General features: G+C 42.0%; 2 protein-coding genes and 2 long non-coding RNA genes across 11 annotated transcripts; 1 reads left to right on the plus strand and 3 right to left on the minus strand.

Moving 5' to 3' along the window:
* Window positions 1-15,272: 15,272 nt before the first annotated feature.
* Window positions 15,273-22,874, minus strand: LOC143514866 (uncharacterized). Of its 2 annotated transcripts, XR_013130975.1 has the most exons (4): window positions 22,552-22,874; window positions 19,828-19,997; window positions 15,646-16,127; window positions 15,273-15,541 (listed from the first exon to the last, which is right to left on the minus strand). It is a non-coding gene; the product is annotated as an uncharacterized LOC143514866 (long non-coding RNA). The 2 variants fall into 2 exon arrangements; XR_013130974.1 differs by having other exon boundaries at window positions 15,273-16,127.
* On the plus strand, window positions 15,411-19,817 carry LOC143514865 (uncharacterized). 2 transcript variants are annotated; one of them, XR_013130973.1, is made up of 4 exons: window positions 15,411-16,743; window positions 17,054-17,626; window positions 19,131-19,249; window positions 19,464-19,817. It is a non-coding gene; the product is annotated as an uncharacterized LOC143514865 (long non-coding RNA). The 2 variants fall into 2 exon arrangements; XR_013130972.1 differs by having other exon boundaries at window positions 19,131-19,817.
* Window positions 22,875-47,965: 25,091 nt separating the features above from the next.
* Window positions 47,966-50,745, minus strand: phlda1 (pleckstrin homology-like domain, family A, member 1). Of its 2 annotated transcripts, none has more exons than XM_077006575.1 (2): window positions 49,839-50,745; window positions 47,966-49,116 (listed from the first exon to the last, which is right to left on the minus strand). In XM_077006575.1, the coding sequence occupies exon 1, from the start codon at window positions 50,309-50,311 to the stop codon at window positions 49,859-49,861; it is 453 nt and encodes a 150-aa protein (XP_076862690.1). In that variant the 5' UTR covers window positions 50,312-50,745; the 3' UTR covers window positions 47,966-49,116; window positions 49,839-49,858. The 2 variants fall into 2 exon arrangements, with proteins under 2 accessions (XP_076862690.1, XP_076862689.1); XM_077006574.1 differs by having other exon boundaries at window positions 47,966-49,142.
* Window positions 50,746-52,569: 1,824 nt separating this feature from the next.
* nap1l1 (nucleosome assembly protein 1-like 1) lies at window positions 52,570-116,372 on the minus strand. Of its 5 annotated transcripts, none has more exons than XM_077006572.1 (15): window positions 116,252-116,372; window positions 113,383-113,418; window positions 103,229-103,311; window positions 89,441-89,543; window positions 73,622-73,763; window positions 73,137-73,217; window positions 67,241-67,369; window positions 67,003-67,074; window positions 66,782-66,921; window positions 66,521-66,666; window positions 65,045-65,064; window positions 64,663-64,785; window positions 62,318-62,350; window positions 61,387-61,437; window positions 52,570-53,691 (listed from the first exon to the last, which is right to left on the minus strand). In XM_077006572.1, the coding sequence occupies exons 2-15, from the start codon at window positions 113,397-113,399 to the stop codon at window positions 53,653-53,655; spliced, it is 1,179 nt and encodes a 392-aa protein (XP_076862687.1). In that variant the 5' UTR covers window positions 113,400-113,418; window positions 116,252-116,372; the 3' UTR covers window positions 52,570-53,652. The 5 variants fall into 5 exon arrangements, with proteins under 5 accessions (XP_076862687.1, XP_076862686.1, XP_076862685.1 ...); XM_077006571.1 differs by having other exon boundaries at window positions 61,387-61,440; XM_077006570.1 differs by having other exon boundaries at window positions 73,125-73,217.
* Between the last annotated feature and the right edge of the window lie 27,807 nt (window positions 116,373-144,179).

Raw genomic sequence — 144,179 nt, forward strand, 5'->3', positions numbered from 1 at the left:
TGTGTTTAAAGTTGTATATAAGCAGGGGGAGCGCCCCCCTGCCTTCAGAGTTGTCATGCTTGAATGAGACTCTCATGTCTGTGTCTGTCTTGTATCTGTCTTTGTCCTATTTATATATATTTATATTTTTGTAACAAATTAATCATTTAACCACGTCTGAGTCCTCATCCATTTATTAGGAAATTTCCACGACAATTTGGCGTCACGAACAGGATCGGCGAGAGGCACCCCGGAAAGGCGGTGACTGATCTTCGAGGACGCTCCCCGGGGGATGAGATCCCTGGCTGGGCTGGGCAAAGTGGGAACCCCACGAGCAAAGGGAAAGTACCTATCCAGGGAGTGATGTCACCGCCAGTCTCCGGTGGTGTTCTCCGCCCGATCAAACAAACTGCAGTGAGTGGGAATTTTCAGTTTATAAAATTCTAGGAATTTTTTTGTTTTTAAGTGTTAAATATCCGCCAGTGTCTGCCCGCCGGATGATCTCTGTTATACGATAGGGATATAGTGAGATATCGCCTACAGGGATACAGAGAGGTATCGCCTACAGGGATAAAGAGAGGTATCGCCTGAGAATATAAAGTCTATAAGGTGGGGATACTGCGATATCGACCACGCGAGATAGGACTTAGCCTAGCGCCCGTCAGTCTGGCCAGAGATCCAGCTGGGCAGAAGCGCACTGATTAGACGTAATACGGTGTTGGCTAGCTCCGGAGCGGCAGAGATATCCGATAGGGGCGGGTGGAACTGTTTGTTACGTTGGTATGCAGTAGCGGATCTAAATTTGAGGACTTTTTCTGACGTGTTTAATTGATTTGGGTTTTTTTTTTTGGACCCCTCACAAAAAAAAAAAAAAAAAGTGTGAACTATCTGCGCCGACTAGTTGAGAGAATAAAAACAGAGCCCAAGGTCGCAGATAGAGAAAAACTCGCAAGTATTTTGTTAAACATAAAGCAGATATGGAAGAAAAAGCTAAATGTTGGCTTGAAGAAGCCGAGAAAAGGCAAGCACGACAGGTAGGGATTAAAAAGTTTACTAACAAAGTCTCTCAGTATGTTGTTGTAGCCGACCAGACCTCGATGCTGCCCCACCGAGATCTGCGCCAGCCAACCCGGCTCAGCAATTGCGCCACGCTCAGGTGCACCCACAGCTGCTACCCCTGCCTCCCGCACCTCCACCGCCAGTTCCAGCGCCACCAGCTCTGGCGCCACCACAACAGCAAACTCTGTCTGCCACACCTGCACTGCGAGCTCCAGTGCCATCAGTTCCGGTATCACAACCTCTGCCTCCTTCACTCCCACCAGCCCAACAGCTGCCGCTGCACCCAGGGCCACTAGTCCCGTATGATGACGTCCGCCAGGCGATGGAGTGTGCCCGCCAGGTGATGGAGTGTGCCCGCCAGGCGATGGAATGCGCCAGCCGGACGATGAGAAGCGCCACCTCCCCAACGCCACCACCGCCGCGTGCGCAGCCACCACCACCCCCGCCGCCAGCTTCACCCGTGGCAGCACACACAAGAAGCAGTGCCACAGAAAGAAAGGGTCAGGTGATGCTTGAACTGACCACCCCAGGGTGCGCAACAACCTTCCCAATGGTCGAGGTCACAGGCCCTGAAGGAGACATCATGGTCCACCGTCACTGGACAGGAGATGACATCATGAAGGCGGCGGTGGGCCTGGGTAAACCGACAGAGATGGGAGGTAAGCGCTTCGGCGAAGAACTAACAGATTTTGTTCAGTCTTGTCATCCAGTCAAACAAGATAGACCGAGACCGGACACCGGGAGACGTCCGACTCCACAACACTGAGTGGGAACAGCAGCTGGACAGGAGGATCCAAACAGGCCCTACAGAGAGATTGTAGGACACCTGGTCACAAGGCTGGAGGCTGCACACCCAGCCACTATCAACACGTCCAAAATAGCTGCATGTAAACAAGAAGACGGAGAACCTGTCAGCGACTTCCTCATGAGACTGACCAGAGTTCACACCGACCACAGCGGTCTTGTAGCACCAGCACAACGAGCGGAGGCCGGCGGAGGCCAGCCCATGGGAAGCCCACCTGAGAAACAGCTTCCTGGTAAGCATGAGAAAAGACATCAGTGACCTCATCAGAGCCCAATGCATCGGGTACAACAACGCCACCCTGAAAACCATAGAAGATCATGCCAAGCATCACGAGGCACAGCTGGCATGGAGAGTGAACAAGAAAATCCAGAAGCAAGCTGAGACCATGGTGCAGAGAACTCCCAGAGAACGCGGGAGGGGCCACGTCAGAGGCAGAGGAAGAAGACGAGGTGGATGGGGACGAGAGAGTTACCCCAAAGGAGAGGTGGTGAATATTACAACTGTGGAAAACTAGGACACTTTGCAAGAGATTGTCCTGAAAATGAAGAAAATGCTGAGCAGAGAAACAGAACTTTCAGAGATTGACGGGCAGCGGAGAGGCTGGACGGTACAGGACCACTGGAAGACAACAAAAGGAAAGTAACTGGTTTAAATTATCATTTAATTTATCAATGCTTGCAGAAGATTAGTGTAGGGCCGGAGGGCCTGCCTAAAATAACACTGTCTGTAAACTGCACTAAAATAAAAGTTTTTGGTTTATAGTGGTGCCACCCATTCGAAAAAAAAAAAAAAAAAAAGCCTCTCCGATGTAAATGAAATAATACATTTGAACATGAATTTTTAATTTAATTTAATTTAACTGCTATGGGTTGTGACTTAATGTGTAAATTGGGCCTGAGTAGCAGGCCTGAGGGGTTGTTTGTGCAGTGGGAGTTAGCTGTGTTGGGGTTCAGTTATCAGCAGGAGTTCCACTGTATGCTTATGAGCTGCAGAGTGCAGGAGGAGAGTGTTGGGAACACTTCATGTTTGAAGTGTGTAGTTTGTTGCCAGGTGATTTGATGTTGAGACCGTAGGGGTCACTGCACTGCACGCTGCATGTGAGTGAGGGCCCCGATAGAGGTTTTGAGGATAAATTTAAGGTTGGAAAACATGATTGTTTGGTTGTCACTGCTATTGTGTGGGATTGCGTGTGGGCTGCGGCAATGGTGCAAACCACATTAGAACAGGAAGACCTGTTCTCATTTCCTCGATCTAAACCACACGTGTCACTAGCAAACGTGTGCGAGGAGCCTCAATGGCAGGACATCGGTGAATGGATGACAGAGATGTCTGACATTACCGATTGGGAGAGAGTTCCTGGCAGGAACACCATGTTTAGCTCTAGCAGGAGGGCGTGGATGCAGCCGGCGCCGTGCTGGCTCCCCTGCAGGCAGGGAGTGGAACTGAATAACCCCCTTGGTATTTTTTTAGCCGCCTCCCTTACCCTCTCAGGAAAGAAAAAAAAAAAATGAGAGGAAGAGGAACTCAGAACTGTTCCTGCAGCATTATGGGCACAAGGTAAGAGCGATGTTGGGGCTCATGCAGGGGGTGTGAGCCCATACACATCACCCCAAAATCTGACTATAGGCCAAGACAACATCAATACCCTTTGAAGCCTGAGGCGCTCAAAGGAAATTAGGCCAGTTTTTCCAATCACTTAGGCAAGCTGGAGTGATCGTACTGTGCCCTAACTCACCCGTGCGCACTCCAATTTTTCCAGTTAAGAAACCAGGGCGGGAAGAATGGCGATTTGTGCAGGATTTGCTGGCTGTCAATGCAGCAGTACACGTTAGAGCCCCAAAAGTGCCAAATCCTCACAATATTCTTTCCCAGATTCCCCCAGATAGCCAGTGGTTCAGTGTAGTGGTCCTAGCAAATGCATTTTCAGTGCATCCAGATAGCCAGTACTGGTTGGCATTTTCCTTTGAAGTAAAAAAACATACACATCACTCACCATTTACAATGCAGCGCTGCGAGACAGTCTGGCCTCTCTGAAACTTCCAGAGGGCATTGCACTGTTGCACTACGTAGATGTTCTGATACTCTGTGTAAACACATGAAAAGTATGCAAAGAGGGCCATAGTGGCATTGCTACATCACCTAGCAAGGGAAGGCCACAAGGTTCCTAAGCAAAATTGCAATATTGCTGAAAAAAGTGCACTTCCTGGGTCATGACGTAGTATGTATTGAAATTCTGACACAACAAACAGAGATAAAAATAACATTTGTTAAAGAGAATAAGCCCGTTTGAACAAATGAGTCTTAAGAACAGTTTTGAATTCTGAAATAAAAGTTCAGAATTGATGTGTGTGTTCAGTGTTCGTATGTGTGTGGGGAGTGTTGACGTTAAAGGACCAGTGTTTTGACTCAAGCCCACAGTGACAGACAGAGGCCAGTAGCCTACTTTTCAGGAAAACTAGACCCCGGGGCAGCCGGGGTGCGGGCACTGGTAGCATTCAGAGATATAGTGGGGTACGCTCAACTCGCCCTTTGGGTCAAACATGCTGTTTTTCGAATTTTAAAGGAAAAAAAAAAGGTTTTGTAAACAATAACACCCCTGCCACATTATTCTGCCCAAGCAGCTGAGCTCACCATTCCTTACCAGCTCAAGGTCAAAGATAAAGCACCAACTAATCTCACAACTGCAATCATCAAATGTGCCGCACACACCAGAACAGGCGACACAGTAGCAAAAGGCAATGCCTTCACAGACTCCACAGCCCAACACAGTTTTGCAGGCTCCAAACACACAAATGATGCTAACAGATCACAGTAACAGAGAAGACACACCCTTAATCAGATCTCTGCTGATCAGAGATCCACGTGCTGCTAACAACCAACACAGCTGTGAAGACCAGCGGCCGAGCCACGTGGACACACCACACCCACTGCAAAAGAGCTCCAGAGCAGCCGCCAGAATGAATGTTATGCTGTTGTTTTTTACATGATGCTTTTCTCAACAGGAGGGGCAACTGTCATCTCCCCCACACCGGAGGAGAGGTGTGAGGGAAAGAAAGCATGTGTAATGTCCAATGTCACTGCTACTGCAGTGAAACCAAACCAGCCCTGTCTGGTTTGCCATCCTTTCCACATGGCGTGAACACCAACACCAATCACTTATGAAATGGCTACAATGTTAATTAACAGACCCATATGCCAGATTGATAGGTTAACAGGTCAATTCTACAACATGTCTCACACCATCATTCACAGTGGTAAGGCTCCTGATTGGGTAGGTGATGATGTTGCAAGTATGGATCATAGGAAGTAAACGACTGCGACTCAAATGACGAGGTGTCACGAGCCGGCATTCGCAACATGACATTTGACACCACCCCTGTTGAGGGAGAGTGGTGTCTATGCTCAGAGGGGGCCTTGGAGGCCATCTTTGGATAGAGCACACCAAGTGCCAGGTTGATCTGGTAGCAACAGCCAGAGACGGATCAACATGCACCATTAAACTAAATAACTCCTCTGCAAAATGGAGTTTCACCTCCTGTCATGGCATCGTGAACCCAGTAACAGATTGGGCGACGATGTGGGCATGCAGAGAGAAAACCTACTCTGCTCTACCTGAGAGATCATACAACGGGGGTCAGTGTTCCTCAGAGGAGGAACTGCAGTAACAATGAATAAGATCAATGGACTTGTATGGCAAGTTCTGACTTTGGCTTCTCGTACTGAGATTGCCCTGGACCTATTAAACAAAGAAGTGAAAGAAATTAGACAAGTATAGGTTCAGAATAGATTAGCTTTAGATCTCCTCCTTGCAAAGGAAGGAGGTGTGTGTAAGAAAATTAATGTTTCATGTTGTTTCAGCAATCCAGATTACTATGATAATATTACTGATTTAATTGATCACATGAAGGCCGAGGTTCAAGAACCTGGTTTGGGTGGATCACTTCATGTCTAGGCCCATGGGGACATTGGATGCTGACTATGATTTTACCAATTGTAATAATCATTTAGCTGTTGTTGTGTTTAGTGCCTTGTATTATGTCTTGCTGTTTGTCGTGGCTTACTGGCCTTATGCGTCAGCATTTTCAGATGGCCTTGCACGACGACTTAAAGGAGCCTGAGATAGCAGACTCCTTGGGACGTCTGTTTAAAGGAGACGTCTGAGACGACCTGGCGACTGGCTGGGTTGTGCCCGATGGCCCTGAGCAGCTTAACTGACTCCAGGGCCTGTTTTAAGTTGATATTCTATGATGAAATTAATGATTTATTCTCTCCTTTTTAATGATTACACAGAATCAAAGGGGGGAAGTGTGAGAGAAATTATTGATTATTGACTAATTATCATTGATTAGATCATGTTTAGTTATTATAAGAGATCATTATGAACTTTATGATTTTGGACATGTCCATTCTGACTAAGCAGAAGGACTACAATAATGAAGTAGTGTGATTCAGTGTAACCATGTTTCGTTCATATTATGCATGTGTGCTATACGTGACCCAGGTCAGGGAGAGTGCTGAGGGTAAGAACACTCTGTTAACTGGTAGTCACTAGGCTACTAGTCTTAGGTCATTTAGCATTCTCTGTGTTCAACTGATACATCAGTTGCTTCCGCTAACTCTATGGAAGTCCATATTAGGAGATACACACATGTGAGACAAAGTAGCCTGCTGGACGCTTATGTTTTGGAACATGCTGTGCTAAAGATAACCTGCTGTTAGAACTGCTGAATTGTGTTTAAAGTTGTATATAAGCAGGGGGAGCGCCCCCCTGCCTTCAGAGTTGTCATGCTTGAATGAGACTCTCATGTCTGTGTCTGTCTTGTATCTGTCTTTGTCCTATTTATATATATTTATATTTTTGTAACAAATTAATCATTTAACCACGTCTGAGTCCTCATCCATTTATTAGGAAATTTCCACGACACTAAACATGCGTTTTCCCTCTATTTGAAATAGACTACGACATACTGGATACTGCATACTGGACTCAGTATATACTGGATACTGCATACTGGTCCTCGTAGTAGTATGCAGTACAGTTTGCAGTATGCGACAAAAGCAAAGCATACTAAGGGGTCACGTGAACGTAGCGTTGCATGATGGGATGCAGTACACCACGAAGACAGCTCTGTTCGCGTACTGGAATATTTTGCGGAAGTAGTAAGTCATCCGGGTATGTTTCGCGTACTGGAAAATTTCATTTTGGTCACATACTGCATACGGAATACTGATTTGGTGCTCGATCAGTACGCCAGTAGTATGTAGTAGGCTATTTCGAACACAGCCAACGGTGATACCGTCCATTATATATATGGTCTCTGGTCCCACAAATGAGCGTCAGAGGTGAGATATACGGCCAGACCTTACTCGGGGAAGTAGCTGGCTCTCAAACCACTGGTTGGCTCGTCTTCCCTCTGCATGTGCCTCCAGATGAACCTCAGCACTGGTGTGTCAATGGGCTGCAAACGGATCTCATGGAACATCGCCTTTATGTCTCTGCTCACAGCGACCGAGTACCAGTGGTGGACGAGGTACAGCAATTATGTACTTGAGTAAAAGTACAGTTACCTTGCATTGAATATTACTTAAGTAAAAGTAAAAGTATTCACCTCAATTTTTTACTTGAGTAAAAGTACAAAAGTATCTGCCTTCAAAAATACTTAAGTATTAAAAGTAAAAGTAAAAACTTTTTTTTTCTTAGCGTCATATCAAAACCCCTAGGCCTACTCGATCAACAAGTGAACAACGAAACAGTGCCTTACATTTGCCTAGCAAACACAAAATACTCAAAACTATATTATATTTAAGACCAAGTGCTTTTGAAGCAACAACAAAAAAAGCATTCATTCAAGTTTCATTATTTTATTTTTCATTCATTTCGGTTGTCAAAAAATTAATAACAAATAACAAACACCATCACAACTGATGAAAAACAACAAAAACACAACTGATAAATCATTCACTATAAACATTACATTTGATGAAGCATTACCTAAGTTTTGAAGAGGCGATACAGTATATGAAGAGGTTATACGTTGTCCACCACATGGCGGGACAGGGAAGCTTAGCACCTAGAACTAGAACTGTGTGCAGCCCAACCAACTGAACTCATAATATTAAACTTGGCCAAATAATTAATAATAATTATTAGTTCCGACCCTACAATGTGATTGGCTGAGAGGCGATCTAGGAGTGCCAATATTACACGTTATAGCACTGTAACTATAAGCTCTCCATGTATTACTCCGCCACATACAGGTAACCTAGCAACGAAGCAGCGTTTACAAGCCAAACAGCGCAACTACAAACAAGCAGCAACATTATCAAAATGAATTACAGGGAGTTCGTTAAATCTATTGGCTTCGAAAGCATTTGTTTCGATCTGAAACTGGAGGATGAAGCTATAAATGACCAGCCTGATTCCTCCAATGAGCCAAGGTGTGTCACGCTTACAAACAATGATTTGGATGAGCTGGAAATGCAGAGAAACGAAGTTAATACCGTAAAACAAACGTCCTGGGATATTAATGTATTTACATCCTGGTTAAAGAGCAACGACATTGCAGTCGATTTTAGTATTATCAACAAAAATGAAATGAATCAGCTTTTACGACGTTTTTGGATCCGTCAGACACGTGAAGGGAGAGTTATATGGCATCAGCAGCTTCGTTGGTTTAAGAGCTGGACTGAACAGATACCTGAACGAACCTCCAATCAGCCGTGGATGGTCAATAATTGTTGTACTTTATTTTTAATAAATACAACTTCATCAACAGTTGTTTTTGTGTATATTTACCTCTATAATATTTATTGGGTAAGGCTGTTCCAGTGTTGTGCAAGTTTAGCAGTGAGCCATTGAATGGAACTATTTTAACTGGCGGAGTGTTTTTAACCGAACAGGTCGTATTTTCTCGTCCTCTTTAACTCAAAATCTTTCAATAAACAGCGATAATGGAACTGTGGTATAATCGCAATAATACACTCGAGGTTCGTGCTATAACGTGTAATATTGGCACTGTGCTGATCTACGGCACTCAGCCTACGACCGCAGCACTGCAGTGCCAATATTACACGTTATAGCACGAACCTCGAGTGTATTATTGCGTAAATAATTAATATAATAATAATAATTTAAATAATTTTGCTTCGCTTCGCTCATATTTGCGTGCCTTCGCCTCCCTCATAGGAATGAATTGCGAAGTTCGCTTCGCTTGGCCAAAGTCGCGTGTATGTGTCCCTGGCTTTAACGTTTGATGTGGGAGTCTCCTGTGTTAAACTGGCGCTTAGCATCTCCACAGATTGCAATTTGGGTACTAGCCAATGGTACTAGCACATTGCCTTGAATAAAAGCACGTGTTAAATGTAGTGTATTTCGATGTGATATATTTAACAGGGGTATATAAACCACCCTGTTGGTAGTACTCATCTAATGGCGAACTTACCTCGATGTGTTTTTTCAAGTTTGACGGCGAGTTAATAAATGATGACAGCGATGTGTTGTTCGGAATGCAGAGGAGACACTTGAAGGAATACGAATCATTTTTCTTTTCGAGGAATTAAAACAATTGGGCTAAATAAAAAGCCAGGGGTGTTGGGGAAAGCCATCTGTTGCAGCCACGTCAGATCCTCAGCCAATTAGCGTACAAATCTTAATCTCTTACTGAGCGCTGATTGGTTATACTCTTTTATTAAGCGTTGATTTAAAAATAGAAAAGGAACGAGATGTTTCTGTAAATGTAACGAAGTGAAAAGTAAAAAGTTTCGCTTTGAAATGTAGTGAAGTAAAAGTATAAAGTCTTACCAAATAAAAGTACTTGAGTAAAGTACAGATACATGGAAATGTTACTTAAGTACAGTAACGAATTACATTTACTTCGTTACTGTCCACCACTGCCGAGTACTGACGGAATCTCAGGAGGACACCTAGTAGTGAAGGCCCTAGGGTTGGTCCAGGCAACAGGAGCTCATTCAGCGACTGCCCCCGGTATTGGAAGGAGCAGTCGAAAACGACCCTGTCCTTTCTATTGTGATGGACCATGTGGTGTGGTATAAACCACGACTCTGGTGACTGACTGGCTTCTTCTGGTGAGACCTTTGCCACATAGCCTGATGCCTCCAGTTTCTGGATCTCAGCACAGTGTGACTTAGCTTGTGTAGGGTTCTTAGCCAGCTTCCGCTCTATGCTGCGAAGCCTGGGAAGTACTGCTTCGGCAGGAGCCCAGAGAACCATGTCTGTCGTACGGCGAAGAAGGGGAGCGGCGTAGCGCAGAACATCAGCTACTATCACTCTAGTGGTGGCTGTCTGGAGCATAGTAAGAGCGTGTTGGTCTTCCTTTGAACGAGTGACAACCTTTTTCACTGTAGGGCAAGGTGTCCATTTGCCAAAGGCGTTCCACATTCCTGAGAAGCTCGCTGGAAGCTGAGGCTGTGGTGATGTGCAGGCATTGTTAGACCCCAGGTGAGAGATAAACAGTATCGACTGGCCCTTGAAGAGACCAATCCAGCCTAGTGCAAATAGCGACAGGTCCGCCTGCATGTACTGATTGGACCGGAGTGATCAGGTGGGGCATATCAGACCCAATTAGGAGCCGTGGTTGTACGTGGTTCACCGGGCATAAGGGAAGGTCCCTGAGATGTTTGTATTTCTGCTGCAGCACACCGACTGGATAAGTGTGTTCAGCAAGAGCCAACCCTTCAGCAGTGAAGGCGTGGGATATCAGGTGCTTCTTGTATGGTCGCAGTGGTGATGACACTTCCAAGGAGACTGATGCGCCATTAAGTTGCTTAACGCTCTGGTGCACAGTCTGCAAAGGTAGAGTCTCTGGATGGCTGACGAGGTTGAGCTGTTGCACCACCTGAGGAAGGACGATATTCCTTTCGGACCAGTCATCGAGTACTGCGTAAGTCTCCATCTTTTGGTCACCGTTATGAAGGAGGACCTTGACCACCTTCAGCATTACTCTTTGAAACCTGTTGGGCCGATCAAGGTACACCTTTGTGGGAAGTAGACTGTGTACACCTTCCATTTAGTTTCCTGGACTGACTCATGCAAGATAGTGAGGTGCGTCTCCTTGCAGGTTTTACAGGGGCGCTTGAGTGTGCACCGGTCCTCTGGGTGATTGCGTCCACATTTTCGACACCATTTACCATCCAGGAGCCACTTTAAGATTTGATCAGTGGTCAACTTCTTGAATTCTTTACAGGAATTAAGGTAGTGGTCCTGACTGTCACAGTATGGACAGAAAGGTTTCAGCTTGGGTTTGGCCTTCATCCGCGTAAGCTCTGCCGAAGATGTCTCCCCCCTTGGTGCCCTGTCAGTTACATTGAAGCATGCAGTTCCTGGCTTCTCTTTAGGTTGAGCAATTCGCTGATCCTTCCTAGCTGGTCGGGGGGTATTTGTCTGATACAGTGCTGCCGCTCTACTGGATATACGCTTTGCTTGTGACTTTGTCTGGAGCCAGGTAGCTAAGTCCAGAAGGGTGTAGGTGCTGTTGGTACCAGTCTGCAGAACACCATATCGCAGGCAATGCTCAACAAAGCCATCACGGTAAGTAGGAGGCATCTTACTGAGCAGACGATCAACGTGGGAACCACAGTGGAGTTCGTATCCATTCTGTCCTTTAAGTGTCTTTAACATGCCTACCAAGGACTGGACTGATAAGGCGAATGAGTTAAAGGCCTCAGCGTCACCAATCTTTAGAGCAGGCACATTGAGGATGGCACCTAGCTCACTTTGGATCAACTGTCGTGGTTGCCCGTATTTATCTTATAGAGCCTGTAGCGCACTAGTGTACGGTGCCGGGTCATACATATAAGCCTTAGCCAGCTGCAGCGCGGTTGGTAGTTTGATGTGTCCTATCAACACTTGATATTTATATTGCTCACTGAGGTGAAGGCTGCCTCCCAGTACATTGTCTAGTGCAAGCTTAAGCAATGCAAAATCACTCTCCCGACCACTCTCGAACACTGGAAGGGAAGGCCGAGGGATTCCAAGAGCTGAGGCTATGAGTAACTCTACTCCGGGTAGTGGCGTGTAGCCAGGGTAGGGAGCGGAGAGAACTGGCACAGGCTGGTTCCCATGGTGAGTCGGGAAAGGCAGTGGAGCTCCATGGTTGGTATGTTGAGCAGCGTTAAGTGGTGCCATGGCTGGTTGGTACACTGCTGAAAACTGATGCTCTACTTGGTTAGTGAGAAATTGTAGGTTGGAGTGCAAACTTGTTGCCGGCGCTAGATCACTAGGACGTTTTGACTCAAAGGATGATACCTCTTGAGGTGCAGGATGGGTCACAGGTGCTGAAGTGATGACATGCACTGAGGGGTGTAGCACAGGTTCTGCCGTAGAAGCTGATGTTACCACTGGACCAGACTGTAATCCCACTGACATAGCTGCCATGGATACTGGACCCTGGGGCTGCGCTGTTAAATTTGTCAGAGTAGTTGGTCTCGTTATGGTGGCCGCAGGTTGTGGCTGCGGTGGTCCAGCAGGACGTGCCATGGAGATTGGAGTGACTTGTGGCATCACTTGTGGGGAAGGAGTGGTTGGACACACAACAGGAGCAGGTGGTGGAAGTAACTGGGTTGACCGCAGCGGAGAGGTGGTTGGACGTTCGTCGACCTGTCTTACCGACACTGACGTTGGTAAGCCCAGGAAAGGGTCTGACACATCAGAGTGGGCAGATGATGAATGTGTAGGTGCCCAGTTACTGGAAAGCATAGAAGAACGAAGCTTAGCCATCTCAAGGTCCTGTTCAGCTCTTTTCAGGCGTCGCTCTCTCTAGTCGCTTGGTGAGTGCTTCTCTGGCTTTGATAGCTTCATCTTGGAGTCGCTGTACTTCCTTGGCTTGGTCATCCAGCATTTCACACTCTGTCGGCTTGAGTTTCATACTCGATCATACGATGTATATCTTCTAGCTCCAACTGCTTTATTTTCTCTTCCAGGATTGCAGCTTGGGCAGTAGAGAGACCCTGAGTGGGATACGTACCAACTGAGTAACATGTATGCCTACTAGGTCTGCTATGAGTGAATGAACTTCTGTTGGATGACCTGCTGTGGTGACTGCTGTGGTGGCTGCTAGAGCGGGAAACAGCAGTCGGTAGGTTCATGTGCACAGGGGGTTGGAATCCAACTTGGTAGTCATCCAGGTAAGCAGGTAGGTGATGTTCTCTCTGTGGACGTCTTCGGGGCTCTGCGTTGCCTAATGCTGCGTCGTCCATGAACCTCCTCTTAGGTTGCACTCAATCCGGCTCGAAGGACCAATGTATGAGATACGGGGCAAAAACTCAAAGGGAAGGATTGCTGGCTGAGGCGGTGAATCAAGGACTCTGATTCCAGTTAAAGAATCAACACACTGAGACAGAGAGATCTCCCTTTTTTCCTTTAATAGATATTGTTCTTGACATCAATTGTAACGTGTGTGGAAGTGCGTGGGTGTGTGTGTGTGTGTGTATGTGTTGTAACGTGTGTGATGTGTGGTCTGAAAATATACAGAAACAGTGCAATGTATTAGAAGTTATAATCAGAATCTTATCCAGCAATTACGTTTAAACATTAGTAAATAACTGCCATACGGGCCGCTTATTCAGCAATTACGTTTAAACATTAGTAAATAACTGCCATACAGGCCACTTATCCAGCAATTACGTTTAAACATTAAACGTGGCGAATATAAGTAAGTTGTTGAGTGGAGAACAGGCCAATCAGAACCCCCTCTCTCTCCTTCCCACTCGCGATTAGAGAAAAATAAGTCTGTCGCCTGTGTGCCCGTTTGTGTGGGTCACTCGTTCTGAATTCCGGGAGATTATATGTGACTCGCGGGTATCAGGGAGACACTACCGAAATGCGGGAGACTCCCGCAGCTTCCGGGAGACTTGGGATGTCTGTATACACAACAATGGTTCGCTGTTTCAGGCTAGCTGCAATGCAACGCGAGTCAACTCGACCTGCGAATATAATTCAGTTCAACACAAACCGCAACTTAGTTGTCCATCACTAAGAAGGTAGAAATCACTCACATTCCCTCAAGAACGCACACAGGAAATATGGAAAAAAAACCCACGGAAAGTCCAGGCAGCTTCGGTTCACTCACTAGTTGATCTGCCGCTTGTCAGTGTGTGACAGCAATTTTCCTGACCCGTTCGGACTGCATTACCACCATTGCCTAGGAGATGGTTTTACTCGTTGCGCTTTCTAACAAATAGGGCTGTAAAACTTGAGAATGGCCAGAGCGGCGAAGGAGTAGTGATGTCAAATTCGAAACGCGGAAACTAACTGAATCGATTCATTTGAATCACGGTGTTCTGAAACACTGTTTCGAAGTCCGTATCAAAAGCAAGAGTACCTGGCTGCAGAAGCGGCAGGTAGGGCAAGCTCCAGCTGGAGGTGGCTCCACGTTGGGGCAGGAAGTGACGTAACTCCAACGTGAGACCGGAAACGGGTGTCCTTGTATGGAATTACGATTCAGATTTCCATAAAGAATATTATGCTTCACGCTTATGTTTATCTATTTATCTTGTATAGATTCATTTTTTTATTTATATATTTTTTAAATAACTATGATATTAACAGAGCCTAGATGAAAGGAAGCCAAGGCTAAAAATACATATTAAAAACAGCTAGCTAACTATCCACTGGGCCAGGACATTAATTTAATTTTGGAAAGCAGATGGACGTATTGCAAAAAAAACAACTTTCCTCTATATTTCAATTTTTCGACAGTAAACGGGTTTAGGCAGTAAAGACACTAGTGTATTAGTGCTACTGTGAGCTCACTGGTTGGTGAGCTGGTGCTGGAGATGCACCCAGATCATGTTAAGGTTTAAAATGATTAAAAACTTTAATATTTGTTACTGAAACACTTGATATTATTCTGTGTTGAGAAAATTGCTCAAACTAACCCATATGATTTTAAAAAGTGGGTATTCTATTCTCTATTAGAGATTCTCTGATATTATTTTGTATACTATCTGTAATGTTGATCGGTTGTTCAATAAAACAGTTTAATAAAAAGTTGTAGTTTTCGTATATATACACCCTTGTTACCATTGCCAATTTATGAATTTTGTTTTTCAGGAAATCTGCATATCTTGAGCAGCTATTTGTTAATGGAAAAGCCCGTTGTATGACACTCTTACACTACCTAATACTAAATAAAACGAAAGCCAAAGTCGGACTCAGAAATGCAATATGCTGTTCTTCCTTTAGACTTACATTTGCACATTAGCAGGAAAACTGCAAGTGCATCTTTACAGTTTTTTTCTCACCCATCTTTATAACCTCAAGTATTTTTGCAGTATATTTCATTAAACAGGCCATTAAATTTACAAAACGACAAGCAACCCCCTCACCACCCAACAGGCACACCATCAATAATATCAAGGTTCTTTTTTTTTACTTTTTAAATAAATGACAAAATACAATGTGTATCAAACATTTAATAAAACCATGGCATTGACACAGAGACCCTGTTTGTCAACACATGCTTGCAAAAACAATTCCATGTCATCTTGATATTCAAATTGGAACATGAATGGTTCCTTGGTCTCTGGGCCATCTCCCTTCAGAAGCTCAATGAGGGAATCTTTGCGGTCTTCCTCAGTCTGTCTCAAATATCTTGGCATTGTCACATTCCCTCGTAACTGTGTCCGATTCTGCTTGATCCATTTCAGAGCTGTGGAAAGGTCCCTTACAACTGCTGGCTCCTTCAACAGGAAAATAATCAGTACAGTCTTAGTGAAAATCAGTGTTGCCATTGTTACATTATGTGGAATTGCAATTCAGTTTAGAAATTCTGTAGTGCACTGACCTGATCAACTTCTGCAAGCTTGCGTAGACACAGACAGACGTAGACAGATATGACGCACTGACTAACAGGCACAGGATTAACTGCGGTCAATGGTGGCGAAGACGTAGGTACAGACTGAAGTGGAGATGCAAATGAAGGATGCACTAGAGTAGGTGCAGAAGGAAGAGTTGGCAAGGGCAGAAGGTCAGACAGAGAAGAGATCCTTGCTGGAGAAGATAAAGGTGGAAACTGGTCCCTCTGGAGGAGATGCAGGCATGGGTAGAAGTGTGAGCATGCATGGAGAGAAATGAGGTACCTGCTGGTTGCTTCGCTAGAAGAGGTGTTTGCATACATGAAACTGAGGTCACTGAAGGTAGTGTGTTCAAAGACACCTGACACAAACACAAGTGTTTTTCCATATCAATCCGGCGTATTACTGTCTTCTGGCAGAAAGGACAGTGAAAATGACCCTCTGTCCGGCATGACAATCTGCAGATTTTTGTCTGTAAGATAAAAAAAGAAACATTTAAAAGCATGATGGGAATAAAATTAAACATCTTTGAAAACCAGAAATAATTACAGTAAATGTGTTTTGTGAAATGTAATTCAGACAATGGCTATGGAAATAGGTCAGAGATTTTAGGGTTGTGATACATGAACATAAAATTATTTATCAAATTATTTATGAAATCTTGATCTTGAATAGTGTACATAAGCTAAGAGGCAGAAAGTGCTTTCAAATAGTATACAATCCCCTCCACCCCCCACAGTAGATTATCCAGTACACATTCCATTCAGTTATGGCATAATCTAGTGTCTATAGAAAGTATTCACACCATATAGGTATTTAGACACACTATACCCTGAAAATAAAAAATAAATGATGTCTTACTTTTCCAGCTGTATTTGCATATTATAACCGTATTCAATATTTTTGTATTGTGATTCCACGGGGAATATATTTTGGGAAAGGGGCTTTTATTTTGACATAGCAATGAAGGTATGATGTCACTGCTGTTCAGGGGAATAGCCATTTTCTTTTAGTTGTTTAAAGGGAAGGACATACATCAGCTCAGTTCCTCTGAAAAATTATCTTGCTCTTTTGGTGTGGCATTGCCAGTATGTATATTTATGTTGATTTACATGTAAAAGGGAGGAATTAATGAGTAAATAAATGGTTTATTTATTTTGTGAGGAAATAAGTTAATTAATGTGGAAACTGTAAAGCAGCTATTAAGTGCTAGTAATGCATGACTCTGCTAATGTTAGCAATTCCTTGTGCAAAGTACTTTAGCTAAGCTAAATGTAGCATTTAGTTACCTACCTGGCCTATCTATCTGTGTAGATATTTGTAATACCTTATTATTTAATACATACCTGATGTTTAGACATTATTTATACTTACCTGATGTATTTGTATTTATTTCAGTTTTACCTTCTTTTCAATAAATCTCGCTTATTACGAGACCTGCCTCTTCCTTGGGGGATTCATTGAAGAGATGAGTTTAGCTGGCTGTTGGCTTTAAGAACAGTACATGTATCCTTCATCTAACTTTCCACAACTCTATCAGAGAACTCTTGAAAGCAACTTTCCAACCATGGTGCTCAGGGCCGGCCCTTCCATTAGGCGATATAGGCAAATGCTAGGGGCGCCGGCTGTCCAGGGGGGCGCTCGCGTGCATGCGTTTTTTTTTATTTTTTTTTAACAAATGAACAATTAATAAATGTGAAAACAAGCAAAGTCCACATAATCATAATTTCATTGTTTAATAATATTAGTCAAATTAATAATTCTTATAATAACAACACACGACACCTATCACCCACGCGCCAACCTGGCCAACCCGCCCTCCCCCGCGCGCTCTGCGCACCTCGTTACTGTTTCTCTGTACACCACAGAGTGAGTGACATCTCCCTGTAAAGACGTCAAAAAGGCAGAAGTCCTCTGGTGCCCAGGGTAGAAAAGTGAGAAACGTGGAGGAGGAAAGGCGGCAAAAAACAGGTAATATAATACGGTATAAACACTGAACCATTGGCGAAGCGTCAGGGACTTCAACGCCTTCTCTGAAGGTTAATTGATCTTAAAAAGGATGCTTTATCTATTATATGTAATATATGTTGTTGTGATTTGGGGTTTTTTGCTTAGCAATTAACACATGCTTTGTTTATTCTTTTAACATTATTCTTTTAACATAATACAGTATTCTTTTAACATTATTCTTTTAACATAATGCAGTATTCTTTTAACATCATACAGAAATAAAATGTAACCACTGTTTAATGTAGAAGTAAAATGTGACCATTGTCTAAGATGTGTCCGAGCGGTGAACCCTGGGGGGAGGATGTTGAGCAAACCACTGTAGAGTGAGATCTAAAAAGCAGAAGGCGTAGGCCTGATTGTGCCGACGTTGGGGAAATATGAATTTACAGCATCTTCATGAATGTTGGCCTCTTGCCGGCCTATCAGTCCATACACAGGAATCATATGTCCATGTTGGGATTGCAGAGAAGAAAGAGAAGTATTGTATGCTTGAAGAACAACACCATGTAAGGTATAGAAGAAGATCTAAGCGTTTGGGGGCGGAGAAATCATATATAAAGACGGCATGCTCAAACACTTGTTGGGTCTCTCTGATGTAAAATGTTAGAATGTGAGATCCCCAGAGATATCTCTGTTTTAATAAAGGCCTTTTTGTTATTGCTATAATTTTGGTATGGTGGTTCCTGCTATCTCCTTCCCATCAAACGAACACGCTGGGCTAAGGTGGTAGGTAGAAGTTTAAAGCCCCCAACAATGTTAATAACGCTTCACCAATAATTTGTATTTTTCCTATAAATCGGCTTTCAAATCCACTTTTCGTACTTGTGCTTGAAAAAAACCTCAGCGGTGAAATAAAAAATCAACCAATCAGAATATTTCACACCGTTGTTTCTAGGTAAAAGAGAGAAAGGCCCTTTTACTTGGAGAGCTTTTATTATAGATTGGCAGTTTTATCAACCAATCATATTATCGAATTAGAATCGTGTGGGCGTGCTCCAATGGTCTCTCATTTTTATTTGAAACAAATCCAAAATGTTGCCAATCTGTAGCTGTTGTGTTTTTCTTTGAAACCAGCTCGCTTGACTCACAACTAACACTCAATCGTCATTGTGGCTTTTTCCCCTCTGTATGATCTTAGTGAAAAGCGCCACTGTCATCATACTGCCCAATCCTAGAAGGTGTTATGATTAGCTTAGCTTAAAATAAATATATACTACTCCTCTGTTCATTGCGGATGCACTTTTGAAATAATAATGTTGCAGTAGGCAAATTGCCCTGATTTGCACTGGTGGTAGTTGTTGTTTTTAATTTATTTATTTTTATTTATTATTAATATTTAAAAGTTGTTCTCTGCACTACGTTATGTAAAATAGTTTAAAAATATTTTTTGTGCAACACCTTTATATTTATTGCTTGTTATATGGTAATATTTAAGTCATTTGCTTTTTATTTGTTTCTTTAATAGTGACACAATCAACCCGATGATTGATGATACAGGGGGCACCAACCAAAATCTCGCCTAGGGCACCACATTGGTCAGGGCCGGCTCTGATGGTGCTACTAGTAGTGGAGTCAATTAGCCTGGTGTGTGATTTGGAAGGTGATTGGTTGAACCTGAGAAAGTTTATAATGTTTACTCTAAGGGGCTGATTATTTATCTAAAAGATGTGTTTTACGAATGTAAAAAATTTTCAGATTATAATGTGTAAAACCATCTGGGAAGTTAGACATTTATGTACATTTTGGTATAATGTGGCAAAAGGCAAGGATTTCAGTAGGATATGAATTCTTTCTATAGGCTCTGTATGCACATTTAACAGAACATGGATGTGTCACGGTACGGCGGCCCCCTACTGGTCGCCCCCGTCTACAGCAGCAGCTTGTCCTGTGGGTGTGGTGTTGTGTTCGTCCCTCAGGTGGGCGGAGCCCGCGATCCGTCTCACCTGAGGGTCATTTGTTTGTCTATATATGTCTTGTCTTTGTACCAGTTGACCGCTGGTTATTATATCCTTAATTCGGATCAGTTCACGGGTTTTGATTTGCGCACTTTACATATTAAACCATCCTTTTTCCCTGAGACTTGGCGTGATCGCTTCCATTTATTTTCGCTCACCCTACCCGTCACAGGATGATGATTGAAAATAAAGATAAGCTTTGCGTACCTTTTGTATTTTATCCCATTCTTCATATGGGCATCCACATGTCTGTTGATCTTCCCCTTTGTTGTTGGTTTGAAGGTTGGGCAAAGAGGACAGTAAAACAGTTTTCTGCAACAAGTGTTGCATTCTTCGAGGTTCGGCTGTACACCAGCATCACAGATAGAAGGGTGCATCTAAAACAGAGTGATTTAATAAGATTAATTGGACATTTATTTTATTGAAATGTTATTACATTATCATTCTAATGTCAGCAATATATACAATACAATATATGAAACATTTTATATTTACACCTAACAAAAAAATGAGGTGTCATGCAACTGTGTCCATCAAAATCCCAAATGGATATGCATTCCCATAAATATCAAATTCACTGACTTAATATAATCTGAAGATCCTTAAACATTTCCATTTGTAATGCAAGATTAAATTACCTGGAAATATTTATATTGTTTTAAAGCATGGGATAACTAGGGTGATGTTTATGGTTCAGCTTATGACACTAAAGTAACATGACGTAGAATAATTTATGCACACAAATAAACCTATTACAATACACATATGTTGTGCCAATATGTTAAAATGAATATACTGACATGATTCTCCATCTAAATATTAATTACAGCAACTTTTGGTTTGACCAAGTCAGGTGATTCTGTGTGAGATTGACAATGTAATTATAGCTGACTGATAGAACGTGTTGAAATGAGCGCAAAATCTCTATTACAATATACTTCTTAACAGTATAAGGCAACAACCTGTGGTGCATGTGTAATGATGTAAGCATTTACAGGCTTCAGAAACCTACAATGGTCTGTCATTTGTGCTCAGCTTGAAGTAATGAACTGATGGCAGTGTCCTGTAACGTACATCAGTCAGTAACAGATGTTGTAAATACTGTCCCTCTCTTACAATGCTGGGACAGTTTTTATAGTTTAATGTATCTTTATTCACCTACAAAATGACAAGTTGTATGTCTTAAACTTCACTATGACTTTTTAAAATTATTAGTTGAAATATGTTGCTCCGTAATAATATAATATAGTAGCCCAGCTTAAAATTATTAAGATTAAATAGGCCTGTGTTGAAAAAACTGATTTTCCGATTCAGAATCGATTCGCATATGATGATCTGATTATCGATTCGTACGTCCAAAGATCGATTTTTTTGTGAACTTTTACCCCCGCCTCGTCACTGAATTCACGCAGGCGTGCTCGGTCTAACTAACTGTAAAACGACTTGGCGTCGGACAGTGCCGGTAACGACGATAGTCAAATCGGAAATCTAAAAACAGAAGGACAGTTTATCCAGTGTCGGTGACTTATTTACAGTTAGTCCGTGTCACTGAGCGTTTACCCAGTGTTTTTACAGTTTCAAAAAAGTTTAAAATGTTCTTGTAATGTTGGGCGCAAGGCGATGGACGAGACAGAATCCTTTGCACTTTCCAAATCATTACGTTTATTACATTTACCAAAGCGCAGACAGCGCACATAAAACACTTTACATAGAACATGTGTGACTCAAACAACGACGAGCACAGGACGCTGCGCGCGCGCAAATTAAATAGACAAACCACATCAACCCCACGTGATTACGAGACGTACCACAGGTGAGGATTATCACAAGACGCACCCACACCCACGGAGATACACCGACGTAGACGATTAGACGCAGACGACGTTAACACGCCCAAAACGGAGGGGTCGGGGACCGTAACGTGAGAGTTCTGTTCTTAAAGAAAAATACACGTTTACATTTTATACTTTCAGTTTAGTGTGAGCACTTTTAAAATAAAAATGCATTTGGTAGCAACAGCTTTTAGGTGAATTCTTAATTATTTCAATCATAATAATAATGCACTGGTTAGTGTCCCAGTAGGAGTCCACTGTTGCAGATATAGACACCTCAAAGATGTCCTCTGTTTATTGTCCTGGATTACCTTTCTTGAAGGTAGATTTATGATTACCCTTTTCACCAGTCTTCCTGCCATCAGTAACTACCAACTACCAGTAACTATTTGCTGATTAATATCGATATAATACTAGTTTTAACATGTTGCTTCTGTACACAGTTAGGAAACAGCTCAAATACATTTTTAATAACACTAAACCCCGAATTGGATTGAATCGAATCGAATCGATTAAATCGGATTAAATAGAAAAAAATCGATTCTTAATCTTCAGAATCGGAATCGGATCGATTCTTGGAATTTGAATCAATACCCAGCCCTAAGATTAAATCTTAAAATGATTATTTTAAGATAAAAATATTAACAAAAGTTGGATAACTGAAGATATTTTGATCAAAAGTTTATTCTGTAAAATGTAAATACAATAAAAGACCAAATACAAAAAAAAAATGAAAGTTATATGAAATTTTTTTTTTCATTTATAAGAATTTACTTACTGAATGATAAGTGACAATGCTAGCTAAAGTGGCGACACTAACTACATTATTAAGCTAGACTAAATTTTACTGGTCAGATATATTTACAGGTCCAATATTTCATATTATAGTAATCTAGCTAAATGGAATATGACTATAGAGCACTCAAACAGTCCAGAACACTGGAATGCAGCTATTAACTAAACATTAGCTAGCCTATCTAGCTAACAAACAGGTCTCAATAGGCTTTATTTTTTATTTAGCTTTTATTCACTCAAGCTGTAGAGTTCAATAAAATATATCATATTTAAATAAACTAAATTTTAACCTTAAGATACTCACCTTCTGTCACGTATGGCTACGCCCCCTCTCCTAGCTGTCACTCTGGGTTCCATCGTGTCTGTGTTCCTTGCCTGTTTATCCCGCCCTGCTCGTTTGTCTCCGTGATTCCTCATTTGTTACCACGCCCCTGTGTTATTGTTATCACCTGTCCCTTGTTTCAGTTCAGTGTTATAAGTCCCGGTCATTCCCCAGTCTGGTTATCTGTGGTTTTGTGCTTTGTTCATGCTGTTGGTTTGTGCTTTGCTGTTCGCTGTTTAGTCTTGCTCATAAGTTTGCTCTGTGTTTCCCCCGTTGTGTTTAATATGCCCGTGTACCTGTGTTATTCTGACTGCCCTCCCGTTATGGACCCGGACTGGTTATCCGACGACGATTATTGTATTCCCTTGAATAAATCTCGCTCTCCTCAGCGTTTGTGTCCGCCTCCTCGCTCCGTAGCGCGAGCTACGTTACACCTTCATTCAAAATGCGTCTCACAAGACAAGTAAGGAAAACCTGAGTATTGTAATTTCCGGCCCCACGCTGGAGTTACATCACTTCCTGCCCCAACGTGGAGCTGCCTCCAGCTGGAGCTCGCCCAGCCTTCTGCAGCCAGACCCGTCTCATCAAAAGGGGAAAGTCACGTGACTGTTCCAAAAATGGGGTTCGTTATGTCACGCAGTTTCGATACGTTTTGAATCTTTTTGCGCGTTTTAGTCCGCACTTAAGTTCAAGCAGCAGGGGCTATTCCACGAAGCAAGCTTCTGTATGAAAGTGGCGCTTATTAGAGTGAGCCTCGCTTGAGTTAGCCAAACATTTAACTTCCGTCTAGTTCCGTTCCACTAACGAAATCCAGACGCAACCTGTTCCTGCTAAGTCAAGCCAGGCTTTTGTAATCGGCGATCATGCGCGTGCATACAGTATTTACACAGCCTCACTAATCGATATTCGAAAAGGCAAGAAAATGTCGAAAGAGTTGAAGGAACGAGCAGCTTTTTTTTTCTTCTGCTGAACAGGTGCTACTTTTACGTCTGTATGAGGAATATAAATATATTAATATGAAGAAAGGCAACACGTCCTGTATTTATAAAGCCAGAGAAGCAGTCACAGAACTGTGGCAGACCTTCCTGCTTCCTGCCGACGCTGCTTCCTGCCGACCAACGCTGTTGCGGAGCGAATTTTGAAATTGTTTTCTAAAGTATAATAATCTATTTACGTGCTAATCTTTACCTTTTGCATTCCTAGATAAATTTTACAGGTTTTATTCCGGCCGCTGACCAACTTTCTGCCTTCACAAATCAGCTAGCGTAAGTTTATATATCGGCTAGACACGGTAAGTGTTTTGATTTATTAATGGCTGGTGTTGGTTTGTTCCCGTGTTCGGAGTGTGGCATGTTTAGTCTAGACCCTTTCGCCACTGATAGTAATAGTGATAGTATTTGTGAGAGGTGCCAGTTAGTTACTTCTCTTGTGGCGAAAGTGGAAAGCTTAGAGCGACGCGTCCACTCATTATTGAGGGATAGAGAGACAGGGACAGGGTCTGTAGTAGGTGTGGACGCGCCAGGGAGAACTAGTCCCTCCGCGACTCCGGCGATAGAGCCCTCACAGCGGGGTGAATGGGTGACGTCTTGGCGGCGTAGTCGGAGAGCGAGGGCTGCAGCTACCGCTAACGCCAGCGCTAGCCCACCAGAGCACCACTCCCCGGTTCACGTGTCCAACAGGTTTGCCCCGCTCAGTGTTACACCCGCTGAGGAGACTCTGGTCATAGGAGACTCTATAGTCCGACACGTGAAAGTAGCTGTAGCTGTAGGGGCACCAGCGGTTACAGTCAGCTGTTTACCGGGAGCCAGAGCGCCGGACATTAGTGGCAACCTTAGATTGTTAGCTCATAGGAGGTTTTCTAGGATAGTGATTCATGTAGGGGCCAACGATATACGTCTGCGGCAGTCAGAGGTGACTAAGGCTAATGTTAAAGAGGTGGTTAAATTAGCCCAGACGATGTCCGATGCCGTAATCTGCTCTGGCCCCATACCAATGCGGCGCGGTGATGAGCAGTACAGCAGGCTCACGTCGCTAAATCGCTGGATGTCCAAGTAGTGTTCAGAAAATCAAGTGGGCTTTATTAATAATTGGGAAGAGTTCGAGGGCAAGCCTGGTCTTTTAGGCAGGGATGGTGTCCACCCCACCCGGGATGGCGCTGCCCTGTTATCTTGCAGCATAGCCCATAGCCTGTTAGCTAGTTGGCAGAGTAGCACTAGGAGCTGCTGTCCAGGGTCGCGACCAGGCCGCAGACTAACGGGTTAAACCTGTCTGCGAGCTGCTTAGAGGCGTCACCAAGTTCCCTTAGGATTGAGACTGTGTCTGTGCCCCGGGTTAAACTAAATCATAAGAAAATAGTCCGCCCGAAGTTTTTAACTAATATTCAGACTTCACATCAAATTATTACAACCTATATGACCGATCTGAAAATTGGATTAATCAATATTCGATCGCTCAACTCAAAAGCAGTTTTTGTAAATGAACTTATAACAGACCAGAAAATTGATATTCTTTGTCTAACTGAAACGTGGGTTCAATCTGGTGATTATTTAACTCTAAACGAAGCCACTCCTGTGGGATATAGTTATATACATAGACCTAGACTGTCAGGCAGAGGAGGTGGAATATGTATAATCTATCGTGATTGTTTAGAAATTCATCAGAAATACTTAGATATCTCAAACTCATTTGAGATGCAGTCTATTAATGTAATTAGTCCATCTGAAAATAAAAGTACATTCTCCCTAACTAATGTATACAGACCACCAGGGCCTTACTCAGATTTCTTAAACGATTTCACCGATTTTGCAGCAAATTTAGCAGTATGTAGTGACAAAATAATAATGGTAGGAGACTTTAACATACACTTTGATAATGCGGAGGATCCACTGACAAGGGCTTTTACTTCTATATTGAACTTTGTCGGCATTAAACAAAACGTAGTAGGACCTACACATTATCGAAATCATACCCTAGATCTAATATTAACGCTGGGTATCGACGTAGATAATATAAACATACTCCCGCAAACCGTAGCAATCTCCGATCATTATTTAGTAAAATTCGATTTTCACCTTAACATAAATACCCGCCCGTCTCCTCGGCAGTGTATAAAGCGCTCAATAAATTCATCAACAGCAACACAGTTTATTGAAACCCTCCCTGACTTAACTGCTTTAGCCCACTCGCCATCCGATCCAGGAGAGTTAGATAGTCTAACCGACTACTTAGAGAATACCTGCAGATCAGCTCTAGATATAGTAGCTCCACTAAAATATAAAAAAGCTAGATCCAAAAAGCTCGCCCCATGGTACACCGACCAAACTAGAAACTTAAAACAAATAGCACGTAAATTAGAGCGGAAATGGCGATCTACTAAATTGGAAGTATTCCACTGTGCCTGGAAGGATAGCATTATTGACTACAAACGGGCACTCACTAAAGCACGCTCAGCATACTTAGCCTCACTGATAGAGAAAAATAAAAACAATCCTAGATTTCTTTTTAATACTATTTCTAAACTTACAAAAAATCAAGCAGGCACAGAACCTCAGATTCCAGTAAACCTCACTAGTAATGTATTTATAGATTTCTTTGATAATAAAATAGAGAATATTAGACAAAATATAAAACCCTTTATTAGCAATACAACTGGTATGTCATCTGGTTTGGTTGATATTGATTTAAATTACATACCGGGAGAAAAACTTGATGCTTTTCATCCACTCCCAAAATCAGAATTAGAGAAAATAATTTCTTCCTTAAATTGTACTACCTGCACATTAGACTCAGTTCCCTCAAAGTTATTAAAAGAGGTATTACCAGCTGTAACTGAACCTCTTCTAACTATAGTTAACTCATCCATTACAATAGGTCACATGCCCAAATCATGTAAATTAGCAATTATCAAACCTCTGATCAAGAAACCAAATCAATCAATCAATCAATCAAAGTTTATTTGTATAGCGCTTTTCACAACACATGTTGTCACAAAGCGCCTTACAGGATTTAAAAGGTTAACAATACTACGGGTCCAGAACCCTAATGAGCAAGCCAAGGGCGACAGTGGCGAGGAAAAACTCCCTAAGATAGTGGGGAATAGGAAGAAACCTCGGGAGAACCAAGACTCAAAAGGGAACCCATCCTCCATTGGGCGGCCCGTTAACACACAGATTACACAAAATACAGACAAATACACAAGTCACACACAAATTACACAATCAGACTAAGTAAAGGTAAAAATGAAAGTTCTGGGTTATGATATTGTCACTGTAAATGTCTGTTGATGAACGCCAGGCTTTCATTCCGTGTCGGAGCAGCGATGCTGGTATTGTAGGCTCCGACTGCAATGTTACTCTCCAGGTGAACCTCGGAGAAAAGATACGAGATGTAGTAAATATGTAACAGATTAATCAAAGGCCAAACTAAACAGATGAGTCTTTAATCGAGTTTTAAACATTGAGACTGTGTCTGAGTCCCGAATAGAGGCAGGAAGATTATTCCACAATTGTGGAGCTTTAAAAGAAAAGGCTCTTCCACCTGCTGTGATCTTTTTGATCCTAGGAACAGTTAATAACCCTGCGTCCTGCAAGCGAAGTGAACGCGCTGGGTTATATTGTTCAATAAGTTCACTAAGATAGTCTGGAGCTAAGCCATGCAGCGTTTTATATGTTAATAAAAGTATTTTATAGTCAATACGGAATCTAATTGGCAGCCAGTGTAATGACGATAGTACGGGACTAATGTGATCAAACTTTTTAGTTTTTGTTAAAACTCGTGCTGCTGCGTTCTGAACCAGCTGGAGTTTGTTTATCGATTTACCAGAACATCCAGCTAGGAGACTGTTGCAATAATCTAAACGAGAGGATATGAATGCATGGATTAGTTTTTCTGCATCACTAATATTTAATATGTTTCTAATTTTGGCAATGTTGCGCAAGTGAAAGAACGCTACCCTAGTTATTGTGACGGGCAGGGTGTGCGAACCAAAAGGAAGCGATCACGCCAAGTCTCAGGGAAAAAGGATGGTTTAATAGAAAGTGTGCAAACCTAAAACCCGTGCAATAGATCCAAATTAAGGATATAATGACCAGCGGTCAACTGGTACAAAGACAAAACATATATAGGCAAACAAACGACCCTCAGGTGAGACGGATCACGGGCTCCGCCCACCTGAGGGACGCACATGACGTCACCAAACAACGACAACAACAGCCGCTGTGGACAGAGGCGGCCAGTAGGGGGCCGCCTCACCGTGACAGACCCCCCCACCAAGCCGCACTCCCCTCCACTGGGTGTGTGGCACACAGCGGCTGCACACAAAACACGAAGGGGCAGGAAGGCAGAGACAGGCAGGAACACACCTCCTGCCGTCCGGGAGCTGGAACATAAAACACACAACATTAAACAGCTCACCTCCCCGGGCGGGACCCTGGACCGACCGGGCCGTTAACAACACAAAACCACGCCCCAGTCGGTCACAGGGCCCTCACGCCCTAACCGGCATTCAGCCGGTAAGCCCCACGGGTGTGAGGACGAGGGGCTACGGCTCCTCTCTCGTCCCTCGTGTGTGTGTGTGGGTGTGCAGGCTACCTCTCCAAGGCGTAGCTACTTCACCTCCTGGACCTACCTCCTCCCAGAGCTGACCCCTGCCTTCTGCTAGGGGTCACCCCAGCCTCCTGGGGAGCCAACCCCTCCCGGGGCCTCTCATCTCAAGGTGGACTCCTCCACCCAACCCAGGAGCGCCAGAGACCGAGGCCCAGAGCACCCCCGACGCGGGCTAGGGAGCAGCCCCAAGGGCCTCCTGGTCACCCCGGGCAGGAGGGAGGATCTCCATCCCCAGCAGGAGCCTTTCAGACCGGAGCCCCATGGTCCCCAAACATCCGGGGGCCCCAGCCCTCTAGGGAGGGGCTCTTCACGACCGGGCTCCGGTCACCCCACAACACAAGGGGGCTCCTGCCAGGTGGAGACCCCCACAAGGTCCAGGAACACTGCCAAGGAGAAGCACCTGCACAAAGAACACAACCTCACACACACACACACACACATATATATACAAACACGAAACACAAACGCGCCCTACCCTATTCAGGGCCTCCCCGGGAGAGACGCCCTCTGTGCCACACCCCATGGCACGGGACCACAGCCGGTCCCCCCCCCAAACACACATTCAGGGGGAGGAGCATGCGTGGAATTACACGCAAACAGTTGACAACACGCTGGGACACAACACACACGCAAAGACTAGACAAGCAAACAAAAACGGTGCACAGACAGACAGACGGGACCTACACATGCGCGCTCGACATAAACACACAGTGACGCGCGCCGCTCAGAGTCGCAGTCGCTCCCCACATTTAACACAAGACACACGGGGAGCGAGGCGACGGTGACGAGCGGTCACACACAAAACACGCAACATTAAACATAACGAGCACGCACACTGGTCCACACGTCCGTCGACACGTACACACATTCAAAACACACACGAGAGTCTACCAGGCAGACACCCTGGTCATCGCCGTGCCACATATACACAAGCGCACGGCGGAACTCCCGCAACATACAACGGACACGAAGAGCTGTCTCAGGGCAGACTGCCCTGGTCCTCACCGTGCTACACACACACACACACACACACACAAAACACCAAAGCACGGCGGAGCTCTTCAAACAAAACACCACGCAGACAAACACTTACCACGAGACATGACCACGAACGAAGGAGAAAGTAAAAGAGACTCGGCGGCTTCCGAAGGGTGGCTGGTCATTCTGTGACGGGCAGGGTGTGCGAACCAAAAGGAAGCGATCACGCCAAGTCTCAGGGAAAAAGGATGGTTTAATAGAAAGTGTGCAAACCTAAAACCCGTGCAATAGATCCAAATTAAGGATATAATGACCAGCGGTCAACTGGTACAAAGACAAAACATATATAGGCAAACAAACGACCCTCAGGTGAGACGGATCACGGGCTCCGCCCACCTGAGGGACGCACATGACGTCACCAAACAACGACAACAACAGCCGCTGTGGACAGAGGCGGCCGGTAGGGGGCCGCCTCACCGTGACAGTTATATTATTAATATGTGTATCGAACGAGAGATCTGGGTCTATTGTGACGCCCAAGTTCTTTACCTCTGCGCTGGGGGTTATAGTAAAAGAATGTAGATTCAATGCTGCATTATGTATCTTGTCTCTCGCAGCCCTAGACCCAACTATTATCAATTCTGTTTTATCGGCATTTAGTGCTAGAAAGTTACACGCCATCCAATGTTTTATCTCTTCTACACATTTCTCAATCTTACTGTTTGCGCCTAAATCATCGGGTTTTGCCGATAAATATAGCTGAGTGTCGTCTGCGTAGGAATGGAAACTGATGTCATGCTTATGCATAATTTCGCCTAAGGGTAACATGTACAGTGTGAATAGAAGTGGTCCTAGGACTGTCCCTTGTGGGACACCATATTTAACCTGCACAGATTTAGAGGTTTTATTATTAACACTTACACATTGGAAGCGGTCAGTTAAATATGATCTAAACCAGGAGAGTGCGACTCCTTTAATACCTACTGTGTTTTCTAGTCTATCCAGCAAAATGTTGTGGTCTACAGTATCAAAAGCTGCACTAAGATCCAACAGTATAAGGAACGAGACGAGCCCATTATCGGCCGATATTAGTAGATCATTCACTACCCTGAGTAAAGCTGTTTCAGTTTTTGATCCGACTGTGCTATCTAATTATAGACCCATTTCAAACACATCATTTATATCTAAGATCATAGAAAAAGCTGTTGCCCAGCAATTATGCCTATATCTGCATAGGAATAACACATTTGAAAAGTTCCAATCTGGTTTTAGGCCCCATCACAGTACTGAAACAGCATTAGTTAAAGTAACAAATGATCTCCTCCTTGCATCAGATCAAGGCTATGTATCACTGTTAGTGCTTCTTGATCTTAGTGCAGCTTTCGACACAATTGATCATAGGATCTTGCTAGAAAGGTTAGAACGCTGGGTTGGAGTCTCAGGCACAGCCCTTTCATGGTTTCAGTCTTACTTAACAAATCGCTATCAGTTTGTAGAGCTCAATAATATTTCATCCAAACGTACAATGGTTAAATATGGGGTCCCGCAAGGCTCCATCTTAGGACCACTATTATTTACATTATATATGCTACCATTGGGCACAGTTATAAACAAACATGGTGTCAATTTTCACTGCTAGGGTTCTGACCCGCAGGAAAAAGAGAGATCATATTATGAATGAATGAATGAATGAATGAATGAATGAATTGTTCAACTTGTATAGCGCCTTTCTAGAACCCAAGGTCGCTTTACAATTTTTATACAGATACAACTCTTACACACCCAATCACACACCGGCGAGAAGCGGCAGCCAATTGCGCACAGCGTACTCTCAACCGGGATCCACAGCCCCCTGGGGGACTGAATGGGGTGCAGGGAGGGGGGAGAGGACAGACCCTAGTGGCAGAGCACCATCCACCACTGGGCATACAAGCACACACACATTCATGCGCACACACTCAGACAACTGCTTTTTTTTAATGGACATGAAGGGACAGACACACAGTCAGGGAGAATTTGTCAGGGAATCAGGGAATGCCAATTTACCTAATCTCCATGTTTTTGGACTGTGGGAGGAAACCGGAGACCCCGGAGGAAACCCACGCAGACACGGGGAGAACGTGGAAACTCCACTCAGATAGGGACTTGAACCCAAGACCCCAGTGCTGAGAGGCAAACGTGCTAACCACCAAGCCACCGTGTTGCCATATTACACCTGCACTCCACTCACTGCACTAGTTACCTGTCAGCTTTAGGATAGATTTTAAGGTTCTAGTCATGGTTTTTAAATGTCTTCGTGGTCTTGCCCCTCTTTACCTCAGTGAAATGATGGTTAGATATGTTCCAGTCAGGTCTCTGAGGTCTTCAAACAGTAATCTACTGGTGATTCCTAGATGCCGATTAAAGATTGGCGAGGGTGCATTTAGCCACTATGGCCCAAAGCTCTGGAATTCTCTTCCTGAAGAGCTCAGAGGCATTTCATCCCTGAATAGTTTCAAGAACAGTCTCAAAACATTCCTGTTTAGATCTGCTTAGTTAAGAAACTCTAGTCTATTATTTTATAATTTGTCACTTTATTTAATTATTTCTTTTTATCTTTAATTTTAATATTTTATTGTTATTTTCTTATATTTACTTCCTCTTTAGATCTGCTTTTAGTTAAACTTTGTCTCTCTCCTCAGCAGAAACTTATTGCAAAGGTTGTGACTTCTCTCCTGGTACGTGTATACACAGGCGACGCCAGACGCAGTTCATAGGGAACTGTCAGCATCAGGGGATCTAACTCGACAAAAGTCGAGAGGTTTGGCGGTCGAACTCCATTGGGGGGGGGGGGGGGGGGGGTGGGTATACAGGTGGCACCATTGGTGGTTACCAGGCAGGGTAATTGAGTGATTGGGAATTTCACCCTCGGCTGGGAGTCGAGCACCAGGTGGCCGTGCATAACTGTGGGCCGTCGAGCACACAGTTCGCATAAAACCAGTGAGAGTGAAGGTCGCACTCTGTGTGAGTGTTTGTTGTTCTAGAGAGCGTGGGTGAGCTAAATCTGTTGTAATTATCTTAATAGTTTTATTTACTTTACTTTTTTATTATATTGTTTACTTTACTTTTTTACATTTTATGTTATTTTACTTTAATTTCTTCTAACATTTCCTTTTTGTCTTCTCCTTTTTATGTTTCTTTTATTTATACTGTAAAGCACTTTGAGTTGCATGTATGTATGAAAGGTGCTATACAAATAAACATTATTATTATTATATTATATAATAGATATATAATTACCCCGCACCCTAAAGATGGCTATGGATCCAGAGGGGGGATCCGTGGAGTAGGGGGCCACTTGGACACAAGTTGGGGGCTGATCACCCCCGACGGGGTCGCCCGAGCGAGGGTGTTTGATGATCAAAGACCCGAAACACCCCATGACCTCGGGTTCATCACTGATGATGTGTCCAAGTAGCACCTAAAAGTGTATGTAAGAACTGTCATGTCTGGCTTTGCCAGTGGCCACCGGGAAAGGCCGGTTGACAACCACAAACAGGGTGGTGACGACTGGAGAGACAGCTGACAGCATGGAAAGACGGCATCCGGGGCAGCAAGGGCTAGCACCCCGAGCTGCACTTCCTGTGAAGGAACACCCAAAGCAAGCTACAAAGAACCCTTCCGAACCATACCCCCAGGGATTCCCGAGAGGGGGGGAGAATGAGAGTCCCAAGCGGACGGACTTATCGGCAACAAACTTCGCTAACGGACAATCGACAATGAGCACAGTCTGCATCTGCGGCAAGGTGTGCAAAAACCCGACAGGTCTTAAAATCCATCAGACCAAGATGGCCTGCCTGAAGGGAGGTCAGGTGAAGCAACGCGTGACCGGCACTTTAGATAAGGTGTTTGTCACAGTCCCTGGTCAGACGGAGGAGGAGCCAGGCCCGGAGCATCCCCACAGTGCCCAGAACGTCCGAGCTGCACCAGTCCCCCTTCAGAATGGAAATCCAGATGTACGTCGGGTCAAGTGGCCTGCCACCAACAACAAAGAATGGCTTCAGCTGGACACAGACATAGACAAGATCTTGGAAACAACAGCAAAGGGCAACGTTGACCACAAACTCCAGGCTATGTGCACCCTCATAATAACCATTGGAACCGAACGTTTCGGGGTGTCAGAGAGGCCCGGAAATAGACAGCCAGCAAAACTCAACCGGCGAGAGCTCCAGATCTGTCAGCTGAGGCAGGAACTAAAGACACTAAAACGCCAGTACACAACAGCAAAGGAGGAGGAGAGAGATGCCTTGTCTGAGCTTAGACAGATTCTGAGAAGAAAGCTTGTCACACTCAGGAGAGCTGAATGGCACAGAAAGAAGGGAAAGGAGAGGGCCAAAAAGCGCAAGGCATTTATAACCAATCCGTTCACCTTCACCAAGCAACTTCTGGGGCAAAAGAAAAGCGGCAACCTGACTTGTCCTGTGGAGGAGATCAACCAGCACCTCAACATTACGTTCGGCGATCCCTTAAGAGAACAAGATCTTGGCCCATGCAGGGCTCTGGTAGAGCCGCCAGAGCCCACGGTACAGTTTAACATCACAGAGCCCACCCTGAAAGAGGTCAAAGAAGCAGTGATGGCCGCAAGATCAAGCTCCACCCCAGGCCCCAGTGGAGTCCCATACAGAGTCTACAAGCAGTGTCCCAAACTCCTTGTTCGACTCTGGAAAATCATGAAGGTTATCTGGCGGAGGGGAAAGGTAGCCACCCAATGGAGGTCTCAGGCCTGATAGTTTTCAGGCGCCACGCCGGAATTCCGGCGTACCGACATGTCCGCAAGAAAAAAAAAATTGAGGGGGGGAAAAATCCGTCAAATCATAATGATAAACCACACGCGTGCGCATGCTATCTGTTTTGAGGCCGAAATATGATCCTTACGAGGTTCCCAAGTTACGATTTTTCGTGGTTACTACACATCTCCCATTTACTGTATAAAGCCTTGTTTGGACCTAAATGGTTCTGTGTTGTAAACGGAACTTGGTCTTTGGTGTGCGTGGTGTCAGGATTAGTTAAACGCAGCTATGGATAAAGGTATTTGCCAAAAGGCTAGCTTTAGAATAGGATAACTGCGTATAGTACTTTACGTACATACATGTACGTATGTTCCGATTTACACCGAAAATCGATTTACGACGGATCAACGTCGTAACCCGGGGACCGCCTGTATTTCAGACATCGGAAGAGCTTCAAAGGTAGATGCAAGATAACTTCAGTATTTTATCTTTATTCTGATTAAGTTAAATTTTTATCAGAAATATAAGAGTGTTTTTTTTGAGCCGGTACAGGTGGTCAGACGATCTGGTTCATCCTGGCCGCCTTACGGCGTAAGGTGTAATACATGAACAAAAGCACAAAATGTATGTCCTAATAAACCAACACAAAATATTTATTAAATTTTATATATAAAAACTAACTATAATCATAATACTTGTAATTCTTTTAAACTTTACTTGCATAATTTCTTTGAGTTGTCTGGTATCCTATAATTTACTAACAGTAATGAATAAATAATTATGCCTGTTTTTAACATATTGTGTCTAATCTAAAACTTTAGGTTACAGCATTTTCTCAGAATATTAATAGAAATTAGTTTTTTATTTCACTATAATGATTACCTGACTTATTTATTATTAATTAATTTAAAGATTAATTTAAATTAATTAATAATAACACTGCGGCATGTCAGCTGTGCCAGAAAAGAGCCACCCTCGAGCACATCCTCAGTTGCTGCCTGAAGGCCTTGGGGGAGGGGCGGTACCGCTGGCGTCATGACCAGGTCCTCAGGGCCCTGGATGATATGCTCAGCTTAGCAATCTCTAACTGCAGGTATCAGCACACTCTCAAGCACACCACCACCTTTGTCAGAGCTGGGGAGAAGGCTCAACATCAGACAGGTTCCTCTGGAGGGCTTCTCACCACAGCACGGGATTGGAAGATCAAAGTTGACCTGGGAAGACAGCTTAAGTTCCCAGAATACATCACAGCCACTGCTCTTCGACCAGACATGGTATTAATATCAGAGTCTACAAAGCAAGTGGTGCTGGTCTAACTCATTGTTCCCTGGGAAGACCGAATGGAGGAGGCAAACAAACGTAAGAGGGCCAAGTATGCTGAGCTAGTGTCTGAGTGCCGGAGTAAAGGATGGAAAGCCCGATGTGAACCAGTAGAGGTGGGGTGCCGGGGCTTTGCTGGCCAGTCATTACCCCGCACCCTAAAAGTCCTTGGAATAAAAGGTCAGCTGTGCAGGCGAGCCATCAGGAACAGCATTGAGGCTGCGGAGAAAGCCTCAAGATGGCTATGGATCCGGAGGGGGGATCCGTGGAGTAGCGGGCCACTTGGACACAAGTTGGAGGCTGATCACCCCCGACGGGGTCGCCCGAGCGAGAGTATTTGATGATCAAAGACCCGAAACACCCCATGACCTCGGGTTCATCACTGATGATGTGTCCAAGTAGCACTTAAAAGTGTATGTATGTCTTCTGAACCTGCAGCACTCAAATAAGTAGTCACCTGGAAATCCCAGTGGATCTGTCCTGTCCTGGAATGACCTTGGACCTGATAGCATGAATGCTCTGCGCACTACACACGCTCCCTCATCTACTGGATTTTCTACAAATGGGCATGCCATGGTCAATCAGCCTTCACTGTTAGCTGCTCTTTTTATAGCCTACATTTCGGATTAGTTGTATCATCTGTATGAAAATCTTGGTAAGATAGTTGTCTGTATCCATTTCCTTTTTGCACTATTAAGTTAACCACACATTTACACTATTTATACTGAACATATGTGAATTGCAGAGTGATATAATTTGCTTGTAATTTGAACACAAAAGAGGAAGTATGAGGATAAATATATACCTAAAAGTATCTTCACCTAAATTACTGTTATTATTAATACTCAGATACAAATAATTGTATTTTTTGTGATATAGAGTTTATGCTAATGTATGTTTGTGCACCATAACTGCGATTAGACACTATTCCATTTTACACTGACCTGAATTTAAGATTAAACCAATACATTGACGTGCAGAAACCTCACTGATTAACAATGAATATGTACTCTGAAGATCAAAATATAAATTGCATTTGGAAATACAATTATTAAATTTGAACAATAACCTGCCATCATTACAAACTAATGACAGTACTTAAATATGATTACATGTATAAAGATATGATATGCTACATCATGGGTTAAAGCAAGAAATTTTCATTTGACTGAAAATTTTTTCTTGGCAAAAGACAATGCCAGCAATTACTGAAAATGTGGTGTAGTTGGGACACGGCCTCTTTTGCCTAATTCTACACAATAAACACATTTATAAAGTATATTTATCTAAACAGCCTGTGTAAGGAGAGAAGAGAGAATGAACACCTGAGCAATAAATGTACATAAATGTGTATTTAATGGGAGTTATCTGGGGGTCCTCTTCCAGAAAATTATTTAAAGATCAAGTCAAATTTAGTGAATCCTGGTGAGAGGTATGAAGCTCTCTTGTTTTTATCAGATTCACCATCGCAAAAACATAAGCCGTAAGATTACCTGCTTTAAGTAGGTATGTTACAAAAAAATTAACACCACTGGATAGAGCTTTTAAATACAAACAGAACAACACCATCCATGTTAAGCCTGGTTTAAGCCTTTATACTTGACGCAGCACGAGTGGCGTGAGCAGCGCGAGGGTCCGCACGCCGAAAATGACGTAATCGCGGTGGCTCCACCCGTGCGCGAGAGCCTCGCAGTCGTGCACCTCTCGAATTTTGTAACTTCGCGCGCACAGCGCTTCAGCGCAGTGAACCAAGTCATGTTTGCCGGGTTCATACACCTTTATAAGGTGGAATTAAAGCACTTGTACGTCACTTTCAAGGTCCATTTCAACGCGTTCTCAACATTAAATTTAATTAAGTTAAATATTTATACATATACTCGAAATGATTCGAAATAATTCTCTTTTTATCACATTATTTAATTGTGGTTTATTTTCAAAACGCCCAATCTTAACGACTTCACGTTCTCTCATGTTTCATCCTGGAATTACAATAACTGTTCAGTCAGACAGATATTTGTTGTGAAACGAAGTAGTTACATTTTCAAGCATTTTAAAGTACTTTAGCCTAAATTCCAGCACTAATGCAACATTACAATTGGTCAGGTAAATGTTCATTCCCCTGTTTTTGAGGGGACTACACTGCAAAAAGAATGTGACGCAGCAAGTAGCCTCCGCCGTTCGCGCAGGTGTACAGAGTCACGCGCTACGGTCATGCCAGGCAGGAGGGGGGTAAAAACTTTTCTACGTAACATCCGCAAATCTGAAGGCGGAATGAACCGCAAGTCTATCAAATGACACCGCCGTCATCTATCCAGCGCTGATGAGCGCCAGTGAGAATCATATTTCGGCCACAAAACAGATAGCACGTGCGTGTGTTGTTTATTATGATTTGACGGATTTTTTCCCCAAAAAAATCAAATGATGGAAATCCGTCGTAGTGACGGAGAACTTTAACCCATGTGCTACATCCACAGCAATTTAATGGATAGAACTGCAGCAGAACCTTGTTCCTCAGTTTTCTTTCCTGGATGACAAGACTGACATCACACTGCTCAGCCAATAGAAGAGGTCCAGCTAAGCTAAGCTAAGCCTCAACTCTAGCCTGGTACAGAGCAGGTTTTTACAAACATATATGTTGCAGTAGTAACTGTGCGAGGTTTAAGTCTAGCCTCTTTCGTGGAATCGAATTTGAGCAAAATGAGCCAGGCTTGTCTTAAAAAGCCTGATATCATTAAAACAACCTTGTTCTCTGCAAAATGATGTTTTCATGACAAAAAATTTTTTTCATGAAAAAGTACATCTGTTTCTGTTAAGAAAACGTGGATTTAAGCCCTGGTTGCCCACCAGATGTCACTGTGGCGTGTGATGATTCAAGATCAAATCATTTTCTGAATCAATTGGTTCATTTGATTCGATCTCCCAAAAGCCCCACTTTTGCCATCACAGCATACTCTGAAACGGCAGTTACCAAACAGTATAACTATAACAAGGAAGCGACAAGAGGCTGACTGAATGCGCGTAGAGATGGCAACAAACAACTCAGCAACGAGACTCTGCAGCCGTCCTCCTAAAATAGGGAGGAGAACAGCTGTAGGTTATCGTCGCTGATTACACAGATATATAACACTGTGTCTTCTGAACCTGCAGCGCTCAAATAAGTAGTCATCCGGAAAGCTCAGTGGATCTGTCCTGTACTGGAATGACCTCCCAGCCAGCATGTTCAAGTGGGCCCCACATGGGATTTACCTGGGTTTATCTGGCTTAAGATGGGCTTGGGCTCAAAGTAGGTAAATATGTGGGCTGTGACTGGGTACCACTTGGGCTTCCCATTCAAAGTGTGTAGTTTTATGTGGGACAGCCCACTTTTATCTCCAGTGGGCAATTGCATGGGCTATGTTTGGGCACTGCTTGGGCAACCCAAGAAACTAGCTTTTAACTAACTGGGTTTCACAGGGGATTTCCCAGGTAGGTTTATTTTGGGCCATCTGATGGGTTTTGGCTGGGTCCCACATGGGAAAACATTAAGTGTGGTTGGGCTAACCATTGGCATAGCTGGATTTTAGACAGCCTAAAATGTTTTTTATACTTTGTAAAAACCAACATTAAATCAATGAGAAGAACTTTTTAGCATTTTTACACGACTGTGAAGTTTTAATTAACTTGGAGAGAGAGATAGAGAGAGCAGGGCTCTCAAGTTTTGGATTCATGTCAGAGTGTGAGAGTTGTTGAGCTGGGGGGGGGGTTGGGGTTGTGGCGAACGTGTATTTCGCGATCGATCGCCAGTGGAGGGCGACATAGATATGCATCAGAGGTAAATAAACTAGATTTTTTTTCTCGCCGTGTGAAATCGGAAGTGTGGCGTGTGAGTGTGTGAAGACGGTCAAATGCGTGTGTCACACGCTCAATGCGTGAGACTTGAGAGCCCTGGAGAGAGTGTGAGTGAGGGAGATTACTGCGCTTTTTTCTGTCAGGTGGTGTTGACAGACCATCTCCCTCAGAGCGAACATTTTACAGGTAAATGTTTTCTGTGTTATTATTTCCAAAAAGAAAGTAATATTATTTGGTATACTACATAGAACTTAACGGTAAGATTCTTCCGTGGACAGGAGTTACTTAATGGGTTTACTAAGTATTAGCTGACAGTCCCAGCTAGCGTTTATTAAACGTTCCTAGCTAGCTAGCGTGGTAGTTTTTGCTTTAGCTCTGCAAGCAAGTTCGCTTTGAAATAATGTTATCTACATTCGGAATTTCGGATATAGTAGCCTTCGTGAGTTAATTTTGACAGTTTCTAAATGTAGGTTAAAGATAGTTAGCTACCTAGCCTGCTAGTTTATGAGCATGTTTGCTTGGTATCTTTGGCATTAGCTGAAAATCCAGCTAGCTGGTTACCCTTTCTGACTGTTGATGCTGACTTTGGCCAACATGCACAAACTAAAATGTCTGGTAAACTGCAAGTTATGTTTGAAAAAAGTATCCTTTCAAACAATGTTATTAAAAAAATTAGTTAGTAGGGCCACATGCATCATGGCTTGCCCTTAGAAAATTGCGAAAATTTTCAGACAAAAAATGGCGAGAAAAAACGCGTTTTACACCTGTTATCAAACGTTCCACCATTCATTTTAATAGGGAGGGCTAACATTTTAAATCTCAATTCTATACCTCAGATCGACTCCAAAAATACATAGCACAGGTCTCAAAGCCAAGACCCACAAAACGCAGTTTGACTGGAGTCAGTCTGCACGTTAAGTGGTTCGGGCTGTATTAATTGCAGAAAAGTGTGGAAGAAGAATAATAAACAATATTGGGCATAACAATATAGTGCTTTTCAAGCACTATAATTAGGTGTACCCTTGGGGGTACCATCTCAGTGACAATTTTGTACCTTTTTTTCCGAGTGTAGCGACTCATAATTCTCATTACTTTGAACACAGTTCATGAGCAGAGTGTTATATTTTACATAACTTCTAAATAATTTGTAAATCAAGCTATATTTTTGCTTCTGAATTGATCCATCATGAACTTCACAAACTGCCCGATTCATTATCGTTTCACAGAAATATTGACGAACTACCATTATTTAAAAGCTCCAATGTGCAGCTGTGGCCCATATTTGGAAAGTGCAGTAGTGTGCCAAAAAGCCATGCTTTTTTGATTGGCTTATATTCAGGAGTCTCCTAGCCATCTTCTGTTCAGGAATATTTGCAAGCATTTATAGATTATGTAAAATCTGCCTGTCTTACTGGCTTGGATTTTAATGGGAAGCATTTCTCAATTGCTGTACGCACTGCTTTTGTTTGCGATGCACCTGCTAGCCCATATATTAAATGTATCAAGGGACATGCAGGGTACTACTCATGTGAACGTTGTACTCAGAAAGGACATTAATGGTAGAATGAGCTATCCTGAAATTTCTGCACCACTAAGATCAGATAGGCAGTTTGCTGAAATGGAAGACCAATAGCACCATACAGGTGTGTCTCCACTGATTGATCTTGGGATAGGTTTAGTAACTACATTTGTGCTTGATTATGTGCATTTGATCTGTTTAGGAGTTGTTAGAAAACTAATATATTTGTGGCTGAAAGGTCCGTTGAGATGCAGAGTGTCTGTTGGTCTTAACGTTATTTCAGAACAAATGAAATTTGCACGACAGCACTTCCCAAGGACATTTTGCAGAAGACCCAGATCTTAATTAGAAGTTGCACAATGGTAAGCCACTGAATTTAGGCAGTTTTTGCTTTATACTGGCCCTGTTGTATTATGTAATAACTTACCAAAAGATAAGTATCTGAACTTCTTAGCCCCACACTTTGTGTACAGTATTGTGACTATTCGGAAAACCTTCTGAAATACTTTTGTGACCGGGTAGAGGTTCCCACACCACAGATACCCAAATAAATGAGTTAGGCAAGCTGTTCCACACGGTACTAAATAAAATTATTGACAAGTATTAAAATACTATGATAAGACAAAGCATAAAACTAAAAATGTACATAAAACCAGTATTTATACACCGGTGCGTAGGCAATTAAATAAATCCACCGATTTCTAGTCAGTAATGTCGACAGAATTGCTTTGCCTATGATGTAGCTATATGAGCTTACTGCACTAGCTGTGCACACACAAAAATATCACGACACCAAAGCTTAAAGCCAAAATAAACATAAAACGGTAAAACCAATGTGAAACACTCAAACCAAAGAAAAACCAAAGCTAGCATAAGTTGCAGGCTTCATATAACACGCACAGCTGGGCAATAAAAACAAGAAAAGAAAATAGCATTATTTTTTCTGGAAACAAACACTACTAGAGAGTGCGGCTTTGTTACATGAACAATAAAATTATCCCATTTAAGAAAACACAAAACAGAAAACCTACCAATTAAAACACCTGTGAAAGGTGCGCACTTGGCCTGTTGAGGTGGTCCAGGTATGATGACGGGCCACATTTTATTTTTTCAATCACTGAAGGGGCCGGTTGTGGGGGGATGGGGGGGTGGAGAACGTAAACTCTCGACAGGGGGGGAGAGTGGAGAACGTAAACTGTCGACGGGGGGGGGGGGGGGGGGGGGAGATGGCGAACGCATTTGGGCATCTGCTACCTGTTTGTTGTTGCCATAAAGGCAATCCCCGTCATCGTCTTGAGATCGCGGTGCGCTATTTCAAAATAAGTGCGGATAGCGCGATTGAAAAAAAAGATTCCTAAAAAAAAAAAAACACTTTTCAAAACAGCTCGCGGGCCGGAAATAGATAGCGGGCCGCTATTTGAATATGGGCGCTCTAGACCGTGAGGTCAACTGGTCCCCGAAACTCCCGAATAGTGAAACAAATCTGCATATTAGCATCGGGATGCTACGCTCAATGCATATAAACCAGTCACAATGGTTAGAGAGCTACCTACCGATCGTCCGGACAGAAGCGTACTTCTATTCGACAGGACTAATGCTCACGGTGTCTACCGCAACCACTCACGAGTAATCCGGCTGGAGACCGGTTTCCATTTGTATAGATAACTTGGACAGATTTACCACGTCCGCGCACCTTGATCTTTCAGCTGTGATACACTGTATTTAAACACGACACTCCTGGAGACCAGAATCAGACGTCACACACGCGGGCACCTGGGCCATTTAACCTCGCCACCTGATCACGTGATAGCTATAATTAAAATTGTGGGATACATTAAATAGAATTAAATTACCGTCGGACAACTTCATTAGCAGATTAAAAGCTCACAAACAGTCCAGCCCTACCACATTTTGTTGAGAATTTGTGGTGTACACTTGGCTCAGGATGCCAGAAGATTTGGCTCTCCAGATAATGTGTCATGTTTTCCTTTTGAGAACTTATTGGGTAAACTAAAAAAGAAATGGTGAAGCGGCCTCAAAATCCTGTTCAACAGATTGTCCGGTGCGTAAATGAGACACAAAGTCCGCAGAAGGTCATGCACAGATGCAAACGAAAAACATTACAGATGTCATCTCACTGGACCTGTACCATCAGGTTATGAGAACTGCTTGCAGTACAAGGATTATAGAGACAAATCTCTTGTTCAGCAGGAAACAACTCTTTTGAGCACAGTGGAAGAGTTGCACTTGTTAAAAACATTCTACAGTCTCCATCTGGAACATGGAGCATAGAACATATGTTGTATGTCAATATTTTGACAAATACAAACCATTTTTTGATCACCCTTTGGATTCCATCAAAATGGTATCGGGACTCACTGATCAGCTGCAAGTTCTTTGTGTAACTGACGTTAATTCTTTTACCATTTCGAGATTGTTTTGTTGTCTTGCCTTTACTTCATGACTGTTAATTGTTCTATCTATCTGATCTATCTGAGTTATATCTGGTTTCCAATGAGAGAATGGAGGGATGAAGGGATGAAAAAATAATGAATAGAAGAAAATAAGCTGTTTTAGACCATATAACATCATGTTTATCATATATACAACTGAATTGATTATATATATATATATATATATATATATATATATATGGAGGGATGAATGAAACGATAGACGAGTGGATAGACAAGTGACATCAGTATGAAGAGCACTATGATGACTATGATACAGCATGTTTACTTGTAATATCTTTACAGTGGATTCCTATGGGAAGATGGAGGGATGTAAGGATGAAGGGATGAGAAAAGATTGAATAGAAAAAAATAAAAGGCTGTTTTGACAATATAAGACCTTATACCACCACGTTTAGCATATACAGTTGAATCAGTACAGCAGATTTAGTTGTACTATCTATAGAGCTGCTGATGTTATAAAATCAATGTATTCCTATGGGAGGATAGAGGGATGAAAAAAGGATGAATACAAAATGTGTGGTGAAAAATAATTGTATCTTTATTGATATCAGACCAGATGTACTATATCTAGTGATTTTGGTGGTAAAATCATATAAAACGTGAGCTAGAAGGCAGTGAAAAATGAATGGAAGTGGTTGAATAATTTCTATCTATCAATGGATCATGCTTATCGAGTTTGGTGGCTTTATCTTGAGATCTGATAAAATGAGCGCAGTTTGAAAATTGGCTCAGTGAAAGTCTATGGCAGGGGTGTCAAACTCATTTTCACCGCGGGCCATATGTAACTTATAAACAGTGTTGCGTTAAAAATAACGGCATTAGGTAACGGCGTCATTTTGTCAGTAACGGGATAATATAATAGTTACTTTTCCTGTCGTTACAACGCCGTTTACGTTACTGGTCATTAAAAGCAGTGCGTTACTATATATTGATATATATATATAGATTGATACTAATGTGAGCGGACCGCTGCCCAGGCTAGTGAGGAGTAACAGATCTCAATAGGTCACAGTTCTCTGTGTAACACCTGTTTAACTTAACAAGTCAGTAAGCGATTAGCTAAGGCAGCGTTATGATAGCCAATCAGAGCCAGTGTTTTTACACGCGCCCCGAAGCACGCGAGTGACACGACACAAACGGAGAAGAGGCCGAAATGGCTTCAGAAGCAAGCCGAAGAAAATTAGCATTTTCAAGACGATACAAACATTATTTAAGAAAATACTTGAAGTTCCTGAATGTCTACCAGACTGGGTATTTGATTTATTTAATTAAGAATAAAGGTTTTATTGTTAAGTTTACTTCTGTTGTGAACAAACCAGTTGTCTCAGGTTGAGAGAATTTAATTTAATTTCATAGATGTAAATGCACTTTATATAGTGTAACTGTTTACTTTTTTTTTCAAAGATTTGGGATTTTAAAGGATTTTATCCTGCACTGGTCTGTGGATGTGCAATAAATATCACAAGTTAAACAATTTTCTGATCTGCTCATTTCAACTGACTGAAAACTGCTTTAAAAAAAAACTTAATTAATTGGCATATAACCTTTTTTTAACTGTAACGCAAATAGTTACTTTCCCTGGTAATGAGTTACTTTTATTATAGAGTAATTCAGTTACTAACTCAGTTACTTTTTTGAACAAGTAGTGAGTAACTATAACTAATTACTTTTTTAAAGTAACGTTCCCAACACTGCTTATAAATGTACCTACTCCTTAATGTTAAATACCTCTGAATTTATTACTTATTCAAGTTACAAATATTACAGATATTTTTGCGTAAATGTAAAAAAATGTTTGCTTGTTGCTGTTATTATAACATAAATCCTTTAACTTTGTTAGGTTATGAAACTCACATTACTCCATCAATCAACGATCAAACTATCCAAGTGAATAAAGAAAAATTGATCAAATATATCACATTTACTTTGTTCAAAACTTGAAATATCAAATTACTGTGAAAATAGCGATTCTTTGACAATTCCTCGTTTTTCTTGATGGCTAATTTTGACATACTTAGCTCCGTGTTTGGTCGCAAAATGCCGACGTATTGTACTCTTTTGACAACCGCCACTGCTTCATTCCCATTTTTCAGTGAGGGAAATAAGTATTTAGTCAGTCACCAATTGTGCAAGTTCTCCCACTTAAAAAGATGAGAGAGGCCTGTAATTAACATCATAGGTAGACCTCAACTATGAGAGACAAAATGTGAAAAAAAATTGAGAAAATCATTTTGTCTGACTTTTAAAGAATTTATTTGCAAATAATGGTGGAAATTAAGTATTTGGTCACCTACAAACAAGCAAGATTTCTGGCTGTCACAGACCTGTAACTTCTTTTTTAAGAGGCTCCTCTTTCCCCCACTCATTACCTTTATTAATGGCACCTGTTTGAAGTCGTTAACAGTATAAAAGACACCTGCCCACAACCTCAAACAGTCACACTCCAAACTCCACTATGGTGAAGACGAAAGAGATGTCGGAGGACACCAGAAACCGAATTGTAAACCTGCACCAGGCTGGGAAGACTGAATCTGCAATAGGCAAGCAGCTTGGTGTGAAGAAATCTACTGTGGGAGCAATAATCAGAAAATGGAAAACCTACAAGACCACTACTAATCTCCCTCGATCTGGGGCTCCACGCAAGATCTCAGCCCGTGGGGTCAAAATGATCACAAGAACGGTGAGGAAAAATCCCAGAACCACAAGGGGGGATCTAGTGAATGACCTACAGAAAGCTGGGACCAACGTTACAAAGGCTACCATCAGCAACACACTACGACGCCAGGGACTCAGATCTTGCAGTGCCAGACGTGTCCCCCTGCTTAAGCCAGTCCATATCCAGGCACGTCTGAAGTTTGCTAGAGAGCATTTGGATGTTCCAGAAGAGTATTGGGAGAATGTCATATGGTCAGATGAAACCAAAATAGAACTATTTGGTAAAAACACAACTCGTCATGTTTGGAGGACAGTGAATGCTGAGTTGCATCCAAAGAACACCATACCAACTATGAAGTATGGGGGTGCCAACATCATGCTTTGGGGCTGTTTCTCTGCAAAGGGACCAGGACAACTGGTCCGTGTACATGAAAGAATGAATGGGGCCATGTATTGTGAGATTTTGGGTGCAAACCTCCTTCCATCAGCAAGGGCAATGAAGATGAAACGTGGCTGGGTCTTTCAGCACAACAATGATCCCAAGCACACTGCCAGGGCAACAAAGGAATGGCTTCGTAAGAAACATTTCAAAGTCCTGGAGTGGCCTAGCCAGTCTCCCGATCTCAACCCCATCGAAAACCTTTGGAGGGAGTTAAAAGTCCGTGTTGCCCGCCGACAGCCCCAAAACATCACTGCTCTAGAGGAGATCTGCATGGAGGAATGGGCCAACATACCAGCAACAGTGTGTGCCAACCTTGTGAAGACTTACAGAAAACATTTGACCTCTGTCATTGCCAACAGAGGATATACAACAAAGTTTTGAGATTAACTTTTGTTATTGACCAAATACTTATTTTCCACCATTATTTGAACGTAAATTCTTTAAAAGTCAGACAAAATGATTTTCTCAATTTTTTTTCACATTTTGTCTCTCATAGTTGAGGTCTACCTATGATGTCAATTACCGGCCTCTAATCTTTTTAAGTGGGAGAACTTGCACAATTGGTGACTGACTAAATGCTTATTTTCCCCACTGTATCTGCATCAATGTTTCTCTTCCTGGACATTTTGGGATCATTATTTGTTATTGGGAAAATCGCATCGATATGGAAACACTGCAGTGTCGAGATGCCGTCAATTTGCGGGTAACATAATTGTGGGAAATGTAGATTTTGCTCACTTTTACTTTTTTTTTTGGACAATTTGGCTTTTTAAGCTCTCGCGGGCCACATTTGGTTGGAGACACAAAAAGGGTGGATGCAGGTGGTGTATCTTTCTAAAAAGCACAAGCAACTCATTCGGGTATGGGGCAGAGGTTACTACAAAGTTTGCTGGTTCTATCTTAAAAAGCTGTGGACGAAATAGCGTTTCAAAAATTTTGGGGGAGGAATAATATTAAGAAGAATAAGAAGACCAGCAAGTTGGCTTTGTCAAGTCAACTTAATAATAATAAGAAGAAGAAAAAGAACAGCAAGTTGCACTAACTTAATAATAATAAGAAGAAGAATAAGAAGAACTAAGTTGGCTTTGTCAAGCCAACTTAATAACTGTGTATTTCATATATTTTATATGAGCTCTGTTTTGTACCAAAATGGATAAGGGCAGCTGGTACAAAAAAATTATTTCTTCCTGTTGATGACACTGTTTAAGCATTCACTATATATCATTACATGATGATTGCATATGGTGAGTTTGTAATAAGGTAATGTGATTCCATTCATATATTTTTGTGTTCTTATCAAAACAACACCCTCATAGGTGAGCAGAAAATCATGAAAGGAAACGCGAGTTTGTGGATGATGCATATGGAAGTGTTTTGCTATCCAATATTCAGTCAATTTACCAGTTTACCCTCCCCCCATGCTCTGAGGGTCTGCTGGAATTCCAACAGGCTTTGTATCATGTCAAATGCATTCACACACACATACTCATAAACATGACTTCATCAGCACTGCACCCCTGTTGCTCGGCCACACATACTGATGACATCATCTGACTCTCTGTGTCTCAGTCCAGCACATGGAAAGCAGCTATGCACTAAGACATGATGAAACTGTAATAGTGACCAAGGGTCACATATATTCATCCACACCCCAGCACAACATTTAAATGGACATCACCCTGATATAGTGCATTGGAGTTAATAAAGTTAAGCAGCCATTGCAGCATGCAACCAGCACTTCATCTTGGTGGTTTCATTCTGTTCTGTTTTATCCAACTATACGGAATGGACAGTTAAGGCAGTATTATTGCTTACTATCAAGTTTATTAAACCTTAGTACATAGCAGACTCACTAGTACATAACCTCTCAGCTCGTGGTGTGTGTCACACTCAAATCCGTCCCTCTAGGAACATAACATTTAACTAACAAATCCACTTGTTACAGGTGATTGTGCTGACAGGGAAATATCCTTCTAGTAAGTAGCTTCTTCTTTTAGTATAGGGGAAAGACTGAGGAGATCATAAGCTAAATGCCAAGAGATACAAGAGACTCAATGCTAAAACGGCAATACAGTGTACACACACATCCACACTTTCTTACTCAAGAAAGTGTATTTCTTACTCAAAAACAATGACTCAAAGACTCAAGGAAGTGTCTGAAATGGAATGTATATTTAAAAGATCACCACATCTGCACAGTTTCATGGGCATCCATTAAAAAAGAAACAATTTCATAATTTCAAATTAAGTAAAAGACGACTCATGTAGCAGGAGCAATAACCGCAATCTTATGTGTTCCACACAGATTAACCTTCAAACAGATTCCAACATCTTACCATCTAAATAATTAATTACTCAAGAGATTCTCCCATGAACATCAGGCTTTACAATGGTACTTCAAACAAATGCAATTGTAACATTTAGCAATTTAACAATGACCAAATTTCAAAATATATTACTTTCTAAGACTACTCTTCAGCAGTTGATCGATTCAATTTTGTACCATTTCTGTGAGCTGCAGCACAGCTTCTTTGGTTTGATAAAAGAGGAAGCAGTCATTGATGGTTGTTGCTGTGTTCCTGCATATATACATGCACTTACAAATCTAATGTAAGCAGTCTATCAGTGTAGGTCATAATGATGACAAAATTATGAAAACTGCTTATATTCTTCCATACAGTACAAATAATCTAATGTAGAATATCACAGTACAGTATGCAAGCCTTAATAGTCTGATTTAACTCAACATTCATACACTTGTCTGACAAAATTTACATAGACATAAATAAATAAATAACCAAAGATGGAAGCAGGACATTGTGGAACTCATTCTCCTATTGAGAACATCTCCATATGTTGTTGGTGATCTCGATTAGATCTCTCTGGTCCAGGGAAATACGTAGATGCAGAGATGTCTGAAGAAATAATGAGTGGAACTCAGGAGCTTGGGAGAGTCTGCAACGAGTGAGTGTCCATTTAACCTGCAGACACAATACATTACAGGCAACAGAGTTCACTGGTATTGGAACTATAGATAGAGGCTGCCCTTTTACATTGGTGAAGACCAGCTCTCAGATCCTGGCTGTCTGAATGTGAACTAGGTAAACCAACAGAACTAGGATATTTACAGATGGATTAGCACCATTAGAGTGATATCCTATTCACACACACTCACAATGCTGTGAGCAATCTGCATGGTGTCATTTCACTATAATTCTTTAAAGCTTTGAATATCACGATGGATACAGGGCACTTAATAGTTAACATAGTCATAGATATACAGCACACAGTAATTGGGTGAAAATATGCACCCTAAAATGAAAAGATAAAGGCAAGAAAGCAATGTCATTTTCACATTGGGGACCGATAAATGCTATATTATATATATATATATATATTACAAATATTCCTTGCTTGAGTGACAGTAAATTCTGTTTAGGGGTTAAGGATTTTAAAATTGAAAAGCATGCGACAGTACACTGAAATTGCCGAACAGTTGTGAAGCGCATAAAAGCGCTCCATCCGACATATGTACGCGCTAAACCATTGTAATTACGATAATTGAGACTGAACCTTAATGGATATCAGATTGTCCTGGAAATATCTGTTACACCTTTTTAGGCAAGGGATATTCCCTTTCAATAGACGCAAAATCCCTACCCTATATGCATGCTTACCGCTATGTGCAATCAGTCGCTTACGCAGCATTATGCGAGTTTCTGAGCATTTTTTGTCCCGGGAGCTGAACCACAAGCAGCTGTTGTTTCTGTCTCGTGGATTTCACAGCGAGGATAGCTTGCCGATTTTTGTATTGTACCATCTGCAAAGTTATCTCGGCATTCCAGCCTTCGTCTTGCGGACACCTAAAATCTATCTCCTTGCCTTCCGACATAACGACTGTAAAGTAGATGTACTTTCCCTTTCTCTCGACACAGTCGACGGTCTTCATGTTGGCAAAATGCAGTTCCTTCACTTTACCCATGTCGTGATTGTGGTGGTGATGATGCGGGTGATCGTGCTGTTTCGGTGGATTAAGCAGCAGTCCATCTTCCGTCAGCACGCAGTGTTTCTTCTTCCACAGCTGGAGCAGCCCGTCGCTACGCTTCTCCATTAGACCTTCTTTCAACACCTTTCTGCCGTTCTCCAGCATATTGTTCCACAGTAACACACAGCAACAAAGATCAATATATTTAAACTAGTGTTAAGTGAAACAACATTGAATGCGAGTACTAGCTTCTTGTGTAAAAGCGGACAACAGTGGAAGTGTAGAAGGCGCTCTAACGACAGTGATGTGTAGCTTGATTGTACTGGGATTTTCTTCTGGGCTAGGTCCGCCCTTTAGTATGGCATACGGAGAAAGGCGTGGAATTGGTGCAGGCTATCATTTAAGACTGGACAGGAACCGGTGCATATAACAAGACCGAATCAGCTTGCGGAGAGCTTTAGGCAGACGAAGGCGCAAAGGACAAAGTCGTATCGCATAGCTATAGAAGAAACATTCGTACCATCTGACCACAAAGGAAGGTGACCGAAAGCGTTTAATAAACGGCTTACAAATAGGATGTTTCGGGCTGAGGTCCTTGTGCACACACACACACACACACACACACACACACACACACACACACACACACACACACACACACACACACATATATATATATATATATATATATATATATGTGCATACACAGGAGGAGTGGTCGGATGTGTTCCTGTGGGGATGCAGGATCTGTTGTTTCTCCGAAAAAACCATGGGGGACAACAAATGGTGATTTACCTCAAGAGGTTCCCATGTTTAGTGTGGTATGTTTAGTCTTGTTTTGCAGCTGTGTACTGGAAAAGGTTATGTTAACAGTGTAAGATAAGGGGGGGGGGGGGGGGGTTATAAAAGGGAGAGGTTTGTGGGTGCGGGGGGTTATAAAAGGGAGGTTTGAGATGCTGGGGGGGTTACAGAAGGGAGATTTTTGTGGGTGCAGGAGGCTTCTTCTGCTCTTTTCTTCTCCTGCTTCTTGCTCCTCAGCTTATTCCTTGCACCGTGAGGCAGCCTGCACCGGTCGGTATTTTACTAGTGGTTTTGGCACTGTGAGCAGGTGCCAGGTCATGCTGAAAAATAAAATTTTCATCTCCATAAAGCTTTTCAGCAGATGGAAGCATGAAGCAGCTGGCATGGCACCCCAGACCATCACTGACTGTGGGTACTTGACACTAGACTTCAGGCATTTTGGCATTTCCTTCTCCCCAGTCTTCCTCCAGACTCTGGCACCTTGATTTCCAAATGACATGCAAAATTTGCTTTCATCCGAAAAAAGTACTTTGGAACATTGAGCAACAGTCCAGTGCTGCTTCTCTGTAGCCCAAGTCACCTCTTCTCATTGTGCAGCGTTTTCTGCCAGTTTCTCCTTCCCACAAACTTCCCACTGAGGTGCCTTGACACAGCACTCTGGGAACAGCCTATTAGTTCAGAAATTTCTTTGTGTCTTACCCTCTTGCTTGAGGGTGTCAATGATGGCCTTCTGGACAGCAGTCAGGTCGGCAGCCTTACCCATGATTGCGGTTTTGAGTAATGAACCAGGCTTGGAGTTTTTAAAAGCCTCAGGAATATTTTGCAATTGTTAATTTGTTGAATCAGATGACTAGGTTAATAGCTTGAACCTTTTCATGATATGCTAATTTTGTGAGATTTTGGGTTTTCATGAGCTGTATGCCAAAATCATCAGTATTAAAACAATAAAAGACCTGAAATATTTCAGTTGGTGTGCAATGAATCTAAAATATATGAAGGTTTAATCTAGTATGGTTACGTTATTGTTTTATATTTTGTTGGATATTGAATAAATCTGGTTAATTGTGTAGCTCCAATCTTCCTTGGTTACAGCTATACTGGGCCAAATGAGCGCATTATTAGTATCAGTTAAAAGGTAAATTAATGCCGACACCAATTTCCTTTAAAGTATCCCATCTGCTGCGCATGTTTATGATAAACCTCTGACAAAGCAGGCTATTGTTTATAGCAAAGTACTTTATAAAGTTGGTTAAGTATATTCTATAACCTGCACTGATCCATTTGAGAAGTGAAGTAGTAAGAGATTCTTACCAACTATAATTTGGAGTCAGATATTTTATCAAGTTTTATGCACGTCAATCCTCCTTCTGCACTTATTTCTGTCCTTGGTTGTAGGCAAGCAGGTAGGTTAGTTAAATCTCCTAAGTAAAACCCCTACACACCCATAGCAAAGGTAGAGACATCACTTCAGTGATGTGTAATTGGTTTACACCAATTACAGGGGGACCTCAAAATGGAGTGGACTGCACCAAGTCTGGACTGGGACAAAAAAAATCGGCCCTGGCATTTTTGGTCCCACACTATGTGTGTGAACCCTAATAAATAAAATCAGCATGACAGTACACATTTAACCCATTTATTTAATGAATACACATCCACGGACAATTATTGAGTACATTAGTATTCTGTAGCATGGCATTTCACTTTGACAACAGCTGCAGTGGGTGGCAGATAGACCCATGCCTGCTTTATACAGCCAGCGACCCTCCCAGCCTGTGTGCACTCACTGTTCAGAGGCTACAAGCAAAAGGAACACAGGAGTTGGCATGGTAGAGGGCAGCATTTCTCTTTCTGCTTTAAAACTACTGAGTTGAGCTAGGAAAAAAGACAAGCTACAAAACCTTCAAGACTTCACATGCACATCCCTTTAGAGTGATGGACATGCGATGCAGAGGCTGGAACATTACCCTCAGAACAGGGGCTAAAACAGCCTTTCAGTCTTAAGCTAAATAGACTCCTCTAGCCAGTCTTTTCTTGATTTGTTGCATCCACGTGCCAGGATGAAAAGGCTGGGACCCTGCCTAACAATCTGTGTCAAAAGGCCCTTTGTTTTTTCCTCAACACTGGAAGGCAAGCAAGTTGGACCCATTTAGGGTCATTCAGTTGTGAAAGGGCTGCCAATAGAACAGGGTGCCCAAGATAACAAACCATAAAATGAAACCAATTAAACCACCAGGTTGAAACATCAAGTCTGGCGTCAGCCAATCACTGCACAAATTTAAGTTAAAGATGAAAATCTGGGTCAGGTTTCTATAACTTTGTTCACCTCCAATGCTTCACCACAGCTGTTGTCTAAGTAATACAAGAAAAGACTTCGCGAGAACCCAACTAGATTAGCAGTGAAGAAAACTTGTCATGCTTGAATTTTGTGCATTCTAACTTTTACAGAGAGGAGGGTGAAGGTGAAAAATGAACCAAAAGAAGAAAATGAACGGTGGTGGAGTCAAGGTAACAGGTCTAGTAAAATGCTAGTGAATGAGCCAGAGCTCCCAATATATTGAGTTTGGGTTTTTTTTTTTGTAACAAAAATTGCATTTTTTCCTTAATTATTTCTACCAAGAAAAATACAAAACATTATAAGGCGGTAAAGAACTATGTTTGAGAAGCAGTTACAGTGCACGGGATCCTGACTGAGATGGACACCATCACTGCTGCTTACACTCTGCTGGGGGATTGGCATCCTTCTGCAAAACAAACACACACACACACACACACACACACACACACACACACACACACACACACATGCATCAAATGCCCTTTGCTTCACTGAGTTCAAAACAGAACACTTCAATAATTATGTAAATGGTTCAAATGTGAAGTGTTTCCGAACAGAACTGGAACTGTTTGGAGGTCGGGATTTACAATAAAAATACCAAATACCATTATAATTTTAACACAATGCAAATGTCTGCTTTATTCAGGTATATGTAGGTTTGCAAGGTTACAAGGTACACACTCTAAAAAACAGCAGTAGAATCTCAGAAGTAGTGTTGCAACCATAGGAGATTTTCACGGTTACATATATTATTGACCCTTAAATAAATTACAACAAAATTTTTTTTTATTGTTCAATGAACCATTTATTGTAGAAACCTGGAACTATTGTATACAAAATGTCTCCTTAAAAAAAAAAAGAAGCTGTACAACCTGGAGATGATCTCAAAAGTTGATACTCATCTTATTACATCATTGATTAGGGCATGCTCAGGTAGTTCCAGATCTGCCTGTTATTTCTTGAAATCTCTTCTTCCAACTCTGAGAAAAACCTTGAATCAAGTGTCTGCATGCTCTGACAGCAGATTCCACCCTTTGGATCTTCAAAACTTTGTTAACAGCCAAATTTAAATTGTGGCCGAAACAAGTGAGCCAAACACAAGGGAACTCTGAAAAGGCTTTCTTCATGTTTGTTGCATTATCTGTGATAATTCCACAGATGACACAATTGCGGTGGCTCTGCCCATGCGCGAGGGCCCCGCCCGCTGTCACGTCGCGAGGTCGTGCGCTTCTCGATTTTTGTAACATCACGCGAGCCGCGCATCAGCAGAATGAAAGAAGTCATATTTGCAGGGTTCATACACCATAATTCAAGCACTTGTACGGCAATTTCAAGGTTCATGTTCAATATTTTACAGCACCTTCAGCTTAATTAAATTACATATTTATTAGGGGTGGGACGGGATAAAATTAATCGAATTATTAGAAGCTTTGTAATTAATTAATCGCATTTTAATCGCATTTGAGTATTTAACATGAGAAATATTAATTTAAGTTTTAATGATGAATTAATGAACATAATCATAAACTTCAACATCTTGTTTATTTTTCCACCAGTCTACTACACAGACCAATAGATGAGTGCAGAACACAGAGCAAACAGTTTTCAGAACACTGGAAATTCTGACCAAAAATGTTGTTTAATTTTGGGAGTTTTGCTCAGGATATTGGAAGAATAAGAAGAACTGAAGTAAATCAGATGATGTTTAACTTTTGACTTTCTTTAATTTCCCAGGCCTCTGCCACAGGCATCTCCATAGTGCCTAGAATTGGTCTTCTGCAAGCTCAAAGCAAATGACTGGATCTTCCATTCATCATCTATAATATGAGCTGTCACACCAAGATAATTCTTGTTACTAACAGAGGCTCAGTGATCCCCAGTCAGAGCCACATTTGTGGCGCTCTTCACAATAACCTGTTTTAGTTCCCTTTCCTCATCATACAGCTGCTGGATTTTCTTCCACATTGTCTTTCTGGACGGCAGTTCGTAACTTGCATCAGCTGACGCAATTTGCAGCACTTCTTGTAAAGCCTGGATTATACTTTCGCGAGTGAACGTAGCGCGTGACTCCGCACACCTCGCGCGAACGGCGGAGACGTTTAAACTTGCCACGTCTTACTTAAGCCTGACCACATAGAGCGTCTACAGTCCACAACAATCCATCTCGCCACTGAATTGGTCAATTTGTCTAGGACTTTGACATGTGGTCGAGTGTTGACTGGCGACACCGCTCATACTAGGAATACATTTAGCAGCTAAGTTATCATTACTGACCTGCGCGTTAGCCCCAACATGTTTTGCGTTGAGGTGGTAACGAAGGGTGCAAGTGCTCTTGTGATAAGCGAACTCCTTCCTCCATAAAATGCAAATAACACTATTTGTGTTGGTACTTCCATCTGGACGTTTCTTGTATTTAAATTTCCCATCCACCAGCGTAGCCTCTTTAGTCATCTCCATCATGATCTTATTGTGCGTCCATATAATCTGTATGTCTGGAACTCGTGCACCGATAATCATTCCACAGTGCAGAAGTGTCTCATGCGTTAAAATGCGTTAATTTGTTTAGTTCGTCAATTTCTCTGTAATTAATTAATCGAAATTAACGTGTTAAAGTCCCACCACTAATATTTATACAAATACACATATGGCCAAAATGACTCGAAATAATTCGCTTTTATCACATTAAAAGAGATGGTACCATGTTTGGTAATAGTAGAAGAATATGTGTATACTTGTATTTATAAACGTAGTATACAAGCAAACTATTCAGTCAGATAGCTATTTGTTGTGAAACGAAATAGTTACTACTTTTCACAACAGGAACCCAATGCAACATAAGAATTCGTAAGGTAAATGTTTCTTTGCCTGTTTTACAAGGGGTTTTCTTTTCCACTGCCACTTATCGTTTCGGAGAACAGCACAGTAAAGGACGCAAGTATAAACACTTCCGCCATTCACACAGGTTCGCGCGCAGTGTGCGGAGTCTCGCGATACGGCCAGACGCGAAAGTATAAACCAGGCTTAACACGGACATGTGAATCCATCGTAGCATGCACTTCACGGCTACAGGCCAGCACCTGTGTACCCAAAGTTCAGATGACTCAGTACTTTTGCGGGCGCTTACCGCATGGGTTGTGCACAACTACAAAGAGGTTTTATTTAGGTTCGGATTACAATTATAAACGAGACACCTAATTTGAGCCGCACAGCGGGGTGGTGTTCTTGGAAATGGGAGAACAGGTTTGACGTATTCCCCACTTAAGCTGCACCTTTATGGCCACATTGATTACAAATCGGATAACCATCCTCGGGTGCGTTCGGCGGGTATCCGAAATAGTCCCACACTGCTGATTTTAGTTTAGCCTTTGTTTTAGGTGGACGGAGATTTGTTAAGTCTGATGCACTTTCTGCCATTCTCACCGTTGTGTGCTGAGTAGCTGAACCGGAGCAGTTATTTTTAGACGACTAATCACAGATTAATTTTTATTAGTCAACTAATCAGATCACATGTTAATTGACTTTAAAACATACAGCTTATCGTACCAGGATGCAGCTGCTATTATACAAATTATCATTAGATTTCAGCTATATGCTAACTAAAAATTAGGGGTGTATTCAACTAAGGATTTTCATAGTCGAATCTGATTTGTCAGCTTTTCCCTTTAGTCGACTAATAGTCGAATTGGGTTTATTTTATTTTTTTATTTAGAGCAATTTACACGGGATCCCATTCTCATTCAGGACTTTTTTCCTCTTCAAAGTAAAAACCTAAAACACTCATATAAATGAATAAACACGGTAGGTTGGCTTTATTCAGCTTTTATTTATTTACTTATTTATTTTTAATGAAACGTTAGAGGACATTAACCGTCAGTGCGCATTGAGCATATCGAACTGTCAGACAGGCACTGTGCAAAATGTCAAAAATATTTTAAATAAAATATGCCTGCCTGAAAATATTTAAAAATTGCCACACAACAGCAAAAAAATATGAGGAAAGGTTCAAGTAACGGGGTTTAAAAGCAAACAACAAAAAATGTTTATAGGCCTACTTGTCGAGACATGACGAGAGGACACGACCGAAACAACAAACGGCTGAACTGTTTTTTTTTTTCGCCTTACGCATTTTAAATGGTTATGCCATGTTGGTGGTTGTCGTGCAAAATGAAAGACGTTGATGACATAACTTTACATTGTTTGATTCATCTTTATCTTTTTCAAAAATACTTTTGAAGTTTTTTAGTAGCCATTATAATCTCGGCAGATGCTGCGTATTCTGTAGTGTGTTCAGCTTCGCTCGTTTGGATTGTGCAACAGCAGGGTGTGATTTATTAATGTGTAGTAAGGAAGATGCCTATTGTTAATGCGCAAACATCATTTTTAAATATTTATTAACAGAAATTAGGATGATTTTATTTAACAAAAGGCTATAAATAGACATTTCAGGTGACAACTACTGCTTAGCTGCATCCTTGGGCACCCCCATGTAGTTAGAATGGTACATTCGACTGACGTTCATAGTCGACTAGGGGGTATAGTCGACTATAGTCGAATCAGTGACTATTGCAGGACACCTCTACTAAAAATAAAAACAATTTATATCATAGTTCATTAAACCTTTAATGAAATATGCAGCTTGTTGCAAGAAACAATTATTAAAATAAGGATAAGGCACTGGCTTAAGCACAAAAATAAATACACACACACACACACACACACACACATCAAATTAGGTAGGTACCTGAAACTAAAGCAGGGGTCACCAACCTTTTTGAAACTGGGAGCTACTTCTTGGATACTAATTATTGCGGAGGGCTACCAGATCGATACACATCAATCGAACGAAAGTTATTGAGCGGGGGGTGGGGTGGCGATTGCTAAACGGGAAGACCGCTAGCAACAGCGGACAATCTCTAATAGTAGCCAAAAATAAATAAAAATGCAGCTCACTGGTGCGTGGCACTATAGTGAGCTATTTTTTAGAACAGGCCCTCGGGCGACTCATGACCAGGGGTGGAAAGTAACTAATTACATTTACTCACATTACTGTAATTGAGTACTTTTTAATGAGTAATTTGTAATTTCCTGAGTAGTTTTTGAAATATGTAATTTTTACTTTTACTTGAGTTCATTTTGGCCCAAGTAGTTTTACTTCACTACATTTGAACGCCCTCACATTACTGAGTAAAAAATATTGATGGTGAAAAATTAAATGCAGGCAGAAATTTAAACTTCTGAGTCCCAGAACTGAAGGCCAATTACGTTGCCTTGCCTTGCGCGCGCCCTTTCCATTGCCTCATAATCAGGTCATAATCTGGTGCACTTTTTTTTCCAAAAGGATGAGATTGTTCTACCTTTAAATCTTCTATCTATCAGGTTCTGTTGGATCCTGTGGACATTTTATTGTGAAAAGTGGAATCCTGTCGGCACTGTATTTTGAATAGTTGGATCCTGTGAGCGTTTTAAATAGTGTAATCCTGTGCGCATTTTGTTTTATTTTGAGATGTTGGATCCTGTGGTCATTTTATATTTTATTTTGAGTTGTGGCAACCTGTGGGCATTTTATTGTGAATAGTGGGATCCGGTGGGCACTGTATTTTGAATAGTTGGGTCCTGTGAGCACTTGCTTTTAAATTGTGGGATCCTATGAGCATTTTTTAATTTTTGATGTAGGATCCTGTGGGCATTTTATTGTGAGTAGTGGAATCCTGTTGCATTTTAGTTTGATTTGTGGCATCTTGTGGGCATTTATTTTGTGTGCATTTTGTTTTTTGAATAATTTGTAATTTAAATTTCTTTATTCTTATCATAGTGTTATCCGTTGGACAATTGGACTGAAAATTGTTTGCACTTTATGGTACAGGTTGTGACTGTCCTTGTGCTGTGAGGAAGTATGTTCCTGAGCCCAGCTGATCTTTTTGCAAGTGTGGATGTGCACTTAAATACGCTTTGAAATCGATTAAAACATCTTGTGCTGAATTTGGTTCATGATTGATCCATGCATTAAATAACTGAAAGTAACTAAGTAACTTTTACTCAAATTACATTTTAAATGAAGTAATTTTGTACTTTTACTCGAGTAAATTTTGAGATGAGTAATTTTACTTTTACTCTGAGTAGATTTTAGGCAAAGTAATGATACTTTTACTCAATTACAATTTTTCAGTACTCTTTCCACCTCTGCTCATGACGTTCTTGCAGGCGACCTGTTGGTGACCCCTCAACTAAGAAATTATTCACAAAAATAAAGTTTTGGTCTCACTGACATTACAGAAAACACACAAATGCGTGCTAAGGCTAATGAAACAAATCGCCATCACTAATGTTAACTTTTACAGCTACCACAATAAGTAAGTACTAAGTTAACGCTCCGTTTACACTAACTTTAGCAGCTAACTAGCAATTTTGATTAGAGATGACGGTCCCTCTTAATCATGGTCACAATCAGCCACAACCTGCTTCCATTTCAGGTGCTCGTGCATCGTGATTGTGCTGCCGTGGAAGGCAAGTTCTGTCTTACAGATATTGCATTGCACGCGTTTCTTTCATTTTCTTAGTGATCCCACACTTTTGAGTTCCGTAGCCGGGTAGCCATGATACCACAGCCTGTCTGTATAACGTTCTGGGATGTCATCCACTACCGCGCATGTGTGTCAAGGACAGAAAGGGAGATGCAGCAGTGGAAACTGCCGCAGCAGTTTAGAGAGAAAAAAGTAAATAATAATAATAAAAAAACAAACCAAAACCCCAAAAAACGACGCATCGACTATTAAATTAGTCGTCAACTATTTTAATAGTCGACATAATCGTGACTAGTCAACTAATCATGGCAGCCCTATGTCTGTCTCTCTCTCACACACAGTCAATAGTTGGTGCCTAGCACAGTATAAAATACTAATATTGCTTTATGGCAATATTTGTGTCACTGATATGATGGGCAGTTTGAGGATAAACATTATGTCAAATAGATCATTTGGTTCAAACTGAGCATCAGAATGGAGAAGAAAGGTGATGTAAGTGACTTTGAACGTGGCATGGTTGTTAGTGCCAGGTGTGATGAACGTTCAACATGTCGAACCTTCAGGCAAGTGGGCTACAGCAGCAGCAGACCACATTGGGTGCCACTCCTGTCAGCTAAGAACACGAAACCGAGGCAAGAATTTGCACAGGCTCACCAAAATTGGACAATAGAAGATTGGAAAAACATTGCCTGGTCTGATCAGTCTTGATTTTTGCCGCGACCAGGGCCAGAATTTGGCATCAACAACATAAAAGCACGGATCCAGTCTGCCTTGTATCAATGGTTCAGGCTGGTGGTGGTGGTGGAATGGTGTGGGGGATATTTTCCTGGCACACTTTGGGCCCATTAGTACCAATTAAGCATTGTGTCAACGCCACAGCCTACCCAAGTACTGTTGCTGACAATGTCCATCCCTTTATGACAGTGTACCCATCTTCTGATGGCTACTTCCAGCAGGATAACGTGCCATGTCATAAAGCGCAAATCATCCAAGACTGGTTTCTTGAACACTATGCGTTCTATGCATTATGCGTTCACTGTACTTGAATGGCCTCCAGCCACCAGATCTCAATCCAATAGAGCACCTTTGAGATGTAGTGCAACAGGAGATTTGCATCATGGATGTGCAGCCGACAAATCTGCAGCAACCGCGATCATGTCAATATGGACCAGACTCTAAGGAATTTTTCCAGTACCTTGTTGAATCTATGCCACAAAGGATGAAGGCAGTTCTGATGGCAAAAGGGGGTCCAACCGGTACTAGCAAGGTGTACATAATCAAGTGGCCAGTGAATATAAAATCAAATGATGTGATCACTCCAAATACGTGCAAAAGGGAAAGCATAAAGAAAAAATGCAGGATGTATTCCAAGAAAATCTAATTAGAGTTTAACAAGTATGATTGTGGTCAGTAGGAAAAGAGCAGTCCCTGAATCACTCATCCCCACAAAAAATCTATATGGAGTAATTTGTGTAGCAGAATGATAAGAGAAAGGTGTTTGAGAATGCTTGAGATGCACTGCTCAGTATAGATTTTATATGTTGAAATATTCAACGTGGGCATAAAGGGAGAGGCCATACCTTTGGGTCGTAGTCTGGATCATTCTCTTCATCAGCCTCCTCCTCACCCTCCTGCTTGCAGATGTATGCACATGCACGGACACACACACACACACACACACACACACACACACACACACACACACACACACACACACACACATTAGGACAAATGACAGAAGACTAGAACCGGACAATGGACATGTATAAGGCCTGGTTTATACTTTCACGAGCGACCGTAGCGCGCGACTCCGCCCACCTCGCACAACCCTGCGCGAGCGGTGTAAGCGTTTATACTTTCGCAAGCTTCGTGAGCGTCACTGCAGTGTTCTCCGAAACGATAGGTGGCAGTGGAGAATAAAAAACCCCTACAAAACCGGTGAAAGAACATTTTTACCTGACCAGAGACCGTGTATGTATGTATTATATATATATATATATATATATATATATATATATACACACACACACACCCCAGGCATCAAACGTAAATATGGCTTTGCAGTGTTGTCCGAAACGATACGTTAACAAATACGAGCCTCTTGTAATTCCAGGACGAAACAATGGGCGTTTTGAAAATAAACAACCATTAAATAATGTGATAAAAAAGCGAATTATTTCGATTCATTTCGAGTATATGTATAAATATTTAACTTAATTAAGTTTAACGTGCTGGGAAATAAGTGACGTACAAGTGCTTTAATTCCACCTTGTAAAGGTGTATGAACCCTGAAAACACGACTTTGTCCATCGCGCTGAAGCGCAGCGCGTGGCGCGCGCGAAGTTACAAAATTCGAGAGGTGCACGACCTTGCGAACGGACAGCGCGCGAGACCCTCGCGCACGGGCAGAGACACGGCGATTACATCATTTTCGCCGCGCGGACCCTCACGCTGCGTCAAGTATAAACCAGGCTTTATGGTCATGCCTATACACATGCATGCCAAACTCACCTCGTCATCAGCCTCTTCTCCTTCTTCATCATACTAATAAAAAAAATAAAAAAAACACGATGATCAATAAAACAATCCCCAATCCATAAAGAGAAACTCATGATTGAGAGAACACAGGCATTTGTTCTGGAATGGAATGGATGAATCAAAGTACAAGGCCATACCACACCCTATTCTTGTGCTCTTATAAAAACAAGAAACAGAATAAACTACCCAAGTCTTTTATGCCAACTGCAGAGCAAGAAAGCAAATCTAAGACAGAAATACTGTTCGGTGCCCACAGAACCAAAACACCCATTGGCTGTTGTAGCCAAGATCCTGAGTAGTGCTGGGCGGTATACCGGTTTGCACCGAAAACCGGTGTTTATTTTTGTTATCATAAGAATTTTTCATAAACCGGCCAAACCGGTTTAAATAGCCTTCACGTGTCCGGAATGCAGCACGGTCGTTAATTGTTTCTCACGGGACACTTCTTATTGCTGCGCCGCTAAGCAAACATTCAACAGAGCGCAAATCTAGCTTGCTGAAAACGAGGGACGTTCTGAACCACAAATTCTACCAAACATTGAAGTAAAAGCTGATGCCCCAAAGGAACTTTTGCCAAAGAAGGGAGCAGTGTGTTGTCAGGAAGTACCGTATTTTCTCGACTATACAGTGCACCTCAATACAAGTTGCACCTACAATGTTTTAAAACATTGGAAAATGTTTTATAAGCCACACCGAGCTAAAAGTCGTGTATATCTACTGAACTGAATACATTTAATTGAACTGATCAGTTTCTGAACGGTGCCTGTAGATTTTAATGTGCAACAGTTTTGGCGTTCAGCCGGTGTTGAGGCGAATTCCGACTCCCCTCGTTTATCCGCATAAAGACGCTACAGATTATATTGTCTATTTACGTTTCTATGCATAAATAAGAGCTAGTTAATGATCCATCACAGCAAACGGCATTATCTATGTCCAAAGCCACACTGGCTCAAGGGTGTTAATTATTTTAAATAAAATACACACTGGCTACACCGAAGTTCACCTCTGACCACATGACTTCGCAGTATTACAGCAGTATTATGTCTAAATATTTAGTTAGGACAAAACTAGAGTTATAATCACTGTTACTCCCTAATATCATCTGTAGCGTCTTTATGCGTGTGCAAACAAGGGGATTCGGAATTTGGCACAACACGTTCATTTGAAAACATTTCTCTGTCGTGCCTGCTGCTTGCATGTGCTAAATGAAAATGAGCACTTTCTTCTTTGATTTACAACTTTCTCCTACCACCTGATTCACTTTCTGCTCTGTCCTCTGACGGGTGAAGAAAAACCTACAGAAACGTCGCATCTCATTATAAGTCGCATGGTTAAAACCGTGAGGGAAAATACGGGTAGCAATCGCTGGATCTCCGCTGTGGCGTGTCGAGGGTGTTCCTGCAAACATAACAGCGCTGAAGAGCGGGTCATCCACCTTTACAAGGTTGAATTCAAGCACATGTACGGCACTTTCAAGACCCATTGTCAATATTTTCCAGCACCTTTAGCTTAATTAATTTACATATTTATACAAAAAATGAATGAAGCGAAATGATTCACTTTTTATCACATTAAAAGAGATTAAAAAATAAATAAAAAGGTTTTGTATTTTTACTGCAACTGTCATGCTATATGATTCATTCATTACTTTAGTGCTACCATTTGAAAACTGATCATGCGAGGCCATGCAAATCTGTATTACATGTAATACTGTAGCATCGGTCCAAAGGGGGACAGCGCTACTTCCCATGAGCCCATACGGCTCCGGTATTGGTTCCTTTTATGTGTAATGTTGGTGCATGTATTTATTAGTTATGTATTTGGTTATGTGTGTTATGTAGCTTGAGTCCTTTTATGTAGTTTTACTGTACGAGTTGTTCCCTGCCGTGTGTGTGTTGTCCTGTTGTTAATGCCATTCTCTCATGCGCTCTGAGTTTGAGTCTGTTCTGCGTGATCATGGCTTCATGCGTGATTACGTCGCTAAGGCAATTTAAATAAGAGCCCCGTTGTGTTAAAATTGATCGGCTTCCTGCTTCTTCCTACACCACGCCACAATACTTGGGTGGAGACATTTTTCTAACAGTGGAATAGGGTACTATTAACCACTCTACTGCAGTAATTCTTTTTGTAATCAATGCAGTTAACACATCACGCATTGGGGGAAAAACCATCAAAGACCATGAAACCGGTATAATTTTGAAAAATACTGTGATATAGAATTTGTCATACCGCCCAGCACTAATCCTGAGAAAAGGATACTGACCATATAATTTCAAGGGATATGTATAAAGGCAATTGCCTTAAATGCTTATACTCACATCATCATCATCATCCTCAATGGCCTCCCCAGTGAAGTACAAAACTGCTCTGGGCACTATGCGCTCACGAATGAAATGTCCAATCTCAAAGTCTGCTGCCAAGACAGCCTCAGAGTCCTCATCCTAAGTACAGAGTGAGTGTAACAGGAAAAGATCAGGTTGCGTACAATCACTTTAACAACTGTAAACTATAGTTGCTAGAATGCTGACAGAGCCCTTATCTATTATCATAAGTCACAGAACCTTCAAAATCATTCTTATGAATTATTTTAAGATTAAAGATGGCAGGAATAAGTCGACTTGTAAAGTGCTTTTTTTTTCTTACAACAGCTGCTGTCACAAAGCAGCTTTACTGGTCAATATGTCAAAAGAATTTACTTACAAGTTCTCCGTTTTCTGGTACTGAAAGAAAAAAGTACACATATTAATCTCAGTTGCTTAATATGCACATGCATCACAGAGGTAAGGACCTCAAACTAGCTCGTCATGGCCATTAAAGTATTGCTTTCAAAAGTGACACTCGGTAGTTTAGTTAACAGTTAATTATATACAAACTAGCAACATATATTACTTATCAAGTCTTACAATTAGACCAACTTTGACTCCAGAGCAAACAAAAAATTGTTCTGTGTACACAAAGACAACACACCCCTGGCTCTGGCAGTCAAGATCCTGAGGAAAAAAGGTTGCAGACTGCTTCACTCCAAGGGGTAAAAGCATTTGTAAAATCACCTTACCAAAAATGTTTTGACACATTTATTTTTACTGTAAAGAAATATCTTGGGATACATTCACTTTTCCAGCCTAAAGTGACACCAAATTTTAGGGCCTGTGTGGTACACAAATCCAATGAGTAACTTTCAAATGTAAAAGATCAGATTCTTATTAGATTTCTCTCAATGTCTTCATGTTTTGTGCTGGAATTACAAGAGGTGGTATTTGACGGAGTGAGTAGCATCACCAGCAGACGTAATGAATCTGTCGTGGATAACGTAATGTTGGCCCCCCTTGTCTGTACAGAATGGACCAGCCCATGTGATTGGGGGGAGGACTTGGATGAGTTAAAACGCAGGAGAGATCTACAGTGAGGGCATGAAGAACGTGATGCCTGAAGAGTATGGAAGAGTCTTAAACACGGGAACCTTAACAAGTGGACTGTTTTAATCTGATGTGCACGTTGGTATGCTGCAGATACTACAGATAAAATATAAAACACTAGCTGGAATCTTTGTCCCGTGTCTGTTTGGCGAGGCCTCTGCACTCGACAAGACCAAGACATTTCCTGCTTGTATTTGTAATGTAATACAACGAAACTATTCAAATCGTTATTTATGAAATAGTAAGAATTTCAAGCATTTTCAAGTACTGTAGCCAAAAGACCATGGAAAATGAAACATTGAAATTCATGAATTTTCAAGGATTTTAATCAACCGTACAAACCATGCGTTTCAGAGGACGGATCCATTCACAATCCAGACAAGTACATTTGCAATTATGAATGTGAAATGAAAGATAAACAGATGCATTGTGGATTGAAATGTGAACAATCCCTTGATTTTGTAATCAATTGATTTTGTGATCTGTAATATTTAGTTTACTAATGCATTCATTAGTGCCCATTTGAGTCACCTGGTCTAAACCATAGTTAATGATAATACATGGGTATCATACCATTTGCTTGCATTACAGCAAACAAGAAAAACTGGTCATTGGCGGAGGAGAAAATAAGCCCACTTCATTCTGTTCACATGCTATCGACTGTGGTGTTTGATTTGAATTATCAATGTAAAGATATAAAACTGAAGCAACAGCAGTTTCAAAAATGGCACATGCACACTAAGGCACAGCCAGTCTGTACCTTCAGGGGGAGAGAAGAAGTTGAAGAAGGAGTCATTGGGAACCGTTTTGGTGACAGTTCGCACCGTGCCTCGACCCTTGTGCTTTTGTTTCTTCTTGATGGTTTTCAGTGTGACATTTTTGCCCTTGGTCCAGTCAATTGTGCATCTGGTCACAAGAAAATAGCAGCAGTCAGCATCAATATTGGGTGGCCTAAACCCCCCCCCCCCAAGAGGTGTACTCAGTGAGGAGGGTACACAGCAAAGAGCACAGAATGTCCTACCCTGTGCAACCCATGATCTCAGGTCCATCAAAAGAGAAAGGGTCCGACTCATCTGGCTCTGACCTCATCTTGTAGGTTTTGGTCAAAAGTGTATTTGTGAAAAAGTCATTGGGCTCAAAGTGGAATTCTAATATGAAACTCTGAAGGAACAGAAACAATTCAGAGTGAACACAAGGAATCAGTTTATTCAATCTCAGTAGAACACACCTACTTTTACATACCATTGGCTGGCCTGCATCAGAGAATTTGACTTTGATATCTTGCAAGTGCTTGAGAATTGGTTCATCATGTTCCTGAGGGCAACAGTAACATACATGTTGTGGCAGTGTATGCAAAGGAAATGCTTGCATTTTAGCCCACTAGGTGGAAGCAAATTATATATGCATTATTGCTGATTGACCTAGTTCCATTGTACACATGGCTACATCCCCATCATGCCCGGAGAATTCCCCTGCTTACCTGCAGCATTTCGCTGAGAAGGTCCACATTCTTAAAAACAGTGAGCCAGAATTCAGGGATTCCTTTGGGGTCTTCCTTCTCCTCATCTTTCTTTTCATCCTCTAGTTTAGCCTTCTCCTTCATCTCATCCTGGGACAGTGAGTGAGAGTGTAAGAAACGGAGTATGTTATGGGATTTTTAAGAAAATGTTATGGAGTCTGTGAACAACTTAAACATCATGAGTGCCAAGTGTCTCCTACAACAAGACATTTCTTGGCAATTCTCAGCTGTACGAACAACAGAGCTGCTTGTAAAAAGCACAGGCGCAAGAAATATATATTAATGACAATTTAGTACAACATACCTTTTGGTACAAATGGTAAATGGCTAAAAAACATCTATTTAATCCAGACTAGTCAGAATAAGTATTATAGTAATATAGCATGTATTACTATACAAAAAACAGAAATCCACACCACACCTAAACCTAGATCACATTCTAGTTCACTTAAATGTGTTCTAATAACAGGCTATAAATGTTAACAGAACACAATAAAATGTACATGATTGTTTTAAAATTCTTTGAGGATGCAGTGCCAGTTAAAAGATACACTATATTGCCAAAAGTATTCGCTCACCTTCCTTGATTCACATATAGCTAGAACAGCTTCAACTCGGTCCACAAGGTTTAGGAGTGTGTTTATGGGGATTTTTGACTATTATTCCAGAAGCGCATTTTTGAAGTCACATACTGATGTTGTACGAGAAGGCCTGGCTCTCAGTCTCCACTCTAACTCATCCCAAAGGTGGTCTGTGGGGTTGAGGTCAGGACTCTGTGCAGGCCAGTCAAGTTCATCCACACCAGACTGGAATTGTCCAGAATGTCTTGGTATGCTGAAGAATTCAGAGTTCCGTTCACTGGAACTAAGCCCAGCTCCTGAAAAACAACCCACACCATCATCCCCCTCCGCCAAACTTTATACAATGCTGTCAGCCGTTATACTGGCAACCGCCAAACTCGTCCATCAGATTGCCAGATGGAGAAGTGCCATCTCCAGAGATCTTCTCTCGTCACTCCAGAGAATGCGCTTCCACTGCTCTAGAGTCCAGTGGCGGCATGCTTAACACCATTGCATCTGACAATTTGCATTGCATTTGGTGATGTATGGCTTGGATGCAGCTGTTCGACCATGGAAACCCATTCCATAAGCTCTCTGCGCACTGTTCTCGATGTAATCTGAAGGTCACAGGAAGTCTCGATGACTGTAGTGATTGACTGCAGAAAGTTGGCAACCTCTTCGCACTATGCGCTTCAGCATTCACTGACCCCGCTGCATCAGTTACGTGGCCTACTACTTCCTGGTTGAATTTCTGGCATTCTATTTTCTTATAATACAGCTGACAGTTGATTTTGGAATATTTAGGAGCGAGGAAATTTCACAACTGGATTAGTTGCATAGCTGGGATCCTATCACAGTTCCATGCTGGAATTCACTGAGCTCCTGAGAGCGACCCATTCTTTCGCAAATGTTTGTAAAGACTCTGCATGCTTAGGTGCTTAATTTTATACACCTGTGGCCATGGAAGTGAATACTTTTGGCAATATAGTGTATTGTAACAAGTCCTATCTTGGTAAGTTGTACAGATTCACCATCAAAAGCAACTTAACTTCATACATAACTGCTAGAGCTGCATGAGATGAAGGTGAGCTAAGAAAAAAAAAATCCATCATGACCTAGCACAAACCCTATGTAGTTAAATTACACCATTAATGACAGGGCCACAAGGAATCTGAAGATTCACAGATACAGTGGGGGAAAATGTATTTAGTCAGTCACCAATTGTGCAAGTTGGGGCGCGCTAGTGTACGGGAGTATAACAACAGGTAATGCCACGGGGATATGGCGACAGGTAATGCCAAATACACTAAAATCCATAATAGTAAAAACACCAAAATTAAAGTTGAAATTAAAGTTGAATTAAATACTGAAAAGTTGGAATGCAGAGTGCGAGCGGATTAGTTTACTTCTCACTTTAGACCCGCGGGGACGGTAGCGAACGTTCCAGGAGGAGCGAGTAGCTAGTAGCTACTATGTTTGTGAATGTAGCAAAAACGGTGACAGAAGCTACAGCAGCAACTAAAAATAATAGCAACATAATAGCAACAGCTTAGTAGCTTTCACACGGCAAGCCTTTCGTGACATGCTCTTCCCTGTCGTCTTCTCTCACGATAATGTCGCGCTGAAAATATTTACCTGTCTTGTCAATGGATGGAGGCCGATCCGTAAATGCGAGAAGCCGCTTTCGCCATTCCAGATGGCTCAGTCAAAACCATTATGTCTTAATGAACCAATAAACAACATCAGCTGCGAAAATGAGTGTAACAATACCAAGGTTCACGTATAGACTCAAATGTAAGTCGCTCTGGATAAGAGCGTCTGCTAAATGCCGTAAATGTAAATGAGTGTAAAAAATACCAGGGTTCATGTGTTTATATTTTGTCACAAAAGGCTTCTAACATAGGCTAAAGCACAGGGTAGACTCAAATGACAAGAGCTTACAACTTCAACCTTTTCAGCCCTGGCGCGAATGTTATCCTCACACATCCCTGGATTCAACAGAGACACTAGAAAAAACAGTAGCTTAGACACACTTATAGCCATGTCACTGTCAACTACAGAGTAGTGTTGTCAAAAAATAAATAAATAAAAATCGATATATCGATATGTATCGATACTGAACATTCTGAAACAATACTCGTTTCTCTTAAGTATCGATTCTTTTTACATAAAATGCGCTTTCGTTTGAGCCACCCAAGCTGCCGTAATGCACAGGACAGTTTGTAATGCTAAAATGGCAGCTAAAGCAATCGCAGTGCTGTTGGATTCGTAGCAGATACAGATGGAAAACCAAAGGACACAAACAAGCCAGTTTGCAAGCGGTGCTTTTGGAACATTTCAACGAAGGGCGCTAAAGCCTGGTTGAGTGACCATAGCGCTCGACTCTGGCCACCTCGCGTGAACCTCTGCGAGCGGTGGAGGCGTTTATACTTTCCGCTTTGCAGTGTTGTCCAAAACTATTTGTGGTAGTATAAAAAAGACACCCCTCAACAAAAGGGGAATGAACACTTACCTGACGAATTTTAATGCTGCTTTGTGTTTCAGGTTTGAAGGTGCTGGAATGTAGGCTAGAGTACTTGAAATTATAACTACTTCGTTTCACAACAAATATCTGTCTGACTGAACAGTTCACTTGCATTACGTTAACAAATACGAGCCTCTTGTAATTCCAGGACGAAACATGAGAGAACATGAAGACGTTAAGATTGGGCGTTTTGAAAATAAACAACCATTAAATAATGTAGTAAAAAGCGCAATATTTCGAATCATTTCGAGTATATGTATAAATATTTAACTTAATTAAGTTTAACGTGCTCGGAAATATTGGTACAAGCGCTTGAATTCCACTGTAAGGTCTACTCCGCCCCAACCTATGTAAGATCTTCGTGTTTCCCTTAGTTTTGTTTTTTAGTTGAATCTCCGTAGCGTTCTCCTGTCACGCCCCCGCCCATTGTTAGTCTTGATCAGCTGTTTATGTTTAACTCCTTGATGTGTTTGGTTTATATTCCCGTGTGCCCAGTCTTTCCTTGTAAGTCCATTTCTGGTATTCATTGTTGCGAGAGTTGTATGTTCTGTTCCCCGTGTTTGTTATCGGATCTGCCCTTGGTGTTTAACTTTGATCATTGTATGTTCAGCGTTTGGACCTTTCAATTAGATTTGTTTCGAGTTGTTTCGCAGATCATCCTATGTTTGGTTTTGTACTCTTTATTGAGTCAACGCGTTATTGTTTCCTGATGGTTCGTTAGTAAAGTTAGTTGATTTCGCCAGGTCTGTTTTGCATTAGTCCGGTTTATTGTATTGTCCTTTTTGAATGAGTTTGTTTGTTTACTGTTTGTGTAATAACTCGTTCATATTTTTGTATTCCTTGTCGTGTCTGAGAGGTGTTGGGTAACTAGTCTGTGTACTATTGTTCACTCAAGGAGTTTTACCATTGCATTCGCAGTATTTCGTTGTCTGAATCTCCGAGTGTTAATGTAAATGAAATGCCTCGCCATTCAAGAGCGATTCGAGCCGATCAGGTTAGGAGACGGGAGGAAACTCCTACTCCTACCAATAAATCTGACTCTCAGCAGCATCTGTGTCCTTCTCCTAGTTCTTGCATGTTACATCCACCTTATAAAGGTGTATGAACCCTGCAAACATGACTTTGTTCATTGCGCCGAGGGGCAGCACGCGCAAAGTTACAAAATTCGAGAGGTGCACGACCTCGCATGCGCCGCGCTTCAGCGCGATGAACAAAGTCATGTTTGCAGGGTTCATACACCTTGTGGAATTCAAACACTTGTATGTCACTTTCAAGGTCCATTTCAATATTTCCCAGCACGAGCAAAGACACTTTGTCAGACGTTCAAAAGACGTCCACTGAAAAGCCAGAATGAAAGTTTTTGCGACGTCTTTTTTAAACGTCTTTTGAACGTCTATTGCTGCCGTTCAGTTGCAGTTTTTGCACGTCCACTGACATCCAATAAAGGTCCTAGTCAGACGTTCAGATAGAAAACTCGTCATAGACGTCCATGTTAAGTTAAGGTTAAGGTCCTAGTCACACTGTCAGATTTTGAACCAGTTTTGAACGTCCACCAGACCTGCAAAATGGGTCTGGACTGACCGACGTGATAGACATGATTTTAACGTCTTTCTGATATCGCATGTTTGTTGGGATAAGTTAAATATTTATACATATACTCGAAATTATTCACTTTATATTATTATTTAATGGTTGTTTATTTTCAAAACGCCCAATCTTAACGTCTTCACGTTCTCTCATGTTTCCTGGAATTACAAGAGGTTCGTATTTGTTAACGTCATATAAGTGAACTGATCGGTCAGACAGTTATTTGTTGTGAAATGAAGTTACACTTTCAAGCATTTTTAAACACAAAGCAACATTCATTTGTTTATAAAAAAAATAAAAAGGCTTTAAAACGGAAATTAGCACAGTATCTGACTTTGGTATCGAAAATGGTATCGTATCGAAGTTGTAATTCTTAGTATCGTGACAAGCCTACTACAGAGACACTAGAAAAAAATCTTGTTTCTTATTTTATGTCACCGTTAACTACACGGGGTTGACGCGAACTTAATAAGCCTATCTATCTACCTATTTATCACAAGAGCTTGTGGCTAGCTGACAGTGTTCAACGCTGTAGCGAACGGCAGTAACTTTGTTTTACCGCAAAATATGAAAACGATTGAAACCATTAATCACCCAATTAAATCCACTGGTAAATGTATGATGTGGTAAATGTAGTGTTAATGTACGATCTGGTAAATGTACGCTCTTCTGCCTTGTCCCTTGTGTAGATAGCACTAGGTCCTGCGCCACAAAATGAATGAAGAACGTTCGTATGATTGAACGTAATTTGGTGTCTATGATGGTTCTGAACGGAAATTGCTGGCGACTGTGTCACTGAAATTGCCGATTTCAGAAGTGCTCTGTTTGCTTATTAAGTCAATATGATAATAAAAAAAATATATATATAAAATATCTCCCGAACCAAAAAAAAAAAAAAAAAAAAAAACTCCTCGGATCTACGCGATTCACGTAGGTCACACTTTACAACTTCAAAACGGCGAATTTCGCTGAAAGGTGAGATTTTCATGCCAGTAATTATCTAAAAAACATTAAATGCAGGTTCCAACAAGCCATAAATAGAACTCTCGGTATTCCAATTCTACTTACAAAAAAAATAATTATTTTTACTAGTAAAATCTCCCTCAGTTAATTATGAAGACCCAGTAATGATTAAACACCCAAATAAAGCATGCAGGTATAGGCTCACCTGTACCTGCTTACTTACTGTCAGTTCTTCCTCCTCTTCCTGTTTCCATTCACAGTCCTCATCCGTAGGTTCATACACTGCTTTTATGATGTCGCTTCGCTACAAAGACACAGGATCACTTTAGATTTACAGCTACAAACAGTGTTCAAACAACTAAACTCAGGCAGGTTAAATTAGAAGTGGCACTAGACCATAAGAACTGAGGGTTGTGGTGTGTAATTTTGACCAATTACATGAAATGTGTACAACAAATAAACCTTTTACAGAACAACTACTGCTAAAAGTTATTGAGACAGAATGCTTACTTTCTGTTTAGGAAACCGACCAATAGTAATTCAGAAGTAAATATCTTTACACCAAGAAATTTAAGTATATAAAGTTAATTTATCACATTTTACTGTGGTTTCTACATAGATCAAGTGTGAAACACGTAGAAAGCAAACTATAAAGAAACCACAGACAGCAGCAACAAAACTGCGTCTACATATTGGCATTATTCTCACCTTATCAAACAGTGGCTGATATAGAGCTGCGTACTTCCGCTCCAGTTCATGAACCTCTTCATAGAACTTTGCTTCGATGTGGGCACATTTCACCTGCAGGTTTTTAAGTGCGTTGACACGTCTCTTCACTACCTTTGGTAAGCTAGATAAGAAATAATAAAACATCTTGAACCATAGCCATAGTACCTCATTTACACAAAAGCTCAAGTTCAACCATGTGCTTATTTGTGACAAGAGCCACAATATCAGATTTTCTCTTGCTACGGATACCGAAATATGAGGACAGCAAAACTTATTTTAAGATCATGAATTTCCACAAATTTCCTAAAAAGAGTAAACACTCAAATGGCTACAAAAGCTACAAAAAAAATAAAACCTCCAGTACTGTCTTTAAACTGTAATGTTTTATGCATCAATAGCAAGTATTTATGATTACTCCATTTCATGGACTACACAGGAGATTGAACCAATCACACACACACACACACACACACACATATATATATATATACACATACATACACATATATATATACACACACACACACACACACACACACACACACACACACACACACACACATACATATATATATATATATATATATATATATATATATATATATATATATATATATATATATCTATTAGGGATGCACCGATATGGTAAGTATGGGCCGATGCCGATATCAGATATTGTACATGCAAATATCTGCAGATGCCGATATACATGGACATTTTAAAAATTAAGTACGATATTCCACATTGTTGTGCAAATAAATGTCACATTTATTAACATTTTAGATTTCAACCATTAATTATACACTATTCATAGTTTAAACTATTACAATATTAGCGTTATACTAAAATTATAAATTAAATAAAATAAATAAATGAAAATTAACTTAAAGCAAATGCTTAAACGTAAACACATGTTTCATAGTACGGAAATTATCCTTTAGAACTGCCTTTGTGCTTCTTCACAAAATCAAAAACAAAATCTGAGCTAAACATTTTTTCTTGAAGTACTCAGTCTGTTTTTTTCAGGAGAGGAAGGTTTTTCTTTACGAACAGAAGCATCTCTGCTTTATCACATGCAATTCTGTTCCTCTTTTCATTGATCACATTGCTAGTTGCACTAAATAACCGCTCGCTGTCAACACTAGTCGATGGAGCGGACAGGAACTTCCGTGCTACTTTGGCAATAGTAGGGAACCGACTTTTGTTGTTATTCCAGTACTGGAGTCGGCTTTCTGTCCTTGGTATTAGAGCTTCTGACAGGAATCCCTGCACCTGATCAATAAACATACATACAAGATATACAGGTATAAATGAAAGTACTGCATTTCAGTTGGGTTTTTGGAAATACCTACTTCACAAATATCTAAATAATGTACACATTTGAAGCATCAGATCAAAGCCTGGCCCAAGCTTTTCAAGCACTATAATGACTTTCCTCTACTTGAATATAATTAACAATGTTTAAGAATATAAAATACTTATTATACAAACAAATTTTTTTTGTTTTGTCTCTGATTTTGAGCTCACCTCCGATGCTGTCTGGGTGTTTTCCTCAGGGGCCTTCGTTTCTTCCAGAATTTCGTCATACATATCAAAGAGGGAGCACGTCGCTTCGTCATCCTTCCTAGCTCTTTTTTCTCGTGGACAGTCTTGTAGCTCACTTGTTTGCCCTGAGCGCTCACTCGATGCTTTCTCTATCTCGGTTTGGAACATTTTGTGTGTCTGTAGTTTCACTTCTCCTGCAAAAAATCGATCTTTGTATCTTGGATCGACAATTGTAGCAACGCAGTACAGAGGCTCTGTGTAAATATCACTGAAGCGTGTGTTTACAGCTTCCAACAGAGCGCTTTTGCTGGTTTTAACTCCAAAGTCAGAGTGAGCACTCTTAATCAACAGCCGTTTTAAAGCTTTGACTGAAGGACTCACGTTTGACGCCAAGGCATCAAACTGGCAAATCTCTCTGGTTAACTGTTCGAAAGGAGCAAGGAGTGTGACTATGTTTTCGATTAAACTTCATTGAGAAGCCGTGAGAGTAGCTGGTAACTCGAAATCCGCGGCATAAGCACCGATTGCTCTCTTCTGCTCCAGCAAGGTTTGCAACATATAGAACGTACTGTTCCATCGTGTAGAAACGTCTTGTTGAAGCACTTTCGGCTGCATACCTACCTCCGCTTGAATAGATCCGAGACGAAAGTTGGCTAAATGCGAATGTTTGAAATGGCCAACTATCCGCCTGCTAACTGCAATTACATCCGAGATACTGCGCTGAGAAAACACACCGTCGTGCACAGCGAGCTGTAGCGTGTGGGCCATACAAGGTATGCTCGGAACCCCGCATTCCACCATAGCCTTTGCAATGTTACGTGCATTGTCACGCAATACAACATGTATGTTTTCCTTAGAAATCTTTCAAACATATTCTCAAACGCCATAGAGAGTGCCGAGCTTGTGTGCGATCCCGAGCATTCTTTTGCATGCAAAACAGCCTTCTGCAATTCAAAGTTGTTGTCTATCCACTGCGCGGTTAAACCGAGAATGCTCACAGGACTCCAGATGTCCAGATGTCGGTGGTCAGACTAATGGCGGTCACATCATTAATTAGCTTGTGAACGCGAGTCGCTACCAAGCTGTGTAGCTCTGGCAGGGCTGTGTCTGAAAAGTAACGACGGCTAGGTATAGCATAACGAGGCTCAAGATGCTCGACCAGCCCTCGAAACCCAACGTCCTCCACGACCGAGAACGGTTGGTCATCTAGAGCGATGAATTCCATCACCTTTGCTGTGATAGCTGTAGCTTTGGGACAATTTTTGTCGAACTTCTTAGATTTTTGTAGGAGCTCATCAATAGGCTGTGTAGTGGCGGGTTTCGCAGGTGTGCGTGGTGCTGTTCGAGTCTCCTCTTTAACCGCCATGTAGTCCGTATATTTGTCAGGGTGGTGCACCTTCAAATGTGAAATTAAATTGGTAGTGTTGAAATTTCTTACTTTGCTCCCTCCACGCAAGACATTAGCTGAGCAAGTGTTGCAAACAGCATGCTTTATATCCTCCTCACTCACTCGGAAAAACTTCCACACCGCCGACATTTCAGCTGCACTGGTCCAGCTCAGCCCAACTAGCGTCAGCCGGTGTCCTTCCGTCATATGTTAAATGAGTCAGCATCATCAGTTTGAAATATCGGCTAAATTTAAGCATCGGCCCGATGCCGATGATAAAAAAAAAAAAAAAGCATTTATCGGCAGATATCGATATAAAAGCGATATAATCGACTATACCCCCTAGTCGTTGTTACATGTCTTTGTTTTCGTTATATATTTCGTTAAATTATCCTATTTCTGTTAATAAATATTTAAAAATGATGTGTGCGCATTAACAATAGGCATCTTCCTTACTACACATTAAATCACACCCTGCAGTTGCCCAATTCAAATGAGCAGAGCTGAACACGCTACAGGATAGTCAGCATCTGCCAAGATTATAATGGCTACTAAAAACACTTCAAAAGTGTGGGAGTATTTTGAAAAAGATAAAGATGAATCAAACAAAGTAAAGTGCAAGTCATCAACGTCCTTCATTTCGCACGACAACAAGCAACATGGCATACTATTTACAACACGTCAGGCCAAAAAAAAAAAAAAAACTAGTTCAGCTGTTTCGGTCGAACATTTTTTGTTGTTTGCTTTTTAATTCCCATTACTTGAACCTTTACTTATAATTGTTTTACTGTTGTGTGGCAATTTAAAATATTTTCAGGCAGGCATATTTTATTTAAAATATTTTTGACATTTTGCACAGTGCCTGTCTGAGACTTCGATATGCGCACTGACTGAATTTTTTTGTTAATGTTCTCTAACATTTCATTAAAAAATAAATAAGTAAATAAATAAAAGCTGAATAAATGTTTATTCATCTGAGTGTTTTAGGTTTTTACTTAGAAGTGGAAAAAAGTCCTGAATGAGAACGGGATATATAATATATTATATATAAGGGGTGGGATGCGACTAAAAAAATCAATCAAATTAATTACAAGCTTTGTAATTAATTCATTGAAATTAATCGCATTTCAATATTTAACATGAGAAATATTAAATGAAGTTTGAATGAATCAATGAACATAAGCATAAACTTCAACAGCTTGTTTATTTTTCCACCAGTCTACTACACAGACCAATAGATAATTTGAACGTTACGGACAACTCTGCAAATAATCTGATGCGTAAAGTATAAACGCCTCCGCCGCTCGCGCGAGATGTGCGGAGTCACACGCTACGGTCACTCGCGAAAGTTTAATCTAGTCTTGATTAAGTTTAATCAGTCTTAATGGTCCAATGAAGGTAATTTTAAAAACCAGGACATTTCCTCACATAAAAAAAAAAAAAAAAAACCCCGGGACAGGATGTGAAATGCGGACGTTTGGTCACCCTATCATACTAGGAATACATTTAGCAGCTAAGTTATCATTACTGATCTGCACGTTAGCCCCAACATGTTTTATGTTGAGGTGGTAACGAAGGGTGGAAGTGCTTCTGTGATAAGCGAACTCCTTCCTGCATAAAGTGAAAATAACACTATTTGTGTACTTCCATTTGGAAGTTTCTTATATTTAAATTTCCCATCCACCAGCGTAGCCTCGTCAGTAATCTCCATCATGCTCATCTTATTGTGTGTCCATATAATCTGTACGCCTGGAACTCGTGCACGGTGCAAAAGTGTCTCATGCGTTAATTGTTTGTTCGAAATTAAGGCGTTAAAGTCCCACCACTTACATACACATACATTTTATATATATATATATATATATATATATATATATATATATATATATATATATATATATATATATACATACACACACACACACACACACACACACACACACACACACACACACACACACACACACACACGGGGTGGGCATAGATTAATCTTGAAATCTTGAGATTAATCTAGATTAATCTATATTAAAATGGCTCATATGCGTGCTACCCAAGTAATGACTAAAAGTCAGTTTTTGAGATAGGGTTTCTTAATACAGAGGGTGCATTAGACCAGGGGCTCATCTCCTGTTTCCAAAATGCATCAATGACTGCTTGAGAAAGCTGTTCTACTTTGATACTTGAAGAAAAAAAAAACATGCTCAATAAAATGTAGGCTACTCGTGTTCAACAGTTTATTTAGTTAAACATGAATTTGTAAGCCTACATACTGTACATTAAATAACATGTTTATTCAGCTAAATGCTGAAAAGCCGATGCTCGGTTACTGTCTATACCCCCCTCTAGGCTTCGCACATATGGTGGAAGAGCGTTCAGTGTTGTTGGCCCCAAGTCATGGAATTCACTTCCCATCCATCTTCGCACATGCCCTTCATTATCTACTTTTAAGAGACATCTAAAAACTTTTCTTTTTAAGATTGCTTTTCTAAATGCTTAGTTCTTTTATACTCTGTTATCTCATTGTAATGTTTTTTAGCTGCTTTTATGATCATGATTATTATTAATTTTCTTCTTAGTACTGTTATTAACATTTTTTCCTTTGCTGTTATGGAAAGTGTCCTTGTGTTATTTGAAAGGCGCTTATAAATAAAATTCTATTATTATTATTATTATTTAGTACATTTAACCTCACGGACGTAATTTTCAAAAGTCAGTTTTGGTCCTCTGCAGTTTTAACGGTTAAAAAGAAATATTTAAATTGCGACGAATCTAGCGCTAGGACCATGCAGAAAACGACCGCTCCGAGCTCCGCTCCGGTAACACTTTACATTCCTAAAAATGACTTTTCCATGAAGCAAACCTGGCTACTTCGTGGCTCCATCCATGTAAACACACGTCCGATTTGTAATTCACAGGTTTAAAAACTCGTTCTCGCCCCTGCTGTGCAATTTGGTTAGGAATACAGCCGAGCTAAACTATCAAAGTGAAAGTCATCATAGTTTGCTTACCCATTTTGACCCAGTTCCCAACCCAACTTTAAGAATAGATTAACGGCAATAATTTATATCGCCCGATAAGAGTATCAAATTAACGACCCACCACTAACACATACATACACACACACTATATATGTGTATATATATATATATATGTGTGTGTGTGTGTGTGTGTGTGTGTGTGATGTATATATATATTACATGTGTATATATTAGTGATGGGCAGTTATCGGTGTTTGAAAATGCGATACTCTTATCGGGCGATATAAAAAATATCGCCACTGATCTATTCTTAAAGTTGGGTTGGGAGCTGGGTCAAAATAGGTAAGCAAACTATGATGACTTTCACCTTGATAGTTTAGCTCGGGTGTATTCCTAAGCAAATTGCACAGTAGGGGGCGAGAATGAGTTTTTAAACCTGTGAATTACAAAGAAATTACTACCACAAGAAATCGCACATGTGCTTGCATGGATGCAGCCACGAAGCCACCAGGTTTGCTTCATGGAAAATTCATTTTTAAGAAGCTTCCTAATGGAGACATTGACAAGACTAAAGTTGTTTGCACCTTATGCAACGCGGAATTAGTTTATTGTCTTAGTAGTGTGGCATGTTTTGGGAGAGGAGTGCTAGAACTGCCACTAACAAGCTTAGTTGAAGAGTTTAAATGTGCCAAGGTAGGCAGAGAATTGTTGTTAATAGGGTCGAAAGATGCACTGATCGAAGCAGCGGCACCAGCAACACATACAGGAAGAAAGTGGAATTCCCAAGAGGCAACTCGGGCAGCAAAGAGGGCATTGGAGCATAGAGATGTTGTAGGGCAGGTGCAAAATGGGAAGGCAGGACTAGGGTCAGGTGATACATGGAGGGCATTCAGCAGGGCCGCATCACCTGAGAGAAGGCGAATGGTGACTGGTTTTAATCGAGAGCAGGAGGAGGAAGTAAAATGGGCAAAAGCTGCAGGACAGAGTAAGCAGGGACAGTGGATGAAATGGGAAAGTGTGGAGAAGAGAATCACCTGGCGAGAGTTATGGGCATTGGATGCAAGCCGTATAAAATTTCTTGTGAGAGCTATGTATGATGTGCTTCCAATTCCTCAAAACCTTGGGCAGTGGTTTGGTGAGGATCCAACTTGTAAGTTATGTGCAGGAAGTGGTACATTGAAGCACATCCTGTCGGCATGTAAGGTGAGTTTGTCACAGGAATGTTACACATGGAAGCATATACAGGTACTTCGACTCATTGGCAGGTGCACTGGATAAGAAGCGGTTGGAAGTTAATGGCATGCCAATTGCTAGTTCCAATAGAGTAATTAGGTTTGTGTGTGAGGGGCAGCATAGCAAGGAGCTAGCACAGTCTTCAAAAGTTGGCGGTAAGTGGGCTGAGGCAAGCTGTTGGTTGATGTAGGCTATAAATTACAGGTCCCAGAGTGTATTGTAGTCACAACCTTGAGGCCAGATAGCGGATAGTGTATTTGAGAGTTAACTGTTCCATTTGAAGATGAAGTTGATGCAGCATATGAAAGGAAAGTATGGTTGAAGTATGCAGATTTGGTGGCTGAGGTAAGAGAGCGGGGCTGTCAAGCATATATTAGACTTGTAGAGTTAGGGTCTAGGGGTGTTGTGGTGAAGTCTGCAACAAGACTGCTGGCTGAGTTTGGATTTAGAGGCTGTGTGATGAGAGCAGTGGTAAAGGAGTCGTCAGCGGTAGCTGAGAGATCTAGTCAGTGGGTGTGGCTAAGAAGGGCTGAGGTTAGGTGGGGTAAGGATAGTATTTGAAGAGATAAATTGTTTGGTGTGTGTGATGTTGGGATATGGAATATAGGTAGCAAGGTTGTTAGCAGATGCCTTCCACAACGGTGCATGCGGTGGCAAAATCTTGTGATGGACTACTTTGTGAGCTTGGAGGGGGTGGGTCTGGGACGCCAGACTCCACTGATGAGCCTTCTGGAGGTGTTGGGGGCTCAATTCATCGAAACACCAACGAAGGGAGGTGCCTTCCTGATGACCCCAATGAAAAGCCTGCAAGGTATTGTGTGTCCTTGTCACTTTGTTTTGAAGGTCAGTCCAGGTTTGTGTGGTGGTCTGAGTACTTGGCAGTTGAGGCAATGGGCCATGAACATAGTGCGCTTTGCTTCTGGATCCTTGTCGAACCAGTATCAGATTGTAGATGCTGCTGTGTTCTGTTCAAGCAACTAGTGTGTGCATAAGGTGTGTGAAGTCCATCTTGTCATCGCAGTAGTTTCTTAGTAGTACTGGGTAGTTGAGACGATAGGTCATGAGCATAGTAGTAAGGTATTATTGGATCATAGTGGTTGGTTGGTTAATACATCCTAGCCAAGCCTTTTGCATGACTCCAGATGTTAGGTGTAGGATTTTATAATCTTCCTGTATTATGTTACTATCAGTCTGAAATACCATTTAAACGCAAAGCACCCGTTTGCTAATGCTGCTGACGCTGGGTCAAGCATCGATGCAGCCCAGGGGAAGAGTCGCCGCAGCCGGAAACAGGTTAAATGTACCAACATGTTTATTCTCATGTTTAGCTGAACAAACATGTTATCAAACCCCTTTAATGTACAGTATGTAGGCTTACAAATTCATGTTTAACTGAATAATAAACCGTTGAACACGAGTTGTCTACATTTTATTGAGCATGTTTTTTTTTTCTTCAAGTATCAAAGTAGAACAGCTTTCTCAAGCAGTCATTGATGCATTTTGGAAACAGGAGATGAGCCCCTAGTCTAATGCACCCTCTGTATTAAGAAACCCTATCTCAAAGACTGACTTTTAGTCATATAATTTCGATTAATTAATTACAGGAAAAATAACGAACTAAAAAAAAATTACGCATTTTAATGCATTTAACGCATGAGACACTTTTGCACCATGGAATGTTTCTCAGTGCACGAGTTCCAGGCATACAGATTATATGGACGCCATAAATGTAATGACTGAAGAGGCTACGCTGGTGTATGGCAAAGTATAAGAAACTTCCAGATGGAAGTACAAACAAAAAAAGTGTTTGCACTTTACATAGGAATGAGTTCGTTCATCACAGGAGCACTTCCACCCTTCGTTACAACCTCAACGCAAAACATGTTGGGGGCGCAGGTCAGTAATGATGACTGTTTGCTCTTACTAGGAATACATTTAGCAGCTGTGTCGCCAGTCAACACTCGACCACATGTCGGGGTTCAAATTAAGAAACAATGTCAAGTCCACATCAGACAAATTGACCAATTCACTGGCAAGATGGATTGCTGTGGACTGTAGACCGCTCTCTGTGGTCGAAGGCTTAAGAAAGACACGGCAAGTATGAACGCCTCCGCCGTTCGCGGAGGTTCGCGCAAGGTGGGGGGAGTCGCGCTACGGTCACTTGCAAAAGTATAATCCAGGCTTTACAAGAAGTGCTGCAAATTGCGTCAGCTGACGCACGTTACGAACCGCCGTCCAGAAAGACAATGTCGAAGAAAATCCAGCAGCTGTATGATGAGGAAAGTGAAGTAAAACAGGTGAAGAACGCCACAAATGTGGCCCTGACTGGGGCTCTGACCTCTGTTAGCAACAAGAATTATCTTGGTGTGACAGCTCATATTATAGATGATGAATGGAAGATCCAGTCATTTGCTTTGAGCATGCAGAAGACCACTTCTAGGCACTATGGAGATGCCTGTGGCAGAGGCCTGGGAAATTAAAGAAAGTCTACCATTTAAAATGGTATTTAAAAACATCAATCAATTTACTTCAGTTCTTCTTATTGAGAAGTTTTCTGCACTCATCTATTGGTCTGTGTAGTAGACTGGTGGAAAAATAAACAAGATGTTGAAGTTTATGATTATGTTCATTGATTCATTCATCATTCAAACTTAAATTAATATTTCTCATGTTAAATACTCAAATGCGATTAAAATGCGATTAATTAATTACAATGCATCGATTTTTTTTCACGTCCCACCCCTAATATATACATCACACACACACACACACTTCTTTGAATATAGATTCACTTAGTGTTCTGTTGACCAGCTTCATGAAGCTACCACCTGTGATGCTTTTCCATCAATCCTGAAGACATTCTCTCGTATGCAGAGCACTTGTAGAGTGAGGAACTAAAGTTCTGAAATAAAACTTTGCTGAGGTAACATTTCAAATTGTGTGTGTGTGGAGAATGTATTCATTTATACACATTTCGCAAATTATATTGGTCTTAAATTTAAGCTCAATAATTTTTTTCTATTAAGAACATACTTTGAGTCAGGTGTAAAATTGGGGTTGGTGGTTCTTATATAGTAGTATAGAAATGTGTAGTATAAATGCTAAATTGTTATTGCTTAAATGTGTGATTAGTAGGCCTGTGACTGTATGGATTTTTTCTTACCGCGGTGAGAGAGCAACGTATCACTGCGGTGAAGCGGTTAACACCCCCCAAAAATTTTTATAATTTATGAATAAAAAGTACTTTTAAATTAACAAAAAATTTCATTCGTCGTAAAGGAAATACTTTACGCAAAATTATGGCCATAATATTGTTAATTATGACGTGAATACCGTGAATTTAAAATCTTATTTTTCTGTCTTCATGTTCCTTGCAAGACAAACCAATATGTTCACTTTGTCCCGTTTAGAGGATGATCTAAACGAGGTGGCAATGTTACCTGCCATGCTGAATATCTAATATACATTAGACGTTCTAATTTAAGAACTGTTTGGACTGCCTGAAAAAACCGAGGGCTCCGATTTGTGTATGTGTCTGGAGAAATGGCTGAAACCGACATTTCGTGAAAGCTTCACCTCACCCCCCCATTATAGAGCAAGCACACAGGATCGGGCCAGGTAACCCAAAATACGCAACGCCATAGGTGGTGGTAATGAAGTTTGTGAACAGCCCAACTGATCACACACAATGACAAACGCAGGTTCTTCAAATCAGTCATAGAGGCCAAAAAATACATCCAACAGGCATGAAAATGGGTCAGGGGTTAAAAAGGTGAGAAGACCGGGGGGCGGGGCATGTGACGTCATGGGGATACAGCGACGGGGCGTTGACATGTGTGTGTGTGTGTGTGTGTGTGGGGGGGGGGGGGGGGGGTGGCTGCTGGTGTACGGGGATACAGCGACAGATGCCAAATATTACGGAGCCCGTAAGGTGACATCATGTAAAAAATATAACGCGTGGCCACGACTTACTAACGCATGCGAACGACTTACTAACGTGTGCGAACGAGATAATTAACGCGTGCGAACAAATTTTTTTTTTGACTGTCATGTCAATGGATTCAATGTATGGAGCCAGATCCTTAAACGCGAGAAGCCGCTTTCGCCATTCCAGATGGCTCAGTCAAAACCATTACGTCTTAATGAACCAATACATCAGCAGCGAAAATGAGTGTAAATACCAGGTTCACGTGTTTTTATTTTCTAACATGGGCTAAAGCACAGGGTAGACTCAAACGACAAGCGTTTACAACTTCATCTTCAACCTTTTCAGCCCTGGCGCGAATGTCCTCACCCGTCCCTGGATTCACCAGTTACAACTAGACACACTAGAAAAAAAATATCTTGATTCTTATTTTATGTCACCGTTAACTACACGGGGTTGACACGAACTTAATAGGCCTATCTATCTACCTATTTATCACAAGAGCTTGTGGTTAGATCTGACAGTGTTCAACGCTGTAGCGAACGGCAGTAACTTTGTTTTACCGCAAAATATGAAAACGATTGAAACCATTAACCCAATTAAATCCACTGGGAAATGTACGATCTGGTAAATGTAGTGGTAAATGTACGATCTGATAAATGTAGTGGTTAATGTACGATCTGGTAAATGTAGTGGTTAATGTACGATCTGGTAAATGTAGTGGTTAATGTACGATCTGGTAAATGTACGATCTGGTAAATGTAGAGGTAAATGTACGATCTGGTAAATATAGTGGTAAATGTACGCTCTTCTGCCTTGTCCCCGGTGTAGCACTAGGTCCTAGGTCCTGCTTCTCGTCCCGCTTAGCAGTAAATGAATAACATGAATGAAGAACGTTCGTAAGATTGAAACGCTATTTGGCCTCTATGAAGGTTCTGGGCGGAAACTGTAATCTCCCAACCCCCCCCCCCCCAAAACAAAAAACTCATAGGATCTACACGATTCACGTAGGTCACCCTTTTCAACTTCAAAACGCGAATTTCGCCGAAAGGTGACAGATTTTCATGCCTGATCCAAGAGATAAGCCGAGCTCGCATGCTGATGGCTGCACCGGCAACAAACTATTCACATTCACTGACGCAATGTCTCTTTTCAACTGAGCCAATATGGCGCAATCAGGGGAAAAAAGACTGAATTCAACAGTTTAGTAAGTTACATATGCACAGGCAGAATATCTACTGATGCATATATTCTAAACATAGCTGAGTAATTAAAAATAATATAACACTCTTAGCATTTTAAGGTTTATTCAGCTTGTACTTGTATCAATGGTATGTTTGGTCAATGTTTTTTACAAGCTAGCCCACAGCTTATCGTTATGAGTGAAGTATTACACGTTACCCACTTTGTGGACGGAACGTTTCATATAACCAAAGATCATCTTTTAGAAGGATTTACCATCACATTTCGTTTGGGGAAATGTGAAGGGGTTTATATTAAGAGTCTCACTCTAATAATCTTGATATGGGAATTGTTTACATTGTTTGAACCTGAGAATAAGAAGTGGTTAACCTTACAGTCCCTGACATAAGTTCTGTCGCTTATCCATGTTGTGAAAACAAAAGCTTATAACCTTACTAAATTCATCAATTGGTTTTAGAAATGACACAAATGAAAGCTGAAACCCTCCCAAATGAGATTTAATTTATTTATTATTGATCATTTAATGAACACAGAAAGGTCAGATTTTGGCAAGACAAAAGTTGTCGCCTTGTCATATAATGCACCCAATCCTAGTTTATAGCCTCACCTGTGCTCACTAATTGATTGGTTAATTAGCGGGTGTGTATAAAAGGAACTCCAGCACCCCAGACCTTCACTTGCACTGTATCTTGACCTCTTACAACATGCCAAAAATCCATCTTGCGACCAAAGCCTTGATTATCAAGATGCTGAAGACCAAATCCACTGCAGAGGTGGCTGGCACCTTTAATGTGTCTCAGCGTCATGGTACAAAGAATTTAAAAAAGATTTGAAGAGCCTGGGGATGTTTTTGACAAGCGATCCATCCAGTGCCAGCCACCTACTACTGCCTGACCGGATAGCCTACACCATGATGGACATTATTACATTTTTCTTTATTTATTTGTCTAAATTGTTGTTGTTGTCATGGTGACCGGAGTAGGCCAGAGGAGGATGGGTTCCCCCCTTGAGTCTTGGTTCCTCTCAAGGTTTCTTCCTAATGCAAAAAAACTAGGGAGTTTTTCCTTGCCACTGTCGCCCTTGGCTTGCTCACTGGGGGCTAGGACTCGGCCCTTGTAAGGCTTGCTCACTGGGGGCTAGGACTCAGCACTTGTAAAGCTGCTTTGTGACAACAACTGTTGTAAAAATCGCTATATAAATAAAATTTGATTGATTGATACTCTTGTTCTGAGAAATGAAGGCTATTCCATGAGACAAGAAACTGAAGATTTCCTACAATGATGTGTACTACTCCCTTCAGCGGAGAGCACAACTGGCTTTAACTAGAGTAAAAAGAGTAGTGGAAGGCCCCGCTGCACAAATGAGCAATGAGACTACATTAAGAGTCAAGTTTGAGAAATCGATGCCTCTCAGATCCTCAACTGGCAGTTCCATTAAATAGTACCTGCAAAACACCAGTGTCAATGTCTACAATGAAGAGGAGACTCCAGGATGCTGGCCTTCAGGGCAGAGTGGCAAAGAAAAAGCCATATCAGGCTGACTAATAAAAGAAAAAGATTAATATGGGCAAAAGAACACAGACATTGGACAGAGGAAGACTGGAAAAAAGTGATATGGACCGACGAATCAAAGTTTGAGGTGTTTGGATCACACAGACGAACATTTGTGAGACGCAGAACAACTGAAAAGATGCTGGATGAGTGCCTGACACCATCTGTCAAACATGTTGGAGGTAATGTGATGGTCTGGGGTTGCTTTGGTGCTGGTAAAGTGGGAGATTTGTACAAGGTAAAAGGGATTTTGAATAAGGAAGGCAATCACTCCATTTTGCAACACCATGCCATACTCTGGACAGCGCTTGATTGGAGCCAATTTCATCCTGCAACAGGACAAATGACCCAAAGCACACCTCCAAATTATGTACAAACTATTTAGAGAAGCAGGCAGCCGGTATTTTATCGGTAATTGAGCGTCCAGCGCAGTCACCAGATCTCAACGCCAACGCTAGGTAGCTAGTACCACACAACAGGCCTAACTGTGAGCCTAGCTGTGCAAGTACACCATTATTGAGAGCAATATTGTAAAATAATATTTATTTAGCCTTCAATCTTTTATTTTTGTATTCATCTTCAAAGGAATCAAAACCCTCAGGGTTTTAAGCTCACTCACCATCACCATTATCTACATGACTACTAGTGGTGGCTAGCTAGCCTGCAACAGATGTTGTGCCTTAAGAAATATCCAGGGCATATTTACCACACCAGGCTCTACCAAAATGCTATTGCAGGGCTTGACTTAACTGTATCGGGTATGTCTGGGTTGGAACTAAACTCAGCAGTGTGGTACACTGAATTTCACTGGAATTGGGAAACCCACTCTAGAAATTCCCAGATTAGTAATTTCTGAAATATCCACACCACCCCACATGGCATCAAAAGGTTTGCAAGTTTGTCTATCATTATGCTCAGTGTTGCGAATAACGACGTTAAAAATAACGGCGTCATTTTGTCAGTAACGGAATAATATAATTACTTTTCCTGTCGTTACAACGCCGTTGACGTTACTGGTCATTAAAAGCGGTGCGTTACTATATATCGATATACTAATGCGAGCGGACCGCTGCCCAGGCTAGTGAGGAGTAACAGATCCCGATAGGTCAGTTCTCGGTGTAACACGTGTTTAACTTAACAAGTCAGTAAGCGATTGGCTAAGGCAGCGTTATGATAGCCAATCAGAGCCAGTGTTTTTACACGCGCGCCGAAGCACGCGAGTGACCACGACACAAACGAAGAAGAGGCCGGAAGGGCGTCAGGTGCAAGCCAAAGAAAATTTAGCATTTTCAAGGAGATATAAACACTATTTTAGAAAATACTTGAAGTTCCTGAATGTCTACCAGACTGGGTATTTGATTTATTTAATTAAGAATATAGGTTTAATTGTTAGGTTTACTTCTGTTGTGAACAAACCAGTTGTCTCAGGTTGAGAGAATTTAATTTAATTTCATAGATGTAAATGCACTTTATATAGTGTAACTGTTTACTTTTGCTTTTTTTTTTAACTAAGATTTGGGATTTTAAAGGATTTTATCCTGCACTGGTCTGTGGATGTGCAATAAATATCAAAAGTTAAACAACTTTCTGATCTACTCAATTCAACTGCCTGTGAAAACTGCTTAAAAAACTTAATTAATTGGCATATAACCTTTTTTTTTTTAACTGTAACGCAAACAGTTACTTTCCCTGGTAACAAGTTACTTTTATTATAGAGTAATTCAGTTACTAACTCAGTTACTTTTTTGAATAAGTAGTGAGCAACTATAACTAATTACTTTTTTAAAGTAACGTTCCCAACACCAATTATGCTTCATGTTTGACCAAACCCTATTACACAAATGAGGTGTAAAGCGTGCATGGTTAAGTTTTAGCTGTATATCCTTAGATTCTGAAAGGATGGCATTTCTAGCCTAAATTTTTTTTTTAAAGATACGGTCTCAGCATGTAATGGGGTAGCTGTGTGGGTGGCCTTACCTCTCCATGTACCCTGAGGGGGAGCCCACAAGGCCGTCCAACCGCTCCTGCAGTGCTGCCAGTATCTGAGGGTTCTGCATCATTTGCACAGTCAGCTGCCGTGCTGAAACAAGAGCAAATCACACTTTAAATACTACACAAAATTCGGCTAGTTCTCACTGCCTCACCCAACAAGGAGATTTCCCAATCAAATCACAAGTGCTCAACACAGTAAATCTTAGAACAAAAGGAACCCATAGGGCAAATTCATTAAAGCGTATTGGTACAAATTGTTTAAAAATCGGCTCAAAATGGCCACTACGCTAAGGGGTCAATACATTTACACATCCCAATTAGGGCTGCCATGATTAGTCGACTAGTCACGATTATGTCGACCAGAGCCGGCCCTGACCAATGTGGTGCCCTAGGCGAGATTTTGGTTGGTGCCCCCTGTATCATCAATCATCGGGTTGATTGTGTCACTATTAAAGAAACAAATAAAAAGCAAATTACTTCAATATTACCATATAACAAGCAATAAATATAAAGGTGTTGCACAAAAAAATATTTTTAAACTATTTTACATAACGTAGTGCAGAGAACAACTTTTAAATATTAATAATACATTTAAAAAATAAATTTAAAACAACTACCACCACCAGTGCAAATCAGGGCAATTTGCCTACTGCAACATTATTATTTCAAAAGTGCATCCGCAATGAACAGAGGAGTAGTATATATTTATTTTAAGCTAAGCTAATCATAGCACCTACTAGGATTGGGCAGTATGATGACAGTGGCGCTTTTCACTAAGATCATACAGAGGGGAAAAAGCCACAATGACGATTGAGTGTTAGTTGTGAGTCAAGCGAGCTGGTTTCAAAGAAAAACACAACAGCTACAGATTGGCAACTTTTTGGATTTGTTTCAAATAAAAATGAGAGACCATTGGAGAATGCCCCCATGATTTTAATTCGATAATATGATTGGTTGATACAACTGCCAATCTATAATAAAATCTCTCCAAGTAAAAGGGCCTTTCTCTCTTTTACCTAGAAACAACGGTGTGAAATATTCTGATTGTTGGATTTTTTATTGCACCGCTGAGGTTTTTTTCAAGCACAAGTACGAAAAGTGGATTTGAAAGCAGATTTATAAGAAAAATACAAATTATTGGTGAAGCGTTATTAACATATATTACATATAATAGATAAAGCATCCTTTTAAAGATCAATTAACCTTCAGAGAAGGCGTTGAAGTCCCTGACGCTTCGCCAATGGTATAGTGTTAATTCACCACATATTACCATTATATTACCTGTTTTTTGCCACCTTTCTTCCTCCACTTTTCTCCTTTTACTACCCTGGGCACCAGAGGACTTCTGCCTTGTTGACGTCTTTTCGAGAAGATGTCACTCGCTCTGTGGTGTCTTTTTTCCCCACAGAGTAACAGTAACGAGGTGCGCAAAGCGCGCGGGGGAGGGCGGGTTAGCGCGCGGGTGAGAGGTGTCGTGTGTTATTATAAGAATTATTAATTTGACTAATATTAAACAATGAAATTATGATTATGTGGGCTTTGCTTGTTTTCACATTTATTAATTGTTCATTTGTTAAAAAAAAAAAAACCCATGCATGCGAGCGCCCCCCTGGACAGACGGCGCCCCTAGCATTTGCCTATATCGCCTAATGGAAGGGCCGGCCCTGATGTCGACTTAAAATAGTCGACGACTAATTTATTAGTCGAAGACAGTTGACGACATACCAGGACGTTATACAGACTGGTATCATGGCTACCCGACTACGGAACTCAAGTGTGGGATCTTAATTGTCTTGTTTTTATTTTTAGTTATAGCTGAAATCTAATGATGGTTATATAATAGCAGTTGCATTCTAGTATGATTATATAATAGCAGTTGCATTCTAGTATGATAAGCTGTATGTTTTATATTAAATTAACATACAGTCCGATTAGTCGACTAATCATAAAAATGAATCTATGATTAGTCGACTACAAAAATAATAGCTTGTGCCAGCCCTAATCCCAATCAGCATCCCTTCCACCTGCTCTATATGTCAGGTCACCTATTACAGGTCCACCACACAGCAAAGAAACTACAACTGGGACACATCCAGCAAGAGCGACATACATACATAACCCCTATAACACACAGGAAGCCAGTACAAATGGAAGCCTAATAACTTGGCATAACATGCATGGAGATGAGTAAATGTTTGTGCCCCCACACCTTGGATTTTCTGCCTCACAAGAAGGCATCACTATTTACTTGCCAAGTAAATCAGCAAGGGGCTAGCAACTTCTACAGATTAAAACTGAGATTACATAGTGTACATAGTTCAACAAATATAATGGGAGTACCAAATTCAACTTGACCAGTATTTAGCAGAAACACTCTATATTCCAGTAAATGCATAACACTGGCACTTTGAAAATGTCTTCAGAGATCACCAAATATTCTTCTAGAAAGCACCCAATCCCTGCAAATCATCAGATCCTTCAGCTTCAGGGACTGGACTTGCACAAAAGAATATTCTATAATAAGTTTACAAAATTTAATCTTAAAAAACAAAACACACATGTTAAGGCACTAATTATGCCTGAATTACCCACAACTGCAAGTAGCAACAAAAAAAATTTATTTGTAAAAAATATTTTGAATGTATAATTTTCTTTCACAACTGTATATCACCATTGGTCTTTCACATTAAATTCCAATGAAATATATTTATGTTAGTGGTTGTAATGTGACAATATGGAAAAAGTTTAAGGGCTATGAATACTTTTGCAAGCCATTGTATCGCATTAACACCGACTCAGCCAATTACTCAGGCATACACAGCACATTTTCCTTTTCTGGAGCCCTGTCCAAGTGCAGGCCTAGATGAAATAATGACCAAAAATATTAATTTGCGAATTATTTCACTACAACAGCATTATTTATTTTTAATTGGTGAGGATTTTTTGTAATTGGAAAAAAAAAATAGCCACTATTTTCTTTCGAGTTTGTATTTTAAAAGTTAAATGACAGGCTACTTTAGCTCCCACTCATATTAACTACTCTGCCTATCAAAAATGCATGCATGCTCGTGGGAATCAACAACAGCGTGACTCGCAAAGCAGTGTAGCAGAGCTGAAACTTTAGCACCAAGTGTTAGCTTGTTGAAAATGGCGAATCAACGCATGATATGAGGAGAGTGTTGCAATGCTTATTAGTTTGCATATTATGGCGTCTAGAAAAAGTTATTGGTAGTTCTCCTGTAGTTCGTGTTGGTAGTGGTTTACAGCACAAAAAGTCTTCGTGCGACATGCCCTCATACTCATATCGCACGTAAACGAGCAAGTTGGCTAAATCTGCGTCATCTATGGATTCATCTAACTGCAGTGAGAAGCATTTACTCATTTTAATTCTCTCGGTCAATGTTTGTCTGACGTTGTCCGCCTTTTCATCAATTCTGCAAGTGACTGTCGTTTGAAAGATTAGCGACATTTTCTCCGCACATAATACGAGTCACCCCTTTTAGTTTCTGAATTTCAGGACTTGTCATAATTCTGTTTTAATAAAAAAAAATGTGGTGTATATAAAAAAAAAAAAACCTCAAAGCATCTTTTATTTTCAGAGCTCATCTGGCGTAGCACCGCGGGGTGCTCCGCGTACCACAGTTTGAGAACCACTGCTCTGGGTTATTTTTAGATCCATATTCTAAGGAAGCATTCCAGATTGTTCCAATAGCTATATTTAAAACAAACTTCAATGTCCCATCCAACTCCAGAATAACCATGTATATTGAGCATGTACCCTGGAATCACTGACCTACACTTGTAGATGGAGGTTGGGATTCATCACTACCTGGTGTCCTGTTCAGATCCCCCCCCACCCCCCCCAAACGTCCCATGGCTGTTCAAAATGTCAAGTATTTCGTTCCTAGTCCCGTCTACTTCCCTCCGTTATTCTCGGGTTGCGTGTTGGCCAGATTTGCTTTTTTTTGGTTTTCCCGTATTAGTCTAGATTTTTTCTGTCCCGTTAATTCTTCCTAGTTCATGTTTGCTTGTTCATGAACTTTCCCGTGAATGCACTCTACTTTCACATGGTTTGTTGTACAGTGGTACCTCGAGATACAAGCTGCTCTATATACGAGCGATCCAAGATACGAGCACAGAGACAAGCAAAATTTCTGTTCGACACCCGAGTGCACGCTCGAGATACGAGCATGAACCACTAGGTGGCAGTACAGTACTATATGGGAAAAAAAAATCATTAATCAGCTCAGACACACTCAAACGCTTTTCTTTCTCTCCGTCCCCCACAACCTTAGGTTCAAAAACACAAACATACCTGTATGTGCGGAGATGACGTCATTTAGCGCGTTCTAGCAGCCAATAGCGTTTTTTTAATTCTTGAGGTGTTGGTAAGGTCGACTCCTGTACCTGGTCATCACAGCCATTCGCACGTGTGCTTTGCAACGAGTAACAGTACGTACGGTGTATACAGTACAGTATTTCAATACTACAAAAGTTTGATACTACTGTACTGTAATAACTATTTCTCCACATTTATTTTATTGTTTAATTATACATGTTGCGTGTGCCTTTATTAATAAAGAACATGTCTTTTTCCACATTTACGCTAGTTTTGTGACTTTTTTTAAGGACCGGAACCAATTACAATACTTTACATTGTTAAATTGCTTCCAGAACCGAGCAGTTCGAGATACGAGCACGGGTCTGGAACGGATTAAACTCGTATCTCGAGGTACCACTGTATTAGGTTTCCCCTGCTTCCATTACTGTGTCTTTCAGTTTTCTTTAACGGAGTTGTCTCAATTTAATTATTCTAGTTCTAAAATATAATTTCATGTTGTACTCATTTGATCATTTTATGTTGTGTAATTGCCATAAATCCAATCCTCATTTGTATGTGGGAAATTTTAGCCTAGCCTGTCTGTTAAATTAATTTCTTAAAGCCCATACTAAACTTTCCCTCTCTACGTACCCGTGTCCACCTCTTTTACACCCCAAATCCCCAGCACTACACAGACCAACTTGACTTTTTTGAGCATTTATCCCTCAAAAGGTCAGATAACGCAGCAACACGTTTGAATTTCTATTTTTATTAATATCACTCAAAGACATCATAGCTACATGGTTCAGAACGTTTCGTGAAACTGAAGTCTGGCCCTTTAAATTTTGGCCATAGTAGGAGTTATGAACCAATGAATAGTCAAATTTAGTGAATCCTGGTGAGTTTTAAAAAGGTATGAAGCTCTCTTGTTTTTATCAGATTCACTATCGCAAAAACATAAGCCGTAAGTTTACCTGCTTTAAGTAGGTATGTTACAAAAAAATTAAATGCCCAAAAATGGCTAATAAAATCACACCACTGGATAGAGCTTTTAAATACAAACAGAACACCACCATTCATGTTAAATTAGTTTTGAAATAAAAAGTTGACATTTTAAATGGAAGAAATTTGCCTTTTTTCTCCGACTGTATTAAAGCTAATTGAAGAAAATCTGTGATTGGTGGAGAGATTCTTCAGTATTAATAACCATAACTTCTAAATTTCACTACAAATCCAGGCTTGAGTCGTAACAGGTACATACTGTGTGCGAATAACGTACTGTACGCAGTTATACGAGGGTTCGCGCGCCGAAAATGACGTAATCGCGGTGGCTCCACCCGTGCGCGAGAGCCTCGCGCGCTGGCGATTCGCGAGGTCTTGCATCTCGCGCAAAAAACTAAGTCATTCTTGCGGAGTTCATACACCTTTACAAGGTGGTATTAAAGCACTTGTACGTCACTTTAATAAGTTTAACGTGCTGGGAAATATTGAAATAGACCTTTAAAGTTAAATATTTATAGATATACTCTAAATTATTTGAAATAATTCGCTTTTTTATCACATTATTTAATGGTGGTTTATTTTCAAAATGACCAATCTTAACGTCTTCACGTTCTCTCATGTTCCGTCCTAGAATTACAAGAGGCTCGTATTTGTTAACGTAATACAAGAGAACTGTTCAGTCGGACAGCTGTGAAACGAAGTGGTTACAATTTCAAGCATTTTCAAGTACTTTAGCCTAAATTCCAGCACTTTTCAAACCTGGAACACAATGGAACATTAAAATTCATCAGGTAAATGTTCCCCTGTTTTTGAGGGGTGTTTCTTTATACTACCACATATTGTTTCGGAGAAAGAATGTGACGCGCCAAGTAGCCTCTGCCGTTCGTGCAGGTTTGCGCGAGGTGTGCGCGCTACGGTCACTCGCGAAAGTATAATCCAGCCAGGCAAGAGGGAGGTAACTTTTCTACGTAATGTCAGAAAATCTGAAGACAGGATGACCCGCAAGTCAATCAAATTACACCGCCGTCATCCATCTAGCACTGATGAGCGCCAGTGAGAGAATCTTATTTCGGCCACAAAACAGATAGCATTTATGATGATTTATTATGATTTGACGGATTTTTTCCCCAAAAAAATCAAATGACGGAAATCCATCGTAGTGACGGAGAACTTAAACCCATGCGCTAAGCACAGACGCAATAGAGCACAAATCTAGCTTGCTGAAAATGAGGGATGTTCTGAACCACAAATTCAACTTGGCAGTAAAACGGACGTTTACAACAGTTGTTGATCAGACACTGACCCAGGTTCAGTTTATCAGATTATTTAAACGTAATTAATTGTACTGAAATCCATGATTTAGGTTTCTCTAATTTTGTAATATTTATATAAACACGTGTACAGGAGACATTTTGTATACAATAGTTCCAGGTTTCTACAATAAATAGTTCATTAAACAAAAAAAACGTAATTTCTTTAAGGGTCAGTGTATCTTTTAATAATATATGTAATGTGATACCGTGATAACCGTCTCAGAAAATACCGCGGTATCACGGTTATCATACCGTGAAAATCTTATATCGTTGCAACCCTATATTGTCGATTTATATTTCTATGCAAAAATAAGAGGTAGACTTTAATTATCCATCACAGCAAATGGCATTATCTATGTCCAAAGACACTGGCTCAAGGGTATTAATTATTTTAAATAAAATACACACTGCCTACACCGAAGTTCACCTCTGACCACATGACTTCGCAGTATTATAGCAGTATTATGTTTAAATATCTAGTTAGGACAAAACTAGAGTGCTTAATGAACTAAGTTATAATCTCTGTAACTCCCGAATATCATCTATAGCGTCTTTATGCATGTGCAAACGAGGGGACTCAGAATTTGGCACAAATTATTAGCACGTTCATTTAGAAAAATTCTCCGTAGTGCCTGCTGCTTACATGTTCTAAATGCAATTGAGCACTTTCTTCTTTGATTTACAACTTGGTCCTACCACCTGATTCACTTTCTGCTCCACCCCTGACGGGTGAAGAAAAATCTACAGAAAAACTGCAGCCCATTATAAACCACATGGCTCAAATCGTGGGGTGAAAAAGTAGTGGTTTATACTCTGGAAAATACGGTAATCGCGCACAAAAATCCAGCACACCCTAAAAGTACAGAAGATGACAACCTGTTGGTCTAATGTCCAGGGCCTTAATATTCTTCAATCCTCTCAATAAAACTACCCTTTTAAGAAACCTACATCTCTGATTTTACTTTCTCATGAAACACTAGCATGTGTATGTGAGGGTGTATGCAGTGCATCTTTGCCTTCTTTTAACTGGGTAATTTGCCCTTGCAGCAGGATCCACATTAACACGCACTCTGTGGCGAGCCACTTTCTTTACTTGTAAGGAGCATCCATTAGAAGAGGAGAGAGTTTGCTGTTTGCATACACAGGTTTCCACCTACATACGCCTTGTTTATGTGCACTGTCCTATAGAAACGTGAAATAAAAACTTGTGATGGATCGTCTGATCTATCGGCCGGCCGATTAATCGAGCAGATTTTTGTTTGCCGATATGAGCCCAAGAGGCAGAAATTTACACAACGCACCCAGGCAATGCTGTGGGCAGCTCCGTCATTCTGGCTGGTAGAGCGCCCCTTGCGTCCATCTTGCCACTTACATGTAGACATCAGTGAAAACACAGGGACAGGAGTACAAGCCTTCAAACTGCATCTGCATGCCATCTTATCAGAGAAAATGGTAAGAATTTTCTCTCCTTCAGCTCTCACTATTGTTAATGGGTGCTCTTGGTAACATACACTCAGTAATCTGCTATCATAAATGACTGAGCTGATAGTTGTAGCCCAGATAGCGAGAGTTATTTAGTATTTTCAGTCGAATGTGCTTGCTAAGGCTAACTCGTTAGCATAGCTTACATTGCAGGGAGTCCAAAAGTTAGCATAAAATGATTAACTTGCCAACATGTTAGGAAACAAACTACTTTTTTTTGTAGATGTAAATGCCTGATCTTTACAGAGAGACACAAACTAAAGGTTTGGGAAACCGCGGCCAAAAATGCCACCAGAGTAGCGCTTACGTGTGATCACTGGACCTCTAGGGCAACAAAATCATACACTACATCACAGAGTAATGGCAGCTCCAGTCTCAAGTCCTGCAAACTAGGGTGATGCATGAAAGCCACACTGCTTAAAACATTCATGCGACTTTTCACTACATTGCAAAGGAATGGAAGCTAACGCTCGAGACTTGGTGCTTGTTACAGACAACGCATCTAACATGCTTGCTGCTATGCATCTTGCTTTGCACACAAACCTCAACCTCGAAGCTCAGCAAGCTCTGAAGCTCAATACTGTGCCATGGGTGCTAGGGAGGATAAGGCAAACCATTGGTTATTTCCATTGGAGCACCACCAACACCTCTTTTGTAGATTTTACACAAAGAGGGGTAATTTCATCTGTGAAGTGGAAGTTCTGGGACATTTTATTAATGTAATAGCACTTATTTTTAGAAGCATTTTCTTACATTTGTAATTTTTGTGGTTTGTTAAGGGAAAAAGTGTCATTTTATTTCTGAAAGGGGCATGTTCTCAGAATTAGACAGCAATTTGTTGTTTTTACAGAAAGATCAGTATTTTTAAGTTTTGAGTAGTGGCAAGTTCTGGCAGGTAGCCCAAGCCTAACAATTTGATTATTTTACTAGTTTTATTACTTTAATGTAGTGTTCTGATAACTGAACAGTTCAAGTAGCTAGAGTGTCAGCCTCAAATATATTGTGTTTGTACAACTTTAAAAAATGCATGCAAGCATAAATAAATCAGACATGTCTTGGATTTACCTTTGTGCGTTTACATTATTGCAATTAGTGATGGGCTGATCCAGTGTTTTTCAGTTTCAATCCGATACAGATATAAACCGGCCAATACCGATATAAGGGTTCTTTAGCTCTGGGGTTCTCAAATGGTCTCAGCCCGGGACCCACATTTTCTCACTAAGTTATTAAGTTGCGACCCAGTTTTATACAGTACAAATATTTTAAATTAAAAGGGCAAACAATTAGTGTTTACCATGGCAACAATATTGGTTCACATGCTGGGCTCCAAACAAAAAATTACTCAAGGAGCCAGTAGGAGAAGAAGAAAAAAAAAAAAAAAAGGCACCAATAACTTTCTAGGCACCATAATAATATACAAACTAATGACGCAATAATACACGAGAGGGAGTGCTATAACGGGTAATATCGGCACTGCTGTGCTGCGGTCGTAGGCACGAGGCCGCAGGCCGAGTGCCGTAGATCAGCACAGCAGTGCCGATATTACCCGTTATAGCACGAACCTCGAGTGTATTATTGCGATTATACCACAGTTCCATTATCGCTGTTTATTGAAAGATTTTGAGTAAAAGAGGATGAGAAAATACGACCTGTTTGGTAAAATACTCCGCCAGTTAAAATAGTTCCATTCAATGGCTCGCTGCTAAACTTACACAACACTGGAATAGCCTTACCCAATAAATATTATAGAGGTAAATATACACAAAAACAACTATTGATAAAGTTGAATTTATTAAAAATAAAGTACAACAATTATTGTCCATCCACGGCTGATCGGATGTTCGTTCAGGTATCTGTTCAGTCCAGCTCTTAAACCAACGAAGCTGCTGATGCTATATAACTCTCCCTTCACGTTTCTGACGGATCCATAAAAACGGCGTAAAAGCTGATTCATTTCATTTTTGTTGATAATACTAAAATCGACTGCAATGTCATTGCTTTTTAACCAGGATGTAAATATATTAAGAGCCCAGGACGTTTGTTTTACGGTATTAACTTCGTTTCTCTGAATTTCCAGCTCATCCAAATCATTGTTTGTAAGCGTGACAAACCTTGGCTCATTGGAGGAATCAGGCTGGTCATTTATAGCTTCATCCTCCAGTTTCAGATCGAAACAAATGCTTTCGAAGCCAATAGATTTAACGAACTCCCTGTAATTCATTTTGATAATGTTGCTGCTTGTTTATAGTTGCGCTGTTTGGCTTGTAAACGCTGCTTCGTTGCTAGGTTACCTGTTTGTGGCGGAGTAATACATGGAGAGCTTCGGTTACAGTGCTATAACATGTAATATCGGCACTCCTAGATCGCCTCTCAGCCAATCACATTGTAGGGTCGGAACTAACTGTGGTATAATAAGCATTGCAGCACACATCAGATCAGCTGTTATTTAGGATCTCTGCCGTCCAACATGACTGATGTCTTTCTCTTCCTTGTAATTGTGGTTAAGTTGGTTTCATGTTCGCATATTCGGAATTCAACATGTTATTTTAAATGTACTACTGTCACCATCTACAAATGACCAATATTACATTTAAAGGCCCCAGAGCACTGCGCACTCTGTTTTTCTGCAACAATTTCAATAATTTTAAAATTATCCTTCATAAGATAAAAACAAGTTGTTTACATATTAAGTGCTTTAAAATGTTAAGAGCTTTTAAAATGTCCATCATAAGAGCACAAAACAAGTTATAGTACATTAAGTGCATTCTAATCAACAACCTTGCTTTGTGGACTTGTGATGGACTGTTTAAAAGTTATTGAAGATTTTTACAAAAACTGACCACAAATTGGTGCAAGGTATAAAAACCCTTTTAGTTGTAGGTTGTTATTTAGGATGCACTTAATGTAATACAACTTCTTTGGTGGTCTTAGATGGACCTTTTAGAAGCTATTGAAATTATTGCGCAGTGCTCTGGGGTCTTTACTTGCGTCCATGTTAAGGCAACGTCTACAAATGACCTTAGACGTTGCAGTGGTGACAGGAGTCACCATTAAAATACTTCTATTCCTGACGTAAACAAAGTTGTAGATGTTTGTCTTGGTTGCCAAAAATAAGAATTTGCATATTTTGGCACTTTTAACAAAGGTATTGAAGAAAGAATTCTGAATATGCGAACGTGAAAAACTTTACTAAGTTTCCTAGTATGCATATGAGCAAGTTTTGATCCTATTAAAATAAACTTAAAACTATATACAGTCATGGCCAAGTTTTCAGAATGATACAAATATTAATTTTTACAAAGTCCACTGCTTCAGTTTTCATAATGTCAATTTGCATATACTCCAGAATGTTGTAAAGAGTGATCAGCTTAACAGCAATTAATTGCAAAGTCAATATTTGCCTAGAAAATGAACTTTATCCCCCAAAACACATTTCAACTTCATTGCAGCCCTGCCTTAAAAGAACCAGCTAACATCGTTTCAGTTGATAAGGAGAGGGCTGGAGTTCAATCTGTCATGATTAAGTAAAAATGACACCACTGGACACTCTAAAAGGAGTCTGGTGCTTGGCATCATTGTTTCTCTTCTGTTAACCATGGTTATCTCTAAAGAAACACATGCAGTCATCATTGCACAAAATGGCCTAACAGGGAAAAATATCACAGCTAGAAAGATTGCACCTCAGTCAACGATCTATCGCATCATCAATAACTTCAAGGAGAGAGGTTTCATTGTTGCCAAAAAAAGCTCCAGGGTGCCCAAGAAAGACCAGCAAGCGCCAGGACCGTCTCTTAAAAGTATTTCAGCTGCAGGATCGAGCTATCAGCAGTGCAGAGCTTGCTCAGGTATGGCAGCAGGCAGGTGTGAGTGCATCTGCATGCACTGTGAGACGGAGACTCTTGGAGCAAGGCCTGGTCTCAAGGAGGGCAGCAAAGAAGCCACTTCTCTCCAGAAAAAACATCAGGGACAGACTGATATTCTGTAAAAGGTACAGAGAGTGGACTGCTGAGGACTGGGGTGAAGTCATTTTCTCTGATGAATCCCCTTTCCGGACATCTGGAAAACAGCTTGTTTGGAGAAGACGAGGTGAGCGCTACCACCAGTCTTGTCTCATGCCAACTGCAAAGCATCCTGAAACCATTTATGTGTGGGGTTGCTTCTCAGCCAAGGGAATCTGGTCTCACAGTCTTGCCTAAAAACACAGCCATGAATAAAGAATGGTACCAGAATGTTCTCTGAGAGCAACTTCTCCCAACCATCCAAGAGCAGTTTGGTGATCAACAATGCCTTTTCCAGCATGATGGAGCACCTTGCCATAAAGCAAAGGTGATAACTAAACTAAAAACATCTGACAAACATACATAAAAACCAGAGGACTGCAGATCATGTGAAAATATAATATTTGTGTCATTCTCAAAACTTTTGGCCATGACTGTACAGTTACAAAGGAGTGTCCCCTCTTATGGTCAGACAGATGTAGACTGTGTGAAAAAATCATATTGTTCCATTCGCTATTTTCAACAAGCTAACACTTAGCGCTAAAGGTTCAGTCCGCCTCCGCTGCTTCGCAAGTCACGTGATCGGATTCCCGCATTTGTTGATGGGCAGAGACGAACATGTGAGTGGGAGCTACAGACCATGCTTATATCTTTTAAAATACAAACTCAAAAGAACATGATGGATATTTTTCCAATGACAAAAAATCCTCACCCATAAAAAAAATAATGCTGTTGTATCACCTGTCGCCACTGGCAAGTGAAATAATTATATTACTCACAAATTAATATTTATGGTCGCGATTGCAACCATTTTAGTCGCAGTCTGGAGCCTTGGCATGTGCCTTTGTCTTTTTTCAAGATAAAAAACAAGTACAAAATTAGAAGAGTAGCCTATTAATTATTTTTACAAGCTGTCCGCGACCCACCCAGAACGTGTCCGCGAGCCACCAGTTGAGAATGATGTTTTGAGTTGAGTGTTTTAGTTAATCATCACGGACATTTTTCAGCCAGCTACAGACGGAAGCTGCTGGGAGTTCAAGGTAATCTGTGGGATCCGGATCACTTGTGCGTTTCGTGTTAACCCTATGGCACGTTTATTGTCCAGCTCAAGTTGCGGACTGGAAAATGGATCGGAAAGTGGATCGGCAGCATTCGCCCAATATCAGGCCTGAGAACTCTTACAAACTCTGAAAACTGATTGATGAATTACACAAACATTGCTCATGTACTGCATATAGTACATAAGCAATATGTATTATCAACTCCTGCCCTGTCCTTCCCGAAGCGGTGCGCACGCACAGTTACTTCCTGTATCAATTGTGCAACAGTAATACTAGACAATTTCTTTGTCGCTCAGCATTAACACATTACAAACTTTAACCGCAGTACTCTTTTTGCTACACTGAACCACCAATCACTCATTGTTATTGGTAGATATGGGGCCATCTTTTATTTAGCACCTTCTTTTCAGACACTTTATAAATACCCAGGGCAGGGAAGTGCTCAGACTACAAACACCCAAAGCCTCCGAGTTAGGCAAGCATATGCAGCTCAGACCACAATGAGTGTTTAATGGAGACTCGAAGGAGCAGCCACATGCAGTGGGGCCTGCAGGGGTCAAGTGTCTATAAGCAATGGTCTGGGGAACAGCATGTACCTTTGCTGTCTTCACCGGCCTCCTCCTCCTCCACATCTTCAACATCTTCCATATCAGCTGGATCAACCTCAGTCTGTTCTTTACTAAAGACAAACACACAGACACGCATGCACAAATGCACACACATGCACTCTCATCACTGCTTTCCCTCAGAATAAACCACAAATAAACTTTGTGCTCAATGGTGGTGCAAAGTTTAGATGAGCATTATAGGCACAGAGAATCTTTAGTAGTATCTTGGCCTAGCAGAAAGGAAGGGGGTAGGTAAAACCTGACTGCTGAATGCAGCCCCAGCACATATTCATATGATAGATCCATCTGAAAAACTCACTTCCTGAACATAGAAGATAGTTAATGCTAGCTAAACAATGTTTGTATTCATATTTCGTACTACATGCACAAGTTTCACGAAAAAAGACAAATATTTAGCAATCATGGTAAACCCTACATTGACCACAGTAATGCAGTCATCACAGCCCTATCATCACTATATACAAAAACATTAAATAGATTAGAGGTAGTGAAGATGCAGTGATGGTTGCCGCGCTGAGTGAGTGCAACGGGAGGTGTTTTGCCTGCTCTTCCCTCCAGATAACTAAGTCCTTTGTATTTTTCTATTTGTTCATCTGTCTAAATGAAAGCAGGTAGAATTGTTCATGTAGGATGTAATTTTCCATGTAGAAAATTGTTAATTTAAGGAGCTGATGCAGAGATACATTTTGAATAAAAATTGGATTGTGTACATAGTTAGACAGCTCCACATGGGTCATTGTTTTTAGACCTTTGTCTGCAGGGGTCCTCTGGCCCACCCTGGCATCTCAAACAAATGCACTAAGCAAGAATTGGCCTATAGGGGCAGCAAGACAACATGCAGTAAAGACAGACAAGACGAAGAGCAACGAGGGTCCTGAATTAATATTTTGTCTTGCATCCTTCTTAACTGATACATCTCAAGATAGTCAAGAATGTTAACGGTGCCTTAATGGATGCGCTTATCTTCTATTGGTTCCACCTCAGGGTGTTTGTCCTGTCACCACTTTCATTTGTCCTATACATTAAACAGTGTCAGTAAGAGAGCAGACATATCATTACATTTACAGATGATAGACTCATCCTGTCTGTGCTCAGCAATGATGAAACTGACCATGGTGACTTGTATGGCGTCAAATCCAAGTCAATAATCGCGAGCGCGGAAAATCATTTCGCGCGAGGAAAAGTGCTTATTTGCGCGAGCAAAAATGCTCGCGCGTGCGGAGAGAGTTGCTTGCGCGAGGAAAATTTGTCACACCCTTTCTGCTTGCGATTAAGCTCCTGCTCGCGGAACAGATCATTTGATTTTTGACAGTCGTGGGAGGGACCCAGATAGGATTGGCTGTGGCTGTTTTTAGGATGTGAATTGTGATAGGCTGTCAGTAGGGTCGGTTTCATGTTTATTTTTTCGCAATATCAACGCATTTAGGCAGCTGGATGCTCCAAATACTATGAACTATGGTAAAACAAATAACCAGCTAGCTAGATAACCTAGCTAGCTAGTTATTTATAAGTCTGACGTTTGCATTGTTTACATGGTTTGTTAGCTAGCTAGCCAAGTTGGCTATTTGTAGTACACAAAATAAATCTGCCTTAGCAATGCACTTGGCATGTAGCTAGCAATACATGATTAAGCTGAGGGATAAACGGTTCAATATAGGTACTAGATATGTTGCAGATATCTTCCCATAATTTGGTAGAAATGGGAAATGTCAGGGTGAATTCTGCAGAAAGTGCAATTCGCTTCCATGTCCTTTATAAACCATTGTTAAAAATGTTTTTGATGGATAAACTGTAAATTATTTTAAAATATACTTCTTTCACTTTATGTATGATATATATTTTGCTGGCAAGGTCCAGATCTCTTTCCAGTTAAGGTTGTTAAAGATGGTGTTCAAATAGATACATATGGATTAGATACACCATCTTTCTGAAACAGTGAGCATATATAATGATTACTATTGTGTGATGTAGAGAAACATATTTTCCCTATTTCAAGATTGGTTGGGTCGATGGGTAATAATGTTGGATCATGTCCTGGTGTACTTTTAAATAGCATACTCACTCCAGCATGTATAGCATTTTATAACTAATTCAGCAAAAGGAATTGCAACATTGAATTTAATTAATAAATCTTAGTTACTAAATATTTACTAAATTCTTGATTTGTCAGTAGAGAGCCATTTGAGTTAAATAACTGTTGTACCAAGAATATATTGTGAAACCATAGATGGTAAAATAAAGATTTGTTTCTATATACAATGTATTTGTTGTTGCGATCTCTAGGTGAATAATTATCAAAACAATTTTGGATCTTTAAATTTTCAGGTTGGTCTTTTTTTTCATTATATCATTCAGGCCATGCCATATATGACCTATGTTGCTATAACTCAAACCATGTAAACCAACTCTGAAAGCAAGGGGCAGTCCCCCTGCTTATATACAGTCCTAAACACCATTCAGCAGTTCTAGCAAGCAGGTTATCTTAAGCAGAGCATGTTCCAAAACATAGGCGCCCAACAGGCTACTTTGTCTCACGTATGTGTATCTCCTAATATGGACTTCCCTAGAGTTAGCGGAAGAAACTGATGTATCAGTTGAACACAGAGAAAGCTAAATGACCCAAGTATAGTAGACTAGTGAGTACCAGTTAACAGAGTGCTCTTACCCTTCGCACTTTCCCTGACCTGGGTCACAGTATAGCACAAATGCATAATATTAACTAAACATAAGTACATGATTACACTGAAACACACTACTTCATTATTGTAGTCCTTCTGCTTAATCAGAACGACATGTACTAAATCATAACGTTCATAATGATCTCTTATAATCTAAATGACGTGTCCTAATCAAGAATGACAAATTTCTGTCAGTGATCAATTCCTAATTTCAAATGCTGTCATGGATTAATGTTCCTGTGATGTGCTCCAAGTTTGGTTCAAACTGACCTGTCGGGGACGCTACTGTACACAAAAACCTCTAAAATCATCAAAACTAATGCTGCAATCCTGTCATGCAGAATACAGAGAAGTAATGAATCTTATGGTATGATTCAGACCAATGAGCCAAATAACTTTGTAATTACATCTTATAACAAAAAGTATACTGCCTGACCAGGAATGAACATTTTATTTCACTAAAATTTCTTTTCATCGCTGTAATATCTGTATGGTAGTACTTTGGCTCCATCTACTGGCCAAATACTGGAACCTACTGAAAAGCATTGCTTACATGAAACACCTTGCAAACACATACACACAAAGCTAATCTCAGCATGTGATTTAGTTATATGATCTGAATCATTTTTTGCCAATACATTTAGCCACATTTTGATTTTTTGTGGATTTAGTGCCTCATCTGAGATAAAAAAAAAATAAAAAAAAATAAATAAAAAAAACCACTTCATACATTCATATCAAAAGGTCAAACATTTGCTCAAAACAACACATTGGTTTTCTCTGGCTGCTTAGGCCTATATGTGTGTTAACCTGCAATCTCCGCTTGTGGCTAGATTTAAATGTTTTTATTAGTCTGACTTGCATAAAAAGTCAAATGGTTTATTATTTTACCTAAAAAATTTTTTTTAATAAAGTTATTCAACTGTCCACATATGTGGACACCATACAAGAACAGAGTGAATATTTTCTATAAAAATTGCCCAAATATATAACAAATTGTGAGAATCTATCCTCTTTTCATTAAAACAAGTAAGTTTTGTTTTGGTAAAATAATCTTGAAACAAACAGCTTTTAACATTTGAACAGTTGTAACAATCTGCGCTGGGCAGAACAGGGAGGCGGACACAAACATTGAGGAGAGCGAGATTTATTAAAGGAAATTCCAAAGGCAGAGTCGAAGTCACGGGCATGGGATCATAACGGGCAGCCAGTCCAGACATGAAATACGAATAGACATGGCAAAACAAAGAACAAAACCAGGCAGGGGAACAAAGACTAGACTGGACGTACTCAGGGGTGATAGTGGGAAAAGGGGTGCTTTTTCTGAGCGGGGGGGGGGGGGTTGGGTGGGTGTGTGTGTGTGTGTATATACACACACACACACACACACACACACATATATATGGAATACTATATTATAATATATATATATATATATATAAGTCAGGTAATCATTATGGTGGAATATAAAAAAAATTCTATTAATATTCTGAGAAAATGCTGTAACCTAAAGATTCTGTTAACACAATTAGACACAATATGTTAAAAAACAGGCATGATTAATTATTTATTCATTACTATTAGTAAATTATAGGATACCAGACAACTCAAAGAAATTATGCAAATAAAGTTTAAAAGAATTACAAATATTGTGATTATAGTTAGTTTTAATATATAAAATATTTAATAAATATTTTGTGTTGGTTTATTCGGACATACATTTTGTGCTTTTGTTCATGTATTACACCTTACGCCGTAAGTTACAGACGGCCATGATGAACCAGATCATCTGACCACCTGTATCAGCTCAAAAAAACCACTTTCTTATATTTCTGATAAAAATTAAACTTCATCAGAATAAAGATAAAATACCTAAAGGCCTATCCTGACGCCGTCCTCCACGGTCCCGAGCCGCGTAACCGTGTATTCTAACCGTGTATTCTAACCGCGTAACCGTGTATTCTAATTGTAACCGTGATGTTTATGTCGATTGAATCGGAGCATTAATGACCAAAACAAGCTGGACTTAAGGCTGGACGGAGGTAACTTCTCTACGTAATGTCCGAAAATCAGCCGCAAGTCAATTAAACGACACCGCCGTCATCCATCCAGCGCTGATGAGCGCCAGTGACAGGATCATATTTCGGCCTCAAAACAGATAACTCGCGCGTGTGGTTTATTATGATTTGACGGATTTTCCCCCAAAAAATTCAAATGACGGAAATTCGTCGTGGTGACGGAGAACTTTAACTCATGCACTAGCGAACCTTTTTTTCTCGAAGACACGTCGGTACGCCGGAATTCCGGCGTGGCGCCTGAAAACTATCAGGCCTGCGTACTCACAAAGATGACAGAACAGAAACAACGAACTCCACGAGGGCATACGGAACGAATGAACAAAAAGACCGATACAGACATGGGAGACACCGGGACTATTATACACAGGACTAGACAAAGACCAGGTGCGAACAATGATAACAGGGACGTGGCAAACAATGGGAAATCACAGAGACAACGAGCAGGGCAGGATAAACAGGCAAGTAAACGCAGACACAAGGGAACCTAGAGTGACAGCTAGGAGAGGGGGCGTAGCCTACGTGACAACAGTTAATTGCAATTTAATGCCGTTCAGGCTACAATTTAGCTTGAATTGGATAAATAAAGATAGGCAGTGATGTCAAAATATTCAGGTTATTCCACAGCTATTTCCTTGTGTGAAATCCCTCAAAAACAGTCTCATCTATTAGTGAGTCTCGAAGCAGATTGGAGAATAACTCAATGGGTACCTCACCCTGCGCTTTCACCTCAAAAATCCCCATGAACATAGGTGGGACTCGATGGGAATCAGTACACTTGTATCTCCAGATTCTATTCCTGCCTCTGACATTGTTTTCTTTGCTAATTATTTAAACCTCCCTCATTTCCTTTGTTCCCTTCCTCGTTTTGTTATTTTTCGCTTTTTTTCACTTCGTCTCACATCTGGCTCATATTCTCCTTCGCTGATGTCACTGTCGTTGTAAGTGGACTCTGACGCACTACCTACTGGAATATCCTCAATAACTGTATAGTGTGATGTTGATGATCTACACTTCCCTGGTTGAAAAACAACACAAACATGTGTGCTATAATGTACTGTCATTGAAATTTGAACCTTAATGGTGACCAAGAACAGTCAAAAGCAGTTGGGTATGGTATCAGAGTAGAGTACAAAGTTTATTAAAGACAAAAGACAGAAAAATAGAAAGATGGATCGATCCAGAGATCTCCGTTACACACACTCAAGAGCGTCTGCAAGAGAAAGCTGCCCCCCACTCACAGACCATAGTTCTTATACTATTTTGCTACATGATTACATCCTACTTCCATGACATGAGTTAAGCATGTTAGGTCTGATTGGTGGCCCACATGAGGTGAGGTGATGGGGTGAGGTATCACCCCCATCACTCCTTCCCTGCCACGGGACGTCAGATGCACCATTCAGATGCAGCTCATCCTTATCTACAAACCAGAGACCTTCAGGGCTGTCTGCCTTCATCTCACAAGGAGTGCCTTCACACAATTTACTACTTTATTACTAGAGTGCCTACAAGCATGTAAGGCATACAATGATCAACGTGTACTAGGCCTAACATATGTTCAATATATACCTTAATAACGTGATTTCCATTCTACTCACTACTAAGTGTAATCAATACATATGTGTATATTGATGAATTTTACAGTAAGACAATATATAAATTTTTCACCAACAGTACACACATGTTCTTAGATTTAGCTTTTTAGGCAATAAAAATGGAAAATTGTATATTTTTTTCTATTTACAGCAACACCACATTTTGTACAAATTTACTATTATTATTTATATGAACGGCTTAAAAATCTATGACATGGTACATCATTCAACGTATTGCCACTATTGCATAATGCCCACATATGTGGACACTTGGTTTATGAGGTAAAAATCCTTAGATGTTAATGTGAAAACTAACAATACCTTGCAGCAAAACTTTTCTTTGTGTATGTTAAAATAAGTCTGACATTAGCATTGTATATAGTTAGTTAGCTAACTAGTCGGACTTATAAATATCTAGAAGCTGTAAAGGAATAACGTTGGGAGAGATTTAAAAAAATGAGTAAAAACACCCTAAATATGTTAGAACTACAAATGAACAACATCTGTTGCCTTTGAAATAGGCAGTGACTTCTCAAAAGAACTACATGACTTTAATGCTTTGTATAAATAATTTTTACGTAAATTACATAAATAGTTTTTTTGCTGTGTTGTTAAATGTTAGTATATGAGTAGCAGTTAGCAGGAACTAGTTGGCATAGAAATCAACCTTACAATACAGGCAGTATGCCCATGTATTATCTCCAATACATTGCTTCAGCCAGCCTTTAAATTCAGGATTTGATTCCCACTCTTTCCTGTATTTTTGAGAATAGAGTTTAGAGTGAGATATGATGAGCAAGTTAGCTAGATGTTAAGCTTTCACAGAGACGCACTGTGGACGAGTCGAGTGACCGGTTACGTGGTGAATGAGGTGAAGAATGACAGACTGAGTTAAATTCAGTGATTTCTTTTCGTGTCTCACATATTTACATCCCCCGTCGGCGGCAGCTTTGGGCATGCGCAGTTCCTTTTCAGTGTGGACGTGGAGCGGTGAGGGTCTGCTCCGAGTGTGAGACTGCACTGAGTGTTGTGGGGCTCACGGCAGCACCGCCGGGGCTCACGGCCTAGAGGACAGCAACTAAAGAGCGTGTTTGTTTAGAGTCGCCAAAAGTCTCCAATAACACCACAAAAAGTCGCTAGATTTGTCGCTTTTTACTACAAAAAGTCGCTAGAGGGTCTGAAAAGTCGCTAAATATAGCGACAAAGTCGCTAAGTTGGCAACACTGGCAGTCGGTAGGGTCTGTTTCATGTTTATTTTTTCACGATATCGAAGCATTTAGACCAATCACAATTCACATCCAGAAGCCAATCCTGTCTGGGTCCCTCCCACGACTGTCAAAAATCAAACTATCTGCTCCGCGAGCAGGAGCTTAATCGCAAGCAGAAAGGGTGTGACAAATTTTCCTCGCGCAAGCAACTCTCCTCGCGCGTGAGAGTCGTTTTGCTCGCGCGAATAAACACTTTTCCTCGCGCAAAATCGCGATTATTGACTTGGATTTGACGTCATAGACTTGGTGGATGAACCTGGTGTTTGTGCACAGCCAGCAGCAGCAACACAAACTGCCCCTATAAGTGTAATAAAGTTTACCTGGACCTTGAGGGTCTGTTCCCCAGCCCACCCCAAACAGGAGCTGGTCATCAATACATGAGCAAATGAACAGGTCAGATTTCAGCACAGACCTAGAGCTAATAGGCTTGTCATGATACTAAGAATTACAACTTCGATACGATACTTAAAAAAATATTGAAATTCGATACCATTTTCGATACCAAAGTCAGATACGGTGCTAATTTCCGTTTTAAAGCCTTTTTATTTTTTTTTATAAACAAACAAATGAATGTTGCTTTGTGTTTGAAAATGCTTGAAATTGTAACTTCATTTCACAACAAATATCTGTCTGACTGAACAGTTCTTTTGTGTTAACAAATACGAGCATCTTGTAATTCCAGGGAGAGAACGTGAAGACGTTACGATTGGGCGTTTTGAAAATAAACAACCACTAAATAATGTGATAAAAAAGCGAATAATTTCGAGTATATGTATAAATATTTAACTTATCCCAACATGCGACGTCAGAAAGACGTTAAAATCAAGTCTATCACGTCGGTCAGTCCAGACCCATTTTTGCATGTCTGGTGGACGTTCAAAACTGGTTCAAAATCTGACAGTGTGACTAGGACCTTAACCTTTTAACTTAAGCTGGGCGTACACTGTACGATATTTTAAATCGTGTACTCTGCTCCAGCTCAAACTGTACAACTAAATCGCAGGGAGAGTCGGCTCGTGGAGCTGCTTCAACAGTGCGATACTCTCACGAGGAGCGATTTGAATTTCAAACATGTTTGATATTCTTGTGACGCTGCGATTTCTGATCGGGAGTTGGTCGTGAGGTGTGAATCGCTCCTCGTTTACCTGTGTAAACTATTCGATGCACGACACGCAATTGAGCCGAAACTCGGCCCGATCGCAAAAATAGTCGCACGAGTGAAAAATCGGCTGAAAATGGGCCAAAAATCGCAGTGTACGCCTAGCTTTAACAAGAACGTCTATGACGAGTTTTCTATCTGAACGTCTGGCTAGGACCTTTATTGGATGTCAGGACGTGCAAAAACAGCAACTGAACGGCAGTAATAGACGTTTAAAAAAGACGTCGCTAAAACTTTCATTCTGGCTTTTCAGTGGACGTCTTTTGAACGTCTGACAAAGTGTCTTTGCTCGTGCTGGGAAATATTGAAATGGACCTTGAAAGTGACATACAAGTGTTTGAATTCCACAAGGTGTATGAACCCTGCAAACATGACTTTGTTCATTGCGCTGAAGCGCGGCGCACGCGAGGTCGTGCACCTCTCGAATTTTGTAACTTTGCGCGCGCCGCGCCTCAGCGCAATGAACAAAGTCATGTTTGCAGGGTTCAATTCAAGCGCTTGTACCAATATTTCCCAGCACGATAAACTTAATTAAGTTAAATATTTATACATATACTCGAAATGATTCGAAATACTGCGCTTTTAATCACATTATTTAATGGTTGTTTATTTTCAAACGCCCAAGACGTTAGTCTTCACGTTCTCTCATGTTTCACCCTGGAATTACAAGAGGCTCGTATTTGTTAATGTAATACAAGAAAACTGTTCAATCAGACAGATATTTGTTGTGAAACGAAGTAGTTACAATTTAAACATTTTCAAGCACTTTAGCCTAAATTGCAGCACTTTTCAAACCTGAAACACAAAGCAGCATTAAAATTTGTCAGGTAAGTGTTCATTCCCCTGTTTTGAGGGGTGTTTCTTTTATACTACCACATATAGTTTCGGACAACACTGCAAAGCGGAAAGTATAAAGCCTCCACCGCTCGCGGAGGTTCGTGCGAGGTGCGCGCCGAGTCGAGCGCTATGGTCACTCAACTAGGCTTTAGCGCCCTTCGTTGAAATGTTCCAAAACCACCACTTGCGGGCTTGTTCATGTCCTTCGGTTTTCCATCTGTATCTGCTTCAAATCCAACAGCACTGCGTTTGCTTTAGCTGCCATATTAGCATTACAAACTGTCCTGTGCATTACGGCAGCTTGGGTGGGTCAAACGAAAGCGCATTTTATGTAAAAAAGAATCGATACTTAAGGGAAACGAGTATTGTACCGTTTCAGAATGTTCAGTATCGATACGTATCGATATATCGATTTTTTTGACAACACTAAGAGCTAATACGAAATACCCAGAGATGGGCTTAGTTTTCATCTGTAGCCTAAATCACAAAATGTCATTAGTACTTACTTGTCAAGATCTGCCATGGTGCTTCTTTGTTTATCCCTAAAGGAGAAGAGAAGTCACATTAGTCCTGAATCTATTGCTAGCACAGTGTTGTAAATATCAGCATATGCTAACAAGCTTATGTAATACATTTACTTTTCTGCCATTAACAAACATGGTACCATATTTTTCAATGTGATAGAAAGTGAACTAAACATGTTGCGTGTGGGTATTTGTATAAATATATAATGTACTATAGCAGGAATATGCTGGAAAAGATTGAAAATAGACCTTGAAAGCGCTTGGATTTGCCCCTAAAAAGGTGTGTGAAGCCTGCAAATATGGCCTCGTCCATTCTGCTGAAGCATGGTACACACAAAGTAAAAAAAAAAAAAAAATCAAGAGGTTCATGACCTCATGACAATGCCAACACGCATGGTAAGACACCCCTCAACTGCACCATGTTTGGCAAGGGCACACTCACGCCAGTTGTGATACATTAAGTATTAACCTTGCTTTAGGCAGAATATCTGTAGTTCAAGAACAAAATATTAGCTGATTATTAGATGGGCCACCCAAGGAGGATGGGTTCCCTCAAGTTTTGGCCCTACCAAGGTTTCTTTCTCATTTCAACCCAAGGAATTGTTCTTTGCCAAGTCATGTCTGGCTTGCTCATTAAGGATCTGGACCCATACATCTGAAATGCTGCTGTGTAACAACGTGTTACAATATAAATTACAATATAAATATACAACTTAATTATGGACATCAATCCCAGATCTGGTGATGGTATTTCATAGTCTGTGATTAAGAAACTGACTACCCATTTAACTGATGTATTACCACAAGCATTCCAAACAAACCAGTAAAGGTCCACGTACTACAAAATTATCCACCCACCCTTTTCTTAAGGGTCTAGTGAAAATCAGCCAGTTACACTAACTTGGTCAGGCATACACAACCCCAAAATGAGTTGTTGGTTCAAAGCCAAAAATAACGGATTTATGCCAGGGTCAAACTACACAAATTCATCTTGATTGACAATTCATAGGCATACCAATTCCAGCATCGAGACCAATTGGGAACGGGTCTGTGTGACTTTCGAATAACAGTGATGTGTCACCTGTGACATCCCACAACAGCTTGCCGAGGAGTCTAGCACATAATTTTTTACATTTTAACTAGTTTTACAACTATGAAAATGATTTGACCTCGACCAACAGAATAACATTGCTCTCCATCGTAGATATATAAAGATGGTGTCAAGGGATGGTTCCGTTTCAAGCTGTGACTGTGAAACCATGTTAAATTTTTTTATGTATCAAAGTATACAATAAGTAGAATTCAACAGTTTCCAGCACCGTCCGTTACATGCGTCTTATTACAACATCTTACACAATTCTCTTGTTCTCTTCGCCTGATATTCCACAACGTTTTCTACGTGATCCTCAAAAACGGAACCACAAAACACCGGCAGCATCACACGGTGCTTCTGTAGCAATGACTGATCATTTCTTGACCCTCCTCTTCCATGACCTACGAACTCGCGCAAGGACGCGAACGAACCTTGCCCGGCATCATACGTGTAGCTAGTGGTGCCCGACCAAGCCAAAGCAATAATTTATGCCATGATATAAACGACCTAATCAGACGTAGTGACCATCGTGAAATATAAATTAATCGTGTAGTCTGAACCTAGCATTACCTATTAAGATCACATTTGGCAAAAAGGACAATGGAAGGGGTAGTTCGAATGACTTCATGTACGATTACTAGCAAGCTGGTTAAGCCACAGAGGCCCTAAAAATAACACACCCATCAACCATCCCCGTTAGCCAGCTACAACACCAACACTACCACGTGTTGCTTCTTTCGCCTGGCCGGCTAAAAAGTTGTCCTCCGACCTCGGCTAACTAGCATCCTACTATAGTTAACTGGGTTGCTCACATTGCAAAGAACTGGTGAAGCCTAAAATACGGGAGCTGCAACATAAAGCACGACTCTCTCTGAAATTACAACCTTGTTATTAGTTAAACTCGTGCTCGTCACATTTTCCACGTTTGACTAACAATCGCACGTCAACCCCATTAGCGAGGTAACGAAGCGATAAGAGGATCTGCTTTGATTTCGTAGTTAGCTAGCTACTCCAGAGAAATTCTCACCCGGGGGTCATTTTACATAAACCTTGTTGGTGTTCATAATGGTAGGTACAAAAACAAGCTCGCTACCTACCAACTGCGTTACCAAATGGAACATGCTCTCGGTGGTTAGCTAACCAGTTAATGGTACATTTCGGTAAGCAAGCACACTCGCTAGCTAACAGCTAAGCATTCAGTGAGCCAAGGGAAGAAAATTTGTACACATTTCCTTTTAATATGTTGCCATTTAACGTAAACTAGAATCCAACGAAAATCTAACCTCTAGAACTGATCGACCAACACTAGGACCACGAGTAGTTATGATAGCACATCTAACCTGCTAACTTTATTCTTACATTTAGCTATTGCTAACCAGCTAGCTATTACAACCCTGCTAAAGCCACACGAGTAGTCAGCTAGATTATAGACTCATGAAAAGCGGCCAACATCTCTGAAAACACAATTTATATAGATATAAGAAAGTACATTTACAAGACACGTTTCATTTTAATAACAAAAACATGACAATACGGCGAACAGCACCCGGCCAAGTTACAGCCATTTTCATCACCGACTACATCATGGTGGAGTCCTTTCCCAATGGCTGCAAGCTACTGCCGCGGCCGAACTAGCGTACTTTTATTATTCATGTTAACTACGACTATCAAAATAACCATTACACCATATGCTCTGCAAACAGCTAAGAAATATATCAATTTTGTACAAGAAGTAGGAGATTCTCAGTATTAGCTTACCTCGGGCTGGCTGTTCAGCAGGGAGATGATGCGCAATGAAGTAGAGCCAGAGGAAAAGACTCTGATGGCGGTAAAAGGATAAAGATCCCGCGGCTTGCGCTCATATACATCCAACGTCATCACGTAACTCGACATACACTAGCACAACACAGGGACAGTGGGAGGAGCCATGTCAACATTTTAAAAAGGGAGCAGTTTTCATGGGCTGATGCCCAGAATGAACAGATTAACAGATTTTATATCAAATAAAATCAATGGTTTTACCTTTATGTCTCAAAGTGTTCATAGATGGCATGTGTTTGTGGACCCTAATGACTGTGAAGCTGTGATTTCGCAGAGAATCTGTAAATATTTTTAGACAAATACTTCAGTTTCAAGTTTAATATTTCAAGGACAATAAACGTGGCATGGCATTCTCACAAAAATGGCCTATACTTACGGTAATTTGAGCTAAAATGCAGCCGCCAAAAAGTTTAAACGGACTAATGACAGTTTATATACACTGTGTTCCAAATTATTATGCAGGTAATATTTTCTCAGATTTTCCAAAATTACCTATATGAATTGCAATCATTGTAATTTTCGAGTCATCAATTAGAGTACAACTCAAAGGTTTTTGAACAAACTGCCAATGATATCAGTATATATATATATATATATATATATATATATATATATATATATATATATATATATATATATATATATATATATATATTATATATATATTTTTTTTTTTATAAAACACTCAAAATGCATGTTCCAAATTATTATGCACAGTAGTTTTCAAGTTTTCAAGTCAAACATTTTTTTCTAGGTAATGTTACATTTGCACATAGGACGCCTTGTTCGAAAGGAGCTTCAGAACTTTGAATTTGTCAGGTTTTGGATGGTATCTGCCTCTATTGTTTTGCATGAGGACAGAATACCCTCCCAGAGCTGTTCTTTAGATGTGAACTGCCTCCCGCCATCATAAACACTTCTTTTGATGATGCTCCAGAGGTTTTCAATGGAGTTTGATGTCAGGAGAGCATGTGGGCCACATCATAAGTTTGTCCCCTTGTATGCCCATAGCAGCCAGAGATGCAAATGTGTTCTTTGCAGCATGAGACGGTGCATTATCATGCATGAAAATGATCTTGCTGCGGAATGCATGGTTCTTCTTGAACCATGGCAGGAAGTGCTGTTTGAGAAACTCAACATACATTATGGAGGTCATATTTACCCCTTCAGGGATCCTAAAGGGGTCGACAATCTCTCTCCCCATGATTCCAGCCCAAAACATTACTCCACCTCTTCCTTGTTGGCGCCATTGTCCATCAACCAGCCATCCTCCATTCCATCCATCTGGACCATCGAGTGTTGCATGGTACTCATCCGTGAACAAAACAGTTTTGAAGTCAGTCTTCATGTAACGGCCACTAAGGCCGTTTCTGCTTGTGTGCAGTGGATAGAGGAGGTTGACAGGATGGCTTACGCACAGCTGCAAACCTCTGAAGGACCCTGCATCTTGTTGTTCGGGGGACGTTGGAAGCACCAGCAGATTCAAAAACTTGTCTGCTGCTATGACAAGGCATTTTTGCAGCTAACCTGATGTAATTGCCTGTTGGAAAGAGTCCTCAATTTTCCCTTATCAGCACGCACACGTGTGTGCTATGAATCAGCTACATACTTCTTGATTGTGCGGTGATCACGATGAAGTGTCTTGGCAATGTTGATTGTAGTCATGTCTTGACCTAAACACTCCACAATTTGTTGCGTCTGAGCAGCCAACACATCCTCTTTTTTTCCCATTTTGGCTGAAAATGTAGGCTGCTTAATAATCTGGGACAGCCTTCTTAAGTAGTCTTGCCTTTAACTTAACAAGTCAGTAAGCGATTGGCTAAGGCAGCGTTATGATAGCCAATCAGAGCCAGTGTTTTTACACACGCGCCGAAGCACGCGAGTGACACGACACAAACGGAGAAGAGGCCGAAATGGAGTCAGGTGCAAGCCGAAGAAAATTTAGCATTTTCAAGGCGATATAAACATTATTTAAGAAAATACTTGAAGTTCCTGAATGTCTACCAGACTGGGTATTTGATTTATTTAATTAAGAATAGAGGATTTATTATTAAGTTTACTTCTGTTGTGAACAAACCAGTTGTCTCAGGTTGAGATAATTTAATTTAATTTCATAGATGTAAATGCACTTTATATAGTGTAACTGTTTACTTTTGTTTTTTTGGTTTTTTTTTACAAAGATTTGGGAATTTAAAGGATTTTATCCTGCACTGGTCTGTGGATGTGCAATAAATATCAAAAGTTAAACAACTTTCTGATCTACTCATTTCAACTGACTGTGAAAACTGCTTTAAAAAAAACTTAATTAATTGGCATATAACCTTTTTTTAACTGTAACACAAATAGTTACTTTCCCTGGTAACGAGTTACTTTTATTATAGAGTAATTCAGTTACTAAGTCAGTTACTTTTTTGAATAAGTAGTGAGTAACTATAACTAATTACGTTTTTAAAGTAACATTCCCAACACTGTCTCTAACTCTGCTACTGCACAGAAGACTTCAGTCTTACAGAAAAACATCTTCAATATGGTCATGAAATGAATGAATGAAACAATGAATTGTTCAACTTGTATAGCGCCTTTCTAGAACCCAAGGTCGCTTTACAATTTTTATACAGATACAGCTCTTACACACCCAATCACACACCGGCGAGAAGCGGCAGCCAATTGCGCACAGCGTACTCTCAACCGGGATCCACAGCCCCCTGGGGGACTGAATGGGGTGCAGGGAGGGGGGAGAGGACAGACCCTAGTGGCAGAGCACCATCCACCACTGAGCATACAAGCATACACACATTCATGCACACACACTCAAACAACTGCTTTTTTAATGGACATGAAGAGACAGACACACAGTCAGGGAGAATTTGTGGTTAATTGTTATCAATATCATGGTTAATTACTAAGCAGTGCAAGCAGTACTTTTCACACAGTCTGCGCTATAGTGTCTGCATGGACATGATTAACATGAATCACACGTGAATCGATATTTCCTTCACACTAGATAGCAAATTCGGTGTGGCCCAGATGTGGGCCACTTTGGGCATTTATTTGTGTAGTGGAGACAGCCAAGAAGCGTGTATTTTGTATGATACCCGAAGGGATTCCTTTCCACTGAACTGAGAAACTGACTCACATCTCTCTGATTGCATGTAAAGATAAACGCTGATTCTTTACCCAGCAACAGGTTCCCAAGGACCCCTATTCACAATGGTGCTTCTCTCCCCTAGCTTAGAACTCTGACTTTATCTGACCTCCTGCGCTCGGAGAGAGGCTGGTTAAAATAAACCTTCGTCGGAAAACACTTAGGAAGAGCAATAAAACTCTAAATTCCAACCTTATCTGATTGCCCACAGTTTAAACCCATTGGAAGTCTTGTGTAAAATCTAGATCTGAAGACACAAATATTTCAGAGATCTCTGTAACTCCAAATCTGAACTGTACACGGAATTGGGATTCAGCCTACAGGAACCAGCTCGGCGAATGCAGTCTAGAGACACCGAACTTGACTACCTTCCATACAAGGAAAGATTAATTACACAGGTCAACAGCATTTTTGGGGCCAAAGATATTTCAACGAATTTAGGGTAACTTTGGGGTGCTGATTCTGAATATGTCATCAGTTTTGCCAGATTGGCTCAAGTTTTTGAGATTTTTCGTGAAATGTGTAAAAAAAAAGACGTAATTTGCTACACGCGCATTAACTTTATTTTATTTTATTTAAAATAGGCCAAATACACTTTTTTTTATGAAGTCTGTTATGTTTCTTCTATGTTTTTGCAGTGTATATTCACCACAAATGTAACAGAATGTGTCTGGATCGTTAAGACAACTTCTTGATGAGTTCATGCTTTTCACTGGAAAACAGACAACAACATAAAGTTAGTGCAAAAATCAAGCTATGAACAAACTTTTAGAACACTAATTAACAAAAAACTATATTGAGAACTGCTCAGTTCAAGTACTAATCCCAAGAAATTAATGAGATGATGTGTCGCATTTACCAACAAGTGCTATAAATAAGATACCAAAAATCTCAAAAACTTGAGCCAATCTGGCAAAACTGATAGCATATTCAGAATCAGCACCCCAAAAATACCCCAAATTCATTAAAATATTTTGGACACCAGTAAAAAAAATTTTTGTTGACCTGTGTTATTCTTGAAACCAGTATTCAGCTTTCCAGCTTTTAAGGACAAAGGACCACAGAACCATGTGCCTAAATGTGAACATTATTCAGTATTAAGTGATCTTATTAGAATACCGGTTATTGTATAAACACACCACATTGATGCATATTCATGTATCACTTTGTGTATCAGTAGTTAGATATACCTGTTCTTGTAGTCTTAAATTGTATAATGAATGCAGGCATGCCTATATATATTTCTGTGTGTTCTGCTGTTTAGACATGCTCATTAATTCTATGTGTTAGATGTCAGACCTGTGTACTCACAGATTCCTGTGCTGCATTATTTTATATATCAACATACTTGTATTCCGATGTAATATTAATTTAGATTCATATATAACCAAGTATCAACATGTAATGTGCTATATTAGGCATGCATATCTATTAGTTTGTATGTTACTCATGGAATGTAATCATTCTCATGTGTGCTTATGTGACCTTACATTCATGCCTGCCTGTGCATTATGTGTCATTTGTTGTCCAAAAGTGGAAATTGAGAATGGCTCAATGTGTAGACTAATAGAACCAATTTAATTCTTGTTTAGGCAGAGTATGTAAGAATTTATTTAGGAATAGTTTACTTTGTCTTCGAATTGTGTTAATCTGTTTTCTTTGGTTAAGTCATTAACTAGACCTGGAAAGACAGGCACACCTCACCCCCCCCCCTCTCTCTCCCCTGTCTGGGCAAAGGTCATGAATATTCATTAATAAAGGCCAATGATCAATGACCTGATGAACATGAAAGCGCCTTACAATTACGCCCCTAACTGTGCGTGCACACCGAAAGCGACGAGAGCGACACAGCGACCGGAAGTCATTCATTTTCAATGAGAGTGAGCGACACCCAGCGACGCGAAGTGAGCTATTCGAGCGACGCGAACAAGTTGAGCTTGGCTCAACTTTATGCAAATGACCAGTGATGCGCGGCGGCGACTACCAATCAGAAAGTATGTTTGCACCCTCCTCCGAAACCGCACCTCTGACTTTGGTTCCTACTGATTATTTGTTCCGATTGCAAAATGGAGGAGAGATTAATAGTGGCTGTCTCTGGATGTCCCGCACTTTACGATGTTTATTTTTGGAGGGAATACTGTTCATTTGTTAAAAAACATCTGCAATAAATTAGCGTATACCCTATTATTGGTTATGATTTTTTAAATTCATGTTTGATCTTCAGGTCTGGGGTAAAAAGTAAAAAAAAATACATAAACATTTTAGGTTTATATACTATATGTGTTTTATACACACACTATGTTTTATACACGCACTCCTTTATAATCGTGTGTCCCGTAATCAATAGATTAAAATAAATACTGCGTCCTGCTTTAAAAACGTGATTTACATATCTGTCACGTGCTGCATGCAGGCGTGATGTTGGACACGCCCCCACGCGACACGATGCTGGCGACTCGGCGACGGAGAGTGATTTTATCGCTTTCGGTGTGAACGCACAGTAAAACTTGTTTTAAAAGCCCTTGCTCGAAACGAAACAATGAGCTTGGCAGCCTGGTAATTTGGGAGGACTTGGAGAACTTCACCAGACTCGCCGAAACTCAAAGACTCTGAACTCGTTGAAATACGCCAAACCATCGCGACCAACAGAGTGCTGGACTCACGCCGAACACCGCAGAGTCCAGAAGAGCGATGCCAAGAAACTGCAACTAGCGTTCTCACCGAGTCCAACAGAAGATTCTTCTTAATTGTATTTACTTTATTCTACGTTTCGTCGTCAAAAGTACTTTTATTTCGTCTAGTCGTTCAAGTCAAGGTCATCTTCTTTCTCAGTCAAGTCATCTGCACAAGTTTGTCTTCACCCTCCAGCTGCGACTGTGACGTCACCGCTAAGTCTCCGCAACTCGAGCCGTCTCACGTGACCTGCTCCGCAGACCTTAGCAGCCTCAAGAAATGAACCGTGAACACGCACCGTTTGGTCCGCGTAACCACGCCTCTTCTTCGAAGTAAGATGCTCAGTTCATGTGCTGCTTTGGGCTTGCCAGCTTCTATCTCTCCCGGAGTCTGAAATAGTAAATACTGTTACTGGTTACTGGTCAATGGTATTAGGTCACTGCGCGGAACCAGAACTTAACCCTTTAGTAATGAGACTGATCAAACCGTATTCCACCTATCTCCATTATCACAATACTGGTTCCAGAGGAATCACGATGGTGCCCTGTTGATAATCCATAAACTAACATATGTATCCGCTACATATATTGGTGCTGCCCGTGTGACAGTTCCGTTGTCATATCTAGCTATTGGTCAGAAATGTACTGCTACCGTTATTAATTATTTCCATAATCCCGTGTCTTTACTGGTTGAATGTGAGCAAATGACTTGTGTTTTATGTTAAATGTTCCACGTCATGTTTATGTCAGTGAAGCTTCTTGTAAATTAGCTGTCAACGGCTGTTGACCGTGGACAAGATACCTCTTCGTGTGTATGGCTTCTCTGACTGAGACACTAAGAAGGTAAAGCTGTCTGTTTCCAAGTTCCAGGATAGGCCCAGGCTTCTCTGGAGGGGGAGAGGATCAACGCCAAGTTCCAGGTCCTTCAGGTCCTTGGAACGGTCTTGTTCAGGTATGGCTTCCATTATGTTAAATTCTGCGAGCATTTCTTCACTTCTTATGATGAGGTCTGTCGCTTGTTCGGGTGTGGCAACAGAGGTCAGCCCATCATCGACATAGAACTGGCGTTCCACGAAGTGTCTTGCATCTGAGCCGTATTCTGCTTCGCATCTCTCGGCGGCACGCCTCATACAATATATGGCGATGGCTGGGGAAGGGGTATTCCCAAAGACGTGGACTTTCATCCGATACTCCACCATGTTCTTGTTTAAATCGTTATCCTCATACCAGAGGTAGCGGAGGTAGTCTCTGTGATCGCTTCTGACCACAAAGCAGTAAAACATTTGTTGCACATCTGCTGTAATGGCGATTGGCTCTTTTCTGAATCTAAGGAGCACCCCTAGCAGCGTGTTGTTTAGATCAGGGCCGCTGAGGAGTACATTGTTCAGGCTGGTGCCTTCAAATTCGGCGCTCGAGTCGAACTCTACTCTAATCTGACCCGGCTTCTTCAGGTGGTACACACCAAAGGTGGGCAGGTACCAGTGTTCTTTACCTGGCTCCAGGGGTGGTGCATGCTCGGCTTGGTCGTTGTCCAGGATTCTCTGCATGAACTCGATGTAGTGGTTTTTCATTTCTGGCTTTTTCTCCAGAGTTTTCCTGAGTGAGGCTAGACGACTCACTGCTTGTCCCCGATTGCTGGGAAGAAGTCGTCGTGGCGACCGGAACGGCAGAGGTGCTACCCAGCTGTGGTCATCATCCTGGTAGACCTCTTTGTCCATGAGGGTCAGGAACGATTTGTCGTCCATAGACAGCGCATTGACATAGACAGGTTTGTTGTCATCTCTTGAGCTCTCAAAGACGGAGTGCCCCAGCCCATCTGTGCTCGTTGCCCGGTCCGGGTCATCCTGCTGGGTGGAGGAGAAGCATTGGTGGCGGTGTGGCTTGCCGCTGTAATCCTCCTTCACCTGGATGTTGTTCGGACAGGGGCGGAGAAAGGTTGCACGGCCGTTGGGCAGCACACTTGCCTTGTACACATTGACTTCGGCTGGTTTGTGGACAGCTTCCAGGCAGGCCTCGCCCACTATGACCCAGCCTAGGTCGAGCCGTTGCGTGTAAGGAGCGTTGTGTGGCCCGTTGATCTGCTCCCTTACCTTGTGGACTCAGGATGTCTCTTCCTAAGAGCAGGAGGATGGGTGCGTCGGGGTCCACAGCGGGAATCATCAGGCACCATGTCACACTCGATCAGTGTGGGGAGTGGGAGGTGCAATTTTCCATCCATGGACTCAAGCATGAAGTTGTAGGCTCGCCTGCCAGAGGTCTTTAAAGTCCCCGAGCAGGTTTTCAGCGTGTATGGTGCTGGGCTTTGACACTGAAGAGGTTGAAGAAAACTCTCCTTTGCGAGAGACTTGTTACTCTGTTCGTCCAGCACTGCATACATCTTGATTGCTTTCTCTTTTTTGTCTGCAGGAAAGGCTTTGATCGTCTGTATTACCGCAAACCTTGGTGCAGTAGTTGGAGACGACTGCCTGTATGTCTTCAGTTGGCTCCCCTCTTTCCTTCTTGTCTGCTTTGGTGCTCTCTGCAGGTAGAGGCGGGCCAGGGTGGAGAGCTGCTATGTGTCTTTCACTATTGCACTCAGTGCATTTAATGGACGCTTTGCAGTCTTTTGCAATGTGCTCAGTTGACCCACAGCACTTGTAGCATATGTGGTTGTCTTTCAGATATGCCCTACGTTCGTCAATAGTGTTTAGTCTGAAAGCCCTACACTTTTTGAGTGGGTGTGGCTTTTTGTGTAGAGGACACTCACGATCAGGTTCGGTAGTTTTCTTCTCTGTGGAGCTGGCGTGGCCATCCCTGTATTTAGATGTAGCATCCGTCTTGTACACGGCGATTGTAGCCTTCTGGCTGGGCTTTGTGACCTTGTCGGGTTTGGACAGCGTGGAGGTGGTGAAGGCAAAGCTGGGGTCATTCCGGACCTTGGCCTGTTGGCAGACGAACTCTGAGAAGAGCGGGAATGGAGGGAAAGCTACCCCGTGTTCTTCTTCGAGCCTGGACCCCTTGGTGATCCATTTCTCCTGGAGCCTGTGGGGCAACTTTTCCACAATGTGGTTTACTCCCCGGGCCGTGTCTAGGAAAGGGAGGCCGGGGGGGAATCCATCTGCCTTCGTGCATTATAGCTCGAGCAGGATGTCGCCCAATTCCCGGAGCTTGGCGTTGTCTTTGTTGGTTAGCTTAGGAAAATCTTCAAGCTTTTTTAGCAATGCGTATTCGATGACCTCTGGTGTGCCGTAACAGTCTTCCAGGCGTTGCCACGCCATGCTGAGGCCGGTGATGGGATTGAGGACGTGCACTGAACAGATCATCTTTGCATGTTCAGCTGATTCGGCACCAAGCCATTTGACTAACAATTCCAACTCCTCTCTGTGGGAGAGGTTTAGATCTTGAGTGGCGGTCACAAAGGATGCTTTCCATGACCAATAGTGTTCGGGGCGGTCATCGAACTTGAGAAGGCCGGAGCTGACAAGCTCTCGCCGCATGAGATACCTGGCAAGATCTTGTGCTTGTTGAGGCTCGTGTGAGGTCACTCTCTGGGGGTTGGTGGGCGTCTGTAGGTTGTCAGGATATGCCCTGAGTGGGGGCATCACGCTGGATTCTTCACGTTTGATGTTGGTGTTATTCTGCATCGGATGCTGGCAAACAGCTGGTCCGGTTCCGACATCTTGACGTCTAAGTGTTCTTTGGGGCTCCACTGGCTCCTGTTTCAGTGGCTGTGGTTGTCTGTGGAACAGCTCTGCATGTTGCTGGACATAGTTACCGGCTTGTTCGGCTGCATTGAGGGGCTGTTCTGGAACGCATGGCCCGTGTCGCTTCTCCCCGCTTTCAATTTCCTCTTCCTCCTCGTAGGCAGTTGCTTCGGCCTCACAGGCAGCAGCGTTCTTCTGGCAGCTGAGGAGGTGGAGATTGGCTTCAAGTTCAGGTTTTTTGTCTCATTATGTTGGCTTCTTTTTCAGCAAACTCTAGTTGTGCCTGTGCAGCTTTTAGTTTGGCGCGTGCTCTGGCGGCGGCTGTTGATGTTGACCTCTTGCTGGAGCAGCGTGAAGGATGATGGGATGTTTGTGACCGGGCATCTGGTGTTTGAAGCTTTCACTCATTTCACTTACTTGGACCCGCTGCACTATTGTCTTTTTACTATGCTGTCCTCGGGCTGCATTACTGGTGCAGAACTAGGCAGCTAGCGAACAGTTTAAGAGAAGACAAGTTGGAGTGTATTTTGTCCTTTTATTTTCTTCTTTTACACTTCTTTACTCGCTCACTCGCACTTGCAATGTCACTTTCACTGTAAAACTGTAGATAAGATACGAAATAAACATACGTGTATCATAAAACAAATCCACAACACAATCAAGGTGATCTATTTTCTGTCTACACGAAACGAGACCCAGCTTAGCTAGGTAGACCTGACTAGCCAACACTGCGGGTAAGTAAACATTATCTCTCGAGCGAAATAAGTCGAAATAAACAACCAAATATCTATATAATTTTGCTAACTAACATATAAGGATTACTTACAGACAAATAATGTCCAAGGCACAAGTGTGAAAATATACGGAGGCAGGAGAGCTGAAATCCGTGGCCTTTCAGAATTTACACCAACAGAAAAACTAGTCGCTGAAGGCGCAAAACCGCGTAAAAGTCCACTAGGAGGCCGTATTTACCATACAATTTACATGTATCATACTAAGCTACAGCATGAGATGAGGTTGAAGGCAGAACACGCAGTATGCAGTATTATGCACTTGATGTGACGCGTGGCGGAGCAAGGAAGAAGAGACACGAATCCTCCTCGACTGACGTCACCTTAGTTTTATTTCGCAAATATTGCGCAAGACAGCGCATGAAGAATACTCTCACAGATACGTGTAAACTCTAGACAACGACGAGCACAGGACACTGCGCGAGCGCACATTAAATAGACAGACCACATTAGCCCCACGTGATTACGAGACGATTCACAGGTGAGACAGATTAATCACACGACATAACCATAACCACGGAGATCCACTGACGCAGACAAAGCACGTGGACAACGTTAACACACGCCCAAAAGGGAGGGGCCGGGGTCCTCAACGTGACAGACGCCCCCTCCAAGGGCACTACCCGTCCCGGGGTGCCAACAGGACCGAGTGCCCCGAACGCACGACGATGGGCGGATCCGACGCTCTCAGTCCTGCGTCTGGGAGGTGACTGCCCTTGACGAAGCATCCGTCACGAATCGCCTAGCACACCCTCCCTGGGAATACAGGGGAGAAAACGTTAGACAGGTTGGACAGGACATTCACAAACATACACACAGGAACATTAACACATAGAGGAACAAACGGGAAAAATGGGTTTGGTATACACACGGGAAGACTCACAAACACTGGGACATACAAACACGTAACAGGCGCTAGGCTACGCGCCAGGAGGAGAGCAATGAGGGGGGAGAGGTCAGGAGCTGCAGGTGCTGCGGTGGGCAGTCCCCCTTCTGCCCTCACTGCGAACCCTCCGCCTGGTGCAGCGCGGCTGGCGGACCTGCCGGGTGCGGCGCGGCTGGCGGACCTGCCGGGTGAAGCGCGTGGCCTCGTGGCGCGGGGAGGAGTCCCCCTCCTTCTCTCTCTCCTCACGAACGGGAGGGTCCCCCTTAAGCTCGTGGACACCCACCCGCAGGGGCAAGAGCCCCCGGTAGGGAGAGGGGCGCTTCTCCAGCCACGCCCGCACAGCTGTCCGGCGGTATTCCTCCGTTAACTCGGGAATAGCCGTTTCCCGAGCCGCACAGAGCATGTAGGCGCACTCTGGATCTCCCTTGAGCTGCGCCAGAGTCAGCGGGGCTTCGCGGCGCTGGGGAAAGAAGACGTGCGGTGATGCCGCTTGCTAGGGCGCTGTGCCTTCTTCGGCCGGGTGGCATAGCCTGGCATTCTTTCGGTGTCTCTTGACGGCTCGTCGTTCTGTGACGCACGGCGGAGCAAGGAAGAAGAGACACGAATCCTCCTCGACTGACGTCACTTTAGTTTTATTTCACAAATATTGCGCAAGACAGCGCACGAAGAACACACAACTCTCACAGCCGCAAAGTGCCCAATTTTATTACACTTCATGCATTTTTTTCCTTTCGCATTGCACCGCTCGGCCTCCATATGATCACGCCCGCATCTCGTGCATGCTCCTTTTTTCGTCTTTTTATTTATCTTTTCCATATTGCCAAATTTCTTGTGTTCGGTTTTCCTCACCGTCTTTACGTTGTCCACGTGCTCTGCGCCGTGTCCTCTCTCTGTGTTCTGTGACTTGATCAACTCACAATACCTGGCTGTTTCAATGGCAGTCTTCAATGTTAAATCAATTTTCATTTGCAGTCTCTGCGACACTTGTTTAACTCGAATTCCGATCACTATGCGATCCCGCATTTGTTCCTCTTTTAGTGCCCCAAAATCACAATTTTCAGCTAGTTCATACAGTTGCCTGACGAATGCTTCAACGCTCTCGCCCGGTTGTTGAACTTTTGAGTGAAACTTTGCACGCTCATAGATCACATTTCATTTCTGAATGAAATGTTCGTAGAATTTAGCCATTACAATGTCGTATACATCTGCATCCGTTGCATCAGTAAACGTGAAAGCCTTAAAAATGTGCTCAGCCTCCTCTCCCATGGAATAAATCAATGCATTTACCTGCACTTATTCCTCCTCCTCCGTGAGCAGTGAAGCTATGCGATACCTGCCGAATCTTAGCTTCCAGTCAGGCCATGCTTCGGGCTTTGAGAAATCAAACTGCTCCGGTGGGCTAAACTTTGCCATGGCGATGCACACTCTGGTTCAAGTTTTCTTCTGACACCATGTGGCGTTTACACCAAGTAACGCGAGGTGGACGACCTTATGTTTCTAATGCGTAGTTTATTGAACACCAGGGCTCTCAAGTCTCAGGCATTGAGCGTGTGACACACACATTTGACCGTCTTCACACGCTCACACACCACACTTCTGATTTCACACGGCGAGAAAAAAAAATCTAGTTTATTTACCTCCGATCCATATGTCGCCCTCCACTGGCGATCGATCGCGATATACAAACCCCCACCCCGCTCAACAACTTACGTTCGCCACCCCCCGCTCAACAACTTACGGTCGCCACCCCCTCGCTCAACAACTCACGTTCGCCACCCCCCGTCAACAACTCTCACACTCTGACATGAATCCAAAACTTGAGAGCCCTGTTGAACACTCACACTACACATTGACATGACTTGCATACACTGCTAGACTGACATACATATCTCGCGCCATGTGCGTCATCGAACTCAGGGCAATCACGCATGCGCAGTATGCAGTATTATGCACTTGAACATTTACTTTACATGACACCTTCCCCTCTCCTTTTCTCTTTCTACACTCACCCAGCGATTTGTTCACCCACTTTCAAGACTGCAATGTATTGTATACACACACACACACACACACACACACACACACACATACAGGCAGGTATACAAAACAGACAAACACAGACGTACAGCACAATCTCACACTAACACACAGGAGACACACACACACAACCGATTCATGCAGGCACAGACACACACACACAGACATATAGCGCAGACACATACACAAAACATTCAACACAGGCATATAACACAGATGTGCAACACACACACCTTTAGCAACCATCCAACACTCAAACAAGTAGTCTTAACATGAGTTCACTGAAGTTCGTCACATGGAATGTACGTGGAACTGGTTCGAGGGAAAAGAGATTGAAAATTTTTAATCGGCTAAATGACTTACAAGCAGATATTGTCTTTCTACAGGAAACACATATGTCCAAGACACCTACATACACACTGACCTCTCCTCAGTTCCCACATTTGTACTCAGCCTGTTACAACTCAAAACAATTCCAATTCCAATTTATTTATATAGCACATTTAAAACAACCAGAGTTGTGCTGTCCACAAATAGCAGGTAAGAGATATCAGAAAAGAAAAATACAAAGAATAAAAATATAAAAGTAAAGAATAGAGGAATAGATAAATAAATACAAATACAAATAACGAAAGGAGGCTCACAAGGTATCAAATGCCAGGGTATAGAGATGGGTCTTTAAGCGTGATTTAAAGGCAGGCAAGCTAGGGGAAGTTTTTATATGCAAGGGCAAGTTGTTCCATAGCTTGGGGCCTATGACCGCAAAAGCACGCTCACCCCTGTGCTTTAGTTTAGCCTTAGGAATAACTAATAATAGTTGATCATTTGATCTAAGTGATCTGGTTGGCCTATAGGGGTGTAACAGCTCAGATATATAAGCAGGGGCCAGTCCCCTTAAGGCTTTAAAAACAAACATTAAAATCCTGAAATTAATCCTGTAGTGAACAGGGAGCCAGTGTAAAGAGCTAAAACAGGGGTTATGTGATCACGCTTGCGGGTATTTGTCAGAAGGCGGGCAGCTGAGTTTTGTACCAGTTGTAACCGGGAGATGGAGTTTAGAGCGACCCCAGTGTAGAGGGCATTGCAGTAGTCTAGCCTGGATGAAATAAAAACGTGGATGACTCTCTCAAACATAGTAAAAGATAAAAAAGGTTTGAGCTTGGCTAAAAGTCTTAATTGAAAGAAGCTGGCTCCAACAACGGAGTTGATCTGTTTGTCTAATTTTAAGTGTTGGTCCATGATCACACCTAAATTTTTTACTGCAGGTCTAGTGTACTTACCCAAGTAACCTAAATCACCCGAGGAGGGACAAAAAGTCTGGTTTTGCCCCAGGATCAGGACTTCAGTCTTGTTACTGTTAAAATTAAGAAAATTAGATGCCATCCAATCCTTAACGTCATCTAGACAATCAAATAGTTGTTTGACAGAGTTGAACTCATTACGTTTTAAGGGTAAGTATATTTGGGTGTCATCCGCGTAGCAATGGAATGGAACACCATGTTTCCTAAAAATCAGACCCAAGGGGAGCAGGTACAAGGAAAATAAAACAGGTCCCAATATAGACCCCTGGGGGACTCCGCACCATAGAGGTGCTGAGGAGGAGGCATGATCCCCAAAACTGACGGAGAAAGTCCTGCCTGACAAGTAGAACTTGAACCATTCTAGAGCGCTCCCTCTCACACCTGCCCAATGCTCTAGTCGAGAAATAAGAATATCATGATTGATTGTATCGAAAGCCGCTGTGAGGTCTAATAGCACAAGAAGGACCGTGTTTCCTGCATCAGCAGCCAATAAAATATCATTGAATACTCTTAAGAGTGCAGTCTCAGTGCTATGAAAAGTTTTAAAACCAGATTGGAACACTTCAAGAATTCCACTAGTGTCCAGGAATGACTGCAATTGTGTCAAGACAACGTTCTCCAAGACTTTAGAAAGAAATGGAAGTTTGGAGATAGGACGAAAATTAGACAAGACTAGTGGGTTCAAGTTGGGCTTTTTGATCTGTGGATGAACGACTGCATGTTTAAAACTAGCGGGAACAACTGCCGAGTTAAGGCTACTGTTTAAAATAGCTAAAATGCTAGGACCTACTGCTTCAAAGGCCTCTATAATAACCTTTGCAGGGAATACATCAGTGGGACACTTTGTAGGTTTTAAATGGCAAATAATTTCTTTTAAGTGTGACAGGGAGACCGGCTCAAACCGGTTTAAAGCAGCAGAGCAGGTAACAGAAAGAGAGATGTCACGTGAAGGAGGAGTAATAGAAGATCTAATGCCAGCAACCTTCTCAACAAAGAATTTTTAAAAGCTCTCACAGCTTTCTGATAACAAAGTGACAGATGAAGCCCTGAGGGCACATAGGCAGCATTAATGGTATTAAAAAGACGTCATTAGATGACTTCATACGTCTTTCTATCAGGCTAGACAATTTGATTCGTTCACGGAGATGGTCGGCCGCAGCCACCACAGCCCCAGTGTCCCCCTCGTCTACCCAACTTGAGCCCATGGAAGTGGGACGCGCTCGCCTGTCACAAACTGAAAGATAACGACTCGTCCACGAAAAACTCTGCTTATACTGTGGCGAATCAGGACATTTTAGAGCAAGCTGCCCCGCGTTGAGTGGTGGAGCGACTACTCGTAGGGTGAGTCCCGTTATACCTCTACCCTATGACATACGAAAGATGACTCTGCCTGTGAATGTAATGTGGGGTGTTTCTACTCCTGTTGTTGCAGCCCTGGTAGATTCAGGGGCAGTGGGAAATTTTTATCGACCGTCAGTTCGCGACCCATCTGTCTGTTCCCCTGATTCCGTGCACTACTCCTCTCCGCATAAAAGGGATCGACGGCAAGCCTGTCGGTTCGGGTGTAGTCACCGAACGCACCATTTCTGTCAGCATGCGAGTTGGTCTGTTACACACCGAAACAGTGTCTTTCCACGTCATACACTCCCCAGAACATCCCGTAGTGTTGGGGTTTCCCTGGTTAGCTCAACACAACCCCACAATTTCATGGTCGTCAGGAGAACTGGTTAAATGGAGCAAACAGTGTTACGAATGTTGCCTACATACTGCAGTCAGAACGACAAACATAGAAAGCCTTGTCGTCCAAACTACTGTTAGTCTCCCTCCTGAGTATAATGACTACTACGACGTTTTTAGCAAAGCAAATGCTGCAACTCTGCCCCCTCATCGTCCCTCTGATTGTGCGATTGAGTTGATGCCAGGTGCGATTCCCCCCAAAGGGCGGGCTTATCCGTTGTCGATCCCTGAGACAAGGGCCATGGAGGAATACGTGGAGGAAGCATTGAAACTGGGCTACATACACCCCTCTGTGTCACCTGCAGCGGCTGGTTTCTTTTTCGTAGAGAAGAAGGACGGTGGGCTACGCCCCTGCATAGACTATCGCGGTTTAAATGCCGTGACGGTAAAAAACCCATATGCTCTCCCCTTAGTGCCTGCCACAGTGGAGCAGTTACGTCGGGCCACTGTATTTACAAAGCTCGATTTACGCAGCGCATATAACCTTGTACGTGTGAAGGAGGGAGACGAATGGAAAACAGCGTTTATCACTACAAATGGGCACTACGAATACCGGGTGATGCCATACGGTTTGGCCAACGCCCCCTCAGTTTTCCAAGCATTTATGAATGACGTGTTCAGAGAACTACTGAATCGCTGTGTTATTGTTTATATAGACGATATCTTAATTTATTCAGAAACCCCGGAGGACCACGTCATGCATGTCAGGAGAGCGTTGCAGCTCTTTAGAGAAAATCACTTGTATTCCAAACTGGAAAAATGTGCCTTTCATACTACAGAAGTGCATTTTTTGGGCTATCACATTTGTCGTCAGGGGGTGGCTATGGACATGGGCAAGGTGGGAGTAGTGCGCGATTGGCCACGCCCTCGGTCGGTTAAAGACCTTCAGAGATTTTTGGGCTTTGCCAATTTTTATAGGCGTTTTATTCGTAATTACAGTCTGGTTGCTGCGCCTCTCACGTCTTTGTTACGGGGGTTCAGAAGAAGTTGCCGTGGACTCCGGCAGCGGAGAGCGCCTTTTCACAGTTAAAGCGGAGGTTCAGTTCTGCTCCGATCCTGAAACACCCTGATCCCACACTCCCGTTCGTAGTGGAGGTGGATGCTTCGGACACCGGCATAGGGGCCATTCTGTCGCAACGTCATGGGTCACCCCTGAAGCTCCACCCCTGTGCCTTCTTTTCCCGAAAGCTCACTTTGGCGGAGCGGAATTACGATGTGGGAAACAAGGAGCTGTTGGCGGTGAAGGCTGCTTTGGAGGAGTGGCGGCATTGGTTGGAGGGAGCGTCGCACCCTTTTTTGATCCTGACTGACCACAAGAACCTCGAGTACATCAAGGCAGTAAAGCGGCTGAACGCGCGCCAGGCAAGGTGGGCTCTTTTTTTCACTCGCTTTAACTATGTCATCACTTTCAGGCCAAGATCAAAGAACACCAAGGCAGACGCGCTCTCCCGCCTCTATGAGGGAAGCGACACTCCGGAGCCTCCCAAGGCGATCATCCCGGCCTCCATGGTGGTTGCTCCCGTGCAGTGGGACCTGGATACGCAAATTCGAGCTGCACACCGTGATGAACCTGCCCCTACCGCGTGTCCCTGGGGTAAGACCTATGTTCCTACAATACACCGTCAGGAATTGTTGCAGTGGGTACACACAGCCCCGACCTCCGGGCATCCGGGTATCTTACGGACCATGGAGCTCCTCCAAAGGAAGTACTGGTGGCCTGAGCTTCAGAAGGATGTTAAGGACTTTGTAAGCCGATGTGATGTTTGTGCTCGTTGTAAGACCCCCCGACGCCTGCCAGCAGGGCTGTTGGTGCCGCTGCCTATCCCTCAACAGCCCTGGTCGCATCTCTCTGTCGATTTCGTGACTGATCTCCCCAGGTCCCAAGGAAACACCTGCCTCCTACTTCCCTCATTACCTGCGGGTACGCCACCGTTACAAGCACATATACATCTCAGAGACGTCTTTTGGATGTAACACAGTTCATCTGGAATACGTATTTAATAGAGCGTGTGCTCATCGGCAATACGTCTCTGATACGTCTCTGGTGGATCGTGAAAGACCTTCAGAAGCTGCATTCCAGACCTATCTGGCTGCGTCATAATTGTGCCTGCATCTCGGAGATGCTTATGAGATCTCTCCTAGACTATTTAATACAGCGTTTATTCATCTGCAGTACGTCTTTAAACGTTAGGCTTGGATGCCAAAATGATGTTCATATGCTACATTCCAGATTTATATGTACAGTATAGCTAAAATGCAGCATCTGAACGTACCTGAATGTAGCATTTAGAATCAAACTTTCTTACATTAAATTACATTTAAAGCTAGATTTTATATTCTTCTTCCTCCCTAAGTTAAAGCTATGAAATACACAAGCAGCAAGATCGTATGAGCCATTAAGAAGCCTAAAGTCTCCAAAAGAAATCTACACTGGAAAAATTATGCTTTTAAAAAATGTAATTAATTAATATTATTATTAATATTAATATTATTACCCAAAACAAAGTGAAATGAATTTTCCTTTAACATGCTTATTTAACAGAAAATCAACAATAGAATAAAGAATGTAACAAACGTGTAATTAACAAATTAAAGATTAGTGTCTTGCTGGTGCCATGCGGAGGTAGTGCTTAAGGCATTTTTCGGCCTCTGCTTCAATGAGAGCTGGTAGCGCTGGTTTCCTCACTGTGGCAGCTATGTGTCAAAATGTAGAGTATTATTACTATTCTTGTTTAAGAGGCATAAGGGCTACACATTTATCAGCTGTATTACCCTGAATACATTAAACTGTATGTAAGAAATAAATCTTCTAATGTATCTGTTATTAGGCTAGGCTTAAGGTATTAGGCTACAAGCATAGTAATTAATTGGAGGGGAACTAGTATTTGCCAAGCGTGTTTCCATGAGTATGTTTCCTAGCGTGATCGAGCCAAAGCTAAAATTAGGCTAGGTTAATGGCTAGCCAATGATATAACCATTTCTGAGGCAGTATGCTAACAGTGATGCTAACGTTGTCTAGCTCGTGAATTACATTTCTGATATAGCTGTAAACGGCAGCCAGTTAATTGTCACGTTACAGCCCTGGACCCCTCCCCTTTGGGCGTGTGTTTATGACGTCTACGTCTAGACGTCTGCGTCTGTGGATCTTTGTGGGTGTGGATGTGTCTTAATGTGTTCATTCGTTTCACCTGTGGCTCATCTTGTGATCACTCGGGTCTTATGTGGTTTGTCTATTTAATGTGCGTTCACGCAGTGTCCCGTGCTCGTCTTTGTCTAAGTCTCACACGTGAATGTGTGTGTTGTTTATACGTGCGCTGTCTGCACTATTTTTGTACGAAATAAAAGGGACATGTATGACCATCGGATTCTGTGCCTCGTCCTTCACCCTGCACGCATCGTCACAGAAAGACGAGCCAACCAAGTCCAATGCCAGGTTACACAACCTGTGCCAAGGAGGGGAAGAGGCCCAGCAGGAACTACCATGCCTCTTCCCCTGCACAGCACCGCAAAGCCCCAGTGACCATTGAAGAGATGCAACAGGACCCCTGCTGCGTCAGGCTCGGGACACCAAAGGCATGGCAAGGCTGTGGAAGGAGAGACACCGCTCTCCCACTAGAGATCTCTCGCCTCTGAGGGTAGGCTCCCTAGAACTCTGCTCGGTGGAAAATTCCCCCAAGAGTGAGTTCGAGGGGGAGAAAGACTCTGAAGAGGAGAGCTTCCCTCCGTCCGTGTACTCACCCCCCACCGAGTACTATGGCGAGGGTGAGGAGGAAAAGGAAAGCCATCCTCCATCTCTGTACTCGGTTCCTACTGAGCTACATGGACAGGATGCGACCCCTCCCCCGTCCAAGTGCTCTGATCCCTCCGAGTACTCGGACGGTGATCTGTACACGGAGGAAGCGAACAGCGAGCCGTGCACAGAGGAAGAGGACTTGAGTCCGCCCCCCTCGGATTACTCCAGTGAGACCGTGAGAGGGAGGAGAGGTCCGAGGGAGGGCGTTTCTCCCTATCCCTCTGAGGGGAGCCCAATGGACTGTTGTCGAGTTGAGACCCCAACAGAGCCAATGATCTGGCGTTCAGGTAGCGAAGCAGAGGAGATGGAGGTGGAAATGACCGCTCAGGAGGCCAGATCAGGGGAGCGATCATCAGGGGGAGTTGGAGTTCCCCGTTGGGGTCCTCGGAGAGGGGAGAGTGAGCGTTAGCAGGCTTCTCCTGAGGTGCGCCCCTCGGGGGCTGCCAGAGAGACTGGTCGAGCGCCCAATGTGAGGGCTGCTAGCGCTTCTGCCAGCCGCGCCGCACCCAGCGGAGGGTTTGCGGCAAGGGCAGGAGGAGTACCGCCTACGGCAGCGCCTGCAGCTCCGGGAGGGCTTCCCTTCCTGACAGCCCTCCTACAGGCGTGAAGCCTGGCTCAGTTTATGTGTGTGTCTGTGCCTGTGTTTGTGTTCATCCCAGTGTTTCTCCCGAATCCCCTTTTCCCTTTCGTACTGCTGTCCATTAATGTTCCTGTTTGTGTTCTCGTGAATGTACTGGTGTGTGTCTAACGTGTTTTCCCAGGTCTAACGTGTCTTCCCAGGGAGGGTGTTCTAGGCGGTTCGTGGCGGGCTCTTCACCGAGGGCGGTCATCTCCCAGACGCGGGACTGAGGGCTCCGGATCCGCCGGCATTCGGGGCATTCAGTACTGTTGGCACTCCGGGATGGGTAGTGCCCTTGGTGGGGGGCTCTGTCACGTTACAGCCCCTGACTACTCCCCTTTGGGTGTGAGTTTATGTCATCTACGTCTATACGTCTAGTGTGGATGTGTCTTAATGTGGATGTGTGTTAATTCGTCTCACCTGTTGCTCGTCTCGTGATCACTCTGGGCTTATGTTGTTTGTCTGTTTAATGTGCGTTTGCACAGTGTCCCGTGCTTGTCTTTGTCTAAGTTTCACACATGAATGTGTGTGTTGATTATACGTGCGCTCTCTGCGTGCCACGTCTAGCCCCTCCTTCCTTCCTGGCCCTGCCCAGTTTCCCCATTCCCAGGATCTCTCCCTCTGTCTGTCACGGCTCTGTCTTTAGTGCCCGCACCTGAGTCTCATTACACTCCCGTTTCAGTGTATATAATCCCTGTGGTGTTTCACTCCCGTGTCGGTCATTGTTTGTAGTGTTTGCCATGTCTCTCTCCTCGCTCAGTAGCCTGTTTCCCCTTCGTTTCTCCTGTGTGTACCTCCCTGTTTTCCTGCTCGTGATTATCTCCCTGTTTTCCTGCTCGTGCTTTTGAAATACCTGCTATCATGTTTCATGTTCCTGTTATCTGCCTCCCTTCTAGTTTTAGTTATTATACGTTGTTTTCCTCGTTGCCCTGCCTCCCAGCTCTGCGTAGTCTGTCTTGGTTTAAACTGGTATTGTTTGTTAGTTTCTCTGTCCCTGTACATATCCCTAGTTTAGTTTGTGTAGTCTGGTTTAGTCATTCATCTGATTCCTTGCCCTGTTAATTATATCTCTTTCCCATTAGTCACAGTTTTCCCCCTCTTTAGTTCCTGGTTTTTTCATAGTGCGTTGTGTATGTGTCTTCCTCGCCATTTTTACTCTCTCTGTTTCAGTTTAGTGTTGTATGGTTTTCTCCCCGGCTCATATTAGTTCTGTTTCCTTGTGGTTCTGTCTGCCGTTTAGTCTATTGTATGTTTTCCCTTGTCTACTTACCATATTACTTGTTAGCTCTCCTATATTTAGTGTTTTGGTTCCTTTTCTTTAATAAATCATTTAAATATCTGCATTTGCGTCACACCCGCCCCTTGAATCGTTACACGGCGCAATTTTTGTATGAAATAAAAGTGACGTGTGTGACCGTCGGATTCTGTGCCTCGTCCTTCACCCTGCATGCATAGTCACATTAATGCTAAATTAATAATATAATTGTATTTGCTAGTATGAATTGACATGTGTAACGAATGGAGGAGACAGAGAGGGATCCTTGTGCAAAAGTGCCATGCTCTTTATTTGGCAGATAGATACAACCAGAGCGCCGTTTGTTGGGAGTGGTCAATCCAGTCCGGGGTCGTAACGAGAATGCAGAGTCCGTACGGTACCTGAGAGCTAGGCAGGACCTATCAGGTGTTATTCCTTGTGTTTTTCAGGTGTTATTCCTGACAACACGTTTTTAGCTATGAATATAAAAAAACTGCTCCTAAAAAACGAACTCTAGGGTTGTTCAGGAAAGTTGGCCACTGACAGTAAATGTTAGCCAGTTAGCAAAGTTAATTACTTTTGTAAACAGTGACCAGGACTACTCGGTGGTGTCACGTCCAGCCCCTCCCTCCTCCCTGGTCCCGCCTAGCTCCCCGCTCCCATTCGTTCCTCCCTCTGTCTGTCACGCCCTCGTCGTCAGTCTCGTACACCTGAGTCTTGATCCACCGTCGTGTTTCCGTGTATAAAAACCCCCTAGTGTTTTACCCCGGTGTCGGTCATTCCCTGTACGTGAGTCCTCGCTGTTCCTCTGTCTTGCCTTCCTTCTTCTCTTCTTTAGTCTCACCCTGTTTCACTTCCTCTCCTCATCTGTTGGTTGATGTTCCCTGTGTTTTACGCTTGTGTATCGTTGCTTATGTTTCCCGTCGTTAGTAATGTTATGTTTCACTCTCTCGTGGTCTATTTAGTTATTCGTTATGCTGTAGTGTTGCTAGTATTCCGTTGCCCCCCTGTATTCATTGCATCTCGTGTGTTTTGGTTTGTTAGTTGTCATGTTCTCATGTGTTCGCTTCTCCCTGTTGCTTGCTTAACCATTGTAGTAGTGTCCTTTCCGTAGCGTTTACATTAGCTTCCTTGTTTCGTGTATGCGCTGTATCTATTGTGTTTGGGTTTGTATCGTGTTTCCCTTTGTGTATTGTCTGGTAGGGTTTGTCTGTCTCCTTCTAGTTGATGTCTCGTATAACGTTCACACATGAATGACTCTGACATTGACAAAGACAAGCACAGAACACTACATTAAATAGACAAACCACATAAGCCCCGAGTAGTGTTGCCACCTGTCCCGGTTTTCCCGGGACTGACCCGGTTTTCCCGGGCTGTCCCGGTTTTTCTTCTTTTTAATATTCGGTCCCGGCAAAAAAACTAGGGTAGTTCAAACCACGATTAAGACTGTTTTTGCACACCTTAAATCTATTTTTTTCTCGCTGTGTCCATTTTAAACCCCTCCAGTAACATTTTACGTTCGCCACCCCCCCCCCCCCCCATAACTTATGTTCGCATCGCACTCCCCCGTCAATAAATTTCACTCGCCACCCTGTGTCAGTATGACAGTGTCCTAGTTTTTTGTCGGACCTAGGTGGCAACCCTAGCCCCGAGTGATCACGAGACGAGCCACAGGTGAGACCAATGAACACTCAGACACATCCACACCCACAAAGATCCACAGACACAGACGACTAGACGTAGACAACATAAACACATGCCCAAAGGGGAGGGGTCAGGGGCTGTAATGTGACAATTGTTTAATCAACAAGCTTCAACAAGGGTTTATAGTAATAACTGTCTTCCATTGTGGTGTTTCACTGCTACAATACGAACTCGGCGGTGTGGTTAAAGGCAGTAATTGGATGGACATAATTTTTTGCGTGTCGCGATCATATGTCAATGTTAAACAGGTATAGATGTAAAAAAACACACAGTAGACATCTGCAGCATGATGATAATAAGATAAATGTAAGATCAATCCAAAATAATCAAGATGTTACGACCTTTTCCAGATTGGAGATATGTGGAGGTATGTGTGCTAGCTGTCAAATTGCAGATCAGGTGAAGATGTAAAGAAGACGTATGTGCATAGACTAGGGTGACCAAACGTCCGTATTTCCCGGGACATGTCCGTATTTCATGTCCGGCGTCCCAGGTTTATTTTATTTTTTTATGAGGAAATGTCCTGGTTTTTAAATTACCTTCATTGGGCCATTAATTTTACAGGCACTGCATGACACGGAATCCCTGAGCCTCATCAGTTGAGCCTCATGGGAACTCAACTGGCGGACAGTGGTCTGGATCCGGGAGAGACGGGAGAATTCATTTTAAAGCATAGTGTTACGTTGACCACACCCCCCCCGCTCAACAACTTACAACAACCTGGCTAGTTGCATGCAGAACTTAACCGGATCAACAGGAACGAACCAGACCACAAACCCCTTGCTTGGGTCACATTGTAAAGCCCAGAGCAATGTGAGGGGTTCGTGGTTCAATGCGAGCTGTACTTTGCGCACCAACCAGTTATCCACTGTTGACCATGTTGCCTTCATCATCTCCCTGCTAACAGGGAAGGCTGTGGGGCACGGCATTGTACTCAGCTTCATCTCTGCTACTCCAGGAATACCCAGGTTTCATCAAGGAATTTAAAGAAGTTTTCAATCATCCCTGTTAGGAGAGTCTGTGGACAAGCGTTGTTGCGCCTGTGGCAAAGCGCAAGCAGCGCAACTGAGTTCTCGATGGAGTTCAGAACTCTCTCCGCTGGGAGGGAGTGGGACGGCTCGGCGTTAGTGGTCACTTTCATCCATGGGCACTTTCATCTGAGCTGAGCTGCAGGCCAAACTGACCTGTAAACAGGAGGCAACCTTCCTAAACGAGGTAGTCCGTCTTGCTGTAACTTATGACTGCTTGTTCCACGAGTGTGAACTCTCACACTCGTGGAACAAGCAGTCATAGGTTACAGCTCCACTGACTTCCCACTCTATTCGCGGAGAAGTCCTTAGCGGTTCCAGCCACATTGTGCATCAACATTCAGAGCACATCATAATCAACATCTTGCCCAACCTTCGTTATGCCATCACCCTACGCTTCACTGTGCCTGGGATTACTCCTCCCTGTTGTAAGGCATACCCACTGTCTCGGCACGAGGAGCAGGTCATGGAGCAGTACATCAGGGAGGCTTTAGCTCAGGGTTACATCCGTACCTCCACCTCGACAGCCTCAGCCAGTGTCTTCTTCGTAAAGATGTAGGACAGAGTGCTGAGGCCATGCGTAGACTATTGAGGACTCAATTCCCTCTTGGTGAAATACCCTACCCACTGCCTCTAGTCCCAGCAGCTGAGAAAGGCACGGTATTTCACCAAACTCGATCTACACAGCGTCCTCAATCTACAACATGAGGCACCTGCGATGCGGGCAGGAGGCTGAGTGCTCGTTCAAGGCACTTGAGGGCCTTCGCTACTGCCCCAGTGTTGTAACAGCCAGACCCTAACCACCCCTTCTTTGTAGAGGAAGATGCCTCTGATGTGGGAGTTGGAGCGGTGCTATCGAAAAGATAAGAAAAGATGGGGTCTCCGTTCTATAGCATACTACTCCAAGAAACTGTTGCCTGCAGAGAGAAACTACAGGGTGGGCGACCGTGAGCTGTTAGCCATCAAGCTAGCGCGGGAAGAGTGGAGGCACTGGCTTGAGGGAGCGCAGTACCCCTTCATGGTGATCACAGACCACAAAAACCTCAAAAAAGAGGCTAAACTCGAGGCAGGCTCTGTGGTCACTCTTCTTCTCCCGGTTTGAGTTCAAGGTAATGTATTAACCAGGAGAACAGAAAACAAGGGCGGACGCACCCGGGAACATGACCAACTCGCTATTTTCACCTGCTAGGAGCCAGTGCTTCCCTTCCACTGCTTCCTGGGGGCACTCAATTGGAGTCTGGATCACGCGATGCAGCGTGCTAACCCACATCCTCAGTGTCCTGCACACCGTCTGTATGTGCCGCTGCACAGGTGGACAAAATTGGTTGCACACTGCCTTGGGAACAGGCCATCCTGGAGTCACGTAAACCAGCCAGCTGCTCGGCACTCGCTACTGGTGGCCGGCGATTCACCGGGACATTCATCAGCACGTAATATCATGCGCAGAGTGCGCCCGAAGCAAAGTGCCTGCCGGTAAGCTGCTCCCCCTTCCTACACCACGTTGCCCCTGGTCCAACCTGGCTATCGATTTCCTGATGGATCTTCCTGTTTCCTTCTTGTTGTAGTGGATCGGTTCTCTAAAATGGTGAGTTTTATTCCTCTCCCGGGTCTACCAACAGCCTTCGAGACAGCAGACCTCTTCAGACAGTTTGGCCTGCCAGAGGACATCATCTCTGACCCGGGAGTCCAGTTCACATCCAGAGTCTGGCGGGAATTCCTGAGTAAGTTGAATATGACAGTGAGCTTGTCTTCTGGCTATCATCCACAGGCCAATGGCCAAGCAGAGAGTAAACCAGGAGCTGAAGCGCTTCCTGCGTGCGTACTGCCACAAACATCTGAACACCTGGGCGTCCTATCTAACGCAGTGTTTTTCAAACTTTTTTCTGGTGACACACACACAAATATAAAAAATATATATATATATATTTGTGTGTGTATATATATATATATATATATACAGTTGTGATCAAATTTATTCAACCCCCAATGCTGCGAAGGGTTTTATGGAATTCAGTGCACATTTGTAATTGTGTTCATAATGAAATCTTACAAGGACTTGTTAAAGAACTAAATGCAACTAAGATAGCATCAATTTTTTTTGTCATAAAGTATTAAATGGCCTTTTTGTGATTTCTTCATTGACACAATTATTCAACCCCTTTATGACTACCACTCCTAAGAACAGAGGTTCATTCCAGTGTTTTCCATCAGGTATTGAAAACATCTGTGGATGTCAACGAGCAGCAATCAAGCATGATAAGCACCAATTAGGCAGATTTAAAAGGACTGTGATACTCAGCTCCTTCTAGACATCTACTGGTGTGTTTCCAAGCATGGTGAAGGCAAGAGAATGGTCCCAGAAGACAAGAGAAGAGGTTATTGCTCTTCACAAGAATGGCAATGGATATAAAAAGATTGCGAAGTTGTTAAATATTCCAAGAGACACTATCGGAAGTATCATTCGCAAGTTCAAGTTAAAGGGCACAGTGGAAACGTTACCTGGTCGTGGCAGAAAGAAGATCCTGACCGCGACTGCTGTGCGCTACCTGAAGCGTAATGTGGAGAAAAATCCCCGCGTGACTGCTAAGGAACTGAAAAAAGACCTGTCAGATGTGGGCACTGAAGTTTCAGCTCAGACAATAAGGCGCGCACTGCATAACGAAGACCTCCATGCCAGAACGCCCAGACGCACCCCCTTGCTGACTCCAAAGAACAAGAAAAGTCGACTGCAGTATGCCAAAAGTCATGTGGACAAGCCACAAAGGTTTTGGAACAGTGTACTGTGGTCAGATGAAACTAAATTAGAACTGTTTGGGACAATGGACCAGCGCTATGTTTGGAGAAGGAAGAACCAGGCTTATGAACAAAAGAACACCTTGCCTACTGTGAAGCATGGCGGGGGGTCAATTATGCTTTGGGGCTGTTTTGCTTCTAATGGTACAGGAAAGCTTCAACGTGTGCAGGGTACCATGAATTCCCTTCAGTACCAGGAGATCTTGGAGGAAAATGTGATGGAGTCAGTCACAAACCTGCGGCTTGGGAGACGTTGGACCTTCCAACAGGACAATGATCCGACGCACACATCCAAGTCCACTAGAGCATGGTTGAACATGAAAGGCTGGAACATTCTAGAGTGGCCATCGCAATCACCAGACTTAAATCCAATTGAGAACCTCTGGTGGGACCTAAAGAAGGCAGTTGCAGTGCGCAAGCC

This window comes from Brachyhypopomus gauderio, chromosome 5 (assembly GCF_052324685.1).
Source record: "Brachyhypopomus gauderio isolate BG-103 chromosome 5, BGAUD_0.2, whole genome shotgun sequence".
NCBI lineage: Eukaryota > Metazoa > Chordata > Actinopteri > Gymnotiformes > Hypopomidae > Brachyhypopomus > Brachyhypopomus gauderio.

Bases quoted from the DNA above. Each gene is read 5' to 3' on its own strand.
- nap1l1 (XM_077006569.1), bottom strand. The intron at 89,544-103,228 runs GTACATGCTGTT...CTCTTGTTTCAG, and splicing joins GGCCGGTGAAGACAGCAAAG to CACGGCAGCTGACTGTGCAA. The intron at 66,667-66,781 runs GTAGGACATTCT...TCTTGTGACCAG, and splicing joins GAGATCATGGGTTGCACAGG to ATGCACAATTGACTGGACCA.
- phlda1 (XM_077006575.1), bottom strand. From the start codon at position 50,311: ATGCTGGAGAACGGCAGAAAGGTGTTGAAAGAAGGTCTAATGGAGAAG.